General features: G+C 47.5%; 1 protein-coding gene across 2 annotated transcripts; it reads right to left on the bottom strand.

Moving 5' to 3' along the window:
• Window positions 1-27,186: 27,186 nt before the first annotated feature.
• On the bottom strand, window positions 27,187-109,951 carry LOC126537615 (alpha-tocopherol transfer protein-like). Of its 2 annotated transcripts, none has more exons than XM_050184767.2 (6): window positions 109,004-109,951; window positions 62,443-62,627; window positions 59,989-60,231; window positions 42,604-42,797; window positions 33,004-33,114; window positions 27,187-29,681 (listed from the first exon to the last, which is right to left on the bottom strand). In XM_050184767.2, exons 2-6 carry the CDS (start codon window positions 62,600-62,602, stop codon window positions 29,508-29,510), a joined length of 882 nt encoding a protein of 293 aa, XP_050040724.2. In that variant the 5' UTR covers window positions 62,603-62,627; window positions 109,004-109,951; the 3' UTR covers window positions 27,187-29,507. The 2 variants fall into 2 exon arrangements, with proteins under 2 accessions (XP_050040724.2, XP_054930369.1); XM_055074394.1 differs by having other exon boundaries at window positions 62,443-62,624.
• Between the last annotated feature and the right edge of the window lie 841 nt (window positions 109,952-110,792).

Genomic DNA, 110,792 nt, shown 5'->3' with positions numbered 1-110,792 from the left:
TAGGTTATAGCAGAAAATATTAGGCCTATTTCTCTTACTTCTAATATGGTCATGCTCATAGAGAGGATACTACATTGCAGAATTACTATCTGGGTGACGGATAATTTAATCTTAAGTCCAAATCAAATAGGCTTTAGAGCTGATTGCTCAATATGGGGTGCCCATGCTGATTTAGAGAGCCACATCCAACTTGCTCGGAAAAGGAGACAATATTCTGCTTTAGGGACATTAGGTATAGCTAAGGCATATAACAGCGTTGAACATTCAATTTTACTGGATATTCTGCAGAGTCCTAATTTTACAAATTGTATTATCGCGTGGTTGACAGAATTATTGCGATCAAGATAATTTTATTGCTTCAAGTATGGCTGTTCCTCGTCTAAATTCAAACAGACTCGCGGTGTTACCCAAGGACCAGTCCTGTCTCCAATATTATTTAATATATTAATGAGCTCCATCCCCACTTGTCAGGACGTGCAAGTTTATGTGTATGCAGATTCAGACTGACAGTGACATTTACGCCCTATACGAAAAATTACAAAGATACATGAGTATGCTTGAGGTATGGCTTCAGACAATCTGTATCTAATTAAATGTAAGTAAAAGCGCAACCTTAGTGTTCCCGCTCACGGATCCAATTTCAATTTCTATAACTTATAAGCAAGAACCCATTCCATAGGCTGAGTCTCTAAAATATTTGAGAATCATATATGATATAAAACTCAACTGGAGTCCACACGTAGAAAGTGTTGCGTGTACAACGTGCTTTAGGTATTCTGCGCAGAAAGAGTAACCGACAATAGGGATTCCGTGCTAATGATTTATGAAATTTATATGCACCCAATATTGTAATTCGTGTGTGTATTGTTCTCAGGCTGCCCTGCTTATAAAACAAAGCCTGCAGTTCTTTGGAGCGTGAAGCCCTGTGCCTGTGTCTGGGACTCTCAAGGTTTGCGGCTATTAACGTTATCTATCAAGAAGCGCGCCTACCAACATTGCCCTGCAGATTTCGCATCTTAACAATTCCAATATTTCTGATGTTTTACAGATTGCCGATTAGACGATCTGAATACTCCTTTATTAATGATCCAAATTCCTTCTTTCTTTCTCATTGGCCTCGTTTTCACACTCCACAGATTGTATCTGTACAAAAACAATTACATAGTCTGAATGCGAACATTCGAGAGGTGATTCCATCAACTGAGTGAAATCAGACTACCAAAATAGAATTTGATGACATTTTCCCCCGTAACCCTAAGTTTCAATCAGTCACGTTTTTAAATAACCTGTTGCAAGATTGTCTTGCAACACGTACAGCCAAATAACATAATAGCTATAGATGCTTCGGTGAGCAACAAAAAGGCGGGCGTGGGCATTTTCTCGCTTTCGCTTGGCTGGTCATTTTCCTTGAGACTGCCAGATTTCACTCCCGTTTTTTGAAACTGAGCTTTTAGCAATGATTTTAGTGCTTCGGAAACTCCTTTCGAACGCAATAAGTGAGGTTATTATAACATATTCCGTTTTTGTCTGTACTTCGCTTACAACTTCATCCAATTCGGCAACTCTGCAGACGTTTCTAACATTAGTTCCTCCATAGTTGAATTTTCTAAAACTGTTATGGGTACCAGGTCACTGTGGATTGCATTTAAATGAAATGGTAGACTCATAAGCGCGAGCATCCCTGAGTCGACATATAATGGCAGTTCTTCCAGTAGTGGCGCACATAACAGCAATTATATATCGAACATATTCAATTCATAGAGACGTCATTGAATCAATAAAAACATGGACAGAATTTCAGCACCTAAAATTTCTGTGCGAAATCCAGTGGTGTCCATCGAGAAAATCAGAAGTATTGATCACGAGATTACGCTGTTGTGTCCCCCCATTAAACCTCTATTTACGCAGGACTGGTCTGACGCTATCGCATCTGTGTCCATACTGCCAAGAAACAGAATCCCTACATCACTATTTTCGTTATTTCGTCGATACAGCTCATTAAGAAAAATACTTCTAGAAATTCCGGTTGGTAAGTTAGGGTTACCCTTATCATCAGAAATAATGCTACCTTACGGTGCGTCAGTTGTAGGGGTCAACCACAGAGACTCGTTTGATGCCGTTTGCGGTTACATACAATCAATTAAACGAATAGCTTTCTTTAATGTTCTTTCGTTATTTCCTTGTTTTTGTATGTGTTTTTTTCTTGTTTTGATCGAATATCTAACACTTCAATAGATTAAGGAAATGTTTCAGCACACAATTCTTGACAAATCGCCCAGCGTGGGTTTGAGCCATAATATCAGGCCATCATCAGCATCAAAAACATCTATGGTTTGGGACAGAAAGCGATCAACAACAATGACAACAACAGAAGGCAAGACAGCCGAACACGTCTGACAGCTCTGCCCTCTACATCCGCCTTCGTCACTACCGTGTCTACTGGACTCCTTTCTCCAGTAGAAAAGAAGTGTTCCAGAGACTCACTCTCATTGCATAAAGGGCACAAGGGCGATATAGGTCTGGCTATATCGCCCTTGTGTCTTTATGCAATGAGAGTGAATCTCTGGAACACTTAGTTTGGCGTGCCACCTTTTCATTGTTCAAGGAAAAAGATTTTTACAAGAACGCTTCCAAAAGCTTGTCTTGAATTTCACTCTTCCCATAACTCTTTCTTTTGGGGCTGTTCCTGTGGCTGTAACCCAGTACTACGGTACTGGGTTACAGCCACAGGAACGTTTGGGAAGCCCTGTATCTTTCTGCGTGAGAGAAAACGAATGACATGTTAGAATTCTTTAAAATTCTTATAACGTTCACAGCATTCATAAAGATATATAGATAATTGATTATTCATACCTGTAACAGTAGACACCTTAAATCCCAATTGCAAGAAACTTATTTCATTTTACCCTAATTTATTTAAAAAAACATGCTAACAGTTCCTTCACCGCCCCATTCATGGCCGATACCCCAGAGTGGGTCGCACTTGTTCACTAGGGAACAAGAACAAGAACAAGAACTGCTTTCTGTGCAGCTCGTTCTTCGACGGATCGTCGCCGTGCGACACTGCAAACCATTTCACTGGAGAGGCCCCTTCCTGGCGTCTTGGTGTTGGCGCTATGGGCATAACATTAAGGGATATCGATCGGTTCCTCGCAGTCGTAAATATGGAGAAAACCGCGAATCAAAAGAATTTTCCTTACAGGAAGTACAATGTTATATCTTCAGGGGTTCTCACTCAGCTGACTATGCCAACTGCCCTGCGAGAGCGCAGGAACTGCAAATTTTACAGATTATTGAGCAAAAGAGATGCTCAATACGTGAAGCCCGTTCGATCATTGCAGAGCGATCTCACGGGTATGCCGGTGTAGCAAATCAGCTGTCTTGTGCAGTAGACTCATTGCTCTCTGATGTCATAGCTTCGGCAGTAGAGAGGGCAATGAAGGAGGCAATGAAAAATATATTTGTGAGTCTATCGGAGTCATTGGCGCAAGTGGTTACCGCTCAAAGGACTCAACTCTTTCAGGTGGTTGCCCGTCCAGCCATGGCATCTAAACTTCCAATGCCCTTAGATGCGAATGATGCTGAAAACATCAAATCCGGGCCCTTCTAACATTTGGCCTAACAAGACCCCTCCTGTGTATCATGCAGGACAGGAATCAGATTGGAGCTCAGATTGTGGCTCCCAAGAAACACACATGGAGCTTAGCTCCCGTGCTCTTAAACGCCATGCATTTCCTGCATAGCGCCGGCATCTACAATGACAATAAAATGAAGACGAAAAGGGGACAGAAGGAAAATATTTCTAAAAAATTGTTTTTGAAGGATAGCATCCTAGACAAGGCAGTTTCTGCTGCTGGTCTCAGATCAACGTAGGTACGCTAAAGATATTACAGTTAAATTGCCGTTCCATTTGTTTCGCTGTTGTTGACTTACGTTAGCTCTGTACCCAACACTCCTCTGATATCGTTGCATTGCAAGAAACCTAGTTATCAGCAGTAAGGACAGCTCATCCGAAAAACTACCGTACATTTCGTTTGGACCGTTCCTCTCGTGGTGGCGGCTTAGCTATCTTCATCTCCTCAAAAAGTGCGCACCGGGCTAAAATGGCTTACCAGCGTATGACTTCAGAAAGTGAAATTCTAGTTATAGACATTTCTACTCCAGTCCGCATCCCACTGACGTTAGTTAATGTTTATTTCGCCGCAGGCATTCTGAAGACTAGTAGTCTAGATTCGGTAATTAGGACCTGTAGAAAAGAAATCATTTTCGCCGGAGGCTTTAACTCCGATCATACTTCATGGGGTTTTAAGACCAATTCGAGTGGTAAATGTTTGTGGGATTGGACTTCTAACGATGATTTATTATCCATTAACGCAAGCGCAGCCAAACTGGTTTGTAGTCGGTAACATTCCGCGATATGTCTCAATTTCGCTAGCTCTAATTTGTCTATCTCCACATGGTCTGCTTTAAACTCTGGCTGAAGTCGTAGCCATCTTCCTATACTTTTTGAGCTTGTATTTCCGCTGACTCAAATTAGCATGCATTCAAACAACTTTGTTAATTTTAGCAAAATCAAGATGGTCTTAAACATGGCTTTATCTAATCAGCAATGGGATATTGCAGAAGAAAAGGCCATAAATTTAATTTTCTGTTTTCCAAGATTTCTTAAAGAAGTCTCAATTCACTGTGCACTCCACTAAAAGTGGGTCTTCTAACTCTAGGTGGAACGCAGTGCACTCGCGCGATTACAGGATGGGAGAAGCAGCGTTGCAAAAGCTACTTCATAACCAGCGTCCCAGAAATTGGAGACCCTATAGGTTCGCGGCACAAACATTTAATAAAACAGTTGCGAATGCGAAAGACAGCTCTTACTGTAATTTTTAGAGGCTCGATTGCGCAACATTTGGACATCACACACAGAAGAGAAGCACACACCACAGAGCGCTACTTGCAACCATCGTTTTATTCCCTTGTCAATGGAATAAATACTGGAAGGTACTCGTATTTATTATTAATTATTATTATTATTATTATTATTATTATTATTATTATTATTATTATTATTATTATTATTATTATTATTATTATTATTATTATTGTAATGAAGAAAGGAGGAGAATGGCATACCGATCATCATCAAGAACAGAGGGCACGAGACCGGCGTTCGAACACCACTATCTTGCTCTCCGCGCTCACTGTTCCGAGCTACCGCCCGTTTGTTGGACTCGCTCAATAAACTTCCTTACATTTGGTGGATCGTGCTGGGTACGCACATCGTCGGCACCCTGGAACTCCGATCCCGCACGTTGCACTCGACCATGCAAGCTGACGCAGCCCAACAGCCGCCACCTCTCCCGGCCGCCGTTTGTCCCGGCCCCGTTCGCCAGCGAGACCCCCCGGTATTTTCGGGTACGGAAGACCAGGACGTCGAGGACTGGCTGTCGTCCTACGAAAAAGTTAGTGGACCCAACAAGTGGGATGACGCTGCTAAGTTGAGTACCGCGAACTTTTACTTGGCTGGCGTGGCGAAGCTGTGGTATACGAACCACGAATCGGAATTTGAAAACTGGTCTGCTTTCAAGGAGGCAATATCTGCCGTTTTCGGTCGCCCTGCCGTGCGGAAGTTACGCGCCGAGCAACGGCTGCGCACACGGGCACAGGAACCGAATGAAACATTTACCGCCTATATTGAGGACGTACTCGATCTCTGCAGGCGCGCCGATGCCTCAATGAGCGAAAGTGCCAAAATACAGCACATCATGAAGGGCGTCGACGACGATGTCTTTCAGATGCTTCTTGCGAAGTCTCCTGGCACAGTGTCTGAAGTGGTAACTCTGTGCCACAGCTACGACGAGTTGAGAAGGCAGCGGGCTCTCACCCGACGTTCATCTCAGACGTACAATCAACCGCTCGCTGCACTGGACATCATGCCTGACCAGTCATACCTTATCGCACAAATGAAAGAATTTGTGCGTGAGGAGGTGGCCCGTCAGTTGTCTCTCCTGCCGTTTGCTCAGCGTCAGGAGCTCCCACAACAGCAGCAACTGCAGCGACCAATCCCGTTGGCTCCCGCGCTTCGACACGTCATTCAAGAGCAGATTTCCGAGGCCATGCCGGTGCCCATTCAGCAGCAACCTGTCGCCGCGCCTCTTAGTTACGCTGAGGTAGTAAAGCGGCAGCAGCTTCAACAGCCCTCACCACCCCATGGTGTGTCGTATGCTGCAGCCCCGATTCAGCCGTCCGTGACATGGTCTGCTCCCATCCCTGCAAATCCCTGGCGAACGCGCGACAACTGGCCGATCTGTTTTGCGTGCGGTGGCCCTGGTCATATCGCCCGATTCTGCCGCCGTCGCGCGCCAGGATATTCAGACGCCCGTTCACCGAACTACATAGATCGTCCCCGCTCTCGTTATGAAGACCCGGGTCCCCAACCAAGCACGTCTTCACGTGACTATCCGCAACCCACGTCTCGTCGCTCACCTTCACCCCGTCGCCGCTCCTTGTCGCCCATGCGTCGTCGACCAGCCCCTGAAAATGAGGGAAACTAGCCTCCGCAGTTCGTGAGGCAAGAACTGCGCTGTCGAAATGCTCAAGTCCTCGAACTTTGCCGTCGAATATTGTCGAAGTTTTCGTAGAAGGCATCCGTGCATATGCTCTTGTCGATACCGGTGCTGCCGTTTCTGTTATAGACGCCACACTTTGCCGCAAGCTTCGGAAGGTGACCACGCCTCTTGAGATGATGCCCTTACGTACAGCGAATGGAGACCCTGTTCGGCCTATAGCTGCCTGCACTGCTCGACTTATTATAGCTAAAGAGCACTACATTGTCGAGCTTATCGTCCTTTCCTCTTGCTCGCACGACATTATACTTGGCTGGGACTTTCTATCGTATAATCACGCCGTTATTGATTGTGCCAGATCTGAACTTGAGCTCTTCCCCTTGTGTGACGAGTCCTACTACCCCGCTCATCAAGCCGCACACAAAATAGTCGTCACAGAAGACACAGAAATTCCGCCGACAGCAGCTGTTTTGCTCCCCGTATTCTGCAACAGCATATGTGATGAAGCTGCATTCTTTGAACCATCACGCCTTCTTCTAAATCGGAAGCCACTTGTTTTGCCTTATTCGACCCTCTCTATTTCGAATGGAACAAGCGCTCTCTGCCTCACAAATCCTCTTCCATATCCCATCAGACTGCTTAAAGGTGAATCCCTTGGATGCGTGCAACCCATTGATATCGGCCAAATTTTTTCCGTGCAGCAAGATTCAGCTCGACGCGACCTCGACGTCATCAGTGCTCTTACCCCTTCTGATGTTCCAGCTGCTGACCTATTCGATTCGTCGATCGCAGACGGACTGTCCCCATTTGAACGCTCTGCTCTTCTCCAGCTGCTCTACCAGTTCCGCGACTCCTTCGACGTTGCCTAACGTGCCCTTGGCCGAACTTCTACCATTGTTCACAACATCGACACCGGCTCCAACTCGCCAGTGCGACAACGCCCTTACCGCGTCTCCACCGCGGAACGTCAAGTTATTACCGACCAGGTTGACGATATGCTTAAACGCGACGTTATTCGCCCTTCACAAAGCCCGTGGGCATCCCCTGTGGTTCTCGTTAAAAAAAAGGATGGATCGATTCGCTTCTGCGTGGATTACCGGCGCCTAAACAAGGTCACTCGAAAAGACGTGTACCCTTTACCCAGAATTGACGATGCCCTTGATTGCCTACACGGTGCCGAGTTTTTTTCGTCGTTAGATTTGCGTTCCGGGTATTGGCAGGTACCTTTAGCAGAGGCCGACCGTTCAAAGACAGCCTTCGTCACGCCTGACGGTCTATATGAATTCAATGTCATGCCCTTCGGCCTCTGCAATGCGCCTGCCACCTTCGAACGCATGATGGACTCGGTTCTGCGGGGTTTGAAGTGGCACATGTGTCTCTGCTATCTCGACGACATTGTTGTCTTTGCGCCAGATTTCGCAACCCATCTCGAACGCCTCAACCATGTCCTGACGTGTCTGAAAACCGCTCAGCTGCAACTAAATCTCAAGAAGTGCCGTTTTGCTGCGCGAAAACTTACAATTCTTGGTCACGTTGTATCAAAGGATGGTGTGCTTCCGGACCCAGCTAAATTACGTGCCGTGACTGACTTCCCCAAACCGACGACTCTAAAGCAGTTACGAAGCTTCATAGGGTTATGTTCCTACTTTCGTCGGTTTGTGCGCAACTTCGCCTCTATAATTGCGCCTTTGACCCAACTACTAAGCAGCGCCTCCAATATCTCGTCATGGTCTTCTGAGTGTGACCAAGCCTTCTCCACCCTTCGCCGTCTCCTGACGTCACCACCTATACTGCGCCACTACGATCCTACGGCCGCAACTGAGGTGCACACAGACGCCAGCGGTGTCGGCCTCGGTGCTGTTCTCGCGCAACGAAAGCCTGGGTTCGCAGAGTATGTCGTCGCATACGCCAGCAGAACGCTCACCAAGGCTGAATCAAACTATAGCGTCACCGAGAAAGAATGCTTGGCAATAGTCTGGGCGCTTGTCAAGTTCCGCCCTTACTTATATGGCCGCACGTTTGATGTAGTTACGGACCATCATGCATTATGTTGGTTGTCTTCGTTGAAGGATCCGTCAGGTCGCCTTGCCCGCTGGGCTCTTCGACTTCAAGAGTTTGACATCCGCGTTATATATCGTTCCGGACGCAAGCATGCCGATGCTGATGCACTGTCGCGGTCACCACTACCCACCGAAACTGCGTCCATATCCACTATAGCCCTTCCATTGTCAGCTCTTGACGTCGCCACCGTCTCCTCTGCACAGCGCCACGATCCCTGGATCGCTTCGCTTCTTGACGTTTTATCCGGGGCACCCACTCTTTCGACCACTCGAACTCTGCGACGCCAAGCTTCGCACTTCAGCATCCGTGATGGCCTCTTGTACCGGCGCAACTACTCGCCAGATGGTAGGAAGTGGCTCCTAGTTATCCCTCGAACGCTTCGCTCTACAATCTGCGCTTCCTTTCACTCCGACCCACAGTGTGCTCACGGTGGTGTCTTCAAGACCTATGAACGCTTACGGAAAAGGTACTACTGGCGCGGAATGTTTCGCTTTGTCCGCAAGTTCATTCGCGGCTGCCACGAGTGTCAGCGACGAAAAAAACCACCGCATCCTGCCGCAGGTTCATTGCAGCCCCTTCCATGCCCAGAACGCCCATTCGACCGCGTTGGAATTGACCTTTATGGACCTTTACCTTTGACCACGGCCGGAAACCGATGGGCTATCATTGCTGTCGACCACCTTACACGATACGCCGAAACCGCTGCTCTTCCCACGGCGACAGCACAGGACGTCGCCTCTTTCATCCTCAGGCGTTTTGTGCTTCGGCATGGTCCTCCTCGTGAACTCCTCAGTGACCGTGGCCGCGTATTTCTCTCCGATGCAATTCAAGCACTTCTCCACCAGTGCAAAATTGTACATCGGACGTGTACTGCCTACCACCCTCAGACGAACGGTCTCACTGAGCGGTTTAATCGGACTCTGGGCGACATGCTTGCGACACATGTTGCATCTGATCAATCAAACTGGGACCTGGTTCTCCCATTTGCGACATACGCGTATAACACCGCTACGCAAGTCACAACCGGGTTTTCCCCCTTCTTCCTTTTGTACGGTCGCCAGCCGACGCACACTATCGACACGTTGCTGCCATACGCACCAGATACCTCAGAGTGCACGCCCGTGTCAGCAGCGGCCCGTTACGCTGAAGATTGCCGACAACTAGCCAAGCGCTTTACTACAGCCGACCAACAACGCCAGAAAAACGCCCGCGATGATGATCACTCTCCGGCCGCAACATTCGCTCCTGGAGCACTTGTGTGGCTGCTTGTACCACCCTGCGCCCCTGGCTTGTCGTCCAAACTGCTCCCAAATTATCATGGTCCCTACCGCATCGTCGAGCGTACTTCCCCCGTAAACTATGTCATTGAGCCTCTTACGCTGCAAGGCGACCGTCGTCGACGTGGACGTGATGTTGTTCACGTAGACCGCCTCAAGCCGTACTTCGACCCTCTTGTACCCACCTGTTAGATCGCCAGGATGGCTCCACCTTTCTCGACGGGGGCAATTGTAATGAAGAAAGGAGGAGAATGGCATACCGATCATCATCAAGAACAGAGGGCACGAGACCGGCGTTCGAACACCACCATCTTGCTCTCCGCGCTCACTGTTCCGAGCTACCGCCCGTTTGTTGGACTCGCTCAATAAACTTCCTTACATTATTATTATTATTATTATTATTATTATTATTATTATTATTATTATTATTATTATTATTATAGTGGCTGAGTTCGAGATGGCGGGTTCAATTCCGAACGCGGCGGCTGCACTTCGATAGGGACGGAATGCGAGAATGCTCGTGTACAGCGCGCGCGTTTTTTGTGTGTGTGTGTGTGCGTGCGTGCGTGCGTGCGTGCGTGTGTGTGTGTGTGTGTGTGTGTGTGTGTGTGTGTGCGTGTGTGTGTGCGTGTGTGTGTGTGTGTGTGTGCGTGTGTGTGTGTGTGTGTGTGTGTGTGTGTGTGTGTGTGTGTGTGTGTGTGTGTGTGTGTGTGTGTGTGTGTGTGTGTGTGTGTGTGTGTGTGTGTGTGTGTGTGTGTGTGTTACTGCAGGAAAGTTGAAAACGCAAAACTGGGAACAATGGTTAGTGTCTAACTGAGTCGTACCCGATGAATGGATGATTACATTTAAAAGAAATGGAACAAACGTTCACTTCAGCCGGTCTTCTTCTAGCTGGGCAGCGTCCATATGGACCTGTTCACAGTATGGCGTGGTGCAGTGTGGTGGGGTGGGGTGAACCATTGCGAACATGCACTACACCCATATTAAGATTGTGGCTAGTATCATCTCCAACCAATTTGCTTTGCCGGTGGCCATGTCATGCTTACATCTACTTTCGATTACGGGAGATCCAGTAAGTTTTTCTCGAGGTCGGTTGAGACCGCAGATCTGGATTTAAATCTAATGTGCCTCCCCAGCTCTAATTAAGCTGCGTTTAGTAGTTTTGCTTCTATTGAGACAGATACACAATTTTTCATGGGTTCTTGCTCTGTCATGTTGTGAACGCTGTTTAAGCAGGCTGAGAATTACTCAAGCCATTCATTGCGGCTTTTTTCTCATTACTATTTATTTATTTATTTATTTATTTATTTATTTATATTTTTATTTATTTATTTAAGTGGAAAAAGTTTTCTTTGAGATGATTTTATGTTGATTCATGCATGCATTGTGCACACAAAAAAAGAACGACAAACAAAATGATTAGCTACAGATAACAAGTAGCTGGTAGTATTGTATAGTTGTTGTGACATCGTGGCTCCTACATGCGACGAGGATTGTGCACAGGGAACAGGGTGAAACCTGCCCACAACAAGGACGAATGAAGAAAATATTCAAAAAGTAGAGCAGAGAGCATTAAAAGGAAATAATAAAAAAATAATTAAAGAATAGAGAAGAGCGAATCCCCTACGTGCTTGTTTTCTGCATTTACTTTTATTTTTCTGTTTGCAGACATCTTACCGACGACCTCCGCGAGCTTCGTCCGCAGAGCGTAGACTGTCTGTATCTGTCTTTGCTGCATGCGACTAGGCCCTTGGTGTAGCACCCAATAACCGGAAGCAGCCAGTAATCATGGAAAGTCATCTACCTGTCGTCCATCTGCGTAAGATAAAAGCTCCAATAGCCCACGACGTGGGCTATTGCCATGAAGGCCGGCTACAGCGGCTACATTATCTTTCGAGTGACAAATTTGGGGTCCTGCTAGTAACAGCGCAAAATGTAGACAAGGGACGAGACAAGAAGACACCACAAGCGGTGTCTTCCCAATTTTGGGGTGTACGAAATTTGGGGTGTACGAAAGTTGCTCTTGAGGGAAACACTTTCTAATTCTAAATTAGTATGCAGTATAAACAACATGGTCAGTGTTTTTCTTGTGACCTGCAGTAAGAACTGGGCAATAAATATGAAATCGAGAACATAATTGCAAGTACCTTTATAAGTGCAGTCTATCCGGGCAAATATCAAAAAGAGAAGACATTGAGGAAGGGGGTGAGGGAGGTTGGTTTCATCATCATCAGCCTGTCTTATGTCTACTGCAGGACGAAGGCCTCTCCCTGCGATCTCCAATTACCCCTGTCCTGCGCCCACCGATTTCAACTAGCGCCCGCGAATTTCTTAATTTCATCGCTCCACCTAGTCTTCTGTCACCCTAGATTGCGTTTCCCTTCTCTTGGTGCCCATTCTGTAACCCTAATGGTCCAACGGTTGTCTAACCTGCGCGTGACATGACCTGCCCAGCTCCATTTTTTCTCTTGATGTCAATTAGAATATCGTCTGTACCTATTTGCTCCCTGATTCAAATCGCTCTCTTTCTGTCTCTTAACGTTATGCCTAGCAACCTTCGTTCCATCGCTCTTTGCGCTGTCCTTTACTTGTTCTCAAGCTTCTTTGTCAGTCTCCAAGTCTCCGCCCCATATGTCAGCACTGGTAAAATGCACTGATTGTACACCTTCCTTTTCAATAATAATGGTAAGCTTCCAGTTAGGAGCGGGCGACGGCTGCCGTATGCGATGCAACCCATTTTTATTTTTCTGTGAATTTCCTTCTCATGATCAGGGTTCCCTGTGATTAATTGACCTAGGTAAACGTACTCCTTCACAGACTCTAGAGGCCGACTGCCGATCCTGAACTCTTGTTCCTTTGCCCGGCTATTTATCATTATCTTTGTATCAGTATCTCCTACGCACAGAGCTCGGCGACACCTGCGGCAGCATATGGTGGCTCCAACCTGCAATCCCGCTCACAATCGAGGGGGCGCTCTCGCTCCAGGAGGCGAGCCGGCTCAGGGAAAGGCGGGAAATCCAGCGCATCCAGGTCGAGATCCCGGTCCCGGTCTCGCTCCCAGCCCGCGAAACGGGCCACGTGGGCCGACAAAGTCAAAGGCTCCGGCACAGCACCGTCGATGGGAAAGAAGACTACGACGGCCAAAAGAGCAAGTGGTGAGGCACAGTCAGAGCAAGTGAATGATCCCCGAATCCAATCACTTGAGGCGGAAAATCAACAGCTCAGGCGCGAACTTGCAGAGCTTAAAGCAGCCTTAAATAGCATTAGAGGGCAAATCTCGAACCCCGATGAGGATAAAATTAAAGATCTAGGCCCACTTGCTGGTAAATCCAAGCGTAAAGCTCCCAACCCAGAACCGGTGAGCGAGACAGAAGAGGAGGATGAGATGGCTGAGCCGAGCGAAGCCATAGCTACCGCCGGCGATCCACCTGCCAAAATAAACAGCAGAGGCAAGCTAGCTGCCATAGAAAAGACCCTAGGACGCATGATGGAAATGCTTTCCGGGATGGAGACGAGATTAACTCAACTAGAGAGACCCAAGGTCCAAGCCAAAGGCAGGCTTACGGTGTCGACAGTGCAGAATCAGGCAAACCCGAATCCCGAAAGTGGGGCTAAAGGGCTAATTCATCATACTCAGTAGGCAAAATGGCGAACGCAAACAGCACGAATCTGAAAATCTGGCAGTGGAACTGCGCAAGTTTCCAGAGGCGCAAGGCCCCATTAGGACAGTTTATCAGGTCTATTGCGGACAAGCCGCAAGTTATATTGTTACAGGAAACGCTATGTACAGCTGAAATTTCCCTCTCGGGGTACCGCACGGTAGCATATAGGAGAGAAAAGGGCAGAGGTATCGCTACCCTAATCAGAAAAAACATCTCGTTCGTTGAGCACGAGGTCAGCGCGTACAAAGCGGGCCTCGAGGCCCAGTTAATAGAGATCGTACCCAACAGAACAATCAATACTAAAATTTTCATTCTCAACGTGTACAGCGCACCATCGGACAGGAAAAGAGACTTTAAAACATTACTAGGCACCACGTCTAGGGCGGCGAGAACCGCGCCTCTCGTTGTTGCGGGTGACTTTAACGCACCCAATACGGAATGGGGGTACAGTTACAAAAGTGCAAAAGGGACGAACTTGGCCTTCAACGCTGCAGAGCTCGGCTTAATACTCATCACAGACCCAAGGCTCCCCACCAGATCCGGTAATTCGGTCAGTCGAGATACGACTCCCGATCTCACCTTCCTCCGAGGTATCGAGGGCACGTGGGACAACCTCCAGGAGGGGCTAGGCAGTGACCATTACATACTTGAAATTCTGTTGCGTGTCAAACCCAGACCACCCGCGAGATATGAGTATGTGGACTGGGACCTGTTTCGAAAAATCAGAAATGAAACAGTCCCGCCAGACGAAACGTATTCAGATCTGCTAGATAATCTGAACAAGGCGGTTAAAGGAGCAACCAAAGAAATCATTACGGATGTTGAAGTTCCTAAAATGGACTCGAGACTTGCTCACCTTCTGGAGGCTAAACACGCCCTCTCAGCCAGGTGGAAGACCCAAAAGCTTAATCGTAGACTCAGAACGAAAATCGCGCTTCTTAACAAGGAGATTGAAACCTATTCGGCCCAGCTCGCCCGGCAGCAATGGGATGAGACGTGTACCGAAACGGACGGGCGTATGCGAAGAGGTAGCAAATGGAGCTTACTTAAAAGTCTCCTCAACGATAAACAGTCTAAGGACACCCTTAGCCTTGCAACGGATAGGCTCATTAAAAAGCAAACCGCAATCGGTCTCACCGACAGGGAATTAGCCAACAACTTAGCACGTACTTATCTCCCCCTCGCCGAAGACGCGGATCGCCCGGTAGAGCGTGTGAACTACATGGGATTCTCGGCACCTGATCTAGACGAACCTTTCACCATGTCAGAGATCAGACACGTTCTCTTCAATCTAAATGGCAGATCAGCCCCGGGACCTGATGGAATCACGAACAAACTCCTCAGGAACCTAGACGATAGGGCAATCGAGATAGTCACGGCCAAAATAAATGAGGTATGGAAAAGTGGACAGGTCCCGATAGAGTGGCGTACCGCAAAAGTGGTACTCATACCCAAACCAGGAAAACCTCCACATATAAATATTCTGCGGCCTATTTCCCTTACATCATGCATAGCCAAGGTTGCGGAGCACGTGATACATAACAGGATCACTGAACATATTGAAAACAAGGAGCTCTTTAGACACAACCTAATCGGCTTTAGACAGGCGTTGTCCACGCAGGACGCTATGCTTTTGCTTAAGAAAGCGATCTTTAATAACCCTACTCGCGACGTGAGAGGGATCCTCGCACTGGACCTCTCCAAGGCCTTCGACAGGGTCGCGCATAAACACATCCTGACAGAGATTTCGTCTCTCAACCTGGGCCAGCGGTTTCATGATTACACCAGATCCTTCCTCGCGGATCGCAAGGCACACCTCCGACTAGGCATGGTCACGGGAGGACCATACGAACTAGGCACCTGCGGCACCCCGCAGGGCTCAGTCCTCTCCCCACTCTTATTTAATATAGCCATGCACAAACTCTCCACTCGCCTCGCTGCAATCCCGAACGTGGGTCACGCCATTTATGCGGACGATATTACGATCTGGGCGCCGAGCGGATCGCTAGCCATGCTCGAACAGTCGTTACAAAGCGCGTTGGAGGCTACCGAAGATTTTCTTTCAAACACGGGCCTTGAACTCTCCCCCGCTAAATCAGAGCTACTGTTATACCGCCAGTCCAGACAGGGGGTCAGAAATCTTGCGCCTCTGGAAACTCTGCCGGTAGAAATTCGAGCTAAAAATGGGCATCCCATACCGAGAAAGGACTCGGTCAAGATACTAGGTCTCCTCATTGATGCCAAGGGCTGTAACTCGACGGCCCTCAACAGGCTCACTGGACAGGCTAGTAATGTCCTAAGACTTGTAGCCCGCGTCTCAAATCGAAGAGGCGGTCTTAAAGAGGACAATTTGCTCAGAGCTTATCAGGCATTCTTCCTGAGTCATGTCACCTACATCGCGCCGTACCTTAATTGGGGTAAAGCGGAAAAGGCCAAGCTCGACTCCCTAATCAGAACCGGCCTCAAGCGCGTGCTCGGCCTTCCGCAGTCCACAAGCACTGAGAAGCTGCTGGAGCTAGGACTCCATAACACCATCGATGAGCTAATAGAAGCTCACACAGCGGCTCAGATAATGAGACTTTCATCCACTAAGCCAGGGATTAAGATTTTAGAAGAAGCAGGAATCCAACCCAGACATGAACCGGCGACCAAAGTTAGCTTGACCCGGGAAACCAGAGCTCGCATCATGGTTGACCCCGTCCCGCGAAACATCCACCCAGTGCATAACCAGGGAAGAAGATTCGCGAGAGCCAAGTCCATCCTTAAAAAGATCAATCAGCAAAAGCTAGATGCCCTCTTTGTCGATGCTGCCAGATATGACAGTGGGGATAAGTTCGCTGTCTCGGTGGTAGACGCGGCAGGCAACCTGGTCAATGCAGCCTCTGTTTATACTAAGTTTGCCCATGTGGCGGAGGAAGCGGCGATCGCTCTGGCTTTTCACGGCTCAAAAGTTCCCGCTATCGTCTTCTCGGACTCACGCACAGCGGTTAGATCCTTCTCGTCCGCCCTCATATCTGAACAGGCGTACAGTATTGTGATCAAAGCACTTCAAAGGACTAGGGAGAGTACCGAAGGAGGATACCAAATCTCGTGGTTCCCAGCCCATCTAGATAGCTCAATTAACCCGCTTGGATGTAATCCTAACGAGCAGGCCCACCGGAGAGCGCGCGATTTCACGCACCGCGCTGTCGCGGGTAGCCAGGCTTGGAACGAGGTCAACATCCACAAAGATCCATTAAGTACATTCCACGAGATTGTTTCCCATTATCGACTAGGCAGGAGGACATTTCCACCCCCTCACCCCAAATTGAACAAACCCCAGGCTACCACACTAAGACTCCTGCAAACCCGTACATATCCCACTCCTCGGTCTCTTCACAGGATAGATCCTGAACACTCACAGTCGTGCCCCAAATGTGGTCATGACTCATGCTCCTTTGACCACATGCTCTGGCTGTGCCCAGCCCTTAACGCCTCTCCACCCATCACGAAAGAACAATGGCAGGACTCTCTCAAGAGCAGCAATCTCAACATTCAACTCCAGGCTGTCCAGAGGGCCCACGACATTGCCGCGGGACTTGATCTCCCGGTTCCATCGTGGGCGGAGCCACCGACTTGATCTTCGGGAGCCTTCGGTTTGGCTCCCCGAGGTCTCAGTCCCTCAGGACTCAAATAAAGTTCTTGTCATGTCTGCATATTAATCTTCAATCCCATTCTTACACCTTTTCTGTTAAGGTCCTCACTCATTTGTTGTAACTCGTCTGCATTGTTGCTCAATAGAACAATGTCATCGGCAAACCGAAGGTTGCTGAGATATTCGCCGTCGATCTTTACTCTCAAGCCTTCCCAGTTGACTAGCTTGAATACTTCTTCCATGCACGCAGTGAATAGCATTGGAGAGATTGTGTCTCCCTGTCGGACCCCTTTCTTTATAGGTATCTTCTGCTTTTCTTGTGTAGAATCAAGGTAGCTGTAGGACCTCTGCAGATATTTTCCAAGGTATTTACGTAAGCGTTCTGTACTCCTTGATTACGTAATGCCCCTATGACTGTTGGTATCTCTACTGAATCAAATGCCTTTTCGTTTCAAACAAGAAAAAAAAATATCAAACTGAGGCGTCCTCTGAGCGAGCGAGTTGGAACACAAAAAAATAAGTGCGAACGGTTGTGCAGACAATCCCGTAGCCCTTCGCAACAATTATTCTTCATGGAGAAGGTAAAAAAAGAAATCTGGGAAAGTTAGTTCGGGCCGGTGATACTGTGCAGCCAAAATTATATATAATATTTTTAACAAAGGTAAGTTCACGGTTAAAGGACGGGAAGAAAAGGCCAGCTATTTTAGCACCATTACAACATGAACATTGGGCTGTGAGCCCGTATAATTGAATCGTAGCGAAATTTCTGCTTTTTTCTTTCCACCGACCACAAGCAACTTCTTTCTTTCGAAACGAAGGCGTCTTAGGTACTGATGCGTCGTTCTAGAGCACGCAAAATATGAATTTCAATGTAATGTAACACCCGACGTGACTCAAGAAATAATGGAGTGTTATTGGCTACTCTTATGGGACCATTGCGAGACTAGTAGAAATTAATTACGTACGGCAATGTGGGTCATGTGCAGCAAGAAAGATATGACCATTCCAGGTTCATGCTGCACTGTGGCTTGCATGAGCCTCAAAGTCAAAGGTAAATCAGTGGTCACCTATTAATGCGTCCTGGGAGCCACACTAATTTTGTGCAATTTCTATTCTCTTTCTCTTTACCTTTACAACTTCGACATCGCAGCAATTGCAACAAGTGTCATGTGCCATAAGTAAGAGACGCATCAATGCACATTTTAGAACGGACTAGAATTAGAGAATGCGTGCAATCTATATGTTAAACGGTGCTTGTAGTAGGTAACAAGATAGACTTGCCCCCGTTGGCTCAGGGCATATAACATTCGCCTACAAAGCACGCGTTCATGGATTCAATCCTTGCCATGTCGGTCGCGTTCGAATCGTCTGTGCTTTAAGTGCATATTAAAGAACCTCAGGTGGTCTAAATTAATACAGAGCCCTCCACTGCGTCAACCTTCAAAGCACGTGTGCAGATTCGCGATGTTAGACCCCACATTTTTAGGGAGAACGTAGTCACGGAAGTTCGGCATACCTTCTCAGGATGAAGGCTATGGAGGGTAACGCTGCATTGCTTACAGCTCTCCTAGTACCTTGGGTTATCATAAAAGTAGTGAGAATGCTTTAAAAAGGTGGCGCCCCCGTAGAAGTTATTCAGGTATGACAAAAGTCATTTGCGCGACCCTTTTACCCGTTGCTACGATATGGAAAACTTTAGAAGAACAATATTAAGCTTGACATTATAGAGGCATGGCAGTGTCTTGAATAGTTTGCTTTCATGAAATCTGTAAGGTGCGTTCAAGATATTTTCGCTGGAAGAGGTTCATGAGGTGACGTCCTTCAATATGGTCTGGTGGTACGCTGCAGAATTTTAAGCTCATAACTTCTGATTTGCTAGCAACTCAGGTTCATTTTAACCCTTTGCAGACGCAAACCATTTATCCACTTCACGTTCACTCCTGCGAGAAATTGTCTGCGTTTTGAATGCCACGCAGAAAAGGCATTTGAGCGAAGAAACGCTTAGTAAGTGACTTACTTCAGGACATTTTCTTTATCCCTGAGGCTCTTGCACACTGTAGTTTATACAGCCAGTATCGCACTACAGGTGATCACTACAGGAACCACTAATATGAACCACTTTATCTAGGTTCCTCATCTTCGCTTTCTCTTGTACGAAGTGCTCTTATACGAAGAAATTCGCTCGTTCTCTGACGGCGGAATATGTTCCTTCTCGGCGCTAAAACTGCCTTCAGGATACCTCAACTCACATTATGTGTTTAAGGGGCCCCTGAGCTCGCAAGGTTGCTACGTAGTAGCAGCTCTGTACCACTCTACAAGGAACATGTAGCCGAAATATTTTTTTAATGATGCAGTATTATCAAAGTTATAGGCGTTTGATGAACGACTACGCAACCGCCGAAGTTTCTCGCTCGCCTTCACTGCTCTCCCCACTGGAACTGTCTCCTCCTCACTGCCTATACTCTCACCAACCACATGCAGTGCAGCGAAAGCTACGGGTTGCGTCAACACACCCGAAGAAAGGTTCCTCCATTGTGCGCCCCCTAATGGCCCTCTGCGTGGCGCTGACTGAATGGAAGCTTCAGTGAGCACAATGGCCCAGCGCAACTCCATTCTCGCAACACGCAACTGGCTCACGGGTTTTCTTTCTTTATTTTTTTTTTTATTTATGACTACCCGCTGGCGCGTAGCACTGCCATTTTCGCGAAGAGGGATCTTCATGGTATACTGTACGCGATGCGCATGTTTGTTTAAAATATGTAACAAAAAAATGACAGAGGTGGTTTAGGTGCTATTGTAAAACATATGCGGAGTGAACATCGCTACTTTCTTGATGCTTCTGTACCACGTAAGAGGCATGCATATTCTTTTATGCGGGTTGGTAAGGAAGTGCGGCTCTCGTTCGGAGATGCAAAGTTTAGTACCGTTGACGCAACTAACAAACAAAAACAACAGTGCTCGCAAGCTTGCGCATCTCCAGACGTCTGACCTGAATCAGTGTAATTGTTTCAGGGGGGCTACAATTCAGCATTACTAACCTGTCACAATTCTAAAATTCCAATAAGTGCCACAGAGTAACTAATTAGTGAATTTCCTTCAATTGTATAGATTATGCTTTTCGATTTTTCGCACAGGTATCCGCCCCTTTGAATATTCCAGCTCAAGGAATACAATTGTGGAAAGGTGTGATGCGATCTCTTTCCCGCATCTTTATTTTAGTTGTCGCTGGAGTGCAGAGGACCATGAGCCCAGTGTGCTGATGCCCAGATGCCCCGATGTTTTCCTCGCGTGAAACCTGGCTCGAGCGCGGACCGTATACGGAGGCGCAGCGTCGTCTTCCTCAGTCTCATGGTGCCGGTTCGAATGCAAGAGTTGTGGTGCCGGCTCTCTTGCGAGAATTGTGTTTATGTCGAAGAGTCTGCAGTTCGCTGACACTTTGGTGTGCTGTAGCCTTAGCCACGAAGTCCACAAGTGGACGCTCGTCAACAGTTGTATTGACTTCTATATCCGCGACAAGGGGTCAGCAACGAGGTTGTCCGCGTTGAATGGATGTGTGAAATGTCACTTGTAATTTAAGTGGCGGAAATGCTTTACCGCCAAGTAGGCCACCAGCAGTTCGCGACCGAAGTGTGCTGTAACAGCGCTCAGATGGGGAGTGATTCCGTGAAAATAAAGCTAGGAGGTGCCTAACTCTTTCCACCAAATGCTGCAGTACTGCTCCGACAGCAGCGTCCGAGGCGTCAACCATGAGTGACGCGAGGGTGACGAACTTCGTATGAGCGAGGAGGGTGGCGTTGGCAAGTGCCTCCTTGGTGGAGCTGAAGGCTGCCTAGGCGTGATCTGTCCAGGAGATGGAGGCATTTGACTTTGACTGGACAACAGGGCATTAAGCGGGGGCAAGATGGCGGCGCAGCGGGAAATGAACCGTCCTTATTAGCTGGCGAAGCCGGTAAATTCCCTCAGTTTCCTCACAGTCAAGGGAGGTGGAAGCTGAATGATGGCTTCCACACAAACCGAGGGAGGGGAGATCTTACGGAAATCCACGGGATGACCAAGGAAGTCCAGTGCAGGAACACCGAACTCGCTCTGGGGTCGGTTCACCACAAGTCCGTATTTTAGGAGCAGCTCGACAACTTGGCGAAGATGACCTTCGTGGGCGTCTTCTGAGTGGCTGAAATTGACGATATCGTCGATGTATGCGAAACAGCAGGTGAAACCGCGGAGCACCTGGTCGACGAGCCGTTGAAATGTTGAGTGGCGTTTCGCAGACCGAAGGGCATGCGTATGTATTCAAACATGCCAATAGGTGTTATGATGACGGTCATCCACACATAAGAAGGTTTTACGGGTGGTATGCTTTCACTAACTCAATTTTGTTGAATATGGTACAGCCCTGCAGCAAAGAAATGAAGTCTGTATGTGGGCGCTATCGGATAAGCGGTCCGGTACCGTCACCTTGTTAAGAGTGCGATGGTCACTGCTGTACGGTCTACTGTCACGTGTGGGTTTGGGGACCATGTGGTGCGGTGACAGCCAGAGATCGGTTGAGGGGCGGGCGTATCCGAGCTCAAGCATATGCTCGACCTCTTGCCGTGGGATTTTGCAACGAGCAGGTGCGAGACGACGAGGGCGTGCAAGAACGGACGCTCCGACCGTCACGATATCATGTGACTCAGTACGTTGTGACGTATTGGGTCTTCAAGGGAAGGAGCTTGATAGAGGCCTGAGAATTCCTGGAGAAGTGTGAACCACGGTGTGGAGACTTCGGCATGAACTTGTACAAGACGGAAAGTTGGTATGTGAAATCCCACACTTTGAACCATCTCGGAGTCCATGATACGGCTATGTTGAAGGTCCACAATAACCTTGAAGCGTCAAAGAAAATCCGCACCGATGACTGGCAGATGTACGCCGGCGATTAAGATATATCTAGCGGAATGTCCATCGCAAGCCGATGCCGAGGGTGAACGACTACTGACCATACGTTCATGTACGGTCGAACCATTGACTGCAGTGACAGGCGGCATGGTGTGGCGTCGTCAGGACTCCTCCAGCATAGGAGGGACACGCATACCTCGATGTATGCGTGGTCACTGTGTCGACAAGGTATAGGACCATTGTGATATGTGGTCGGTGACGTGGAAGAGGCGGATCTATGTTGGGTCTATGGCACTGACCACCTTCAGTGCATAGCCAGACCGTTTCCCGCAAATGCACAAGGCTGTCGGCACTATTAATCAAAAGACTAGCGCAAATAACAGGGACACAGGCAGAGAAGACGACAGGACGAGCGCTAAACATCAACTGAGGTTTTACTGCGAGAGAAGGTACATATGTACATTTCGGTTATGCATGCGCACACAGGGTTAGAACAGTACAAGCACAATCTAATACTAATCAAAATCTAGTCCAATCTAATCAAAATGTGACAAACTATTGTGTAAGCACATTTTTTTTCTTTTTTGGACAAGGCAAGTGAAGCCGTGCTGACACAGTTATCACCTTCCCTGTCAATGTGATATGACTCACAAATCTCGCGCCCCCACCTTGTGCCTCCCCTACCAAGCACACACGTGGTATCAAACGCAGGCACGCACCCGCACCGCTTACAATGCTTGGCCAAATGGCCGCCCCCCGCTAATGAATCTACCAGCGTTTGCCACATAGTTTGCCACATTTTGATTAGATTGTGCTTGTACTGTTTTAACCCTGTGTGCGCATGCACCACCGAAATGTATATATGTACCTTCTCTCGCAGTAAAACCTCAGTTGATGTTTAGCGCTCGTCCTGTCATCCTCTCTGTCTGTGTCCCTGTTATTTGCGCTAGTCTCTTGATTAATGATGACACGCCAACTAGCACAGCTTTCTGCCTTGATCACTCTCGGCACTGTCGAACGCGGTCGCAGTACGGGTCGTTGCAACAGCACACGTCGCGAGACAGACTTGGCGATCTGTCTCGACTGCGGCTGCGGAGTCGATGTCGTGATGGTCTGCGATGTCGGTCTGCTTTTATTGAACCTAGCTCGGCGGCCAGCTGGTCGACTTTGCGGGTGAGCTGCTCGTTAGTGTCAGGGATACGGTCCTAGCACTCGCTGCGCCCCGATGAGCCGAGTGGAGAAGACGCACGTGTCCCCTCGATGACAGCGACAATGGGCGCACCGACATCTATGACTTTGTCGGCCATCTCTGCTAACGAGTCGAGGGCGTCCGATGACACAGTCAAGATCATGCGCATCATGCTGCGGCAGTTGCTGCAGGAAGTGCTCGCGAAGGATCTATGAGTCTAGCGAAGCGGTGCGGTCTGCTATTAGATGCATCACGCGGCGCAGGAGATCCATTGGTTGGCAGTAACCGAGTACCTCCGCGGTGAGGAGCTGCTGTTCTGATTAGGTTGTGCGACGCATGAGTTCCGCCTTAACATGGTCAACGGTTTTGTCAGCAGGAGGAGAGCGCAGAATATCCCTGACGATGGCAATAACATCAGATGGCAGCACGCCGATTACGTGGTCGTATTTTGCTGTTTGTGACGTCACGAGGCGTTGGCGGGAAACCGGCTCGACGCGGGGAAGTCAGAGTTCCGAGTCTGACTGCCAGAACTCTGGTAACTCAAGAGCAGCGACGACAGGGTCGGGTGCCGTGGGGTTCGGCATAGCGGCGTTGTTGGAGTCGGTTTCCATATCCTGCAGGAGTGGGTCAGCCTCGAGCCTTGGCCAGGTTGCCACGGATGAGAATTAGCCCATGACTGTACATACATATGGTGCGAGCATCTGGAGTGACGAGGACATGGCGCATTGCTGTCGGGCGTCCGGGACTCATCACTTGTGAGTTGCTTGTTTCGAAGCGGTGCGTATCGAGAAGCATCCGAGGTCAGCACTTGCGAAAAGACGTGAGGTGATCTATTAGCTATATCGGAACCTTAAAAACGAAACCATTCAGATTCAATTTGGTTGAAAGAAAAGTAAGCTTAAAATTTCGAATTTAAATCTCATTATTCTAATAGAAAATCTTGGATGGCAGCGCTAGCCTTCCCGTAGCTGTGCACAAGAGTAGAGGCACCCAAGAGTTGTCAATATTGAATAATTAAATCTAACCCAACATGGCGGAGTCGTTTTTCTAAGGCTCCTTCTTTTAAGGCAATAAATCGCGAAGAAATTTTAAAAGAATGCTCTCTGATCTCATCTTCCCTGCGCTTAGGTAGGTAAGCTCGGTCAGCGGTGGTTTTACGTACTTTCGATATTTGTTCGGGATAGATTTCGAGACCGGCTGCTGGTAGAACTGGCATGGATTGTGACCTATGCATCCAAAGGTTACTATACATGGACTCCCTGAACGTCCTAATTGTGAGTACAAACTGTGCAATGGTACCAGTGAGGGGCACGTTCTATAAACACTTGTTCACCGAGCGAGTATGAACTTCAGGGTGTGTGCGCAACCGTGCGTGCTCGTTGTAGAGTCTACGCGCACCCAGAGTTGCGCTGCGGTCGCGTAGTGGTGAATCTTACGTTGAATAAAAGGGCATTCTCACTCCTATTGTAATCATTGTTACAGTTCTATATATGGTGCTTGGCGATATTGCTCCACTCGTTATCTTTGGCGTGGAAAGAAGTGCGCTGCGCACAGCTGTGACAATTCTGCTGAAAAATGAAATGGCGCGAAATAATTGTTAAGTTCAACAGATGAATGCTGCGATCCACTCGGTATAGCTGGCATGCGTATTCATGCGTTTTAATATGACAGTTGCCGCGGGTCCCACAAATGTGGAGAAATGGCCCCGAGTTTGACTGAATAACTGAATGCCTCACTGACGGACTCCATGACTAACTCGAAAATGTCGTGAGCTGACTTACTAGCCTGGAAGGAATAATTGTTGGGCTAGTTGGTCTTTCAATCCGGATGAAGAAAGTTAGTGAAACAAAACACAACACGCACTGGAAAAGAAGACACATACAAGCGCTACTTGCAAGTGTTTAGTAGCTGGAAAGGTCTTACTTATATGTCACCCCTCCAGGCATGCGCATAATAAGTATACATCACATATAAAGGAGGAAGGATACGTGTGCTTCAAAGACGGTTGACTAAGAAGTCAGATTCTGAGATAAGTAGCGCGATTGATGGCTCACTTGTACAACTACATCGGACCTATTCGACGAAATAGGCTTCCAGAGTAAGTCTTGAAGAAATGTTGCCGTCTCTGTCAAGAATGGTTGTCTCCGAGGAACGAGCCTCTCAACCTACATGAGTAACAAGTTTATTTAGTAATAAGAGTAATAAGAGTAATAGTAGTAAGAGTTTAGTAATAAGAGTAATAATTGAGAAATAAGTTTATATATTGAATGCGTTTGTTTGGTTTTTCTGGCAAATGGTGTCCAGATGATTCATCTATAGTGACGTGATTCGAGTAAATTTTATAGGGCTTTTTTTCCAGTGCGTGTGTGTGTGTGTGTGTGTGTGTGTGTGTGTGTGTGTGTGTGTGTGTGTGTGTGCGTGTGCGTGTGTGTGTGTGTGTGTGTGTGTGTGTGTGTGTGTGTGTGTGTGTTCGAAGCAAAATAAAACACCGTGCACTCAACTTACCTGGAGCAGCTGCGGCAGACCAGTCATTACGGCGCTTAGCAGCAGGTGAGCACTAGGTTGAGGGTTCGCTTGCCAGCTGCAGTGGCGCCATTGTGATAGGAGTGCAATTCGAAGACCTTAGTTTGTCGAGCTTTGCTTGCATGTTGAAAAACCCTGAGTGGGTCAAAACTAACCCCTTCAGACACTGCGGACACAATCAGGCACGCGGTGAAGTGCATGAAAAGCAATGTAACTGATGAAAATAAAGGTGTTTAGAACTCACTGCATACATCACGAAACACTTCCGATTAGAACTGTGCTGCAAGTTTGATTAATAAGTGTAATGTTTTAGTAAAACGAGTTGAAATCGGTAGACGGCTGGATATTGGCTCTCGGTGTTGGTGTTCGTGTCGTCGTGCAACGGGTTCGAGACTTTCATTGTTTTTCACATGTTGCATCAGGCACGTTTTGAAACTGGCTAGGTAGGTGTTTTCCAAGTAGGCTAGAACTTAAGTAGTTGATATTGTCATATCTCACGTTCCTGCAGAGAGTCTTCGCACGGAGCCCCAAATCTGTAAACTTGAGAAAAGCTCGCCGAAGAAGTAAAGATTGTTAATCCATTCTGCAGCCAATGGTTTTCATGATACTGAAAATACAAAAGATGTCTGAATTTTCAATGGACAGAGTTAATGGGTGCGTAAAGGGGCTAATTCGAATCATCCCACTATAGGGAGTCTCTTATGGCTCGTGTCCTGCTTTCTGTTGTTAAACCCTATCAGTCGATTGTGTTACATTCTTCTGGGTGTTTGCAAACGGTACATACTTACATTCTCTTATAGTACTCCTCCTGTACCAGTGTATGCTTTCTGGTAACTTACTCGTCACGGGTATACTGTGGAGACTACAGATCAGCAACAGTCATCGCCCACTGTGACGGACGAAAATGTGGTTGGTAGTCGCGGTTCAATAAAAGAATGGTTGGGTATCATTCTTTACTACGGTCACAGTTTATGTTGATCGTTGAAACACTGCCGCCGATTTGCTGAATCGTTGTGAGGTTGCATTGATCGCTACTCATAATGAGTCTCTTAGATCGTTGTTCGAGAGCAGTGTGCCAATACCGCCCGCGTATACTTGTCCGCTGGTATTGACAAACCCTAATTTTCAATCAAATCGTCTGAGGCTATGGAGAAAGAAAAGACAAGTAGCCCCGATCGTGTTTCACAGGCAAGACCAGATGTCACGAATTCTACAAGTGTCAGAAGCCACTACACATTAACACAACCAGGTGGCTGAAAAGCGAAGAGCGTGAACTCGTCGCACTACCATGGGACGTCAACCGGTGCCTTGTGACGTCGTCAGGCGAGTCGTTCAATCAAGACTGACTGTCATTGCTCCGTGGCGAAAGTCCCCTTTCAGACGATATTGACGACGAAAGAAGTGTTGGTGAATGAGGTATGCTATTTATTTCGTTTTTCAGCATCTGGACTTCATGTTGATTAAAAGGCGGTTGACATATCTCCACTGGAATTTGCATCAGCTTCGACGTCCTTCATTGTTTATCAAAGTGAAAAACACCGTCACTTAACAAATAACAGTAAGGCGTCGCCTCAACAGCGAGGACACATCCACGTTCAATTTCTTGAAAAGAACATAAAGAAGAGCATATCTTGGGGTCAAGGAGAGGAATAAAGAAACCCTGCCCGTACGGTTATGCTGTCGCATCCCGCCATTAAACTTTTATTTACATGAAGCTGGTCTGATGACGACCCTCTTATGCTACATATGCAATGAAGTTGAATGGATAGACCACTTCTTTTTATACTTCCGACGATATTCAAGCCCAAGAAAAAAGTTACGCGGAGCTACACTTTCCTAGTTTGGACAAGGATGAGGTATTCCTGTCATGCGATACCATTTGGGGCCTCAACCACTGGAATCATTGTTGCGCTGTATTTGACAAGAATCAAATACCGTGCAACAAAGATCCCTGTTGTTGATGCTCCAAGTGATATGAGAAACGAAACAACTACCGTGTTAATTTCTATTTACTCACCCTTCTCTCTCTCTCCCTGTTTTTTTTTTGTTCAGTATTCATTTCAGTGAAATTGATTCATCAATATTTCATTCATACCACTTTCATGATATTGTTTCAGTTAGTCTGATTGTTCAGTTGTCCACAATTCTTGTCTTTCGGCGTCTTCCCTTTTTCAATTTTTTTATATATATATTTAGAATAATTATCTTAAACCGCCTACTGCAGCCTGATATTTGGCATGTCCCACTTTGTGGGTACATGCTATAGCTGAGGATTATCATTATTATGAGAAAAAGCAAGAAGTTTTCGAAACGTGCGGGAAACACTGTGACATTCAATACGCTGTCAAACGCAAACTTTTGCCATTTTATTTTTAAATAACGCCGCGACGTTCAACTTCTCCTGGTGTACCAAATCACAAGGGTCGAACCATGACCCTTTCAGTGGTTTCGTTTACACACCAAGCAAGCACATCATAAGTTTACAGGTCCCGAACTTTCACTCGTACAATGGGCAGCCAAAGCGCACTGAATAAGGGACGCATACACAGTACAAAAAATTTCACCCTCAAGGGTGCTGGTTTCGTCCTATGACTGAAATAATAAACTTAAGGAGAAAAATGCAACTGTTCATGGGGACAAAGGACGTTATGTTTTTAGCAACTTCTTTTGTGCTAAGTAAATATGATGACGATAGCTGCGACAGTCGATACGAAAACTGCATGAAGAAAAACTTTAATAGCAGTCGCTGTCAAATTTTCATGTCGAATATTACGGCGCGCATACAGGTGGTCAGAATTAATTCACAGTTACTAGCTCTGCGCCTTCTCCCATCGCAAGTGTAATCTCAGCTCGCTGTCGTGCAGAGAAAATTGTGACACTGTTGAGAGCATAAGGGTGTTAGCCAGCACATGTAATGGTGCAAAACAAAAAGGGTTGTTTTTCTCTGTGATACTCTTACTCCCATATTCTTAGAACGTGAACTCCCGCACTCGACACCCCATTTCGACTCAACAAAGTGGTTGGAAGCGCTTCCTTTCGACGAGAGTAGTCGCTGCGCTTGCGTGGCACTTCACTTCGATTCCTGAGCTAAGGCCTTCTGACCACGTGCTTCCTCCGTTGCCTGTGCTAATGCACTGGAGTAAAGGTGCGTTCTTCGAGCAACACCTCCTCCACGAAATCACCGACGAGGGTTAAAGCAAAGCACGGTGTGTTCTTAAATCGACGAGTGGCGCTGTGCTTCCAGTGTAGATGCCAGCCTGCAAAGCTGATCTGACGAGCCTATATATATGGGCTGGGAGGCGCTTGTGCGAATCAATGCGCTACGTATAGCAGTCGAAGAGACGCCGGCTTTTCAGAAATATATACACGCTTAGCCGAGCCAACGGCAATCGGCGCCGCCTATACCCCAACGAGTGCCTCGTGTTCTTCGACAACGCAAATCTCACTTCATTTTTTGGTTAACTCCGACGAGTCAACCTGCGCTCTGGAATAAACAAAAACCAGCAGGGTACTTAAAAGAAGAATGAGAGGAAAACAAGAACAGAGAGAAGTCGTTGAACATTCGTCATCGCGCTCGCCGCTGTAGCGTGATTCCTTCGGAGACGCGTAAGGTATCGGCGCTCGGGTCGCGTCGAAGCCTCTGGCGCCTCTTGGGTCGAGCGCGGTCCCGAGCCGACTGTGCGCAGTGCATCTCTCTCTCTCTCTCTCCTTCATTCTCGCCGCTCAGGTGCAGTACCCGTACTTCAGGTCCTGGACGAAGCTGTCCTCCCGGTCGTACAGGCCCTGGCAGTACTTGGTGTTGTCGAACGGGCCGTGCACCCCACCGTACTCCTCCGGCAGGATGCCGGGCGGGAGGTACTGGTGCAACGATGCCATGTCTGAACCGTGGATGTGTATCTGCGACACAGAGCGGCAACACATTACGGGGATGGTCAGAGGAATCAGTCAAGCTCGGTGATATAAACGATGCGTCAAACTACATATACGCAGGCAATGGTAGAGTGCAGGCTTTTAACGTAGCGGACAAGCACGAAGATCTCGGTGGGGCGCTACTGGAGGTATATACACTGATATCAATTGACAGGGGAGGAGGTGTTTACGGTAATTCGCTTTAGGGGACGCAATCACTTCTGTGCGATTTCGCGCGATTAGCACCCAGCCCATCGCCGCGAGAGCAGACAGCAATCTTCGGCCACAATCAAGCACGACGTCTTAGCACGGTGTCACCGTGTCACCTAGTGTCACCTGGTGTCACCGTGTCACCTGCACAAGTCGACCTGTCCGCGGTGCTATTCAGGGGAAATCTCGCGGAAGTGACTGAATCCCCAAAAGCCAGCGACCGGGAACAGTGCCCCTGACAGAAAGTATTCTCTTGATCGATTATTATAGTGCCCAAAATGAGGACCACTTTATGCGATTTCGCGCCGTAACCTTAGTGACGGTATACGCGGTTGTGATTTCACGAAAATTTCAGTGTATTTTCCCGCATTCTGGTCATTTAGACTTCTGAAAGGTTCTCGTGGCTTGCTATAAGGTTGTGCCTATGGTTCCCTTCAAAATGTAACGTAGTCTTTTCTTCTGCGGCAAACCGTTGACTGAACCCGACTAGACGCTGACGAAATCTGTAACGTCACGGCGAGCTGGCGCGGGAACTCCATGGCGATGTCGGCACTTTTTTTTTTTCGCTCTTGCAAGACTGATTTTCAAACCAGACCTCGCGGCGTGAGTGAACGCATTTACGTTAAACATAAAATTCTGTGGTTCTGACGTGCCAAATACCACGATCTGATTATGAGGCATGCCGTAGTGGGGGATTTCGGGTTAATTTCGACCACTTGGGGTTCTTTAACGCGCACCCAATGCACAGTACACTGGAGAGTTTCTTCTTTTTTTTTTTTTTGCGTTACCTCCCGATCTAAATGCGGCCGCCGCGGCCGGGATTCGATCTCGTGCCTCTGGGCTTAGCAGTGCAACGCCATATAACCACTACACCACCACGGCGGATCGCATTTATGTGAAGCCCACGTACCTGTCTTACCCTCAGCTTTCATAGTTTTGCAGGAAAGAAGCTGCCGGATAGTTTCACGTGTGGGTCAAGGAGACGAAAGCTAAGTCGGAAAGAAGGCAATAGTGACTGGTCCTGGTGGAAACAAGAGGTTGGCTCAAGTTTGTATACAGAGTGGCTTTCTTTTTTTTTACATTACACATTTTGTTTTTAATAAAAGGACTATGAGCGTAATGAACGTGGCGTTTTGCAGAGTAGCTGTAAGGCGAGGCGAACAAACTTTGCAGTTAATAACATGAGTTTCAGCAAACCAACACACACTAGTTAATTAACTTTTTTCTTAGAATCTTGGGGGTTGTTGTCACTATGCTAATTTGGGGGCAGTGACCTTTTAGTGGATCCAGAGAGAGAGAGAGAGATAAAAGGAAGGCACGGATGTTAACCAGTCAACCGGTTGGCTACCCTGAGCTGGGGGAACGGATTAGGGGAATAGAAAGAAGGGAGAGAAAGATATAGATGGGGGTAGAGAGACGTTCACGAACAGCGCGAGAGAGTCAAAGGCGCTCGCACAAACCAAACCTTCTCAGAAAGCACAGAAGTGCCTTTTTCTGAGCTTATGATCGGTGCGGACGGGGTTCTAATATTGCCTGTTCACCCAGCGGACGATCATCTAGTTTCCTGAATGCGTTGGTCATAGATTGTCTTTGTGCTTCAAACTGAGGACAGTGACACGTTAAGTGGTCAATGCTCTCCTCGCAGCCGTAGACATCACATACAGGACTGTCAGCCATTCCAATGAGTGCTGAATAAGCTTTCGTGAAGGCAACTCCCAACCACAACCGACACAGAAGAGACGCTTCGCGTCGGTGCAGGCTGGCCGGAGATCTGAGTTGCAGTGAAGGGTTGACTCTTTGCAGTCCGGTGCACCTTGTATGTGCGGTGTTCCACTCAGCTGACGAGAGTGTGTGTGCTAGAACGCAAAGCTAATGGACCTAGATTTTTTTTTAATTTATCTTGAAACTTGCATTCCTTCATTTGAGATAGGAATCATCAATGCTCAATCCAGTCAATGTCGAAACCAAGCGCGCCCGCAGCACATAAAAGGCAGTCCCGCTATTAGGTCAGACGAAAAAGCCCCGTGACGAACTTCGAATGACGGCGCGTCGTGGAAAATACTGATACACACGGAAAGTCGCGGCAGATGCTTGCCAGGCAAAACGTGCCGCATCAGTATCTGCCGCGATGTTCAGTTTCAACACTTTGTCGCACTTTTTGTCACAGGGCGTTTTCGCCTGATGCGGCTGCTTTTTCTGGATTGACTGGATTGAGCGTTCCAATCTGATGAAGATTATTCCGAACTAAAATGTGATTTTTAAGACAAGAAAGAATAAGGTGCATTAAAAGAAAACTGCCTAAAAATTTATCATATAAGCAACAGCCCCAAGTTTCTAATCAACATTTATTTCATTATTTTCTGTTGCTATTCTGAAACTTATGTTTTTGTGGCAAAGTGCGAGTAGGTCCGCCTCGCCTGGCAAATCATCTACAAGAATCGCTAGCTCATTAAGCTTGCTTTATAAATATCTGCTCCTTCTTTTTTTAAAAAAAGAAAGAGCATAACAGCCTGTATACGATCAATTCGGGGACGATTGGGAGGCAGAGGGCCAGAATCTGACCAAACACAGGCGGCTTCATTAACCGCTATATATAGAAAGAAGCGATTTCAATGCCAATCGTGGAGTGTCCCTCCCGCTAAAGGTTTCTGTCTGATCGCATACGAGCCACGTTATAATACCGCGTAGAATGACACAAATTTGGGGGTTTTTTTTTCGGCATGCGCTATTACTAACCGATTGCGGAGCCCTTGAACCAAATTAGCGTTCGACGTCCGCAGCGGTAGCCCAGATGCTATTCCGTGGCGCTGCTATGCTCACGTGGTCGCGGGTTCAAATCCCGGCCGCGGCGGTCGCATTTCGATGCGGGCGAGATGCCAAAAAAAAAAAAACGTTCGCGTACTTATATTTAGGTTCATGTTAAAGAACCCCAGGCGGTCGAAGTTAACAAGTTAACTCATAAGTATAGACAGTTGTTGTGGCTGGTAAAAAACACGGCAGATTATATTTTGTTTAATTAGACAAATTCCCGACCTTTTGTCGAACGAAAATTTGTGGTGTGGAGAAAGGGGGCGCATTTGACCGGTGATCGCGCACTGACCCTGTTGATGTTCTTGGTGGTGAGGAAAGGCTTGGCCAACGAGAAGAACACGTTGAACACCGACGGCTGGTAAACCACGTGAACGGCCTTGAACCGTGCCGGCAGGCAGTCCTGTTGACAAGTAAGGAAGAAGAAAGAAAAAAGAACATTGCTCAGAAAAAAAAATGAGATATCAAGATTTATTTTAGAAAAATTCGACCTCCGGAAGAGATGAAAAATTGCAGGACGCTTAAGCTCCGCCTTTAAGAGTGGAGCGCAATAGCATTCAACGATCCCCGACTGCTTGCTTCTAACGCTTCCCGGCAACTGCAGCTTATGCAACCGTAATGTTTACCGGTAAACGCCATGGCGGCGAACGCTATGTAGGAAGGCGAGCTTTCTGGTAGAAACGCGGCCTCTTGCGTGGGGCGATCCCGGAGGCATTGCACAGCCGCGCCAAACCTCAAATGGCCGCTGGAAAAGGGGTTTGTGTTTGAGTTTCCGCGTAACAGAACTATGTTTTCTCGTATATTCAAATTACAAGACGGTGTTATCATGTCTGTAGGTTGCGTTTAAGTCGTAATTTATGAATTTGCTGACGCATTTCACTTCGAGAAATTCAATTACTTCAGTAACGCCTATGCGCCACACAGAGGGCCTGCGTGTGTGGGAATGCGTGGCACGGGATGATTTTGCTCTCCCGGACAACAACGCCGACACCGACGCCGACACTGGATTTTCTGTGACATGGGGCCCTTAACGCCATCGTGCAGAAACCTAATTTACATCGCGCAACCTCAAGCCCTATGCGGCAGCTCTCGCACAAGCACCCGTTTCAGGTTGAATCCAAGCCAAGTAGGCCAAGTGGTGCTCCGGAGATAAAGACTTAGATTGATGGAAGTGAAGAAGAGGAAAAGAAAGGGTTGCCTCAATTGGGACGTGGACGGTTTTAGAAAATATTTGTCACTGTCTAATTTACAAAGGGAAGTCTTCTTGTCACAGCGTTGGCACCAACTGAAGCGTTTACTGTTCTAGGTGGCATTTAAAGTTTTTCTCTTGGTCACCCTGTAAAATTTTTGGTTCTGCCCGATGTAGCGCGTACTGCTGAGATTACGCCATTCTCTGAGGGCTGCACAGTGTACGTGTTCTTGTCCAATATTTTTTGCCAGGATATTCTTTAAAACGGATGGTAGCGCTAAAAGGGACGAACATACGGTGAAAAGACGACATGACGACGGGAGAACGCTACTGACAACTGGTTTATTTTTTGAAAAGGCTTCAATATTTAAGAGAATCACAACACATGCGTACAACCGAACTGCGCCAGCCTTCTTTATCGCAATATCGCGAACAGTTACGGGAAGTGAAATGATAAAGCGCCCAAGCAGCAAGAAGTGAACACATGACCAATTGATGAAAAGCCATATGTTACGGTTTTTCAAATCTCTCCAGAAGTGTGCGCTCAGTCGAGTACAGATTTATTGAAACATCGCTGATGCACAGACCCGCCTTTTTTGTATGTGGAATGCTTCCAGCAAAACTCTAGCTTTAGCGCTTGCACTTCTGCCCAGAACCTTTGCTTCTTTGAACCGTGGCACGCACTCGCAAACCATCACGTGCGAAACTAAATTAGCAAGTTTGTCTAGTTTTGTTAAGTTTTGCTATATCGGGCAACGCCCCGTCTGCCCGATATAGCACTTGCCGCAGGACAGGGGAATAAAGTATACCACTCCTAGGGCACACCTGACGAAGACATCTTCATGCTGTTTTTTGCAACCGCGCTGACTTCCACCGCAGATGCGGGGGCACAGCTTCGCCAACTTGTTTGGCGCAGAAGAAACAAGCGTCACGTTGTGCCTGCTGGCCACTTCTTTAAGGTTGTGGGAAACCTTATGAATGTAAGGCATCACCTCAGGTTTGGTCTTCACGCGTTCAGGTGCAGCCTTCATTCGGCAGGGACCAAATTTCTTGAGGAGGGTTTCAGCGACTGCTACAAGGACCGAGCAAGGGAAGCCTGCGGCCAAAAGCCTGCGAACCTGATTGCCAAAGCTAAAAAGCATATAGTGCGGGCACTTTTGAAGCGCTGATTCCATACAGAGCGATGCAATTGCTCTTTTCACGGTCTTTGAATGAAATAATTTATAGGACAAAAGCTCTTTCTTTGCACGTGGAAAGTACGCCCAACAGGTGTGTCCCTTAGTCGTCCTCAGCCTGAGGTCTAAAAAACGTATCTCGCCATTTTGCGGAAGTTCATAGGTATAAGCAGGGCCTTTACCATGGTTGTTAAAAGTTCTTCAGACCTGTCGCACAGATTCTACAAAAGAGGTGTCATTACGAGCTTTTAAAAAGGTCAAAAAATCATCGACATATCTAAAAACCTTTAAAACCGGGCCTCCAATAAAATCTCGATCCAAAAGGCAATCAACATGAGCTAAAAAGATGTCGCACAAGATAGGTGTAACACAGGACCCTATACACATGCGATTGCGCTGCAGAAAAGGCTGCCTGTCAAAAAGGATAAAAGTGACACTCAGATAAATTTCTAAGAGCTTTAAAAAATCATCAAGAGACACTCCTGTTGTGGACTGAAAAGAGAGTTCGCCTGAATTTTCGACAGTCTCTTTCACAGCAACTAAATGTTCAGGTTGAGGGACGAAACAAAACAAATCCTCAACATCCACAGAGAAAGCATAGCCGACCAGTCGTCAGTAGCGTTCCCTCGTCGTCATGTCGTCTTTTCCCCGTGTGTTCGTCCCTTTTAGCGCTACCATCAGTTTTAAAGAATGCATCACCAACTAGCCCAGCACCAAGTTTTATTGCCAGGATATATTGGTTCGTAAATACGAACGTTTACTCACTGCCTGAAGATACAAGTACAAAACAAAGGAACAGGCGCAATTTTGCAACTTTAATGTTTGAAACGCCAACCACTGAATTTAGAGGTTTAATTCTAAATGAGCTCTGGAGTTTTACGTGCCAAAACTATTACCTGTTGCGCTGTATTGTTCTTATAGCGTCATCTACCAACGAGCCTAACAGGAAACTGCATGATCTTATTATGAGGCACGGTGTAGTGGGGACTCCGGATCAATTGTGAGCGTCTGGGTTTCTTTACCGTGCCTCTAAATCAAAGTAAACGAGTGTTTTTCTAATTCGTCCTCATAGAAATGCGGTGGCCGGAACCGGTATGGAATTCGCCACTTCTAGCTCAGCAGCCATATATCCACAGGGCTGTGGGTCAAGTTCGCTTGAAATAGCTGTTCGGGAGTACATACAACCCCTCGCTTGCATTTCAAATAATACCGTTGCAAATATTACTGCGGCCTTGTCCGTTAATAATTTTCCTCGGCCGTTGTACTAGTGACTTCGTCCAGCGGTTTCGATTTTACTAGATGATCGCCTTTACCAGCTCCCTACAGTAGATACGTTAATTATTATTATTATCAGGTAATTACCATCACACGTGAAGTCCTGCCATCGCAGACAACGCCTTTCTCTGAGGTCATGGCATGAGGCTTCCGAATTGCCGAACGATATAGGAATATTGACTGGATGAATGCCAAAACAGGAAAACTGCGGTGCTCGGTATGAATATAATCTAATTGCTTGTGCATATCAACTGAGCGTAGAACGACAACCGAAAATGGAAAACAGACAACTAATCGGTGAGGATAAGAAGAAACTAACTAATGATGAACTGCCCCGTGTAAACTTGCGCGACACTTCGATAGGTAGGCATAAAATCATCAAAGGAATTTGGCAGAAGAAAAATTCGCTTATTGAAAAGACGGCCAGCCCGTCTGAGGCAGTCATCGTCGTCCGAGTCCGCAGCACGTCTTTTCTTTTGTTGTTCATCTTTCTGTCTGTACGCCTAATAATAAGTGGAATACGAGAGGATATCACGATGCCGCAAGGCCGCCTTTCACATTTTAATCAGTCTTCATCTCCTGGTACTTGTCCCAGATCCGATGGGCAGCATGTACGTGTTAGAGCAATTATCGTTGCAGGTCTTCAACAGGATATTAAATAGCAACATTAAGTCAGTCATGACTGGCAAAACACTCGTTTGAAAACTGTAAAATTATTCATTAGGTAGGAAAATGTCTATTAATGTAGTCGAGAAAATGAATCCCAAACTTCCGTTTCATTAATTTCTCCGCAAGAAATCCCATCTCCGTAATTTCTCGTATTTGGGCCGTTTCGACACAAAATAATTTGTTGAAACCATAGCTATATTGCGTCTTTGCTCCTTTGAAATAGAGCGTAGAGTTTTTCTGTGCCGATAAACAGGTAAGTAGACCCGAACGGACATTCTAGGCGGAGAAGTCCTAGCAATTTCTCGGTGCGAAACTTTGTTTGCGTATCACGGAATTACCTTTACTAAGCACGACTTGGCACGCTAGTTGGTTGGACACTCTGTAAGGTGCAGGAAAGACGAGGGCAACGAGAGAACTAGCTGCGAGCACCCCGCGGGATCGTAAGATTGACGCCGCGAGCATTTCTTCTATGTATATTGTTACGTGTGGAAAGACACAGACGAGAGATGCTATTTACACGCTATTTACACTGGAGCCAGGCAGCCAGGCTGACACTCGCTCGTGCCGAGGGCACCGACCAACTTCTTCGTCGTTCTCGCGGCGGCTCGTCTCTCGCGGAATCATATCGTAATATTACCCCCCGGCGGCAAAAGCACCGTCACGGTGCTGTTAAATATCCAAGGGGCATGGAGAGTTGTAGGGCTTGAGTCGGGCAACGTGGACAATGTCACTGGTTGTCACAGCGGAGGACGTCGTGGGCGAGGCTAGAACGATTTCATAGGCGACATCGGTCACTTTGCGTATCACGCGATATGGGCCTGTGTAACAGAAAAGCAGTTTTTCACAAAGGCCGACTTTACGCGATGGTGACCAAAGCAACACGAGGGCTCCGGCCACAAAATGGACATCACGGTGACGGAGGTCGTAGCGTTGTTTCTGCTTGTCTTGAGACACTTGTAGACAAGCGCGCGTAAGTTGGCGAGCATGGTCAGCATGGGCGATTGCATCACGGGTATAATCGCTAGCTGAAGCTGTGGCGGACGGAAGCACAGTGTCCAGTGGTAGCGTCGGTTCGCGGCCATACAAGAGGTAAAACGGGGAAAAGCCAGCAGTTTCGAGACGGGAAGAGTTATATGCAAAGGTAATGTAAGGTAGAGCCAGGTCCCAGTCACGGTGGTCGTCTGAAACGTATTTGGATAGCATGTCTGTAAGGGTGCGGTTCAAACGCTCAGTGAGGCCGTTCGTTTGGGGGTGGTAGGAGGTGGTAAATTTATGCTGTATTGAGCAGGCACGCATGATGTCGTCAATGACTTTGGCCAAAAAGGTGCGGCCGCGGTCTGTAAGCAATTGACGCGGAGCACCATGCATCAATATGATATCATGTAGCAGGAAGTCCGCAACATCAGTTGCACAACTGGTCGGAAGAGCACGGGTGACGGCGTAGCGGGTCGCGTAGTCCACCGCGACTGCAACCCACTTGTTTCCTGATGTAGATTCCGGAAATGGGCCTAGAAGGTCCAAGCCGACACGATGGAAGGGCTCGGCAGGGATGTCGAGCGGCTGCAGGTAACCAGCGGGGAGCTGGGAAGGCTTCTTGCGTCGTTGGCAAAGTTCACAAGCGGCGACGTAACGTCGTACGGAACGGGCAAGGCCCGGCCAGAAAAAACGGCGACGTACACGGTCATAGGTTCGAGATACGCCGAGGTGTCCTGCCGTTGGTGCGTCGTGAAGCTCTTCTAGAACGGTGGAGCGGAGGTGTTTAGGTACTACAAGCAGGAATTCAGAGCCGTCTGGATGAAGGTTACGACGGTACAGAGTACCGTCGCGGAGGACGAAGAGGCGTAGAGTAGCATCGGCCGGAGAGTGTACAAAACGGTCGATGAGTGCTCTGATGTAGGCGTCACGGCGTTGCTCGTCGGCGAAATGAAGCAGCTGGGATACCGAGAATACGCAAGAAGCACTGGCAATATTGGAGGAGTCAGAGTCGTCAACAGGGTAACGCGACAAACTGTCAGCGTCTTGGTGCAGGCGGCCAGACTTGTACACCACGGAATATGAAAATTCCTGTAGCCTCAAAGCCCATCGACCAAGCCGGCCTGTAGGATCTTTTAGCGATGAGAGCCAGCAGAGAGCATGATGGTCAGTGACTACGGAAAAAGGGCGACCGTAAAGGTAAGGACGGAACTTTGCAACCGCCCAGACAACAGCAAGGCATTCGCGTTCCGTAATGGAATAGTTGCGCTCCGATGTTGATAGGAGGCGGCTCGCATAAGCAATAACGCGATCCTTGCCACGCTGACGCTGGGCTAAGACGGCACCTACGCCATGACCGCTGGCATCTGTACGTAATTCTGTAGGGGCATCAGGGTCGAAGTGGGCGAGAATGGGTGGTGAGGTTAGAAGAGTGACGAGACGAGAGAAGGCGGCGGCTTCTGCAGTACCCCACGAGAATTGTACGCCTTTCTTCAAAAGATTAGTTAGGGGCCTAGCAATTGTCGCAAAATCTGGAACAAAACTTCGAACGTCTGCGGCTGTCTTCGGAACCGGAAACTCTCGGACAGCGCGGGTTTTGTCGGGGTCAGGCTGTACTCCGGAAGCGTCAACTATATAGATGGCCCAGAAGAGTAATTTGTCGGTGGCCAAAATGACATTTGGATGAGTTAAGTTGCAGCTTCGCCTTTCGAAATACATCAAGTATACTTGTGAGACGCTCAAGGTGAGTGTCGAACGTTGGCGAGAAGACGATGACGTCGTCGAGGTAGCAGAGGCATGTGGACCATTTGAAACCTTGGAGCAAGGAGTCCATCATACGCTCAAAGGTGGCAGGGGCGTTGCATAATCCAAACGGCATGACTTTAAATTGGTATAGGCCATCAGGTGTGATGAACGCGGTTTTTTCTTTGTCCATATCGTCAACAGCAATCTGCCAATATCCCGAACGAAGATCAATAGACGAGAAATATCTGGACCCGTGCAGGCAATCAAGGGCGTCGTCTATACGTGGGAGCGGGTAGACGTCCTTTTTTGTAATGCTGTTCAGGTGACGGTAATCAACACAGAAGCGCCACGTGCCGTCCTTCTTCTTAACCAACACCACAGGTGAAGCCCAGGGACTCGATGAAGGCTCAATGATGTTTTTATCGAGCATCTTGTTCACTTCATCTTGAATTACTCGGCGTTCCGACACAGAAACTCGATACGGTCGTCGGTGAATAGGCACAGCATCGCCAGTAAGAATGCGATGCTTGACCGCGAGCGTCTGGCCTAAAGGGCGATCGTCAAAGTCGAAAATATCGCGGTAGGACGATAATACTTCGCAAAGGTCTTCAGCCTGCGTAGAGGACAGGTCCGTCGCAACCATTTTCTTTATGTTGGGATCGACGCCCGAGGCTGGCGCGATGGGCATGCTAAGGTCGCGAGAACCATCGGTCGATAACGCTGCCACGTATTGGTCGCCGAGACAATCAATGGTGGCAAGGCAAATACCTTGCGGTAGAATTTGCTTTGCCAATCCAAAGTTACTGACAGGCATGCGAGTGTGGTTCGCCGTAATAGTAACTATACTGTGAGGCACGGTGACGTCATACTGTATTGGGATGTCGGGCAGAGAAGTGACGAGGTACTCGCCATCAGGAACTGGTGGGAAAGACAACAGTTCAATGTAGGCTATGGACTTTGGCGGCAGGCGAAGAAAGCCGGTGGAGCGTAAGCGGCAGTGGGGTGCGTCAGAAGGTTCTGCGAGCATCGGCAACTCGAGGCGAAGGGTACTGGAAGAGCAGTCAATTAGGGCAGAATGGGCGGAGAGAAAATCGAGGCCGAGAATAAGGTCGTGGGGGCAATGAGCAATTACGGTGAAGAGTACAGGAGTGTGGCGGCCGGCGATGCTGACACGTGCCGTACACATGCCGATGATAGGCACAGTACCGCCATCCGCAACGCGGACGACGCGTGTCGACGCTGGGGTGAGGAGCTTGTTCAGTCGTCGTCGGAAGGCAGCACTCATAATAGAAAGATGTGCTCCTGTATCGATGAGTGCCGTGACAGGATAGCCGTCAACGTCAACGTCAAGAAGGTTTCGGTTAGTAGGTAACGTGAGCAGAGGATTTGAGGGCAGGGTCGACAACGCAGCTTCACCTCCAGAAGCTGCAGTGCCTAGTTTTCCGGCTGGGTGCGGGAGGCGATAGGCGGCGTAGAAAAGCGGCGGGGTTGGGGCGAACGAGACTGGTGGCGTCGAGGTGAGGGCGAGCGGCTGTAGCGAAGGTTCGGAGCAGGGACATCAGCAGTAGTAGGTTCATGGCGGGTGGCATAGGGTACAGAAGGTCCAAAGGTGCGGGAATAAGTGGGGGCGTAAGTCCGAGGAGGTGGTGGCCATCGGTTGCGGCAGTGACGGGCGACGTGGCCGATGCGACAGCAGTGGAAGCATATCGGCCTTTCATCAGGTGTACGCCATTCGGACGGGTTGCGGCGAGATGTGGCAGAAAAGGACTGCCGGGGACGAGGAGGGCTGCTAGATAACTGGGGAACGCTGGGTCGAGACGTGGAACACACGGTGTTCAGACCCATGTTTTCAAATTCCTGTCTGACGACAGCCTGAATCATCGCGATGGTGGTTGCTGGCGGATCGGGATGCGGCGTGGAGAAGGCTGGCAAAGAGGCGGCCTCGAGTTCGCGGCGAACAATGCGGGTGACGTCGTCACAGGTGGTGGTCTGACGTGGTCGACCCTCACATGTCGACGTAGCAGCAGTGTTGGGTAGGCGCGCAATGTGGTTTGAGATGCGGCGGCTCTTAGCCTGCTCAAGGCGACGGCATTCTTTTATAATGGCGTCGATAGTCGACACGTTGCCGAAAACAAGCAAATTAAAAGCGTCGTCGGCGATGCCTTTTAGCACATGTGCCACTTTATCTCCTTCGGACATATGATCGTCAGCTTTATGGCATAGAGCCAAGACGTCGAGGATGTAGGAAACGTATGGCTCTGTAGGTGACTGAACACGAGACGCAAGAGCCTTTCTCGCGGCAGCCTTGCGCCCAATGGGGTCGCCGAACAGTTCCCGCAGTTTTTCTTTGAAACTGTCCCAACTGGTTATTTCCTCATCATGTGTTTGGTGCCACACGCGTGGGGTGCCGCCTAGATAAAAGATGACATTGGCGAGCATAATCGTTGGGTCCCACCTGTTATTAGCGCTGGCATGTTCATAGAGCTTGATCCAGTCGTCGACATCCTGTCCCTCCAGGCCAGAGAACACACCTGGGTCACGATGTGGGGCAACCGTGACGACTGGAGCATTCGGACGAGCCGAAGCCGTTGCGGAGGCGGGTTCGTCACCGGGAGGCATGGTGACAAGCTCGGTGAGTCGACCACTTCGGAGTTCCGTGGTGAGGACGGGGATCGCTGACCTCCACCAGAAATGTTACGTGTGGAAAGACACAGACGAGAGATGCTATTTACACGCTATTTACACTGGAGCCAGGCAGCCAGGCTGACACTCGCTCGTGCCGAGGGCACCGACCAACTTCTTCGTCGTTCTCGCGGCGGCTCGTCTCTCGCGGAATCATATCGTAATAATATATATACACACTCGCCTGCAGCAGGTCGATGGTCTTGCGGACCTGGGAGATGGGGAAGGCGAGCAAGTGCTGCAGCCCCCAGCCGCGGCAGTCCAGGATGCAGACGAGCCCTTTGACCTGCACCGCGGGGTCCAGGCAGATGTCCTCCAGGCACAGCATGTTCGCCTTGCGCAGCTGGTAGTAGTCGTAGTCGCACGGCTTCCAGCAGCCTGCAATGGAGGACGAGGCGAGACAAGTGTGCGCATGCACGGTCAACGACATTGTGAGAGAATGTTTGTAAGAAGAGAGGGCAAGGAGGTTCCGCTCTGGGGATGCCCTGCTTGGACCAGTTGTACTCGATCTGCACCGAGGAACAGGAAGACGAGGGAGGTACGAGTTTACCGGATGGAGACGCGGACATCGGGAAGAGGCGCGGAACGCACAAGAGCTAAGGGCGTGCGAATGGTGTATTCGAAATTTCGAATAGCCTGCGCTATTCGATTCCCCATTTTTTGCGAGAATTCACTAGCCGAAGTTGTCGAATGTTCGTTGCCGCTCGAATATAAGGGGCAACGGCACTTATTGGAGTCTATAGAGACCAGCGAGATTGACCGATGGCCTGTAGGACAGTCGTGTTTATTGAGCAGAGGCGGCAAGTTCCTCAGCAGACGTACGGGGGGACAGGTGACGTCTGCTCAATGATTTCCAGTCGTTCAATAACAGGCAGGCGGTATAGAAATTTGTCATCTCTACTTAGGCAAAGCCATTTTTATTTGTTCAGTCGCACCTAGTGTGCATATTTTTAAAACAATGCGCGGTGCTGCACAATCATCATTGTTCTCTCCTTCAGCAAACTCGACACTGTACTTGTATGTGGTGAAGTGCCGCTCCCTTGTTTCATTACTGCCATTGTCATGGTGCTCCAGATAGCTGAAAGCAGTCGTTTCTCATTTACGTACAAGCTCCTCAACTGACTAAACATTCATTTGCGAACTGCATTACCAGAACGCATCGAATCGTGTAAATCAGCCCTCTTTTTTAAGTAAGAGACTCCATGTAGACTTTGTATTTCACTTTGTTTAGAAATGAGAAAATATTCGATATTCAATTCAATATATGCGGTGTTTTTTTTTTTAGATTTCTACTCGACTAAATTTTTGAAGTTCGCTATTGGAACACTCCTAATGAAGACATTATTTAGATTCTAGAATTTAAACTTATGCTGTTTAGGAAAAGAAGCACTTCAGGGTTGACCTGAAAGCTAGAGTTGGTCACGCAGGAGAACCAACTAATATATTGCCAGTGAACAGTTGGTTATGAAAGCAGTCAACGCCTGGATATCATGAGCGTAACAAGGGTTCAAGAGACAGGCAATATCGTGCACAGTTTTAGGGACGTGGCAGCTCGTAGTCTGCAGTTTCAGTTCTGACGAGCGAAGACATCGATATTTGCTACATAACCAGAATTTATGTAAAGCGGTGTGAACTTCGCGTTAAACAGAGTTCAATAATGTAAAAACCTAACGTAAACAGAAACTAAGTACACGAGTGTTCTCGCATTTCGCCCCCCCCCCCCCCCCCTATCAAAATGGGGCCGCCGTGGCCGGGATTCGATCGTGCTTAGCAGCCCAACACCATAGCCACTAAGCAACCATGGCGGGTTGGGTACTGACATAAGTGCCTCGTCAGTTTGATAGGAAGTTGGTCGCACACCTAGTAGTAAAACGATTCTGCGTTAAAAAAAAAAGAAACACACACAGGACACGAACGGCCCGCCCGTCTGCTCGCTAACAAAAACCGGCTGTGCTCCTCTTGCGCGATTGCTTGCTTGATAACTTGTTGCGTTGGCCCGGAAGCGAATCCATGCAGGAACGAGCTACTACTGACTGCGCACTTGCTCCGGAGTCTTTTTTCCCCGACAGAATCACATCGCGGAAGTACAGCAGCGGTGCGGGCGATTTCGTTTCCGCTGCTGGAGAGTGCGTTTATCAGAACAGAACGTTTACGATGCAACTCCACTGATTGAGAGAGAGAGAGAACTTCTTAACAACTGCTGAAAGAGGCGGTAGCTGACTCCTAAGGTGCCGGGAGAGTAATATACACAGCCATGATAGCAACCCGACTAAGTGGAGTATAGTGTACTTAAATGCAACCTCTTCACGTACTGCGTTGCGCAAGCTACATGGTTGGCGTTGGCCAAACAAGTTGGGCTTATACGACCATCCAACGCGACGGACGATTTCCAGGACGAATCCTTGAAGTCAGCGAAGTGTCCGCATACGCAAAGAAGGCAGAGAAAAATGGACACCGAAAGCCGTGGCTTTCGGTGTATGTAACAGCTCTGCGACTACCATTGGTTGCTGCATATGACGTCACAAAGTATATCCGGTGTTTCCGGATGACATTAAGTAACATTTAAAAAAATAGTCGTTTTGAAATAAAACGACGGTTTCTTCTGAGACGTGCCGTGCCGCCAGTGGTGGCGACCGTGGAGTGAATGGTGATGCGTGTTAATTAGTCGCCAATTAACAAAAATTATATTAATACCTTTTGATCTTACAGTTTCAGCATGCTCATCGCAGTTGGGAAATTGAAGCGAGCGCTCCGTACTAGCCATATAACCTTTTGTTTCTGTAAACATTTGATTACCCACGGACTGTGGCACGACGGATTTTCGGTTATCAGAGCGCAGAGCTCGCTGCATGTATACGCTGTAAAGCCCTCGATGCGATGTTCTGCTTTACGTCACCCAGCAAGCGGGCAGCCAGTGTGCTGCAGCGCCGTGCTCCTAGCTGTCAATGTTAAGCAACATTGTGGCACCTGTGCTCGTTTCACATGTACGAATTAGAGAATTGAATAAAAAATTTATTATGTACGTATTTTGACATTTTCACCTTGCTTCGAGTCATTTATTCGAACCTTGAATTGAGTACTCATTTCGCTGGCTGAGAAATCCGTCATCTTTAATTACTCCGCTGTTAAAAATGCATGATGCGCTACACGGCTCAAGGGGCAACAGAGTGTTTTTCCTGTTGACACGAGTGCACTTCAAGTGTTTTACGAGAACGGAAATCAATTAAGCATACGAAAGCAGTAACACAGAAGTAAAAAAACTCGACAGAACCCATCTCACGATGACTGTCGACGGCAATGCGTTTAGCATTGAATCAATACAGCGACACGACGTATTGCCGCCCTCCAAAGCAGTGATGTCTGAGGCGCGTCCTGCAGCGGGACTCCCCTTCCGTACTTCCCTAAGAAAATTCGGCGCCATCTAGCGCCGCGGCCGCGAAGCCTGCACGTGGCCTCCGAAATGCATGGCACGCCGGTGCGTGCGAACGCTTAGAATTGTTCCCTCGCTTGCCTCACACCCAGTGGCACACACTCAGTGAACCAAGTTGGCGACAGGTGCTTTGAAGAGAGGCACATACCCGGTGCATGTGTTGCGCCGCCTGCTAAAGCGGCAGGCACCCTATCCTTGAGGAGACCTTGTGACCTGGGCTCGATTCCACTCAGCATCGGAGAAATTTAAGGGATCTTTTTTCGTCATTGTAGGATACATTCCCAGTGGCACGTACATATATAGTTGCACAAGTTGGAGCCACATGCATTCGTTTAGGAGGGGCACATGCACAGTGACCAAGGTTGGCAGTTAAGAGGTTTATTGAATGAAGACTGGCACATACCGAGCGGCACGTACCTCTTGCTCCAAGACGGCGTCAAAGGGTTTCATCGAAAAGCAGTGCCCATGCAGTCCTGCATCTACAGTGACCCATGGCGTTGCGAAAGAAGTCTGTTCCCTCAGCATAGCGGCCCGATGCGCCAACCATTCGAGCACGGACTACCCAGTCAACGAAGTAGGCGGGAAAGTAGAAACGAATATAAATAGATAGCAATCCGAAAGCGCGTGAAGTACCCAAAGAATGCTAACGCATTAAAAATAAATTTGCAAAGTACGACGTATTGTTCTTCATGCGTTCATTGATGGGCGCGCTGGCGGCGCCGGTCATGAAGAGAAAGAGAGAGAAGTGGTTCGATGTGAAATGGAAAGGTTGGTGCTATCTTCTGCAGCCGTTGAGGGAGCACGGTTCAGCGCCAAAGTCATGAACGCCCGAACAAGTTACGCTCGCATATAGTGGGAAAGGATGGCTTGCAAGCTTTCCCCTCTCCCCCCTCTATTGCTGACAAGCTCGTTCTAAACATGGAATCGTTGTTGAAGCTTCTCGAAAAAGAGGACGACACCAAGAGATGTGTCCTTCAGACGACCGCACGGTTTTTTTATCCATTAGGTTGGCTATCCCCGTTCGTCGTTAGGATGACAGTTCTCTTTCAAAGATTGTGGGAGCATGGCACAGCGTGGGAAGAAGTTATACCTGAGCCACTTAGATACGAATGGGAAACTTGATCCAATGAACTCAAAACTCTAAGTTGTTTTCACTTCCAAGGTATGAGCTGAAGCTATTAATTGACGAGCCTACAAGCTTACAGTTTCACGTATTTGCGAATGCCAGCTCTAGTGCTCACGTTGCCCTAGCTTATCTGAGACTTAAAGATTATTGCGGTAATGTCGACGTTTAGTTTCTGTTTTCGAAGTGTATTGTAGCTCCAATGAAACGGATCACGTTACAACGTTTGGAATTGGTAGCCGCGGCTCCTGCTTTTAGAGTCCTAAACTTCTTGCGGGAGGCTGCAGAGACAAGGCGCTGAAAAATAGAAGAGCACCTGTGGACGGACTCAATTGCAACGCTTTGTTGGATACAAAGCTCGGCAACCAAGTGGAAGTAATTTGTTTATAACAGAGTTAACGAGATACTTCAAGCAACAGGTCCATACCAGTGGCATCACTGTTCGGGAACACAAAACCCGGCTGATCTGTTGACGCGTGGGCTTTCGCTTACAGACCTTCGACATAGCCAGATGTGCTGGAAAGAACCTAACTGGCTTCTACGTACGGCAAATAGTTGGGCAACGAAATATGACATTCAAGATTCTGGACCGGCAGACGAACAAGTTGCTTCTGAGTTAGAGACAAGCGTTCTAGTACTGGTGAACGTGATAAAAGAACCACTTTTTCAGTGCCGAAAGATTTAGTTCTTAGATACGGATCGCAAGAGTGACAACATGGGTAAAACGCTTCGTGGACAACTGTCGATCGCCGTCGTCGCAAAGAGATGGAGCATTTACATCTACTGAACTTCAAGAAGCAGGGAACATCTGGTTCAATCAAATACAGACAAATACATATGCCAGAAAGAGAGCACAACTTGAACTGGGACAAGACCTCGACAAGACGTCGTCAATTAAACACTTGCATCCCTTCAGCGACGATAAGAGCATCATGAGGATCAGAACTCGCCTTCAGAACGTTGATGTCACAACGAAAAGGCTCCCGTGCTACTGTCGCGTGACCACCCGGTCACGCGCCTCGTCATTTTGCAAACGCATAGAACTGTGCTCCACGGAGGTGTCCGTGGCACCTTAACTGAACTTCGCGCCCGGTTCTGGGTGCCCAGAGTGCGACAAGCAGTGAAGCGAGCGGTGCGAAGATGTGTGATCTGTGCTCGGTTCCGCCTGAAGGCTGGGAGTGCACCTTCAACCCCTCTTCCCAATGATCGTGTGTGCATTTCGCGCCCTTTCGAGGTTACGGGAGTTGACTTTGCAGGGCCACTTTTTTGTGTGGAAGAGTGCAGTGGCGTTAACGTGTGCATAGTGCCGTTCCTGTGTGCAGTAGTTAGAGCAATTCATCTTGAGCATGTTGTTGGACTTGCTGCAAATGCTTATCCTCGTTAACTTCAAAAAATTTTGTGCAAGACGTGGAATACCACGAATAGTATACTCGGACAACGCTACAGCATGTAAGAAAGTACACGCGAGCTAGGTTCCACGCATCAGTTGTTGAGAAAAGATGAAGTCAGCCAGCATCGCTCTACCCACGGCATAACTTGGAAATTTATTGCAGATAGAGAGCTCCTTGGTGGGGTGGCTTTTGGGAGCGGTTAGTCAAGACTGTGAAGATGTGCCTTCGCAATTCATTGGGAAAGGTGTCTGTTGGCTCACAACTGAGCCCTTCGCCAGCGGAAACTGAAGTTGCTGCAAATTCCAGACTCATAATTTCCATTTACTCTTCTTCTAAAGATCCAGACATTCTAAACCCGTCTTTTCTTTTTCTTTTTTTTTTTTGTTAAGCAGCCGTCTTCTGTCTAATCGTAAAACTTCGGATAAACGGGAAGAAAATTATACTGAGCTGCTCAGTTTGTGGGTCCACAGGCACCTACAGATGGAACGACTGTGGAAGCGATGGCTTCTTGAATATATCTCCTAACTCTTCGAAGCGTTCACTCAAGGACATCATGAAAAAAACTCGTAGCATAAATAAAGAGGAGGTTGCGATTACTCACGAGGCCAACACTCCTGGAATGTTCGTGGAAAACTGATGTAGCGAGCGACTGCATCCAAAGTAAACAGGGCATCGTTCGTGCATGCAAAGTCAAAACACCCAGGGGCTCAAAGCTGCTCCGACCTGTGCAGAAACTGTGCCCTTTAGATCTCGCCACCTCAGGCTCCGGAGTGTGTTAAATATTAGAGGAAGAGAGCTCAGCGCAAGCGGAGTGATCGTGTTCACGCGCGTTTCTTGAATTATTCCAACGGCTAACGTGCACGCGTCGTTACCGTTCTCCGGGTAATAAACTCCCCGTTTTCCTCCCATTTACTGCGAGGACTTCTTTGTTTCGCAGATACATCCTCAGGGACGTCATGACTGCTTGGTTTTGTTTTGTTTGAGATTTATTTGGAGTGGGATGCCCGGTAACCACCAGTGGAAGAAGCAGCACTGGAGCGCCGCGTCGGCATGCGACCATGCGCGATTTCGACGTCCCGATGGAGCTATGGAGTCTCCGCAACCTTTCAATTCTCAACGGACATACGCGTGTCAGTTGCGTCATAGTAAAGGTGTGCGCAAGATTGATGAAGGGCATGATTGCGGGAAAAGATAAGCCCCAAATGTGGCTGAAATTGTCGAGGGCGTGTTTTAAACGTTGACGTCGATTGTCACGCAGGAGCGGTGCTGTTGCACTTCTTCCTGCTTGCTGACTTCGCTACATTAGGAGGCTCTGCTTTCACCTGCCAGAATGTAAAATCGAGAAGCGGTATCGGGTTATCAACGACACCTGGATAGGGGAAGAGCTGGCCAATCCAATTGATCCCGGTTTGACTGAACAAGCCGTCGGTCCACATTTCGTTAGTCGCACCTCAGAGAGCATAGATGGGGTCACGTGCCACGCGTCCATCGCGTCCCGCCCTACAATTATGTCCCTCGTCTTAAATCCTTCTCACGGGAGCCACTTCGCTGACAAAGCTCTTCGGAGCCTCGTGACTGGCCGACTTCAGTGCGTCGCCGGCGTTCGTGGTTATCCTACAACTGAACGGCGATGACGCAGTGAGGAAGCATTTTAACGTTCACGAAGTGACCCGCCTACGTAATCTCGGCACCCCCTGACTTCCTCTAACGCCTCCACAGCCCGGCGCGTTATTGCCACGGCAGTGTACAAGGAGCTTTATATTTATACTCGTTACATGCGCGACCGAGTTGGAACGAGGCGGAGCACGGCGTTTCTCGAACACGTTTTGCTCCGCGCCGCACCTATGCTTAGTGTCTCCGGTTTGGCGGTTATCTTCATCGGAAGTATTTGTTTCTTTTTTCCTTCGGCCAAGCGGTGAACAAACAAGCATCGGAGGCGGCATACCAGCCACGCCAGTGCTCCGTTCGGCGTAAGAGCTTCCGCCTGGCTGTGTCTAGTCTTCCCGTTAGCTTTCCTGTTCTTCCTTTTCTTTTTCTGGTATAATTTTATTGCGATATTTATTTATTTATTTCAGAATACTGCAGGCCATTGCTTGTCCCAAGCAGGAATGAATTTACATTGTTACATAACCAAGAGAATAAAATTTATACAATGTTAGCAGCACACATATATCAAAAGAATAAAATTGTACAATATTAGCAGCATACGGATACCAAAAGAATAAAATTTATACAATATTAGCAGCACAAGGATACAAAACATACATATCAGGTAAGGAGACGATGTAACGCATCAGAGAAATTTTACGGACTCTCGAGAAGCGTTCTTGCCGTCGGCGCCGTCGTGCTGCCCTGGTATCAACCATACATGCGAGACCCACTCTTGGAATGCTTGAACTGAAAAGGTCCCCAGAGGTGCTCAATGCGTTTGGCTACGAAAGCGACGAGGTCCCCAAGTGGACGCACATTCACCACTCCGCTCACTCATTAGGCGGTGCTGAAGCATGGCCTTCGAGATTTGCGCGCGCAAATCTTAGAGGCCATGGCTGGAGCCAGGTCGGCGTTCTGGCGTCCTGTTGGCGTGAGCGCTGCGTACACGTACACTAGCCGTCCTGCTAATGAACTGTGTGCGTGGCACCCCAAGGTCGGCACATTTGTCTCGGCAGAAGTGTACACGGAGGCTGACGATGCATTTCTCTAAACTTGTGCTAAACACGGTATCTGTGATATACGAATATGACTCCACTACTGATCGGCATAATATCACCAACTTGAACATGTTCACCCCCTTAACTGAAAATTACGGAGTTAATTGGTCACACTTTGGTAATTAGCTCGCGTGACACTTTCACATGGTCGCGCAAGTAATGCCCGCCTTTTCAAGAAATCCAGCTGATGTGCGACCGAATTGTGATCTCCGTCGTAAAATATTCTTAAAGCTTGTTTCAAATATTGAAATAATCCTCTGGCATGTACTGACTGCTTGCAGAGGGAGCAGTGTCAGCTGTATACGTGACTTTTCCAGTTAAACCGCCTGGCTCATTCGCGCTCAACCATATAGCGGAGGGCATGTGAACGGAAAGCCTCGAGTCCCGTCCAGCAGGATAGTGGGCCTAACGTGTCCCTCGTCGCTCTGACTCACTCGTTGAGTATTTCAAGCTACGCGTGGGGAGGGGGGGGGGGGATATACGTGGTCTTGAGCGATGCTTGGGGCCTCGCAACATGCGAGCGATAGTTGTGTGAGCAGGGCACATGTAGTATACAGGGGCCATATAACGTAAAGCTATCCCAATTTGTTTTTATTCAGCCTTACGTAAACATTGACGCAAGCACTGGGCGCTAAGCCGTAGCGTTGTTTGAAAAGCCCAATCAAACGCTCTGCTCGTTTATAGGAGGCCACTTTTGTTTGCTTTCAAAGCGAATAGCATTGCACACATTGAGTGATTTTTCTTATGTGAATGGCTGACAAGAAGAGAGATGCCCACTCAAGTGTAGAAGGTTTCGAGGGGGACGAGCCAGCACAGTGAAAGTAGATAACCGGATGAGGAGGGTGGTGCCAGAGTCTGCGATTGGTCCGCTTCCACTTGCTTAGCTTGCGGTGGCTGGTCGAAAATCGCGGCCCCGTGCAACGTTAAGTTAAGTATGCCAATAAAACTGATCCTCAGCAAAGAAGAGTTCGCAGAGCGATGCCCTATACGTGTGGAAATGGCTCGATAACTTTATACTGGCACGAAAATGTTCATTATGCGCCAATAAATTCATGCTCCCCGGCAGCTCCAAATAGCCGGTGACAGAGCGATCGGCGGGCAGCCATCCTCTATTCTTTTCGGAACGGGGTAGTCTCCGGCTATTCAGAAACAAATTCACCTTTGTTCGGCGTAATAACGCATCTTTAACGCATACACGTCACTTTGACGCGGTGAGTGTTCGTGGTTTTGTGACGTAGCGTGACAGACGGGCGAAGTGGGTGCAGCCCGAAACCTTTTGACCTACAGCAGAGGGCTAATGGCGAAAAAGGCGTCGAATCAGAAATAATAATTTGCTTTTGTTCGGTCTAATCACGTGTGCGCCTATCATATCAGATTCTCCGTTTTTGTATCGTCGCGTGCGACAAAGATGAAGGTGGGGTGGGCCGAAAAATGTTTTTACCAGTCGTGCAGCGCTGATTGCTGAATTGGAATAGAAAATTTTAGAATAGATTTACGTTAGAGCGCCCCTAGGTGCAAAAAAAAAAGATATATAATATCTGCAGCGTGTTTTGACCGGAACGAAAGCGAAAAGTGATCAGCAGTGCGTTTACTGGCAGTTTTCATGTGCGTATACTTTTTCCTTTCTGGATGTAAACGACTGTAGTTGATGGTCTGTAGCGCTTGTTATGCCCTTCTATACCTGCCTTAGTCTTCCATCGCTCCGCTGGAACAATGCAACCACGTAACCCGAAATAACTATAAAGCCCAGCTCGTTACCCTTGCTGCCCTCCAACCTTTAAATTGCTCTGGGAATTCCATGTACACAGCGGTGAGATGCGGCGGCTTAAAAGGGCAATACATAGGAATATAATCTGAGTTGGATTAATAACCCTTTTTGGTGAACGTTGCCTACAGGCAACAACCAGAAAATGTTTCTCTTGCTGAGTTTCGGTATTGAGTACGAAATTCCTGCAAAATCTTGTCAGCCAACACTGAATCAGCAGCAACACAGGACGAGAAAAAAAAAAGAAGTTTGGCATGCGACTCGCTTTCTTTTGAAATTTATTTATCAAAATTATGGAATTTTTACATTTATTTACTAAACAGATATGTAAGATCTGCCCGACTCTCAGGCAATTCTTGTGAGTGCGTACATGCCAAATACTTTAAGGTCATCATCATCATCATCATCATCATCATCATCATCATCAAGCTCTTTATCTACATCTTCAGCTAAGTCAGAGGAGAAAGACAGATGCAAGATCGCCGGCTGCAGTGTACGTGTCACACGCGATGTACACAAAATGAAACGTACACCTATGGTTCACATATGATGAAAACTGTCGGTACAAATTTTAAATGAAGCCATAGGTGGCTTGGTGTGAAGCCCACTTCAATGGCAAAGGATTTTGAATAGTGCAAGTACGTGAGAAGAATACAAGGAAGGACAGAGCACCCCCTTCCTTGTATATATACTTCCTTGTATTCTTCTCACATGCTTGCACTACTCAAAATCCTTTACCATGGTGTACCATAGCAGGCCCAAATTGCTGCGGTTGTACCCATTTCCAAGTTTTGCGCCTGATGTTCTTTCCCCCTATTTCTGAAAAACTTTCTGCAAAATAACCTTTTTTCTTTTCGTTGATTATGCTTATTTTTGATGTGATTTGCATATTTAGATAGAAACCAAAAATTGCTTCGGGTATTTATGTGTGCAGTCATAAAAGGGTTAAATTATGCTTTTGCAATAGCAAGAAGGCGTATTACCTTCTATAGAGGCTTGGTATAAGGCTGAGAAGAAAAACAAGTGTATTCGGACCGTCCCATCAGGAATCGCTTGTGCGTAAAGAAGGGCTATATTGCAGGCGCTTTTAAGGAACTAAAGGCTCAACGTATCGACTGTGATTGATTGATTGATTGATTGATTAATTGATTGATTGATTGATTGATTGATTGATTGATTCATTCATTCATTCATTCATTCATTCATGCATTGATTGATTGATTGATTGATTGATTGATTGATTGATTGACTGACTGATTGATTGATTGATTGATTGATTGATTGATTGATTGATTGATTGATTGATTGATTGATTGATTGATTGATTGATTGATTGAGTATCCCACTACGGCGTGCCTCATAATCAGAAAGTGGTTTTGGCATGTAAAAACCCCATAATTTTTTCATTTTTTTAAAGAAAACATAATAAAAAAATCGAACGGGCAACCTCGAACTCAGCAGCTCATCGCCATCATCGAATGAACGCCACCACGGTGGGTACCAAGTTTCGATAACTTTTGCCGTGTCGGAACGGGCAGAATACGAGGAAATATCTTGACGGTATGTGATGCATCATTGACTAATCAGCGATGTTTTTTCCGGGTGTAGTTCAGGAAAAAAGGGAAGTGTTTTTTTTTTCTTCACTATAGTAGTGAATCATCATTTGCTATCAACTGAAGGGGGGAGGATAAAGTTCTTCAAGAACAATACAAGTCTAAAGTGATTTAGTGTCGCTCTTTAATGTGCCTTTAACGACTACAGAGTGGGCTTCCTACTACATATACAAGCCCACATATAAGCGCTATATTAAGGTGATCACAACACCAAAATTTTGACAGATATTTGCCACCAAAGTTGGCGAGCAGCCATTTTGGTTTCTAATCTTGCTGGAAGTTGCGGCGCTTTCCTGTGTTCCTTTATTACGCTCTGACATTTACCCATGTTGGGAGGTGATTTCACCAATTTCTTTAAATTAATTTTATATCAATGCACGCAGTAAACCTCCACACACCTTCAACAAATATGTTGCCTTCTTCTTTTAATTTAACCTACCGACTTTATTTCTATTCAATTGTGTGTCGCCAGAACATACAAAGCAACAATTACAGAGCGTGGTTACGTGCTCTTGGTAGCATTATTTCACATCAAGAATGTGAAGTGCTTTGAGCATTGTCGATCGTTGCCCTCCACTTGCACGTAACGTTAAGGCTGTTTTTCGAAGTGTGCATTAATAAAGAACGTGCTTACTAGCCTCTTGAACTATGAGATAAACGTGCTGTGTATACTGCGCTCACATATGCTATATGTCTATTGCTATACTTTATTTAGAAAAAAAATTATATTACTTTTACGTCACCAAAGGGTACGGGAAACGTGGTCTGCCTGGCTGGTGTTCCTGCATGTTGTGGTACATATCGCATAATTTATCGGGAAGTTTCACCCCCCACCCCCCCCCCCCCCGTTTAGCTGGCGGCGGCAAGTACCCTTACAAGGATTGTCACCACTACAAAACAATAGTTGCAAGACTGCAATGTATAGGCTCCCTACTACATACATACTAACGTCGCTCCCTAGAGTTAACGAACAGCAACATAAGGAGGCCTTGTTTTCGCGATGTTCTTGTGCCGAGGTTGTAGCAAAGCAGCTGTTAACCTTTACTCGAACCTCCTTTTATGCCGTGGTCGTGACATAAGGCAGCTGTTAACCTTTACTCGAAGCTCATTTTACGCCGTGGTCGTGACATAATTGAAGTTTACGCTAAAGGTATCTGGCTGTAAGCGACACGAAGCGATATAGCTTTGAAATTAAAAGATTAACACAAACTTCACCGAGGTATTATTCGCAACGCCGCGTAAAAAACCAGTCTAACTGCGTATGTCGTCGGGGTTATTAAAGAGCTGTTAATGTGATTTACCATTTCGTACTGACCAACACTATGAGGAACGCACCGTCTACCTTACGTTAACGTTTACACTGCAGGTTACATAGCATCTTTCGTGGTATACTTATATAAAAGACTAGTAGCTTTCTATAAGAAAACTTCAGCATCAACTCTCATGCGTGAGGCACAAGGGGCTGACGTCTCCGTCTTTCCTTTCTTCTCTTTTTCAATTCACTAATCCGTTAGTATTCAAAGCTAAAGAAAAAATGTTGATTGAAAGTAGTCTTACATGGCCCTCGGGGGTTTTCCATAATTACAAGAGACCGATACTATCGTCAACATCGACTAGTTCGGATACAACGATACGCAGACCGCACATTTTAAACAGCGAACAGCATACTCTCGCCTCCTTTCCCCCTCCCCGTCCTGCCTCTACCTTGTTGCCGAACTTTTAATTGCTAACTGTCATGACTGAAATTGCGGCGGCGACGGCAAGCTGCAACGGGCGTCTTTACGTTCGGCCCTCTTACATTCGGCAACATCGCCGCAGCATTTAGCGAGTGCCGTGCGACTCACGCCCAGGCAGGCATCGGCGTATGCGATGTATCCTGTGCGGACAAGCCACGCGACCTTCCAAAGACTTCAGAGGCGATTTCGCAGCCATATCTTTATACCATTTTTTGTGCGACGGTTTTACAACATTGCGGGCTGTGGGCGTAACGAATTGGAGCTTCTCCGTAGACTGCATGCTCATCTGCTATACATTAACGGAAGGTTCGATTCCAGGCAGGACCTTTTTCAGCGTGCAGTAGACGTCGTCCACGCGTAGCTACGCTGTCACGCACGAATCCAAATAAGAGCTGGTATTTACGCACAAGCAGCTGTTTGATGGGAAAAAAAAATCACGATGGCCGTCACACAAATTTCATCAACATATGTTGCAGGGGTCAGTGCATAAAGTTTCGTAAGGTGAAATCGCTGCTGTTCCCCTGTCTTCCCTCGCTCATGCAGTGTTCGATAGAGTGAGCCCAATCGTCCCGCATTTTATGGGTCTGTCCCGTAATTTGCGAAAGAGTTCGGAGTGCCCACTGGACTGTGTCGCGATAAATATATGTCCTGCATTTAGGCAAGTGACACACGGAGCCTGACGCTAAACCGTTCGCAATCGCCGGTGTGCATATCGAACCTTATGCTTGAAACTATACCATTTAATACTCAGGTTTGCAGGGACTGATCTTCCCGTTCGTGTAGCCAACGTTAAAGTGAAGAGAGGATTCGTGAAGACCTTGTCGAGAGGGCGACAGAACCACATAAGTGTGAAACGCGTTAGGGCCGAGCTTTACGTCAATATCAACTGTTTCCTGAATTGTGACAAGTACCACCATCAGTGACGGTGCTGACATTTCGTTTGCTTCTGTTATCGACTGAAATAATGTTATGTGTAGGCGCGCGTCAATCAGCAACACCCGACAGCCTCACTATGCAAGTGTATTAGCAATCTTGTAATCACCTTACGTACATAAGGTGACGGAAGAATATCATCAGCTACTTATGTTTAGCAAGATTAAGGGCCGCATCAGCGAGAAATTACCTTCGGAAGAGAAGAGCAGTTTACGATAGCTGGAGAGGCACTGGAAGGGGTAAGGGAATACATCTACTTAGGACAGGTAGTGACTGCGGACTCGAATCATGAGACTGCAATAATCAGAAAAATAAGAATGGGCTGGGGTGCTTTTGGCAGGCATTCTCAGATCATGAACAGCAGGTTGCCATTATCCCTCAAGAGAAAAGTGTATAACAGCTCTGTCTTACCAGTACTCACGTACGGGGCAGAAACCTGGAGGCTTACGAAAAGGGTTCTACTTAAATTGAGGACGACGCAACGAGCTATGGAAAGAAGAATGATAGGTGTAACGTTAAGGGATGAGAAAAGAGCAGATTGGGTGAGGGAACAAGCGCGAGTTAATGACATCTTAGTTGAAATCAAGAAAAAGAAATGGGCATGGGCAGGACATGTAAGGAGGAGGGAAGATAACCGATGGTCATTAGGGGTTACGGACTGGATTCCAAGGGAAGGGAAGCGTAGCAGGGGGCGGCCGAAAGTTAGGTGGGCGGATGAGATTAAGAAGTTTGCAGGGACAACATGGCCACAATTAGTAAATGACCGGGGTGGTTGAAGAAGTAAGGGAGAGGCCTTTGCCTTGCAGTGGGTGTAACCAGGATGATGATGATGATGATGATGATGATGATGATGATGATGATGACGCTAATCTCGCTCGTTTTTGCCTCGAGAACCTCGAGAACGTTGTCTCGAGGTTTATTATTGTTCGTTAAATGGCTCAGTCGTATGCGAACGCGAAGCGTTTACAAGAATCATGGGCCCACAGCGGGTCATTAAAAGCACTAGTGCGAGATTTGCCGAGACAACCGTAACAACGACAATATGCGTTATTCTAAAGCCAGTGAGGAGTCGACCGATGCCTTAATCGCCACACGAAAACGCACTTTCGCTTTTGTTTCCTTGCGTTCTTAATCACTTCAGCTGACCGCAATCCTTCACCGCAATCCGACGCAATGGCAACTGTCGGCGAGATAAACAAAGCCACGGCAAAAGACACGCGCTCGAGGATCACAGAAACGACGGAGCCGTTAGGAGAGCAGTAATACGGCCGCCCGGAGAAAGGGACTCGGCGTGGACGAAGAGGCAAGGGAGGGAACGACGTGGGCGACGACCGGAAGCGGTCAGTCGGATGGGAAACCGGGTCTCTCCGCCCCGGCCGGAGAAGCCCAGCCGAAGCTATAGCGTCGCTCCTCCTCGCTCTCTTACATGTCGCTTTTTAAGTTCGCGCTGCGCACGCAGACTCGTCGCTCCAGACAAGGGAGAGGAGGAGTCGGCGCGTGTAATGTAGCGGAGACCGGAGCACGCGCGACACGGCCTCGTTTGAAAGCTCAACCGATTCGTGCTTACGATGGACTCCCCACTTTCGCGGTGTCCCTTTTGTTTTTTCCCTTTCCCTGCCCTTTCTTTCTGCGTCGTTCTTGGGCTTCGCGAAAGCAGGTCTCGAGGTTCCTGGGTCTGCCGGCCGCAGCGAAGAAAGCGACCACGCTCGCCGACAGCCTACTCGATAATGTAGCCACAATCGAAGACGACGACTACGGCTATGATGGTGATGATGATCGTTATGATCATGACTGTATTAGTATCCGTCTTGAAACGGGGAGGTGGCACATGCCACCGAACTCGTATTTTAAAACTTTCTACCACATTTTAAATGTTTATAAATGCTTTTATACGCTAAGCCAAATTACGAAAGGAAAAGCTGTTACCCACCCGACTGTAGCACGAAGCTATACAAAAGAAACCAAACGGGTTTCTCAGAGACAACGCTTCGCACTTTAAGAGGAATTCGCCCTCCTCCGGGGATCGAATCTGGGACAAACGCCTTTCCGAAGTGTTGCTACCCAGGAGAGAAGCATATCGCCAGGACGAGGCCGAATTAACTGACAAATTGAAGTACATGGAAACTGAATAGGGCAAATCAGTCCTGTTGGAGCCTGCAAAGAGGAGGTAGGTTCATGAAAGGGAAAATAGCCCTGAAACCGACTCTAAGGCACGAAGCTACAAAGGAAACGCAAGCTATAGCTTCGTGCTACACTCAGATGGGTGTCAATTCTCCCTAACATGAACCTTCCTCCACCTCGCGGGCTTCCACATAACCGTCTTGCCATAAACCACACATTTCACACTGGAACGATCGCTTCACTGCAGTTCTTCTTCTTCTTCTTTTTTTTTTGCGCTATCAATATTACAGCCGTGTTTTACTAAACTCCGCCGCCTGATTCGTTTATGTTTTCCCTACTGTCCTTACGGCCTAATGATCCGGTTATGCCAGCTTCACCCACACTTATTGTTCGATTGATACTTTAATATTAAGCAGAATATGTTCAACGCTTTTCGTAATGCAAAATAAAGTTTTCTTGCCTTTTGGCGTACCGATTCAATTTCATACAAAACAAATCTGCATCATTGAATCACCGGCTCTATCTTATAACACAGTTTATTTCATTATCATTATCATCATCAATAAATTAAACATGATTCGATTTTTGGTGCGATCCTCTTGTTGTAATGTCAGATTTTTCACAAAAAAGGCGCCCTTAAACCTGACTATCACGGAAGTTAATTAAAATCTCGCTTCTCAGGCAGATGTGTCACTTTGTACGGAAGGTATGAAAGGTCCACGCACATACACACACACGCACACACCTACCTATCCTGAGGACGAATATGGGCCTCCCCTCGGGGTCCTTGTGGGGCAGACGCATCTGGCCGTTGGCATGGTATACGTGACGCAGCTTGGAAGGCCGCAGTCCCTGAAAGATCTCGGGTGACTCGCGCCGGTGCCGGTAGTAGTTGCGAATGGTGCGGTAGGCCACTTCCACCTTGAACTTCTTGGTGCGTAGAAAGCGCAGCAGGAACTCGTCGTCCATGCGGGAATGCAGGCTCGTCTCGCCTGCGCCAGCGCGGTATACGATCGATTACGGTTAAGTGCAGTTCGCTCAAGTCACGCCATCCCAGCGACTAACTTATCAGTTGACCTACTAAACCTCGCAATACAGCTTTAAAGCTGTCACGCACGACTTTCGTAGCACTTCCTGGGCGCTCTTAAACGACCAATATAATGTGCCACAACGTTTCCGCGACCATCGTGTGTGTGTGTGCGTGTGTGCGTGCGCGTGCGTGCGTGCGTGCGCGTGCGCGTGCGTGCGTGTGTGTGTGTGTGTGTGTGCGTATGTGCGTGTGTGCGTGTGTGCGTGTGTGTGTGCGTGTGTGTGTGTGTGTGTGTGTGTGTGTGTGTGTGTGTGTGTGTGTGTGTGTGTGTGTGTGTGTGTGTGTGTGTGTGTGTGTGTGTGTGTGTGTGTGTGTGTGTGTGTGTGTGTGTGTGTGTGTGTGTGTGTGTGTGTGTGTGTGTGTGTGTGTGTGTGTGTGTGTGTGTGTGTGTGTGTTCCAAATTTCATCCCCCCCTGGTTTTCTGCCCTCCTCGACTGCGCTTTCTTCCCTTGGCACCCATTCTGTAACTCTAATGGTCCACCGGTTATCTGCCCTAAGCTTTGAGTAGCTTGCTCAGCTCCAATTCTTTATCTTAATCTCAACTAGAAAACCGGCTGTCGCTGTTTGCTTTCCGGTAGACCACCGCACTCTTGCTGTCTCTTAACGTTACGTCTAGCATTTTTTCGTTCGATCACTCTTTGCGCGGTTCTTAACTTGCTCTCGAGCTTCTTTGTTAATTTACAAGTTTCTGCTTCGTATGTTAGCACGGGTAGAACGCAATGATTGTACACTTTTCCTTCCAACGACAGTGGGGATTTGGCAATGGTCTGCGTATGCACTCCAACCCATTTTTATTCTTTTGTAAATTTCCTCCTCATGATCAAGGTCCCTTGTGAGTAAGTAACCTGGATAAACGTACTCCTGCATAGGCTAAAGAGGCTCGCTGGCAATAATGCATTCTTCTTTCCTTGCCAAGCTATTGAGTATTGCGTGTGTGTGTGTGCGTGTGCATGTGTGTGTGTCCTTGTATTTGTCTTTGTCTTTTGCATATTAATCTTCAACCCCACTTATACACTTTCTCGGTTAATGTCCGCAATAATTTGGTGCATTTCATCCCCAGTGTTGCTGAACAGAACAATGTAATCTGCAAACCGAAGGTTGCTGAGATAGTCGCCTTTGATCATCACTCCTAAGCCTTCCCAGTCTAATAGCTTGAGTACTTGTTCTATGCATGCAGTGAATAACATCGGAGAGATTGCGTTTCCTTTCCTGGTCCCTTTCTTGGTAGGTTTTTTTCTCTCACAATTCTTGTGGAGAACTAAGGTAGCTATGGAGTCTTTATCAATATTTCCCATGGTATTTGAGTATGCCCCCTGTACGTACTCCTCGAGCACGCAATGCCTCCATGATTGCTGGTATGTCTACTGAATTAAATGCCCTTTGATAACGCACGGGAGCCATATAGAGAGTTTGGTTGTACTTGTATTACATCCCTTGCCGTATGCCGACCGTAGCCGGACTAGCCGCCGGAAGGAACAGAGCGCACGCTCCGATGGTGGGCATGATAACAACCTTTATTTCATGTCAGCAGCATGCCTATATAGAAAACATTCACGTAACAAGTGACGTCACGTACAGACAAGCTTTCATACATATGGGTGACAGCGCCAGATAACGCGGACACATAAGACACGCGACATAGGCGCTATCTCCGCCGTACTTCGCAGATTTCTCAATTACCTGGTTGATGGCATGGATGTGATCCCTTGCATAACACCCCTTTTTGAAGCCAGCCTCTTGTCTCGGTCGATTGAACTCGAGTGTTGCCCATATTGTCATGGTGAATATTACATGCAATATTGAATGTAAGCTAACGAGTCTATATTTCTTCCAATACTTTAGCGTCTCCATTCTTGTGGATTAATATAATGTTGGTGATGTTCCAGCTTTTTGGTACACTCGAAGTCGTTAAGCATTGCATATGAAGGGCCACAAGCTTTTCAAGCATAAAATTCGCTCCATCTTTAATTACATCAACTGTTATTCCATCTTCCCCTGCCGCTTTTCCCAGACACATGTCTTGCAAAGCCCTTATAATTCCATCGCTGTAACTATACAAGGAGCATCTGTACATGCTGTTCGTGACCACTGTAGTATAGCACGGTATACTCACCCTGTAATAGATTGCGCAGCTTGACGAGGCACAGGTCCCGCTTGCGCGCGTCCTCGCCGAGTTCCTCGGCGGCCACCTTCTGGAGCTCCTCGGGCAGCGTCCCGCCGCCGCCGAGGCCGCCGTCTTGGTTAGGGGGCGCCAGGATCCGAGTGGCCGCCATGCGAACGCGCTGCCTGCCTCCGCTGCTGCGCGCAAACGCGACACAGTTATGTCTCACAATGGGTTCGACCATACAGCGGCGAGTTTTACTGCGATAGCAATTATGTGGATACTCCCGGCGCATTTCTGCTGCCGTCGGCGTCGCCGTGAGGTTCAGCATAAAGTCCAAGGGCGATAAAATCGTCGCCGCGCACCGTATGTTGTATGTGCGAGTGAAAGCGTGCGCAGGTGAGCCGGCGATCGGGGCTCAATCTCGCGCACGCAAGGGAGGGAAGCGGGAGGAAGCGCGCCATCTTCCGTCACGCGAGGTGGGGGGGGGGGGGGGGGGGGGAGTGTTCGACTCTGGGTGGCCCGGGCGGCCGCCGCTGTATGTTGAAAGCCATCTGCGACGGGGACAGAGTGCGCCGCGCGCTGTTTCCGCGGCTTGTTCGCGTTGGTGCGAGACGCAGCACGAAGGTCAATTCGCTCGCTGCCGCTGCCGCGCTTGGTCACTCCAGCGTTTTGACAGCGAGTGTCCGCAGCCATCGAGTGAGATGTGTTAACGTTTGCTTGTGCGCGCGTGACACCATGCTTGTTAATTTAGTTAGTATGCCTATAGCTACAACTTTATACGGCCAATAAAACGTACTTCGTATAGCTGTCCACTAATTTGCTATCGCAATCGATGCTTCACCTTTCAGGCGAAACGGCGACATTTACAGCCAAGCTGTATATGGCTAGGGTTCCGTGCATTTTTGTTATCCGTGAACAAAAACTATCATCATCAATGGCTCATACCTTCGTGAGCAATGACTCATACCTCCGTAAGTAAGCAAAACAATGCAATGACTCCTAGTCCCGTAAGGTTCGTGGCTACTCACTCTACGTGAATTAGCTGCGATGACGCTACCCCTGTTGCGGTTGTCGCTGATTTCAATATGGATGTGTCGATACCGAAAAGGGAGCGTTTTATACGTTCCGTGTTGCAGACGTGTCCCTTGCGAGGTCCCACCGATCCGGCCCAACCTACCACACAGCGGCGTACGTGCATCGATTTGACATTATCAAAGAACGTGATAGCAGTTGCGAGTGAAATTATGACCACCGATTAGAACAATAAATGAGTTTGTAGGTATGTTCAAAAATTATGTCACCTCCGTATCGTGTGCTAAACAGCTTCGCTGGTCAACCACCTTCACAGAGTGGAATGGCTCATGATTTTTTTCATCATGTCAAGCATTTTTAGCATCACTCTGCGGGTTTTCTTCTCACATCCGGAGTACAGCCGAGTAGAGCATAAGTTGCACAGTACTATACTAATAATAACTGCGTTTATGATCGTGGTATTTTAAACAGAATCAGACCAGGTGCTATTCTCATTAGACCGCAGAACTTATGCATATCACGAGAGAAGAGGAACATTGCTAGTCCTTCTCTCGTGCGAGCTAGCGCTGTCGTGTATGTATGTATGTATGTATGTATGTATGTATGTATGTATGACGGGACGGGACGACTTTGAAATGTGCGTCCTGGATCCTGAGTCTAAGACAAGACGTCGTTATCATTGCTGCCATGTCCTTATTCGGCGCCGCACTTGCGACTGAAATTGCACCAGTCTACAAAAACAGAGTGAGAAGAAAAAAAAAACGAAACAAAAAATACCAGCGACCATGTATGAAGGACGTACGTAATCGTCGAATATCAGAATATCGCTGCCATTCATTGAAGCCAAGCTTCCGCATTACCCGCCGAGGTTGCTTAGTTAAGGCTTTGGCGTTGCGTTGCTAAGCACGAGGTCGCGGGAGCAAATCCCGGTTACGGCGGCCGAATTTACATGGGGGCGAAATGCAAAAACACCCGTGTACTTATATTTAGATGCACGTTAAAAAAAACAGTTGGTGAGTTAAAATTAATCCGGAGTCCCCCACTGTGCCTCGTGATCAGATCGCGGTTCTGGCACGTAAAACCCCGTAATTTAGTTTTTAATTTAAGCTTCCATACTAACACACATCCGCTGTGAAGCGATTCAATATTGTTCGTCTGTATTTATTATCGTCCTTCTAATCGATGGAAACTGGGGTCAAAAATAGATGTGAAAATTGGTACATTTGACGTCCCAGAAGCTGCACACAGCGGGCTATGACACGACGCCGTATACATTTGTGGGGAGATTTCCAACGTCTACAGCCCGAATCACGTTATACCCAGGCGTTTTTTTTTTTTTTAAAGTACTCTTGCGAAGCGGCCAGACGCGGCACGCATGAGCGCAGCCGCCAAGGAAGTCTGGCTTACTGTTCATATATAGTGAGTGTTCGTTGTTCTGTGCTCGCACGTACAGGAAGGGACGGCGGACTGCACCTCGAAGTCCGCCCCCCCCCCCCCCTCCCTCTCCTCGGAATGTTAAAGCCCAAGGAAGGAAGTGTGGGACCAACCGCGACGCGCTCTTGCACGCCGGACAGCGCACCAACCGCGCTGTTGTTCTGCACCTCGCGGTCTGGTTCCCAGCCTGCTTCGCTCAAGGCCTCGCCGCGCCCACGCTAGGGACGTCGAGCTGCTCGCTCTTGACCTCGTCGCGGGCGCGTTCATGTGCAAGGGTGGCGGGCGCGATTGAAGGGCGGGTATGCACATAACAACACATTCGTCTTACAGACGCGTGTGCCTGCTAACTTTAGCGTTGGTGCACGATATTGTTATGGATCAGTTATCTGGCGGATGAAGAGGAAGCTCTTCCAGTGCAGCGGCCGAGTATGCGGCCAGTGGTAGCATATAGTCCACCGGACAAGCTAATGTAAAGGCCAACTTGGAGGAGTATAAGTTCAGGAGGCTTCTCTTGACTAACGCTCACAAAGCACGGGTGTTTCTCTCTCTTTACCTCACTGTAAGTGGGTGTACTGTCAACTGAAGTTCGAATGTGGATCAAATGAAAAAGACTATCAGAACGTCTCGTTGCCGTTTCCAGATTCGCCCGCATTCGCAACTGTGGCTTAATTTAGGCGCAATAGCAATGCGTATACTTGCGGGAGTTACACCCCGTGCTTATGTAGAAACCGTCTGGAGTGGTATAGTTGCGCTGAATGCGGAGCTGCGAAGTGTGTGTGTGTGGGGGGGGGTTCATGTGCGCTGCAACGTCGTTTTACGCGAACGCGTCATTTCAAGCACTTTGTCCGCGACAGACAAAGGGCGCATGTAATGTGCAGCCTCTATAAGAAACGCTGAACTGATCTGACGTGCACGATGTACAAAGCGTTCGAATGAAACAGCAATCGATTTTCTTCACCGTCGACTACGCACCGCTGACGCGATGCGTTATAACATCGTATTTTGCACTAACATACACCTTCCAAGATTAATTTTTCTTTTACAACAGCATGCTTAACTGAAGCGCTGGACGAAATGCCGAATAACAATGTTTTTCTGGAATTTTATTAGAATTTTTTTTTCTTTACAGAATGTTAATTGCTCGCTTAGGCCTTGTGTTCACAGTAAACGTTCGCGAGTACATAAATAAATATATGTAGGAAAAAATTTTTATCGGTAAAACGACCAATGGCAGTGAAATGAGTCCTGCTGCAATTTGCGTTCTGCCGCAGTTTCAGCGGCATTACGCGTAGAAATCTGCGGAAGTAAGAATAGCTACCGTAGCAACAATGCATGTAACATTCCACAAAACAACTATAGTCAGTTATGCAATCAATTTCAATATAGATGGGATCTTCTGTATTGAAATTGATTGCATAACTGACTAGAGATGTTTTGTGCACTGTTAAATGCATTGTTGCCCCCGTAGCGCTCCTTAATGCCGTAGATTTCTACGCATAATGCCGCTGAAACAAAACATTTCCGTTGTACCCTGCTGCTTCGCTATTGAATATTATTTTACTGCTATTTTTCTGCTATGTCGAACTGCGTAGTAGAGATCCATTGTATGAGTGTTCGGCATCTTGCTCTCCGTGTTTCCCGCCCCACCACCTGTGTAATGCTCGAAAGAGTGCCTAAGGCTTTTGACCTAGACACTAATTCATCAACTGCGACTTGTAACAGCGCACACCAAACATTTCCTATATCGCATAAAACGGGCTTGTTCGCCGGCTTGCTCCTGTGGCCACGACGATGAGTATTTTCGCCATCTACTCCTCGAATACTCCGTATACGCGATGCAAAGACGGCAACTAGAACAAGAGCTACACTCCACTGATCCTCACCGACCTTTCTCACTCGCAAAATTGGTGGGTCCATGGCCGTCGAAATTAGCACAGCGAAAAGCATTGAACGCACTTGGACATTTTTTACGAAGACACAGGCATCCTTAACAAGTACGAGATATCGCAATGAATAGTCACACAATGTTACTATAACTTGCTTTATTATTTGTAATTATTAGTGCTTGTATATTACGTGTTATAATGTTTTCCCCTTTTTTGTATTCTGTACGCGGATTATTTTAACTCTGCATAATTCCTCATCTGTTTGTATACTCATCGCAGTCTACATCACGGCCACTTGTATGTGTTTGTTACTTTTTTTACAATCTCATTGTGGTGCAACTTGCATTTGACTTTTATATTTATATATTCATAGGTGTATATGACCGTGTGGTGTGAATTTCTGACCCTGTGACGCGATTTCTTCTCATTTTCTTATATATATATTGTTGCTTCCGCTATGCGAAAAGGACTAGCCGTCACCGTTATCAGGTGACTACGTCTGTTTCTTTTATTTTCATTTCAATTAAAAAATTTATTTTTAAGTCAGATGTATACAGTCAGCATCAAAAGTTTCGGAAAGCAGCATCCAAGAGAAAGCCCAATATTTCATGAGCCTGGGAATGCAGCCATGGAAGTCAGATCTGCTTCATGTCCGAGTGTACATTACTAGCAAAGTGCTGTACTGTTTTACTGACTGCATGATATAAGTGGGCTGAGAATTCGGCTTTCTCGCTGAACCCGCACCTCGCAGACATTTAAAGACGACCGTACGCCTTTGGAATCATTATAAATCTTGGTCTGCGAATATACTGTAGGGATTTGTTTATAACCCTACAAAGCCCGAAGGCCATTCCGCAACAAATAAAATTAAAACAACTCGTTCACATTAATTTCAGGTCAAGAGGAGCGTGCTCGTACAAGAGACCGACTGAAATGGTGAACTAGAAAAATCATTATTTTCGTACTTAATTAATTAGTACTTTTTTTTGCCGAACTACCAACAACTGAATGCTCCCAGCAGCGCATCCAAAACGTTACACTATGGGCATTGCGCTAAGTTTCCAGCACCTATATCGAAAATTTTTACCTATCAGCGCATCGAAAAATATACGTTGGTGTCGGATAGGTTCCTAGGTGGAAGGGAGCCCACGTGGCGCTCGAACTAAAGTTCGATTCGAATGCCCAGCATCCACTCGAGCTGCGAAAACAGCGCAAGCGAGCGCGTACGTCAGCGCCCTCGACTCGTGACGTCACCGACCGCATTGAGTTCGTGCTGTGGACGTCAGGATGTGTTACAAGTACGGCACGGCATGCAATCGTGCCGGTCGGCGAGCGCCGACGCTGAAAGGGGTCGTCGACGCTGGACGTCGTCGAAGATCTCGACCACTCTCTCGCGCGCGCGCCGCCGCCGCCGTACGCGTTCCCTCGCGGCGATGCCGTTTCCTTTTAAAGGTCACCGACCTCGCCGCCGTCGGCTGACGGCGACGACGACGGCTGCCCGCGGTCCCACCGCGTCGGCCGCGTCACCTGCATGCGTCGCGTCGCGAAGATGAGTGCGCTCACGCCGTGTGTTCCAAGGCGTCTCAAGCGGAGACGGTGAAGAGAAACGTTAACCCTGTAAAGGCCAACGTATGATACATATTAGAAAAAGGATAAACTTCTAGAGTTTTCACGCGCCAAAACAATGACCCGACTATGAGCATTGAAATATTAAACAAACAGGACTAAGTGATGGGCACCATATTTGGCCACCGCCAACGTTTCGACAAGGGGACTTGCCGAAACGTTGTCTTCAGCGACATTCCTCGATGCTTCGATGAGTCCTTGTCACTTCAAGCCTCCATCTGCCGGTGGACTTCTAGTTTGTTGTATTTCTACAAACAGGAATTAGGGCAGACGCCCACACGGGCGCTGTCTTCCCATATAGTCCTGCTTGTCTGAGCTGTTTGTTTAGTATGTAGACGTTCAATCAGCCAGCCTAAATGAGCACACTTGTATACTAATTATCAGGCACGTCGAAGTGCAGGGGCTCCGCATTAGTTTGGGCCACCTGGAGTTCTTTGATGTGCTCCCAATGCACGGTGCACGGGCGTTTTCGCATTCCGTCCTTTTCAGAATGCGGCCGCCGTGGACGGGGCCGAACGCGCGACCTTGAGCACAGAGGCGCTATGCTTTGGCCACTGGGCTACCGCGTCGGATTATCTGGGTTGGTGTGGTCTCGAATCCACCCGCTGACAGCATCCAGACCAACGAATCAACGCGTATGAGAAGGTGTAGATGAGTGTGTGCGTGTGCGTGCTTCCCCGCAAACTTTGTTACAAAGCTGACAACGGCACTTAGGCCAGCGCTGGCATGTCAATTGGAACAGTCGGGAAGGTTTGACGGAAAAATGATATCATGCCACGCGCAGCCCTTGACTTCCTTTTTCCTAGCCGTTCCTTTGTATTCGGCCCCATAATCGTTTCATTGCTCATTCGCAGACTCATAGACTAGAAAGGGACAGATAATCTATTATATACAACCTTTCGGAATCAGAGCCCACTTTTCAGCGAAGCTGTTTCTTTCGAGCAGTTGCATTAATAATTTCAGTTAACTGTAATCAAACCCCGCACTTTATAAAGCTTTGCCTGCATATATGATAGATCCGTTTGAAACATTGTCCGCATGCACCATTTTCGACCACTTGTTTAAGCAACCATTTATCAAAGGCCGCACTTTACCTACTCAGTTTTAACTTTAAATTTTAAATTGTGGAGTCTTGCGTGCCAAAACCACGGTGTCATTATGAGGCGCGCCGTAGTGGGTGACTTCGGATTAATTTTGTCCACCTGGGATTATTTAACGTGCACCTAAATCTAAGCACATGCGTGTTTTTGTATTTCGCCCCCATCGAAATGCGGCTGCCGTGGCCAGGATGTGATCCCGAAACCTCGTGCTTAGCAGCGCAACGTTTTAAAACACTAAAGGTTAATATTAAGCCAACGTGGACGGTTGAAATACCATCCCAGAAACCTCGAAACGCTTGTTTCATGCGAAGAAGAGACTTAATTTAAGAGAAAAAGTTCTGAAACGTCCGCGTACCTCTAGCGCAGTTCAAATCGCCCGCCCTCCGATCGAGGAGTGGTGACGTCATGGTCTCATAATGACGTTGCGCCGGCCGTGAGTAAAACGGTGCCTGCAGACGGCGCTACGGCCTTTCTGCGCAAAACGCAAACGCGCGGCCAGAAATAGAGCCAAGACAGAGCCGACAGCAGCGCGAAAACGGAACTATGGTGGCTATCGGAAAGGAAAGGGCGCGATGATAAGCTCGTTCTTTATTTATGACGCCAACTTTGACGCCCGTTGCAATGGACGACCCTGACAAGGACACATTGGCTCGCGATGCTGGGCTCGACTTCAGCGATCACTGATGAACGTGACCTGCTGCTAAGGGCTCGCGCTGCCGGCGTCGTTGCGTACTACTACGACGGCAACTGTATGTCATGGCTGTACATATTCGCACATCTGTAGCTTTTCCTTCGTGAAAACTAAATGCCGCACTCACCGCCCCGTCTTCGACCTGCAGTTGTTCTTGCGCTTCGGAGAATGCAGGCAAGACCGACGGAACAGCGCTACGGGAAGCATTGCTTTGAAAGGCACTTCATGCGACTTCAGTAAGTCGGCGTTGAACTCGTAATCCTCTGGACGAAAGTGCAGCGAGCGCACTATGCGATTTTTCGGCTCTTTGCCAACGCGCTGCGGCAGGGGTACGGCACTTAACCACTTCGAACGGAGAGGTTCACTCGTTGGCACACAGTGATAAGTAACGTTGGATTCGCCGCTGCAACTGCATGCCCTTGGCCAAGTTCCAGTGACCGTTCGCGCATCCCACGACATCACATGGACGTGGCATTCTCGCTGCTTGTTCCAAATGCAAGTTTCGCGAGCCAGCAGAACCAGCGCAGCACGACGCGATAACGAAACAACTCAAACTCCAAAGCGCGCGCGGCACAGAATCGAGCGCGCCGAGTCGAGCGAGAACGAAACCTTTCAACCACCCATACTACTGAAAGGTAACGTCACAGTGTTATTTTTCTTAGAATCGAACAGAAGTAGACAAGTAGCATTTTCTTGCGTCTTATAAACTAATGAAATTATCTTTTGAATACGAGTAGCTGAGTACTAGTGACATAAATTATGATGAGGAGTGACTTCGTCATCGGGCTAGTACCGGAATGTCGCTGAAGGGTCTCAAATCGTGTCATGCATTTACCTCAATTTATCGGTTACTAAAGCTCTGTTCGCGATTATATTGACGCCTTAGACATTCTAGAGCATTGATTTATCACTTTAACTTGACCTCATAGTAACCTTTCGCGTCTCTTTAACTTTGCATCAGCCATAATGTTGCCCGCCTTTTCACCTAATTGAATGTCGGTCTCTGCTATGGTTAACCCGGCGGAGCTAGCCAAGTTATAGCTATACGGATTTCGTGAAGCACACTCAAAACGCTCTGAAACGCTTGTGTGAGTAATTTACTACGAAGGCCGTCTTTAACCAACACACATTCAACTTTGCCTGTACATCACACATAGAATGCCCCCCTGTTTCCTCGAGAAATAGGCAAAGTGAATTGTATAGGTCACCGAGGACGTCGGGACAACCTGCCACACATTTCGTATGTACTGCTGAGCAGAGGAAGAAAACGAGGTTTCAAACCAGTAATTTTCAAAGCTTACAATTATGCCAGAAACAGTTCAACTTTCGTCACACATTCCACATTATATGCAACCCATTTTGAGGTAAAGTTAACTTGATGTGACGTAGAGATTTCTCGGAACAAAACATAACGTATAGTGGTCGCATAGCGCTTCCAAGCACCTCATGAAGAATTAGTTTAGAAACTCTGTAAATCATCCACACGCATGTAACCCTTTATTGACCGAGTGTTGCCTACAAGCAACATTTTTCAGTTTCTGGCTAAATGTTTTCGGCCAGCACTGATTGACAGGCAGCAAGCGTCATTTGCTGGTTTAGAGCAGGAACACTGGACGAGGAAGAAGTTTGGCACGTGACTCACCGTCTTGTGCGAGCAGAAGAGGCAGAAGAAGAAGGGGGTTAGCTGTTGAGAATCATGGGGAAGGATATACAACAGATAACATTAGGCCGATTGCGCTAACCGTGGAGGAATTTATAATTGCTACAAAGAGATTGTCTTGAATTCTTAAACATTTTATTTTTGTTCATTTCCTCCATTTAGCTTTACCATTTAGTATTTCATAAAGATTGCCTAATTTCATCCAAATCTTGGCCAATCCCCCACAGTGGCTGTGCGCTATCGCATAAGGAATACCATACCATACCATACCTGTTGAGAAGCTGTGCGGTGCCTCTTGAAGCTTCATTGATCTGCAGTGATGCTTTGGCTGAGTATCGGGTGGTTTCAGTGTCTCACTAGCCTCATTTTAGTCCCTGATTTATCGGAATTTCTAGCGTCAGCTGTCTTGAGTTGATGTCGACCAATGCATCCCTGCCACCTGATGCATTGCCTCTAGATTTATATTTTCGCAGTGGGGTCAGCCCCATTCCTGTTGCGCTCATGCCTACCAATGGAGGTTCCATCAAGATCACGAATCCACAAGCTGTCCAGAAGGAACTTAAGACGATGTCCAACCACTTCCAGACCACCACTGACGTGTGAGCGTTCGGACAGGGAAGTATAGTGTGTCGTTCAACCGACCGGACCTGTGTTGAAGACCTACTGAAATTCACTTTATTCGCTTCCACCCCGGTGAATGCTTTTATTCCGCCTCACCTTGCGTGCACCTAGGGCATCGTACGGGGCGTAGACTCCCGCTTATGTCCAACTGAAACACTGGACAAGCTCTCCGCAGAAGGCGTCATTGCTATTTACCGTTGCAATCGGCCGGTAAATAACCAGGGGATTCCGACGGAATCAGTAATTGCAACGTTTGTGTGCACATCATGTCCGTCAGGAATAAAGGCGTGGCCTCTTGTGCTCCGTGTAGAACCACTCGCGTCACGTCCAATCCAATATCAGAAATGTTGGAGATTCGGGCACAGCGCAGGAGGATGCAAGTCGAGCTTGCGTTGCCGCACTTGCGGAGGTGGTCATCCTTCGAGTGAATGCTCTGCGCAATCTCAAAAGGGCTGCCTCTGCGAGGGAACGCAACCATGCAGACTGTTCGACTGCTCAGCTCGCGCTCAAGAAATACAAATTCTTGAAATAATCAACCGCCGTCGCTGCTCCCGAAGAGATGCAATTGCAGTTACTGAAATACAGGGCCTTCGGATACTCTGGTGTTACAGCGCGCAACACACCAAGCATGAATCTTAATCTCTCGGAAGCAATTGACTGTGCTGTGAAAAAAGCAATGGCTAAAGCTATGGATAAATTGACATCCAGCCTATCGGATTGCTTAGCGCCAATCATTTCCGGTCAGACGATATAAATAATGCAGGCCACTAGACACCGATGCAGTCCTCAGCATCTAACGCCACACCTCGAATGCCTAGCAACGAGGTTGAGACGCCTTCTACAGTTGCAGAACATTCCACAGGCACTACTCCGCTAGTCCAACCAGGAGAGGATGAGCCCCCTTATTCGGACACCGTTAGCGTCACAGATATGGAACTTGACACTCGAGCTCCCAAACGCATGGGATCACCAATTTCTACAATTATGAAACCAAAGTCAAAAAGGGTCAACCATCCCCTATGATTAAAGAAAGTATTCTAAAGGAGGCGGTGCGGCTGCTGTGCGATCAACACCACTGGACAGTTGAAAGTACTGCAGTGGAACTGTCGCTCTATATTCTAAGCTCTAATATATTTATCTTGCCTATATAATCAAGTTAATCCAGATGTAATACTTCTTCAAGAAACTTGGCTTTCACCAGAAAAAAATTTTTCGTTTGAAATGTTTTCGGTCTTTCCGATTATATCGACAGTCGCGAGGTGGAGGATTACTAGTTCCCAGTAAAATTCTTCACAGTGCAAAAATTTATTTTGAAATCGTGGATACCGACTGCGAAATTTTGGCAATGGATTTGTCTCCCAGGGCATTATCCATATTCAATTAAAATTACTTATTTCCCCACCGGTGGGCAAAGTATGCGCCAGCTTGACAGGGCTGTGGCTGCGTGTAGAAAATAATTCTTGTTTGCAGGGGATTTTTATTCACATCACGTGTCGTGGGGGCTAAAAACAGATTTGTGTGGCAAGCCACTATGGGAGTGGACTATTGATAGTCACCGTTCATGTCAGAACAAAGGACAAGTAACATTTGCTAGAGGTCACTTTCGTTCGGTGTTAGATTTAACATATTGTAGCGCTGGTATCAATGTTTCATCGTGGGTAGCAGTTGGCTCAAGGACCAACAGCGATCATCTTTCTGTGTCATCCGAAATCATTTGTCCAATAACATCTTTAGAATACCAGGCATGCATATTTGTGAACCATAAGAAATTTGACACTTCCTTGCGTTCAGCCGTTTCGAAACTTGCCAATGCCAATGATAAAGAAATCGCTTCAACCATTTGCGGAAGCAAGTTGAATTTGTCATCCCTTCAGCTTAAGACACCACTTGTCGTTGGTGGAATGATGAGTGTACGCGGGACTATAGAAAAAGAAAAGCCGCTTGGAAAATGCTTCTGCATAATCAGCGCCCGACAAATTGGAAAAATTATCAGTTTCATACTGGTGTATTTAATCGTGCTGTGAATCGAGCCAAAGATGAATATGATATTAGGCATTACGATTATCTATCAAATTCAAAAAGATAAGCGTGCTCTATTCGCATTTCTTCGTTCTAGGAAGGTGCTACCAACGCTCTTAGCATTAGACTCGATCGTTTTGACCCCGCAAGAATTGAGCGCCTCCCTAGAAGACATTGCCAAAGGCTTAAGAAATCGATTTACGGCCCGGCTTCCGCCTATTCATTTTCCTATCTGAGCTAAATAAGACTGCACTATGCTTGCCGAGTACAGCCCCTGGCCCTGACGGAGTCATAAATGCAATGTTAAAGATATTGTTATAGGAATCGCCTAATGTTCTTTTAGACCTGGTAAATTATTCAAATAAATATGCTTGGATTCCGTTGTAATGGAAGCTTGCCAAAGTAACAATGAAGTTTAAGAAACAAGGGGGAGGGTATGTATTAGAGAACATTAGGCCCATTGCGCTTACGTTAAGCGTAGTAAAATTAATTGAGAGGCTTCTTCACCTTCGTATCATGAAATTTATTAATGATAATTCCATTCTTAGTCCCTGTCAGATTGGTTTGAGAGCCGGCTGCTCCATCTGCCATGCCCACGTCGACTTAGAAAGCCGAATACAACCCGCTTGACCTCATTAGCAATATACGCTGCCTTAGTGACGCTCGATATCGCTAAAGGATACGATACCGTGGAGCACACTGTATTGATAAATCGGTTAACAACCTGTGGTGTTCCTGGGTACCGTGGATTCACTCATTTTTAAGTGAAAGAGAATTCTATTGCTACAAAAGCGGCTTTTTCTTCTTCTAGGTACAAACAAACGAGAGGCGTACCGCAAGGCTCAGTCCTTTCCCCTGTGCTTTTTAATATTCTCATGAGCACACTTCCCTGTCATCAAGAACTACTTATGTTTATACAGACGATATTGCTTTTTTCGCATCTGCAAACGACATCCACAGGCTATACCAACGACTGCAAACTTAACTATGTGCTCAGGAGGGGTGATTAGATGTTAATCACTTTATACTCAATGCCAGCAAATGTGCTATTCTCGTTTTTCCGATACATGACACAGTGCAAATATCACTGTCTTACCACCTTCAAGGCTTACCGCAGGTAGAGTTTGTTAAATACCTTGGAATGGTTTATAACGCCTCTCTCAACTGGTGCCCACATATAGATCATGTGACCGGAAAAAGTACCCGTGCAATTGGCATATTGCGTAGGCTGAGCAATCGTCGAATAGGATTGAGAAGAGATACAGACCTAATGACATATCGTATGTACGTTCGCCCTGTATTAGAATTTGGTTGCGTGCTTTTCTCTGGCGCTCCACTAAAAGTCCCATCCTCTAATCATCTTAGAAAGAGAAGCATTCCGTTTGTGTTTAGGCTTTCCTAAATTTGTTGCAAATTCTGTGCTTTATCTAGAATACCGTGTTCCTCCTCTTTCGTCAGTGCAGACGTCACTGCAGACGTTTTGACAGTGCAGACGTTCTTGAGAATTTATGAATCCCCGCTGTGACATCCCCAAACAATATTTATTTCACAGCCTGCGTTGTTTTTCGGTGTGAACTGGCCGCGATTACATACTCCGCAAGATACATTCGTTCAGCTTTTACTTGATTCTTTGGACGTGCGCATATGCGATGTACTTCCGATTCCTGACAGAGCTGTTACCCCGGATACTCAATTCGATGATATTTTTCTAATAGTGAAAAATTACTTCCACATCGTATTCTATACGGTATATTACAAGGTCATCTGAAGAACCTTCAAAGAAACGTTGTGATTGCGACTAGTACTTCACAGTGTGAAGAAAACTCAGGTGTAAGGATATTTTCCCCGATTCATGATTGGACATTTTCTCTTCGTCTGCCAGATGTTATGCAGATCCTTTTAGCCGAATTCATGGCAGTGGTGCTCGCATTACGCAAATTAGGACCATCAATTACGTCAACCGTGATAATCACCGATTCGCTATCATTGTGCGCATCCCTTACGGCTTCTCGTGATTCTCGCGTAACGAGGACGTTTCATTCATTGGTGCCTGGGTACTTGAGAAGCGTGCGTTTGATTTGGGTGTCTGGAGCATAAAGGACTAATTATAAATTAAATTGCAGATTCTCTAGCCAAGGCATCGATAAGTGGCCCGATTCTCCCGTATTGCTATTTGACTGCTCATGTTACTGCTGCTAGATTTCGTAGGAGTATCACTATGCAGGCAGTATCAGGCTCCGCAATTACCAACGCTGTGGATTACCGACATCTTCTATACCCTTGGCACAGAGATTTTTGCCAAACACGAAAAACTGAACTGTCCATCACGACGCTGCGCTGCCATATACCTATGCTGAACTTCTATCTACACAAATCTGGTCTGGTCCCCTCACCATTATGCTCATTCTGTGGCGAAGCGGAGACAATAGACCATTTCTTGCCTTGCAGGCGTTTTTTTTCTGTTATAAGGAAACGAGTACTCGAAATCCCGCTTCGCAATATTGGCCTAAATTTATCAGTGCCTGTGATATCATCTTTCGGAGCCTCCATTATAGGGTTCAATCACAGAAATGTTTGCTTGGCAATCCAAAATTACCTAATTGAAACCAATCGATTACCATGTTAGACTGATCGTCCTCCCTCTCCACCATAGCTTTCGTTTATTTATTATCTATTATCAGATATTTTTATACACGGTTTTCTTCTGATTGTTCCCCCCCCCCCCCCCACACACACAAAAATTTTACTTTTTAAGCTCCAACGTTCAAATTGTTAACTCCCTTTTATTTATACACATAATTTAACCACCCGATTTATGAGCGATTCCCCACTGTGGGTATGCGCCACAGCTACTCAGGACAACAACAACAACAACAACAACAACAACAACGTCAGTGGAGACAGGCCGATGCAAGATATCCACCTGCAGCGGTGTCGCAGAAGTCATTTACACCTATGGTTCACATATGGGGAGAGCTGTCTACACAAATTGAAAATGAAGCCTTAGGTAGATTGGCGTGAAGCCCACTTCCAGTTTCCTGCCTGGGGTTTTCCCCCTATTCTGCGATTTTCGCAATTTTTTTTTTCCTTTTGTTGAATATGCTTGCACGTTTAGATAGAAAATAAACATTTTCTTTTCTGAGTGTCTATATGTATCGACCTTAAAGGGTTAACTGCGCATAAAGATTGGCAATGATAGATCCCCAATTTTCTTTAAATCTGATCTCGGTAGGAGTTATAGTTCTCCCAGGGCAGCGAGATAAATTTTGCGTCATTAGTAAAACACACTGATAACGCTTAGTCATGCTCGCATACGTAGTTTGGTAAAAAGGCAGTAATTAACTTGCATACCTTGAACTTCGTTTACGCATCAACCTATAACCTGCTCCTTACTTTAACCAAATATAAACAAGGTGCCTTGTTTAGTTTGCGGAGAACACCGAGAAAGCCTACTATGAAGCACGTACATAACGCATAGAAATAGAAAGAAAACGGGCATTCAGTAATTATTTTGAACGATCATAATTAAGTCAGAAACGTCGAACTTTCTCCACGCATCACCCCTACATGGCCCCCATATGCACGAAATGTGAACTCAGCGTCAAGTACAGATTTCTTATAATACTCCGAAAAAACATATACGAAAGCTTTGAAGTGCTTGCTTAAGCGTTTTTTTTTTTATTTGCAAAGCCCGTTATGAACTGACGTTCTTGAATATGGCCACATATCGCCCACAAGATGGCCTCTATTCTCTCAAAATGTCAAATTAGTGACACATCGAGTCCTTTCAGGGCATTGGGCGAACTTCCCACGCTGCCCGCAAAATAAGGTCGTAAAGCTCTGGAGCGCTTGTATCAGTAATTTTCTGCAGAAAGCTGTGAATAACCCACACAATTGAAACTTTCGTCGTACAACACCTACAACATGGCTCCTGTTTCAACAAAAATATACATAACGTTGTTCGGCTAGTTCACCCAAGAGACATGAAAAACCACATATACACGTCGTATATAAAGCATAAATATATAGAGGAAACGAGCACTCAGTAATTATTTTCAAACCACGAAATTAACCTACACCCTTAAAAGTGTCGGTACACATCACCCACGGCATGGCCCCCTTTCTCAGTAAATATAGAATGGCTACCAAATTTGGTTCTCTCAGGGAAACGTATAAATTTCATAAGCGTTTCAACCGTTCTAAACAGAGAGAAAACGAGGGTTTGGCGATATTCATTACGCCCCAAATTAACCCACGCACTTCAATATTTTTTAAGACACAACATTCCCCGCATTATGTCTACTATATATAAACTCTCTGAATTAGCTATTTCTCCCAAGATACCATGAAAACACGCATGCAGCACCTTTCAGCGCTTATAAAGACGCACTAACAGCTTCGCGTAAACGATAGCGTGGTAGAAGAGAAAATGGCGGTGTCTGTGGGACACCACAACGGGGATCTTGATGTTTGGCGAGAACGTCAACCATGCCTCCTCCAAAGATGAAAACTGGGAGTGGGTATTCTCTTTAACTCACAAGTATTTCACGGCTATGGGCTTCCGACAAACATACAGCCCAAAATCCTTAACGCAACTTATGCTACCTCTGGTACGCATTTCACCCGATGTGCTCTTCCAACATGGTGCGAACGGATTGTTTCGTACTGTCTTGGAATGCTCAGCAGTCGAGTATGTCGTCTACGTTTGCCAAATTTTGATCTCAGATGGAGGAAAAGAAAAGTTTAATGATAAGAAAGGTGAAGAGGTCGGCCTGGGGTATACATTGCTTTAGTTAGCTGTTCTGCACTGGGGGAAAGGGAACAGCGAAAGAAGGAGGAACAAGATTGGTGACGATGACGACAGAGGCAAAACACAAGGCCGGGCACTGTCTACTCACAGGTTAGAGGTACAGAACCGCAAGTACCGTGCATAAAGTCAAGCAATGTCTGAATGGCCTGAAAATTAGACTTACAATAAGGCCAAGGGCACGATATAAAACCTTCTGAGAACGGTAGGCTGTCGAGGCGAGCAAGAGTCCTGCACATTTCTCACTATTTTATTTTTTTATTTTTTGCGCGTGCATGTTGCAGTATTAGGGCCTTAGGCATTCCGAAAATACCTATGCTTGCTTTTCCCAACCATTGCTCGTTGACAACGGCATTTACAACTTACCGTGAACGCCTATTGTGCGTATATAGAGACTAAGAGCACTGACGGACTTTTGCGAGTCGTCGTGACATCCGGACCACGCGAAATTACATCGGCTTGACAAGGCGATTGAAGTTTGACGGTTGGTGTCCACGTTTTCACGCGAATCGGAGTTCCAATAAAGGACATATCGTGCCCGTTTCGCGCCGAACGTGGAGACAAACGCGGATGACGAGTCAGAATACGACTGCATGGAGTTCGCGGTATCACGTATACGTGTGCGTTTCGCTAGTAACGAAAGGATCGGTGCCATAACGCACGATGTTTTCGATGCGTGACCTAGCTTCAGCTGCAGCCAGGCGCCTGATGGCTGGCGCCAGCTGTGCCTTCTTTTTTTTGTTGTTTTTCTGTGTTTGTAGCGGCACTTAACAAACCCCGTCACATACGGCGCACGGCATCGGCAACAATCTGTCGGTGAAGTAATTTCTCTGCTACAGTGACTACGCTGCTGCTTAAACCAGCTTTTTGGCTTGGCATCCATTTTCACACTGTACCTTGGGATTGATTGATTGATTGATTGATTGATTGATTGATTGATTGATTGATTGATTGATTGATTGATTGATTGATTGATTGATTGATTGATTGATTGATTGATTGATTGATTGATTGATTGATTGATTGATTGATTGATTGAACCCCTTTGGCGATAAGGGCAGCGCTGCGGGATGCAGGGGACCCACAAATTCAAGATACCTTATAAAATGACCAATTTCTGAACCAAAGTAAGTTACCGTAGAAGCTGAAGTTGCGAGCTCCGTTGAAATCGAATTATATGCCGTCAGTGCTGCCATCGTTGAAATATTTGCTGTCGTGCACGGGGACGAACCTTACAGGTCGACCCCTTACATGAACTTGTGGTTCGACACCCGAGGACCCTGTGAGTTGTCAAAAGTGTTCTGATTCAGCATCTACAACGGACGTTCTTCAACGGCTGTTTTATTTTACTGTGCCCAGAAATGAAGCCTCTACGCGAGGGAAGATTATGAGCTGCAAAACTATGTACAGCTTATACAGACAGTTATACGCATTTCATCATGGACCGTAAGCCCTGCAAGACAGCACTTCGATTCTTACGTACATTACAGGGGCGTCCACGACTTCATGCGTCATATGCAACATGGCTATTCTAATTTTTATGACATCAAAAAAATAACAGAAATCTACCTATAACAAAAATCCACACATAATGAGACAGTGTACCAAGGAAGAATGAAGCCCCGTCGTGGACCCATGTTAAATTGAAACCTTGTTAAGATGTCGCGCTCGAGGGTCTCCTCAAAGCACCTGGAAAATTAAGGCCTGGGCTCACAAAACTCTTACGCTTAAGGGCGGCACCGACCGGGATTAAGCATCACCCCGGCGATATCCCCGTTATCGCGCAGATCGTTATAACAAGTGGAGGACCCACGAACGTTAGCTAATGACAAAGCTCTTGCATAAGAGGAGACCCTGTGTGTGTACGGGCCCTACTACGTTAAGCAAGTTCTGATTGCGCACGGTGCAACTTTTGCAGAAAGACTGTACGCCATCTGCCACTGATGTGACTCCATTGAAGATGTCGGCATCCTGTAATAAAATTTTACAACCTATTTGGCGCCGAAACGGCGTGGATACTCGAAATTGTCCGTAAAGCTAGCGCATCTCTAACAGAGTTAAACGCGTAACAGGTGTGTTGCAGCTTTCCATTCTCGCTGCAGCGGGTACTTCGTTTTTGGTCGTTGTTGACGTTGCTTTTCACGTTCGACGATGTCGCTAATTTAAGAACATCGAACTTCACGGTCGGCTTCTCATAGTAAAATGGTTTCCATGTCTTCCGCAAGTTAAAGATTCCGCTGACGTCAGTTCCTTGCCACTACAATTAAGTCGAGACAGCGCGTACTCGCTACCTAAAGGTAAGCTCTTTCCCTCAACAAACAAATTTAATGTGCTCAGGGAGAAGCGCACCGTAAAAAAAATCGAGTGATCGCAAACCCGAAGCGAAGAAACAGGTCGAGTTAGCAAGAGGATAAGACGAAGAGTCTCTCCTTGTGGGCGCCAGGAATAACCAAGTAATTATTTCGCACCTAGACCAAATTTATACTTCGAACGTGAAGACACATTTTTCGAATAAACAAATCCAAACAGCAAATTAGGCTTTCTTTATTCTGGACTGCAGCGTTGCACCAAGCATATATATAAAGGTTATAATGGGCAGTCGAATCATCTTTCTTTGAGCAATGTAAGTAGTGCGTTGTTCGTTTGTCCCTCTGAAGGGTTCCTTCCCTTTCTTCTTTCTTTCTTTCTTTTTAGGTCATCCGCATTGCTCTCATGGACTGAAATTTACAGGGGCGGGCCGCATATTTAGGGGTTTGCCAAAATTGATGCCAATACCGAATACGAGAATTTGGCGAGTTTCGCCGATGGCGGGCCATCTAACTGTACTTTGCAGTATACGTGCAGTAGCTGCGAGTAGAAAGGGACATCTTTATTTAATTATCCGGCGCTCGGCGGGAATCTGATATGTCGCGCGCCTAGGCGACAAGGCGTCACAGCTAGGCATTGTAAAAGTTGGAGGACGATCTCGCCGCTGCCACCATTTGTAAGATTTGGAGTCGGGCTTGTAGGACAATCGGAGGAACTTGGGGCGACAGGACTAGGCGAGCAGGATTTATTTACATTATTTACATTTGAACATGGGATACATTTACACTCTAGCGTGGCTCCCAAATGGAGCCCGCACGACAAAGCATACAGCAAACGAGCACACCGCTCACGAGTACATTGACGAGCACAGAGCACGACGACGAGCACACCCTAGCAGCCGACAACCACTGCTTATAAGCACTCCGTTCGACGTCATCGTTCGACGTCACCGCAGACCACGCCTTTTTGGAGGAGGAGGGCTCACACACACGTGCCACACGGGCTTCAGTGCTCTCTCGAGGGCAGACGACCTTTGCAGCGCAGTCGTCGTGGTATCCATTGTCTGGCGTCCCCGAGTCAGCTGGTCACGCCCGACCCCCGCCGGCGCCTCTAAATTCCAGAGCTGCCGTAGTTCTCCAAAGGAAGTTCACGGTTGGTTAGCGCTGTCCTCGCTGGTTCTCTGAAGGGCGCCCCCACCCCGGATCGATCGACGCACCTGCAGCGGGCTGCAATAACTTGCACGTTGCCACCTTGGCAGGCCATTCCTAACAGCATGCGCCGAGGTAGCGGCGCAAACGTTATCACTCTGTGGTTGTGCTTAAAAGCGCCGGCATTCAAGCTGGCGCGGGCTTTCATTCCTGTAACATAGAACCGGGCAGTTCGCCCGCCGTTGTTTAGTTGATGGCTAAATAAAGCCGTATTGTTTCGCTCAACTGCTGCGCTGTCCTACCGTCAGACACGACAGAATCATCAGGTGTCGCCCAGCACTTGGAGGTAGAGTTACTGTGAACCCTACCTTTGGTAGTGTTATGATCGACTTGTCAAGTGTGACAGACATTCAGGCATACGTTACCATGACAAGATGATTTGCCTCGTCCCAAAAGAGGCTGTGACGATAAGCCTGGACACCGACCTGTCGAGTGTGAGAAGCGTTCAAGCGGGCGTCCCCTTATCGACATAATTGCTCTCTTCTCCGAAACAGCATGACCCCTTTTATTCCCCGAGCTGACACAAAGGGAAGGACGTAGGAAAGAAAACCCGAAGGGCAGGATGTCGTCGACGACAGAACCTGACGAAAGCACTGATACTTCCACAGGCTCCCCAAGAAGACAGCGGCGAGCACCAGACCGCAAGGGGTTATTTAAGGCCGTCCTGGCCCCCGTGTTAATCAGAACCGCTCGAGAGTCGGATAAGAGTCACAACCATGTACCAATGAAGTGAATACAATCTTTTCTACCTTTCTTCATCATCACGATGCCCGGTTTCGTCATCGTTTCCTTATTCTTGCGGTGAAGACCCACCTAACCCGGTGGAGATCGTATCAGTAGGATATACCGCATAATATAGCAGTACCGTACAGTAACACAGTATATGCTACCTTTGGCAGCATATACAGTAACTCTAGTTGGAGGTGCTCCGTGAGAGCCCACGGGAGCTCTTCATGTGCATCGCGTGGTAGTGCGAGTTATAGTCTTAGAGGGATTGGGAACGTGCGGACGCCTGTGCCCTGCTGAGTGTCTTTGCGGCAGCAGTGCCTCTTTGTGGGCGTGGGCAAAGCTGGAATTCGTGCTTTCTGCACGAATTAACGTTGTGTCCCAGCGGCATGATGGAAGCGCGATTGCTTTAGTGACCGCCAGAATTCCCGACTTCGGTAGCGCTCGGGACATCTATACGGCAGTTGGTAATTTGCCAGTCTCTGGTCACCGTGACTGCTGTGCTGTGACTGGCAGTGTGGTTAGCGTCGATGTAGTACATTGACACGCATGTTTCTTTATCCGGTGACCGCATTTCACCGTTATATCGCTCAGCGCAAGACGCGCCTTTCTGTATAACGGGACATTCTCGAGCGTTGTGACCGATTCCATCTGTTGCAGTCTACGTGGTCGAGGGGCCTTGTGTAATCAAGCTGTGAGCGCGACGCGAATTGTTTTATACTTTCTGGAAGGCACGCGAACACCAGCGATTAGTTGATTTTAAGATCATAACAGCGCTAACGTATACATGCAACCACAAAAGAACAAGGACGCTGTTATATTTTTCAAATCAAGCATTCGCCAACTCTTCCAGAGAGAAGTTTTAATGAACCAGCGATTACGCAGGAACAGTCGGAAAGTCATGAATAAATAGCGGACGCGTCTGACCCGTAGATCAGAGTTTCGGCGATCGCCGACTACGCTCGCGGCTATCGTTGTGCTTCGAGTGTCACTTACTTTGGTGGGCACAGTTTTGCCCAATAAAATTTAGTTTCATGATTGACAAGTTTTGCTAATGTGTTCGTCACCGTCACTACAACGTGACGATGTAGCAATCTATCGTGCGTATCATTAAGTTTCTCGTGAATGTACGTACGCGCTCGACGCTCTTTCCTGTTGATGGTGAGGGGGCATTCGGTTTGGCATTCGTAGCACTGTAATACTGTCAAAGCCATCCCGTGGGGGCGGTGCTTATAGTGATGAGGCTTCGAGGCTTGTGAAGATACGAGCAGCGTAATACAGAGAAGCGCTCGAAAACGTTATACGCCTGTTTTATCGGTTTTCTGAGAAAATAAGAAAACAAGATTATACACGAAGTTTATGTCTTGAGGAACTGTGGGGAATGTTAGAGCGACGTGCAAGCAAATTTTGAAGTGAGTGTGCTCATGACGGGTTAAATTAAATTTGTTGAAACTTTATTTTCGGCACTTTTGGAGGCGTTAGAAGAACCGTTTAAATTTGCCCACTAAATTCCTTGGACGATCAAGAACAGCAGAAATTTCATATTTAAGGGGAATAAAGGCCGGACTTTGGATGAAATATACTGAAAGTTTAAAGCGTCTAGGTCAATTATGAGCTTTGAAAATAATTATTGAATGCTCGTTTTCTCCAATTCTCATGCGTTTATGCGAGACATGTGGTTTTTCCGGCCTTCTCGGTGACGTATGCGATGCGCGTTGTTTATATTTTGTTGAACTAGGAAGCATGTTTTTCTTTTCTTTGGGGGGAAGGGGGAGGGATGGGAGTGACGAAAATTGAATGTTTAATCGCTGTAGGTTCATTACAGACGTTCTAGAAAATGTCTCAATCAAACTTTCCAGAGTGTCGTACTGCCGTTATCCGCTATGTTTCCTAATGTCCTGAGGCGACTGTTGCACTGTTTATGTTGCGCCAAGTTTATATTTGATGAAAAAAAGGGGCCTATTGGGGGTTATGTGCAGGGAAAGTTCGAAGTGTTTGGAATAACTATGACCTGGGCAATAAGATATGAATACAGTCACTCTAGCTTGTTGTGAATTTACTAGCGTTATGAGTTTTACTAGCAGCGCGAAATTTAACTTTAGACACCATATATATATATATATATATATATATATATATATATATATATGCGTGTGTGTGTGTGTGTGTGTGTGTGCGCGCGCGTGTGTGCGTGTGCGTGTGCGTGTGTGTGTCCAATGTTATGGCAAAGTGAAATACGTGTGGTTGAACTACTCCCTCGGTAAAAAAATTCCTTAACAAGTGCTCGAAAGCGTTACACGTGGGCAAGGTTTCAAACGGGCCAGTCATATACGGGCAACGCTTTAAAGTCTCTGATTTAATTACATTCAACTAAAATTCTTATTTCACCTCTTCGAAAGAAACAGGTACACTGGAAATCGAGTTGTCATTCCTTAATTAACAACAAAGAAAGACCTATAGGAATAATCTATTACGCTTAATTGAAACGTAGAAGGCGAATCCGGGAAGTGAACGAAAAGACAACTTTTCTCAGGCCCAAGAGTCGAGCCCACACCTTTCGCACTACGCGTGCGGTGCTCTCACGCGAGCGTTTCTGCATTTAACTCCCACCTAATGCGACCGGGTATCGAACCGGCGACCTTGTGCTCAGCAGCAGAACGCCATAGCCAGTGGGCTACCTCGCTCAGGCAATGACAAGTTTAATTTGACAGATTATCCTTATGAAAACAGCGCAGGCGCCTTGGTAAGCCACCGAGGACTCAAAAAACGAAAGCACAGGTGACGATGCTATACCTTTGCAGCAGCCACAAATGTCCCCATAACGAAGGAGAGCCCGCATAACGCAATATGACAGTCCACGTTACGAAGGAGACTATAATATAGCAGTGTGGCGGCGGGCGAGGAAGAGGGATGTAACGACGCCACGGCTGGAGCAGTGCACTTCGTGTCGGCTGTGAACACACACAGTGTATGTATTAAGTGTCCTTGCTTTTCTTTTCTTTAAGTTTAAGTGGCTAGGGCATATCCGAATGGCTGCCCGACGAAAGCAGCATAGCTACAATTCATCATAATGCATCATTATCATCATCATTATCATAATCATCTCGCACCAGCTCTTCATGACGTCATGGATTTTAACAGCGTCTGCGCTGGTGCGCGTATCAGTTAAAGAATGACAACTTACACTGCGTTCGAAAGTAATCGCAGCCTCGGCGTATGGAAGCTTCCGCGTTGGCTTGTAGGCAAGAAATTGGCGGATCCCACGCATATGTGTTGAATCCGTGATAAGCGAAACTTTCTCTGATGTTTATCGAAATGTATTCACTACTCCTTCTTCTTCACTTATACGTGGCTCAACGCTCCTCGCTCAATGCGGGCTATGGTCTCATTCTGTTCCCTTCACATCTTTCTCCACACTCGAATGTTTGAGCATCTTCGTCACAACTGGCATAATAATTTTTCGAGAAAGGAAACCAAAAGGAGATAATTTATTATCAATATTAATTAAGTATAGGGAGTACTAGTCAATAAGTTAACAGGAAGCAACAGCTTCCCATTATAACATGAATACTTCTTGCTACTTCTTCTGCTTGTCTATTCGGGCACCGCCCCAAATTTTGTGTCATCATTATTATTCTACATTTTGAATGTTTGCTTTTAACCCTTTTTGTGTTTCATTGAGTGTACTTTTCAATCACTCTAGCTTGGCCAATCCCCTTCCTGAGTACGAGGCATGTTTTGAAGCAGCAACAACAACCTATCCAGTGACCTACCCATATATTGGGAGATTGGCCGACAATGTCGACATACCCAGTGGTACATGGTCAGTGGCCCAAAGTTCTGTATACAGTAAACTCTCAGTTGTACGAACGTCGGTTTAATGAATATTTCAGAATAACGAATTTTTTTAGAAAATCTCCGGCGGTTTTCCCACGCATTCTATGCACAAAATATTTCAGTTAAATGAATTTCTTAATAGCGAATATTTCAGTTGAACGAACTTGATCAGTGGACCCGGGCTCATTTTTGAAATCAGTTCAACGAAGTTTTGCGCTCTGTAGCGCTGACGTAGCCGATGCTCGCCGCCCCCAAAATCGCCCCTCCAGCGGCGCAACAGTAGCAACCGCTACAATTAGAAACTGCTTGCAGAAATCCTGCCTTTCCCTCCGGTGCGGTGAAAGCGAGCAAGAGGAACAGCGCAATGAGGTGGTCGAGCCCGGGATGTGGACGGAGGTCTGTCGCCAGCTGAATGGTGACAGCAACACTTTGTTTGAAGACTATGCGCAGTGTCAGATTGAGCTCATCATCGTCATCATCATAATCATCATCATCATCATGATCATCAGCCTGGTTACGCCCACTGCAGGGCAAAGGCCTCTCCCATAATTCTCCAACTACCCCGGTCATGTACTAATTGTGGCCATGTTGTCCCTGCAAACTCCTTAATCTCATCCGCCCACCTAACTTTCTGCCGCCCCCTGCTACGCTTCCCTTCCCTTGGAATCCAGTCCGTAACCCTTAATGGCCATCGGTTATCTTTCCTCCTCATTACATGTCCTGCCGATGCCCATTTGTTTTTCTTGATTTCAACTAAGATGTCATTACCTCGCGTTTGTTCCCTCACCCAATCTGCTCTTTACTTATCCCTTAACGTTACACCCATCATTATTCTTTCCATAGCTCGTTGCGTCGTCCTCAATTGAGCTTACTATATCTGTGCTTAACTATCAAATCTGGAAAGTGTTTCCAGTGTTCGTCACAGCGTTCCAGTGTTCGTCATGGGGTAGTCCATGGTCCAGAAAGGGGTGTGTGCGACCAGGAATTTGATTAAATATACAAGCAGAACAAGACGCAAGATGTGAAAAAGTCGGCCACAGAAACAGCCAAGTGTGAAGAAAAAAAATGAAGAAAGCAGAGTGAAGAGTCTTGAACTACAGAGAAGTGAATATGATATAGATGTGAAGAAAACTTCGCTTAAACCGATTCCGGCGTGTTCGCGAAATCTGCATGTTTTTTTGTGTTTTTTTTTTGTCTCTAGTTGTTAACTTTGAAACGCAGAAGCAGTAACAATAAGCCCTTAGCCAAGATCTCGTAGAGCCTCAAGCAATACGGCTTGATGAGAGAAAACTTAATTACAGGCTGGTACAGTGCAATATAAGCAAGTGCATGAGAAATTGGGCAGCATCCATCGAATAATTGAAATTAATTCAAGGGTGTTGCGTGCCAAACCACGGTTTGATTATGAGGTACGCCGTAGTGGAGGACTCCGTATTAATTTTGACCACCATGGGATCTTTAATGTGCCCCCAATGCACGGGAAACGGGCGTTTTTGCATTTCGCCCCCATCGAAATGCGTCCGCCACGGCCGGGATTTGATAGCTCTATAGGTTAATGCTACCCCAGGCAGCACACCAGCATTGGTCCAACCATGGCCCAATGCTGGCAGAAATTGGTACCAATGTTGGACCAATGTTGGCATATTGGCAAAGTGCAACCCAATCCAATGTTGGCCCAGCGTTAAAGCCAAGATTGGACCAATGTTATGCCAATGCAGCAGCCATTGTGCTGCCAGCGTAGGACCAGCGTTAAAGCCAAGATTGGACCAATGTTATGCCAATGCAGCAGCCATCGTAGGACCAGCGTAAAAGCCAAGATTGGACCAATGTTATGCCAATGCAGCAGCCATCGTGCTGCCAGCGTAGGACCAGTGTTGAGCCATATCGTTGCCATTATTAATGCCAGCTTTGAGCCAATGCACTTTGCATGACGAATATTCTAGATATGCTGGCTTTAGAGCACGCACACATTCTTACCGCAAACATTTTGCTAGCGGCATTTTTTGTAGCAATTGTCCCCTTACCGTCTTCCTCAATAGTAGCTAGGAAAGCTCGACAAAAAGATGTCAAGAAGCAGAAGTCATATATGCTTGCAAATAATAATAAAAGAATACTGAAATTGACGTTTATGACAATTTATTTGCGAATACATTTTCACAAACAGTCATTTTCTGCGGACCTAGATGGGTGACGCTCGGTTATCTTCAAACAGTTTATTTACAGGCACTGCCCTCAGGATAGGAATTGGGCAAGGTGCCGAGGACGGTGGGCTGGCCAGGGGTTTCAGGGCAGGGAGCTGACGTCGGTAGGCAGGTTGGTCAGTGCTTGGATTTCGGCGGGCTGATCAGGCCCCACGAGGACCACGATAACGCCGTGGTTTCGTTGATATTGCTACCCTATCCCATAGCGACTTCACCGTTACTTGGAGGAAATGCTTGCACTGTAAAATAAAAAGAAACATTATCAGAGATGTTGGTATGACAAATGTATGTGGCAGCGTTTTCATTTGAAAAATCGCCATACTGCAACATTATTATAAGTCGGATCAGAGAGTTCGAAGGGGTGAATCAAGAAACTTTCTTGCAAGAAATTTGTCAGGTAACACTTCTTAATATTTCGACATATATGGCATATTTTGTACAAGGTGCAACGTAATATTTAGAACAGACATAAAATGCACAGGATCCGTCCGCCTTGTTTACAGCCCACACCTAGTCAGCGTAGCACTTTATAATTGAAAAATTGCAGCAAAACCTGCTACAGCACAAAAAGCTTAGTTTCAGACTGTGTAGACACAATGCGATCTTCGTGCGAAATTTTTGATGTGGAAACCGAGAAGTTCCGTCAGGAAACACTAGTAAAAGAGGCATTTATTATACGAAAAGAAAGAAATACTGTCGGCTGGAAATGATGCTTGACCTAGAACAGTGAGAAGAAGCGTGGTTCCTCGGTATCACTAGCAGGATCAGGCCGCGCGCGTGGCTTGATAAAATCATAGTCCTGGAATTTGGGTGAAATTCACAGAGATTTACACGTGGTTCTACTCCGGGCACTATTCAAAGGCTGCAAATAAAAAGAGCTATGTAATTACAGGCACTCTACATTAGCCAGGCCTGTTTCAGTAATATATATACCGCGTGATATTGCTTGGGTGATATTGCTCCTTACAAAACTTATAACATGCGCAAAACAAATGCACTCACCATTGTAAGATCCATGCTCCATGCGATGTGTATCCGAGTTCATCCCACATCGAAGACGGTGGCCACGAGCGCCGACTTTTTTTCTGGTTGTTGTTTCGCCTATATTAATTCTAACACTCACGAAAATTCGTGGCCACTTTGCTGTGTATTTCAAGATGCAGGCTTCTCGTAGGAATGACGACCGCAAGCGAGCATTTTTCACGATAGGAGTGCGCTGACAAACACGGACAAGACGGCAAGCACTCAGGCGGTGTTGCACCCAGTCGGCGTGCTAGCGATGCATAGAAGGAAAGAGTGAAAGGAAAGGGTGAATGAAGAAAACGGTGTAAACGCCACTTTCCCCCACTGGACCTAGCCCGACCGCGTTCCTTCGGCGGCAGCGACGGAGGGAGACAAGGAGGACAATAGTGACCCCACTGCTTTTCCCCGTATTCCGAGAGCAGCCAATTCGACACAGCAGCTTATAGCTGCCTGAGTGCTTGGCTGATAGCTTTGAACAGGCTCACGTGGGTGTGTGGAGGAGAGGCGAGTGGGGGCTTAAGGACGAAAAGTTAGGCGGAAAAAAAAAATCCGGAATGCGCCGTGCCAACTACAGGCAAAGACAAGAGGAAAAGCCAAAACGTGCAATAATTTTTTTTTTCTGTCAGGGGCATTCATACAAGGAGCTTACTAAACATGCACTAAAAAACAAATATATTGGAATAGGAGCATGATGATTATGTCACCGCAACATGCCATGCATGCTAAACAAACAAGGAAAAGTTTCACTAATACATATGCGCTCCATCTCGATGCAATATAAAACGGTTCCATCAACTCTGTGGCACTGTAATGATCGATTCCCCTCGGAATCCTGATCATCCAAAGCCGCGGAGCGTACATGCAAAATATACAATGCGCAGACAAATTCGCAATACCGTTGCTTCTTATGGAAAGCTCATGTTCCCATGCACGATCAATAAAGCAGCGGCTAATTTTATGCGACTTCCGCTGCTTGCTACGTGGTGCACTGGCTTTTCTCTTTAGGGGGCGCATTTCGCTGAACGCGAAGTACAAAAATGGCGGTGTACCATGCATGGAGTCGACACGGGAGAGCATATTTCTGGTTCCTGCGCAGTGTGCCTGTGATCAGTGCATTAGTTTTCAAAACACGTTGTTCAATATCAGCAAGTCGTAGAGCACTAAAAACCGACAATGGGAAAATTGGCTTATTACGGGCCAATGTCCTCCAATGAAAGCCAACTATTAACCCATATTGGCAAATCCGTTCGAAAGTCGGTCCAATAATTCCCGCCTTGTTGAACGGCAGTGCCAATATTGTTTACTCACTGTGTAATGTGGGCCAACATTGGATCTCTATCAGAATGGCACAGCCAATATTGTTTACTGACTGTGTAATGTGGGCCAACATTGGATCTCTATCAGAATGGCACAGCCAATATTGTTTATTGACTGTGTATTGTGGGCCAACGTTGGATCTCTATCAGAATGGCACAGCCAATATTCGCGCTACGCTGTTAACCTTAGGCCATCATTGGGCCAGGATTCAGAATGGCACTGCCAATATTGGAACCACGCTGTTAATCTTGGGCCGTCATTGGGCCAGGAAGTGCCAATATGTTTCCAACGTTGGCCCGACCTGACGTGCCGCCTGGGACAAAGCTTGTGGCTGATATGACGTGGCACTGTTTTCTAGGGTCGGCCGGTGTTAGAAATGACATTGGAACCCTTGCGAGTAGATATATGGTGCATCAGCATCGAGTATCGACCACCACATCACCACCACCTTTCATTACACTGACTGTCTTTGAGATCGGCCCGATTTACTCGTCCGGACTACACGCAGAGTTGGGGGAGGCGGAGGAGGGAGAGGAGGAGGAGCTAATGAAAGTTTCGCTTTAAAAACGAATCACTGGAAAAGCTGGAGATACCGTACGTATTTACTCTTGCAAGAGCTGCACTTAAAACCACCAGGCTTATAACTATACCTTCTGATTGATTGATTGATTGATTGATTGATTGATTGATTGATTGATTGATTGATTGATTGATTGATTGATTGATTGATTGATTGATTGATTGATTGATTGATTGATTGATTGATATGCCGTTATTTCATTTCGATGCAACTACTCTCTTCGCACCCGCATGTCACCTGAATGAAGGGGTAAGGATTATTTATAGGGGGATCACGGATGGCAGTATGACGCTGCTAACTACGATAGTGTTTCATGCAGGAAGAAAGAAAGAAAAAAATTACCGACGATTACGTTACTTCCTAATGCGAAATTTGAGCGCAGCAAATAAGCTGTCTCACCTTTTCGATAGATTGAGGCAAAGAAATCGAGCAACACATGTATGCGCTATCACAGAATTTTTTTGTTGCATTTGTTGCACCCTGACTGTTTGCGAGCCTTTGTTTGCGTTTGGCCTCGGCCTCGGCCGCGCGAACGGTAGAGTCTTCTCTGCGACGGCGATGAGCTTCTGCTTCAGCCTCGCTTACTGCTGGTTGCTCTCGACGGCGGCGATGAGCCTCCGCTTCGGCGGTGCGAACGGCAGGGTCTTCTCGGCGGCGGCGATGAGCTTCTGCTTCAGCCTCGCTTACTGCTGGTTGCTCTCGACGGCGGCGATGAGCCTCCGCTTCGGCGGCGCGAACTGCAGGGTCTTCTCGGCGGCGGCGATGAGCTTCTGCTTCAGCCTCGCTTACTGCTGGTTGCTCTCGACGGCGGCGATGAGCCTCCGCTTCGGCGGCGCGAACGGCAGGGTCTTCTCGGCGGCGGCGCTTAGCCTCTGCTTCGGCGACGCGTACTCCTGGATCATCTCGACGGCGGCGACAATAAGCTTCTGCTTCGGCGGCACGCACCTCTGGATTCTGACGGCGACGGCGCTGGGCCTCTGCTCTGGCAGCTCGTTTAGCAGCAGCAGCAGCAGCAGCAGACGGAGGACTTCCATCGGTCGTCTCGCTCATGGCTCAGAAAGAACTGGCAGATAATTTCGCAGTGGCGAACGGCAGCGGCAATTTCGGCTCGGGCGGTGCACATATACAGATCCGCCGCCACCGATCTGGCTCTCTGATTGCCACCGCACAGGGCGAACGGCAGCGGCAATTTCGGCTCGGGCGGTGCACATATACAGATCCGCCGCCACCGATCTGGCTCTCTGATTGCCACCGCACAGGGGTTGCATTGGAGGAGGAGCGAAGAAAGGAATTAAGTTCGAGCCGGCGCTTTGACAACCGGAGACTCGCAGGAAGAGGGGGGAGGGGGGCGGCGTGTACACCCAGCGGCAAACGATGGGGGCAGAAGCGCGCGCAGCAAGCGGACAACACGATAAAGGGAGGAGGGAAGAGATAGCAGCGACTGACTGATGCCGCTGACGCCGATAGTGAGTCAACCCCAGCTGCGGAGTTGGTTTCAGGGACAACGCCGCCGATGCCGACACAAACAATATGATACCCTCGCTTCCGCAGCGCTAAGAACCAGGTCTAGCCGTGGGAAGGTGGTCACGTATTCGTCGACGTGCCGGGGCCTACGTGAAATAACCGGCGCGTCGGCAACTGAAGAGCACCCTATCCGCCACACAAGAACAGGGGGGGGGGGACCCTTTCTTCCTCTTTCTGCATGGCGGCGACGGTGTTCTATGCAGTCACGTTATCTTGACTCTCTAGCGGCGTCAGCGGCATCCAGCGGTATCAGTCGGTCGCTGCTAGCGCTGGGGGGATGAAAGGGGGGCGGAGCTGGTTACGAGGCCGACGACAACGCCGACGACGACGCGAAACCCAGGAACGGACGCCAAAGAGCTGCGCTCTAAAAACAGTAGGGAACGTCACATGACAATATTAAAGCCTAGTCACAAAAGTTAAATAATGAAAGTGGAATCAGGAGAACCCCCCCCCCCCTCCCAATTATAAGCACGTGATGCCAATCGGTGTTTTCTAGGACCCTCGCGTAGTGCACTGAGGCAGTCGTGTGTTTGCTCGCTGTGCCGCTCGCACTGTCGCTCGGAAGTTGTAACGCGCGGCTAATCATGCGGACACTCCGAGCTAGTGCTGGCGTTGCAGTGGCAACAATGTTTCCAGGTATCTAGGCCGTGAACTCAACGCATCAAATGGGCCGAGCAGTAAGCGAGCGTCCCGCTCGCGTGCTGGAGAAAGCGGCGGCAACTGCGGTGGCCAGCAGCACTCGAACCGGCTATAACCCGAACCGGCGCGCTGTTCCCAAGATTCAACGCGGGATTCCCGCACTTCCCATGATTCTCCGTGGGAAAGCATGGAAGATAACAGCCTTTCGAAGGCTGGATGCCTTGTTGTTGATTATTCCTCCTTTTTCTCTATTTGTTTGCGCTGTTTCACACGTTCTGATGAAGCCTGACATCTTGCTTCCTTTTAGGTGTCTGCTTTTCTTTATTTTATTCCCTTTCCCCCATGCGCAGATTGAAATCTAGACAAGAACGAAAATAGAAGACAAGACAAGGAGAAGAAATCGAATGAGAAAAGATGCTGGCACTGTGACTCGATTGGGCATTATTGTTGCTTCTTTGGCGACTTCCAGATGACGAACATCCTGCTTCGGCTTGAGGGAGGAGCGATCGGGGAAGAGACTGCGGGATACTTAACAATTACGGGTATTCACATCAATGAGAAACAGAACAGGCGCACTCGGACAAATGACCTCCAATCGAACTCGGGACAGATTATCCTCTTATTAAACCGCACCTCCCGCACTACGGTAAGAGCTGGAACCAATATTGTTAGACGCCTCGTGCAAACCACTCTGGTCTAGCTCCGCGATGGCATATGGGGCAGACAAGCCCCGCTGATCTGAATATAAAACAACTGAAAACTTTGCGCAACGAAGCTTCGAGGGGCACCACCGAGCTTCCCAAACGCACTCGTATACCAACTGCGGTACTTAAAGATTTCTAGCAACAGGTACATCATACAGCAGCACTAAGAGAACTATCAAGCGCACCTACGTGAAATACTTCAAGGGAGGCCGAGTCGATCGTCATATGGATAGAGCTAGGCCTTTACAGCGATGATGCCTTGCAGGTTATACAGATTATGTCATCTGCCCAAAGCCGGCAATGTTTTGCTTTTTGTAGCCGCACGCACCTTTGTGCAAGGGCGCTCGATCAGATCGTGTCGTGTGCGTTAAGGTTGACGGCCGCTGTGCTTTCTGTCAGCTTTGTCTGCATGCGGAGAGTGGCAGGGAAGACAAGCGAGGGACCCCTCCCCTCCTTAACAATTTCTTGGCGCTTGGCAAGAGCGCCGGGTCGCACGTTTGTATCCAGTACCTAGAAGAACGAGCACGCGTGAGAGAGAGAGAATTGTGAGGACCCGAAAGCAGCATGACGAACGGCCCGGACACGCCATCTATATGCGTGTACGGTACGGCAGTATATGACTCACATGATGGCCATTTTGCAGCAGCGCTCTATTACGATGTCACGACTGAACAGGGAGTTGCCAAATTCACTCTAATAACGCACGTATACAAGCACCCGCGAATTGGATCTGGAAGCCGCACGAGAGGTGATAGAACCGGTTGACAGCCGTCCTCACCACGGCCCCAAGTGCATCGTCTATACACGGACAGCCAGAAAACTATCTGATGAAGCTGATGACTTCGCAACTGTCGCGACCGCTGCGTGGATTAAAGAGAAATGAAAGAACTGATCGCTGATAATGACGTCCACCGTATATCGGGTCGCGTAAGGGGCAACCTAAGCAACAGAGAGGAGGACCTAGCGTCGAGCTGCCTGCCAGCTGACGTGCTCTGACCGCCAAAGCAGAGAGAACGATCGTACCCCCTTCCCCAACAGTATGCCTTTCATATTCACGCCGTCAGCCCAACTACCGCTGTGTTAAGGCGATTCAGTTTCCTTCGCAATTTCTTCCTGGCACAGACAGACAACTTGTGGAATAAGTAGGAAGCGGCGGGCAAGAAGTCCACAGCAGGCACGCAGCTGAGTTTTGACAAGCACGAAGACGCGCGCGAAATTCTAGCATCGCTCCAATTCCTACGTGCACGAAGCCCAGTCGTTTGTATAGTGCGAGCTCAGCGGCCACCGATGCGAACGAACTTCGTTCACGCGATTCATTCTGTCTCTGCAGTACACGCAGAAAACGAATGCACTGTGTGAGAACGGGTTCGATACGATGTGCGACGCATCTGAAAGATGTGCTGCTCCGACTGTGGGAACGACAGACGTCTGAGCTAGTTGGTAAGGATTCGTTATGCACCACTGACACGTGGTGATACCATTCCAGAGCTTGCGCAGATGAGTTTTGTGTCTTCTTTCTTTTTTTGCCTCAGCGCTCCCTTCAGTTGATAGTCGGCGTTCGTGTTGTCCAGTTCTCTACTCTTGCGTCCTGTCTGCACGACTGTGGGAGCCTGGCGAAAACGCGTCGTTGGTTCGACACCGTCGTACGGGGTCGGATCGAGTTTACAGCTCCATGCCGAAAGTGTCACCGCTACAGCTGCTTCCCGGCCCAGGAGAAGGCGAAGAAGAAGCCGTAGTCGGTCGCCGGCAACTGGGCTGCACGGGGACCTGCACGCACGATTCCGTGCGCTGGGCGACCGAGAAACGGGCGGCAGTGCCTCCTCCGCCCGTTGACGACGACCTCCATTCTTCGTCTCCGAGAGCCGGGAGAGGAGGGCCGGGGATGCGGACGCGCGCCCCCGTGGAAGCCAAAGCTGCCAAAGCTTCTTAAAGGGCCGAGAGAGCACGCCCGGGTTTTTCCTCGCTCCAACCCCCCCCCCCCCCCCCCCCGCCCCACCACCACTAAACCACACTCTTCGCCAACCGGCACCCACTTGCCGCGGATTTCGGTGGCAAGGCCTGGTCACACCGGCACTGCCCTCGCTTCCGCCCTGCTGACCGTGTCGAAGAGCGAATGTCCGCGGCCCGGCCGCCCGCGAGCCCCGAATCAAAGAAAGACAAGCGACTCGGCGGGTCGAAACAAAAAGTGGGGCTGCTTCCCGAATCCCCCCCGCGAAACCGGAATTCGCCTCTCGGTGCCGCTGCCGCTCGCACGCTCGGCTCGCCCCACAAGTGGCTGGCCGCGAACCGCTCGGATCGCGACGTATAGGGGCGCACTCACTACCGTAAAGCCGGGCTCAAGTGCCTTTCGTGTGGGATCTGCGGCGGTCACCCAAATACATACCCGCACAAACGGCGGGCCCCTAACCGTAGCACATCCCAACGGCTAAGAGAGGCAGGCCTCCATGCATAGAAAACTTTGGAGAAATTAAGTTCAGTTTAGTAGTAATACTGCTACTGCTACTACTGCTACTACTATTACTATTACCACTTGAGGCCATCGTCGCGCAGCGGTCGTCGCATGCGTCTTTGCTTCTTTTCGAACCGGGTGAACCGTGGTTTGAAGAGCAAAGGGACCAGGCAACTGCATCGTTCCCACAGTGTGACCCGTTGTTGTTGCCGTTGGTCCCGCGTGAAATGACACAATTCTCTGAGAAAGTGAAGGGCAAAGAACCTGCGAGAAAACAACATACGCAAGCAACCGGACCACGGGACGAGGTTGAAACTAACTGAAATTTCTTTTTGGGAGATTACAAATATACAATCCGGCAGCCCTCCTGCGCGTGCCCTTCAATCGTGTACCAAGTGGCACAGCTTTCGACCCTCTTGCTTCTGAGAGAACGGGCCAATATATAGGTATTCACGAGAAGATGGCAAACCTCAATAAAGCGAAAATTATAGGAAAGAAATGACTAGCTGAATAAGGGTACCACTTTACCGCGAAGTGAGCCGAACACAAAGGCAAGGGTGGTAAAACACAAAGGCAAGGGTGGTACCACGGGTAGTATAACTTCAGGGTGGTTTTGTTAAGGAGACAATCCGGCCAATATGCGCGCTAAGAATTCACAAGCACCAATAATTGCAATAAAACGACCCAAACCATAACACATAAAATACAGCTGTCGGAGAAGCCAACCTCAGTAAACCAGATATAAGGCAAAACGAAAGTTTTAGTGACGGGCACACTCAGCACCTCTCCTTTGTGTTATACGCTTACATTAGTTCGCGTGCTGTTTCGAGGCTTACTTTGTCCATAACATTAATGATTACATCTGCCAGAACTGCGGTTCACGCGAAAAGACGTCGCAATGCACGGGCAAGTGCGCCGAATCATTTTTATTAAAGTTTCGAGCAAAATCCCTGGTAGGGTCGTTTAAAAGATGGATATCTTTTAACGCGAAAGCATTATACGCCCCATGAAGCGGGAAATACGTCGTCCGGCCCAGATAATATTCTGATTTGCTACCCTCCACTGGGGGATGGGTAAGGGGAAATGAAAGACGGAAAGAACAACGAAGAGAAAAAGCAAAGAAACTAAAGAAAAAAAGAAAACCGTACGGAAGGTCGCGAACGTCCATGAGAATTACTCTCTCCAATAAACCACTCGAATGTAAAGAATTCAAGAATGTCTTCACTGTCTCGTGGGGTCTTCGTTCCAGGACTGTCGGCGTTCCAGGACTGTCTGCATGCTCCGATAACGGCCGGTCGCCCAGACGCGCCAGCGCGGTCACGAGTGTCTGCCGCTGTATCGGGGACAATGACAAAGAACGTGTTCGATAGTTTCATCGTCGCCTCGGTAGCCATACGCAGCACTATCCTCCCATCCGATGCGGAAAGCAAACAACTTCTTAAATGCAACGCCAAGACTTAATCGGCAAAGCACCGTTGTCTCGGGTCGTGATAGTCCAGGTGGAGGCTGAAGTCGCAGACAGGGGTCCAGTCAATGTAGACATGTGTGCTGGAAGCTAGGTGTGTTCCACAACGACTGTATATGCAAGCACTTCGTAGTTGCGCTGCTGCATCTGTTCTTGACAGCGGGATTGGCTCCTGCACGCCGTCTTCATGAGCAGATCGAGCAGCTTCATCGAGCAGTTCGTCACCCATTATGCCACAGTGGCTAGGGAGCCACTGAAATGTGATGCTCAGTCCTTGCTCGACGAGGTGATGAAGGAGCTCTCAGATTTGTAGGAGTAGTTGTTCGTAGGGTCCACGGCGTAAGGCGTAAAGCAAGCAATGTAGAGCTGCCTTAGAGTCGCTGAATATGCTCCACTTTTGAGGTGGTTCCTCTCGAATTATGCGCAGAGCGCTACGAAGAGCAGCAAGCTCCGTGTCTGTTGATGTAGTCTGATGTGATGTCTTCAACTTCAAGGTGGCGACTTTCGCAAGAAAAATTACTGATCCTGCAGAACGGTGGTTGAACCATCAGTGTATACATGGGTATGTTCGTTGCATTGTTCCTACAGCAAGAGCGACCAAAGTTGCTTGAGAGCTGGTGATGAGAGTTGTGCCTTCGTTCGAATCCCTAGTACTGTCAGTCGAACTTGTGGCTGAGCCAAGCACCAAGGGGGAAGCAAAATTCCCGCTGCAGCTGTGTAACCTGATGGCAGGCATACACGATAAGGCAGTATCGTCTGACAAAAAGAGGCACGTGGTTGGTCTTCTGGCAGCGAGGCCAGATAGTGGAGAGGGGCGCGAGCAAGGTACCTGACGTGTGCTCTTAGCGCTTCCATAACAATGTGAATCTTTGCTGGGTAGTCATGCGCAATTGCTATGGTTTCGGGTGTTGATATACATCGTGACAGCTCTAGTCAAACACTAAGCGCCTGGGCCTGAGCACTTTCGAGTGTATACGGATGTTAGTTCTGCAGGTATTGGTCAGCACTGCCCGGCTGTACCTGAGATACCCGAGAAACAGCGTCCGGTGCAGTTGCATCATCACGTGTACTGAAGTACACCAGACTTTTCCTCCAAGAAACATGAAAAGATGAGAAATGACTGTTTGGCACTTCCTTAGGCAGGCCCCATGGGGACTCCAACAGAGGTCACGGTCGATGATTACCCCTAGAAACCTGTGCGTCCTTATATAAGAGATAATTTGTCCATCGATGGATATGGCGTACGAAGTCATTGGCTTCTGGCTAAATGCCACCAATGCACATTTCTCTGGAAAAATCCTGAGGCGTTGTTCCTTATAAGGTACGTCGATATCAAGGTCGCAGATTTTTGCAGCCTTGCACGCACTTTAGGACGCGTCACACCAGACGCCCAGACGCAGATGTCATCGGCATAGATTGACAACTTCACCGTATTTGGCAGACATTCTATGAGACCAATGAGCCCAAGGTTGAAGAGTGTTAGGCTCAGCACACCACCCTGCGATACTCCACGGTGTGTATAACGTTGAGAAGTTGGGCTGTCTTCAGTATTCACAAAGAAAGACCACATATGTAAATAACTGCCTGTCCAACGATAGAGCCGATCGCCGAGGCCAACTATTTCCAAAGCCTCTAATATAGTCTGCAGAACATTGTCATACGCCTAAAGAATAGGTGTGCTAGCTCATAGCTTGAGGCATCCTGGCCTCTTTCGCATGTCCTCCAGTTCAGTTTGAGTTTCAGTTTATTCTCCATTCAAAAAACAATGACTAAATAACAAATAGTATGCAGACGAGGGTCCCAAAGTCAATGACTGCAACGAGACCCACTGTTCCCCCAGCTTAAAGCTGAACAGTCTACAAAAGAACCGAACCCTGCAGCACCGCGTGCCGACGGCAGTCTAAGGGGCTAGTAAGTGTCTTCCTCATTATCATTCATTGTTTTGGTTTTATTTCAGTCGCTTATTTCTTTAAGGCCAGCGCCAGCGATGTAGGTTTCTTCCCTGCAATCCCCGTCTCTTTCGCACACATTTACTTCGATCGTTCTTTACTTCTTCCAGTCCGATTTGCGCTCTTGTCAGACGCGATGACGACGTGGGGGCGGGATAGGGAAGGGGGTACGGAAGGAGGAGGAGGAGGGGGGGTCCAGACTTTCAACGAGACAGGTGGTAGGAGAGAGTGAAGCAAGAAAACGCAGAGTAAGAGAGGGAGGGAAAGAAATAGTGAACTCCGGGCTCGTGCCAAGCGCTGAAGCACACTTTACCCCCGCACCAGAGCGGGCGTTGCCGACATATAGGGAAACTTCGCGCTTAATTTCCCCATCGGCGCTCAAGCGAAGCGAGCTTCCCCATAAAGAAGGTGAAAGCTGGACTAGCTCACCGAGTCGCTGCGTTCCATGCAGGCACGTGCACGTACTATACCTAATACCTATTATCATTAGCACGTGCGTTTTCTTTTTCTACATTGTCGAGGGTGTGCGCCACAACGTGAAAACCTGCTCTCTTTCATATCCAGCGAACGCTCAGCATTTGTGGACGCGGCGGCATGGTCACAATGGTCACGTGACGTTCAGCGCATCTGTGAGCAAGCGTGGCCACGGCTTCGTATAAGCCAGCCCTTGGTTGTTGGATTCAGTGGGAGACTGCTTCGGGCCATTGCGGCAAGCGCCCCCCTCCAGGGGCCAAGGTTGATCGGCGAGTCCACGGTGGCGATTGCACCAAGAGCGAACGTTTGTCGAGTATTGCTAACGTTCTTTTTTTTTTTTAATGCGTGCAGTTCAATCCGTTTTTTGTAGTTCATTAAATATTGTCTCGTTCACGCCAACGGTTCCAGCAGCTGCCTCTTCTTGATGTCGCCAACGTCTAATATTGCAAAGAAGCACAGTCGCTTCAGTGTGTAAGCAAAATTTCCGATGGGCCATCTTGGGGCCTCACGAAAATTTCGGGAGGCTCGCGGAGCCTCCGTGAGTGGTCCTTTATGGCGTACAAGTTGGTCTGTCGTCTCCGACACTTTTGTCTTTTTTTGTGTTTTTAGTTAATTTACAAGTCTTCCGGTATATACGTGTCCCTGTGTTTAGCAAATCCTCGTAAGTTTACTTTTCTCGGTGTCTACAGACTCGCCTAGTTTTGCAGCGCTGTTTCCTGCTCATTGTTGTATAGGGTTTCGTCCACCGCTAGCTCATTCAGTGCTTTTTTTCCAGCGTGGACTCGTCAGCGTCTTCCATTGGTGTCGCCATTCTATTTCAGTCTTTTTGCGATTCATCAGTGGTGTTCTCCAATTCCCTTCCTGTCCCATCTGCTTCGAAACAGGCGGCAGTTGTGCTCCTTCTGGAGGAAGTTGCCAGCTTTATCTCTTCGAAATCTTACTCCGAATAACAACAGTAATATTAATGATGACGGTGACGCTGACGATGGCGATAAGCAAGGGAAGAGATTAAAAAAAAGAAAAAGCCTAGGGTGCCTGTACAAATGACGGCGCGTTTGCGCAACACTACCTAGATAGCGCTATAGGCCTTTTCACTTCCATCCATAACGCCGTGTCACCTGGCCCGACTGCTACAGAAACGAATGGGGATGCTGGATGATGAACAGTGATTTCATGTCACCACTTTCATCACGCCAGCTTTGTCAATGGAAATTTTGGGCCAGGTAGCGTGACGTCATGGATCGGAGTAAACAGGCCTCGCGATATTTAGCTGGTGTTGGTTTGCGCTGTTTCGCGATGCAGCTCTTCAGGGCGGCAGCCATATGGGACGTATTTCCGGCGCCGGCGCGCGTCCGCGCTTCCGCGTATAACCATAATAACACGCGCGACGTGATGGAACAGCACCGTGATTCCGACTGAAGTTTGTTCCGCGCAGTCGCGTGGTTGAAACCGAAATCCTGTGTCAGGCGTTAAGATAGCAAAAAAAGAAAAGAAGCGAAGAAAAGAAAAGAATAGTTCGACGCCTTCGGACACAATGTTTATTTACGCCTGAAATGCGCTTCACGTCATGAATGCCGTCAGCTGGGCTTCTCTGTTCGGACTACGCAATAATCTCGGCTATCGATACTCAGTTGTGTCGTGACAGAGGCACACACGACGCTCCCCCCCCCCTACCCCCCCCCCGCATTCCTTGACCCCAGCAAGGAATTTCAATAAAGTTTTCTAACTCTCTCTCTGTCTCTTCATTATTATTCATTCTTCTTATTATTATTATATTACTTCGCATAATCGCTACCTCGCTGTGCGAGTCCTTAACTGTTACTGCGTGAATGTGTGATTTTCATCTTTGGTTTGCGTACAAGAAAGCGGCGACAGATCGTTTACAGTGTCATATACCGACAGCTCTGCAAAAGCAGGTGCTTCGCAAAATTATCAGTACATAATGAGTTTCCTGTCTCCGTCGGGCTATCATTTTTTTTTCCTTTCTTACAGAGTACTTCCTTAGACCCAGTTAAAGGTTAGGCGAAGCAATTTAATCTGCCGACACACGGCAAACTGTAAACCATTGCGTCGAGGAAAGTGTATGCAAGAACAGGAATAAAGAAGAGTGTGAGACCGGGCTCGTTTATGTTCCATCTTGCTATAAACAGAGCGAAACGAAGCAAAGGACGGCAAAAGGGGAAACGAAGACAGCGCTTGTTCTTCGCCCCTCCCCCCTTTCTTTTTCTCCCCTCCTTTGTCTCGTTTCGCGCTGTTTTAACAAAATAAAGAAGAGACAGCTGGGCAATGTGATCACGTCCTTAGCTCGGGGCCTCCTATCAAAATACCTGGGAAAGCAGAAATCGTTTTTTTCTCGGCAACAGCTGCATCGAATTTGATGAGGTTTGTTACATTTAAAAGAAAACAAGTTAAAAGCTAGTGACTGTTTGAAGCGAAAATTTGATTTAAGCCGACAACTGTTTGATAAAGATTGATGAATACTACAAAGAAAGAAAGAAAGAAAGAAAGAAAGAAAGAAAGAAAGAAAGAAACGAAGCTATCAAGCTTATAACTCTATTGCTCGCCATGAAAAACTAGACCACAATTTTGAAAACCGTATTTAATAATACATCTACAATGCATCAAATTGGCGTATCGCACACTGTACTTCTGCAAGACCCTCGCAAACGTCGTAACAATTTCGCCTAAGCTGGAAACTCGTGTACCAAATACGCCCTCTTTAGGCGCTCTAAACAAGCCCAGTTTACAAAACTGCGATATCTTTGGTTTTTTTTTTTTTTTTGCAGGCTTACGGACTTGTAAGCTTCCCGCTTCAATGTTGTTTAAAGCTTACCAATTTTTGGCAATATTTGTGAAAAAGTGCGAGGACCTAAATCAAATATACGTTTCCTATATACTACAGGGGTATGCGAATATTCGCATCTTTCCAATAACGAATCGAATGTCACCCTTTTCGATTCGAAGATCGAATCAACTACAGTCACTATTCGTAAGTACGAATATGATTTTTTTTTTTTGAAAAAAATTCGGATATGTCAAATTGCCAACTGCGCGCGATCAAGCCTAAAATTCGAGCAAAAAGCGCGAAGCGTTTTATTTTAGACTTTTAGTCGTGCTAATCGGAGAGTGGAAGCAACCGGACCGCTCAGTCACGAGCACATCGACTTCAGAAAACTTTCCAGCGTTGGGTAAGTAAGTAACGCGTGCCACATAGCTGTTCATCACTAATTTCGCATCTTCGTTTAGTGTCCCTGTGCATCCTCCCACAAGCACTCAGTGTTCACGCTCTCCCTCTTTTCCTCTTTCTACTCCCCTTTCCCCCACACCCAGTGTAGGGTAGAAAACCGAGTGAGCTCCCTGCCTTTCCTGTCCTTGCTATCTATCTATCTATCTATCTATCTATCTATCTATCTATCTATCTATCTATCTATCTATCTATCTATCTATCTATCTATCTATCTATCTATCTATCTATCTATCTATCTATCTATTTTGCAATGTATTAGGTTCTCTGCATTCTGAATTCACACTTGCGTTCTCAATAATTACGCCAGCTTTCTTTTCTGTCGATTAGGTCTTGTTTCGCTTACTTTTGTTACTGCGGTTGATGTAATTATGCTGGGTGTATTGTCACAGTTGATTTGATGCGTAGTTATTGTAACACTCTATGTCGTCTATGTGCCCCCCCCCCCCCTCCCGCTATGACATCGTGTGAGATTAGCAGCGTTGTTAAATAAAAAATGCATTGAAAAAGAACACGAAAAGTTGCGCAGAGGAGCACATTACACTGTTCAGGGAGGGCAGGCTTTTTCTGCCCAACTACTACCATTTCCACTAAACGATGAGTCTTGATGGTACGCGAATAAACTGCCTATTTGCCCCTAATGCTCCATTTCTGTTTTTAATTTAACAATTCTTCTCGATGTGCAGTGTAATGACATGAACTTGCTGACGTTGTGATTATGTGCCAGGATGTGAAAGATCGTTTTACACTATAGGTGGGAACGGCTGTTCGTTATTCAGAAACTATTCCAAAAGTATACTCGATATCCAATTCGACATTCTATTCGCTGCTTCTGGCACAATGCGATTTGCATTCCATTTGGTACTGAAAACTACTGCTCGCATAGCCCCGTTTACTACAGTTGCTACAGTTTAGCTTATTCTTTCAAATGCAACAAATTTCCCTTAAATTGGTTGAACACTTATTGTCTAACACGAGCACTTGAATAGGCAAATCGGAGTAGGACACTAGAAACAAACAGTAAATTAATTACACCTAATGAGGTATTCTTTGAAAGCTAGCTATTTTTGATAATGGAGATAACAGGTTGATTATCAGAAGATAAAATGAAGATTACGAAGTTCTTTTCTTTCTCCGAATTTGGCGCCAAAACTCTAGCACCCGTACGTTAGTGCGACGTCACGGATTTCAAGATATCTTTTTTCTTTGGCGTACTCGGCCCTCGTTCTGGTTCGGTAAATGTTACCGAAGCTTGCCAAGAGCAATCTTTGGCTCTCTTAGAATTCAGTGTAGTCCGCATTTTCCGATAAGCAATGAACTATATAAAAGCCCTATGAGGCGCTGTTAAAATTCATGACGTCACAACAAACTGGCGCGGAAACTTCAATGCGGCGTCTCCACACGTCCTCCCTCTTTGCGCCTCTTCTTGCTTATCAGGCCTGCTCTCGCAGTGACGTCTTTGGCGTTGTGCGAAGGTAATTTACTAATCCCAGGTGAAATCTTTTTTATTTTCTTTAGTGTCCCTTTATGAGTTTGAACATAGCACCACAAGCTGCCTCTAACAGTGCTGCTGTTTGCACTCTCAGTCTGGTATTCCTGTGACACTTACAGGTATATGTTTAGGCTGAAGTGTTCCAAAGTTTGCTCTGGAAATATACGTAAAAACGGAATTATGTCGTAAGCTTTTAATGTCCCAAAGCTACACAGGGACATTGAGAGTAGGCCGTAGTACAAGCGAGCTTTAGCTAGAGGCCCATTCCCGATCGATGCCGCCTATTTGAATTGGTACGTTCAAAAGAAATAAATAGGTGACAACGTTTACAAAATCATAGCTTTGCACTAAAAACAGATAACGCATTTTTGAAAACCGTGTCCGTTAGAGCATTTAAAGCGGACAAATTTGATATACCAATTATACCTTGCGTGAGTTTATCACAACGGTTATAAAAGTTTTGCAAGAACCCTACTCACAATTTCACATTATATTTCACATTGGTGCATAATATATCAGTTTTGTCCGCTTTGGAGGTCTTAATATGTGAGGCTTACAGAATTGTGGTGTCTTTATTTATTACTAAGTGACAGAGTTGAAAACGTGGTACTAGAGCTTTATTTTCTTTTTTCTAATATCGCAATTTTCAACAATCTTTCAAATTCAACAATCCTGATCAAAAAATCGGTGTAGCGAACGCTCGGAATTCGCTTGGGAGCGCTAGACAATAGGAGCTCCCGATATAAAGCCTCCTCTTAAACTCGAAGTCAACCAACCAATCAATCAAATCGTCATTCGAGCCAACGCTGCGGAAAAGAAACACACACACACAAATCAGTTTAAGCTCTTCATCATAATAATAATAATAATAATAATAATAATAATAATAATAATAATAATAATAATAATAATAATAATAATAATAATAATAATAATAATAAATTAATAATAATCGCGTCTTAAACGTGCCAAAGCCCTGATTATGAGTGGTTAAATCCGTAGTGGTGAACTCCAGGTTAATTTCGACCACCTGGGGTTCTTTAACGCGCACCCAAATCTGAGTACACGAGCGCTTGCTTGCATTAATTACGCTCGCATTAATTAGCCTGCGACCTCGAGCTCAGCGGCTCAACGCCATAGCCACTGACTCACCGTGGTTGCTCGGTGGCTATGGTGTTGTTGGGCTGCTGAGCACGAGGTCGCGGGATCGAATCCCGACCACGGCGGTCGCATTTCGACGGTGGCGAAATGCGAAAACACTTGTGGTACTTAGATTTAGGGGCACGTTAAAGAACCCTGTGGGTGGTTTAAATTTCCGGAGTCCTCCACTACGGCGTGCCTCATAATCAGAAAGTGGTTTTGGCACGTAAAACCTCATAATTTAATTTTAATAGCCACTGTACTACCGCAGCGGGATAGAGGAAAAATTATAAGAATAAATAAAAAAAAATTAAACATCGACGCTTTTAAACCTAAGCATGGCAGGCGCTCTCGGAAAGCGGTGTTATGGGATTGGGGGGGTCGAGGCCGGTGAGGGCGAGCTGTTTATATAGTCGTCCAGCGTAACCACCTGTTCGCGTCGCGATCGACCTCATCGAAAGTTATAGTTATTGCGTGCGCGCGTGTGATTGCGCACCTCTCGAACGACTTCCGCGACAAAAAGAAAGACATAACAATAAAAGGAATCGGGGCGGGTAAGGGCTAAGGAAAAGCCGGCAGCTTAACCATCGAGCCAATACACTCGCCCCTACGGAGTGTCTCTCACTCTCACGCACACAGCCTCGCAGTTTTCAGAGGGAGAGAGACCAACAGGCGGTTGTGAAAAAAATCAGAACCAAGAAGAAAACAGAAACGGGAAGAAGGAATATAAAATATGCCCGCAAACAGTGCGTATGGTTTTCTCGTTTTACAGGAAAAAGAAGAAAAAAATAGTCACGGGAAGAAAGTACGGAGATCGTAGCGCAGATATACAAGTATAGGCAACGGTGCACAGAAGGATATTTTTATCTTAGAGAGTTGACATGTCTCATATACTTTGAATACGGGCGCACACTTTTATAAACGCCAGCAGAAAGCTAGCAAAATGTAGTGAAGTGTCCCTAGCAGCAGAAAGATGTTCACTTATAGCCCATATTCCGCGAAAAAAGAAAGAAACCAAAAAGAAAGGAAATCTAGATTGTTGTATATAGGACTTGGACCAAGATTTGTCTGCAAAAAACAATAATGCTGATTTGGCCAGAACAGTCCATTCAATAGAAAGCAAGCGCAAGCAAAACTTGGCGACCTGCACACGCGATCTCGCATTACCGTAGGTGAAAACTTGACGCGATTAGCACAGCGTCTAAGTAGAGTACACAGTAAAGTCCGTTTATACAGCGTATGAATCCACTATCGTCGCTAGCGAACTCTCGCTAATTCGCAAAATCGCGGGCACCATATCGACGCTTCTCGGACAGAAAGACTTTAGCTATGCGCGTTGCGACGCGAATCTGAAAACTGCCGCCGACGACGGGGTAAAAAACAAAAACAAAATAAGAGCTAATGAGAAGACTCACCTGTTGACTCTTGCTCCGCAAAGCTCCACAAAAACTAATCCAATGGAGGGAGAGCGAGCAATCCTCTTCAAGCTCTAGCCACCGGACACAAAAGCACTTCACTTTGCATAGAGATGGATCCCGGCCGAATGCAGCAGCGACGGCGGCGTTGGACGACTTCTCTCCGGCTAGTCCAAAGCGGCGGGCGGGCTTTTTTCGCGGGGCTCCCGTGGGGAATATACGCGCGCGAGAGGAGACCAGCCGTAGTAGCTGCGCCGAAACTAGAACAGCGCGGATCTTTGAACTTGCCCGGTGGCTTTCCCGTTAGGTTTTCTTTCCTCCTCGCGCACGCGGCTCCTTCTGAGCGCCTCCTCTCGTCCGTTACGAGTGGTGAGAAGGTGCGGAGAGGAGGAGGGCATGAAAACGAGGGGAGAGAACAGGCAGACAGACTCGAAACCCAGTTATTCTTCTTTATATATAGCACCCACCTGGCTTCCCGAACGCACCTAGAAGCGAAAACCTACGAGGAAAGAGTCCTACGCTACAGTGATTACTGACACAGAAAGGCGTGGATCCATTCATCGCACACACACACTCCGAGCTGCCCTGGAGCGTGATAGTTTCCTCTGTTTTTTTTTTTTCTTCTTTCCTTTCATTTTTACTTGGATCAACGACGACGAGAAGTTGTCGTCAGGCTGCTCAACAATAATATTTCACGAAGATTTTCGCGTGAAGGTGCTTCATTCTACCCGGATGCGATCAGCGAGTGACACCCTCCACACCGCGGAATGCCATCACCCCTCGTTTGACTGAGCAAGCCAGCCGATCATTAGACGCGCACAAATATTCAGTCACACGAAAACGTAGGTGCAACATAATGAAACAGCTATTCGGCTCTGCTAGCATAGAAAAGCTTGAACGTCTTCCCAGGTAACTTTTGAATTCGAGCAACGTCAGCTAGCAGACGACGCACGCGCGCCGAGAAGCGCCACGCGATAAGCGCGCATGCGCCGTTCGCGGCACCAATGTTGCCTGTCGCGGAAACACGGGAGCGGCGAGAGTCAAGGGGGAGAGCGAAACGAAAGATGCCGAGATGTCCGTCCGAGAAGCATCTTCCAGACATAGTTCGAAGCGGCCGGTCGGTATCTCGGAATAGCGACACGTTGCGCTGTGTCTTCGTAGCGGCTAGATATTAAACGAAAACCAACACTAATGTGTATCTCGTCAGATACGGAGGCCGCGAGCTCGTTCTTAACTGCTGCTTGCGTCACTGCCAGCTGAGCTCGAGCCTCGGACCCGACGCAGATGCTGCTCTACGCACACACCGACAACAGCAGGCGGCAAATAGAGAGTGCAAAAGGCGAAGCGGCAGTGGCGACGTATGCCTTATCGTGTTCCAGCGCGCAGCTCCGATTATGTGACGTTTGCGCGGCATTGTGAACGTTGACACATCTGCCTTCTTTCTCCCCCTTCGCGCAGCGTGCACAAGTCGTGGCCGAAACGAGCGGAGAGCAGCATTCGGACGTCCGCAAGACTCGAATCCAGCGGGCTGCCGAGAATTTTCAGCACGGGAGGAGCGAGCTAGAAAAACAAGCCAGGCAGCGCGGAACTTGTTTACGTGTCCGATTTGACAGAGTGCGATAACCTCCCAGCGGAAGAGCACAGCGTGCGGCGATGTCAAACTTCTACAACCCAATAACCGCTTGTCTAAAGAAGGTAACGTTACCACTTTTTGCCCCCTACTCTCACTGTTGCGAGTGAAGATAGTGAACACATAGCTCCGTTAGATCACGACGTAGTTCGTCAGTTC

The sequence above is a fragment of the Dermacentor andersoni genome, chromosome 4 (assembly GCF_023375885.2).
Source record: "Dermacentor andersoni chromosome 4, qqDerAnde1_hic_scaffold, whole genome shotgun sequence".
In the NCBI taxonomy this organism is placed as follows: Eukaryota; Metazoa; Arthropoda; class Arachnida; order Ixodida; family Ixodidae; genus Dermacentor; species Dermacentor andersoni.
This window is presented reverse-complemented; position numbering and strand designations above follow the sequence as displayed.

Excerpts from the sequence above, each read along its gene's own strand:
- LOC126537615 (XM_050184767.2), bottom strand. The coding sequence starts at position 62,602 with ATGGCGGCCACTCGGATCCTGGCGCCCCCTAACCAAGACGGCGGCCTC. Across the intron at positions 33,115-42,603 it reads AGACCATCGACCTGCTGCAG|GACTGCCTGCCGGCACGGTT; the intron begins GCGAGTGTGTAT and ends ACTTGTCAACAG. Across the intron at positions 29,682-33,003 it reads CCACCAAGAACATCAACAGG|ATACACATCCACGGTTCAGA; the intron begins GTCAGTGCGCGA and ends TCTGTGTCGCAG.